The sequence below is a fragment of the Vidua chalybeata genome, chromosome 1 (assembly GCF_026979565.1).
Source record: "Vidua chalybeata isolate OUT-0048 chromosome 1, bVidCha1 merged haplotype, whole genome shotgun sequence".
NCBI classification, from domain to species: Eukaryota; Metazoa; Chordata; class Aves; order Passeriformes; family Viduidae; genus Vidua; species Vidua chalybeata.
In genome coordinates this window covers 98655442-98799620 of record NC_071530.1, presented here as the reverse complement: position 1 = coordinate 98799620, position 144179 = coordinate 98655442, and the positions used below count along the sequence as shown (strand labels likewise).

The 144179-nt window shown below is 35.3% G+C and overlaps 1 protein-coding gene across 1 annotated transcript; it reads right to left on the bottom strand.

Annotated features, from left to right (window-relative positions):
* Window positions 1-60823: 60823 nt before the first annotated feature.
* On the bottom strand, window positions 60824-125992 carry CDH19 (cadherin 19). The gene is made up of 12 exons (XM_053954274.1): window positions 125918-125992; window positions 98167-98393; window positions 94536-94830; window positions 88320-88439; window positions 87529-87693; window positions 86468-86652; window positions 85160-85413; window positions 82669-82805; window positions 75351-75472; window positions 67054-67171; window positions 64864-65115; window positions 60824-62541 (listed from the first exon to the last, which is right to left on the bottom strand). The coding sequence occupies exons 2-12, from the start codon at window positions 98362-98364 to the stop codon at window positions 62048-62050; spliced, it is 2340 nt and encodes a 779-aa protein (XP_053810249.1). The 5' UTR covers window positions 98365-98393; window positions 125918-125992; the 3' UTR covers window positions 60824-62047.
* Window positions 125993-144179: the final 18187 nt, after the last annotated feature.

The following is a 144179-nucleotide window of genomic DNA, read 5'->3' as shown; positions in this document are numbered from 1 at the left end:
TAATTGCCTAGAGAAATATTAAGAAAAACAAATAAATCACAATAACAGAATCATTCCAGAGGGGAAAGAAACTCCAGAGACAGAGTGTTCTCTTGCACATACAGTATATTAGAGATGCAAGTTACCTCAAGGCTTTCAATTGATTTGATCTTTCTGTGGTTGGGTTGACTCAGTATTTCAAGGTCCTTGATTCTTTATTATGTTGTTGTTTTCTTCCTTACTATGTTTTTTTTTTTATTTTGAAATATTATGCTCAGAATAATATTTTGAATATCGTATGAAGACACCGGGGTATATAAGAAAGCTGGAATTTTCCTATGACCTCACTATTCCCTTGATTAAACTGACTTTTGAGCACCTCTTTCCTTCTGTAACCCACTTCCCTTTCCCCACTCTTGCTCTATCTCACACATATATTTAACATTTTGGGAGAAATACAACTCCAAAGACCTGCTACTGCGGTAAAATAAGTAAAGACATTCAGGGTTCTTGTGAATAGTACATGATTTTAAATGAGTTATTAAGAATGAAGTCTGTGATCATCTTCTCATGGGTATCATGCTGAGTAACTTAGAGAAGGGGAAGAAGAACAGCGTACTGAAAAAGCACATGGTTTGTCTTTAACAGCTTGCCCTAGACTTAAGATATGATCTCAACTATCTTGCCTATAATTGTATTTTTCCAGTCATTGGTGTCAGTCTTTACACAAAGATGGATATTGAATGAGATGTTTAAGAGACCTTGCTTCTACCACCTGAGAAAACCTTCAGGAGTCAGGCCAAAACTGGCTTTTCTTCTTGCTTGTTTTTAAATTTGGCAAGCTGTCAATAGCTATCCACATATCATCTGTTACGACATTTTTGAAAAACAAGAAAAATTACTCACGTGGTTTATGTGAGCAATGAATTACATTCATTTCATTGCTATGTAGGACACATTATTTTTGAACATAATTTGAACTTCTAATAGCTTTTGAAATCACCTGTACAGGATATGGACACTATGTAGGGTTTCTGACAAAGCTTGCTTGATTTATAAGTTCAAGTTTTACTGTATGACATTTCATAATGCACTTTTAAATGTTTGAAAACTATCAAACTGTCTTAAAGATTTTAGTGTTTGTTATTATTTATTGTGTGTGTCTCACATGTAGAGAGATTATTATCTCTTTATTAATATTAATTTATTAATATTTGGCAGTTGTATTTTATGTCAAAGACCAGAGGCATTTGGCACTTTGTTCAGTTACAGTATGTTATACAGTATGTTCAGTTACAGCGGTTGTTATACAGATTCCACCTATACAGTACAGGCAGAAAGGGGATTTTTCTGCCCATAGGATTTTACAAAAACACATGAAAGGTCAGTGTAATTCTCTCTAAGAACCATGACAATGAGAACAGCAGAGGAGCACATCATGTAGCGAAAGTGGTGTGTAAAGGGGATCAAAGGCAGACATGGTAATGCTCTGTGGCTGAGCAGTACAGCCTCCCCAGGCAAGATGGGAGCTAAAACAGCATTTCAATTCAATCTAACCTTCCTAGGGGGACATTTCTAGGGGGTCACTTCAAAGGCAACTTCCTGTGTGGAGAGCTCAGATGAGTTCTGTCTCAACCACTGGAGGTACTGTCAGCTGCAGTGTTTGTAGCCCTCGCTGTCTTTGAAGATGGGGTCCTCTCTACTGAATAAAGGATAAGATCTACCAGCTCTTTGTGTTGCTGCTGTCTGATGCAACTACAGCCATGCTGTTTGTCTTTAAAACAAGGCTTTCTGCTAGTTGGTCATCTCTTAGTGAAGTAAGCCTGGTGGCTGTAAGTCACAAAATTCACTAAAGACAGTTTAATAATAAAACAGAAATTGTAGTAATACTGCTGATAATACAAAACTATAAGGCTATAAGGAAAAAAGGAAAAAAAAACAGGAAAAGACCCAATAAAGACAAGTGATGACAATGAAAACCATTGCTCACCACCATCACCAAGTGACTTATATCCAGCCAGTCCCAGAGCTGCCAACCTCCTCCCTAGTGTGACTGCCGAGCACGGTGCCATATGGTGTGGAATGTCCATTTGGCCAGTTGGGGTCAGCTGTCCTGGCTACGTCCCCTCACAACTCCTTATGCACCCTTTGCCCACCCACTGGTGGGGTGGGGTGAATCATAAAAAGGCCTTGACACTGTGTAAGCTCTTCATAGCTACAGTATCAGTGTGTTACCAATGCCATTTTCAGCAGGAATCCAAAACATAGCCCTTTAGAAGCTATTGTGAATAAACTGAACTCTATCCTAGCCAAAAACAGTGCAAGATGAAGAAGGGACCCATGCAAGACAGCACATTTGTTTGTTGGTCATGTCAAAAGGAGTTACCACATTCAAAGTGATGGTCTCAATTACAGTTTGAGGTGAATGCCCCATCCTCCCTCAGGGCATATCATATTCAAGTATTAAAGAAACCCTATATAGAGTAGTATAGATTAAACTAGAAATATTTTGCTGCAGTGTGGATGTGAGAAAAGAATATTGATAAATTTCTTCTAGATATCTCATCATCTTTCTGAAAAAAAATGCTTTAGATATGTAGAAACAGTTTCATTGGAGCAACCTAAGACAAATACAATGTCACAGGTAGGTGAATTGATATCTTCTATCATTTCACTTTGATTCTGCTTATTTGTCCTGCACCTATATACCTCAGTAAATATAATTCAGATTTGAGTTTTCACAATGAAAAATCAGTAAAAAATAAAATTCACAACTGATTTGGTCTTGACATTTTTGTCATACATTTTATTACATACCTGTGTACAATGTAGTCTGTTACTTTTTATAGAAGTGTTTAGGAGTTTCTTTTGGGGAAAAGGACACTATTTGTAAGTGTGAACCTTTCACAGAACTACCCTTTATTCAGAACCAATCAAATATTATTTGGTGAGACTAAAACTGTTCAGAAAAAAAAAAATCAGTTTTATTCCATGTAAAAAAAAATAATTATAGAGGAGAAACCTTTTCCAAGATCTGTACTGAAAATAAATACACTATATTATTGATGAAGTAGATAAAAAATAATAATGGTGTAATATTATTGATTGTATGTGCCATATCCTATTTTCTCACTTTCTTGCCTCTATTTTCTGAATGTTTGTCAATAATTTTTAATTTTATTTTCTAACTTTCCCAACTCTTTCCTATTGCAGGTTTATATTTTTTCTATAATTATTCTTGTCTTGAGATTAATCTTCAAATATATTACCCTTTCTTATTTATTTTCTTTTATCCTTTTATCAATGTTATCTTATACTATTTCAATTTTGTTTTAACTTTATGCAATTTATACCTGTCTTCCTCTTTTTTTTCCTGACTTTCCTCTTATGCTTCTTTTTGTTCATCAATTAAAAATATGCAATTTAATTTGACACCAAAGATCTGGAAAAAATGAAAAAGTCCTGTGTGTTGTACTGTCTATGCCAGGTTTCATTTCACAGGAACATGAAGTAGGGTATCATCTCATAGACCACTTTTGAATAGTTTCCATTTACAAGCTTTTCTTCCTACTGTCTGTTTCTTTAGCTCAGTAAGAGCAAAAAACCCTATTCCCTTTATTTCTCCCTCTTTTATTTTCAGTATGATACCTGGATCTCATAGCAAGAAGCAGAAAAAAACACATACTAGTTTCTTTATGTCACTACAAAACTGATTGTCCTCAGAGCTCTTGAATGTTTGAGTTTTCTTCTCTGTCCTCTTTTAGCCTATTTGATTTTTTTTTTTTCCTATATTTGATGTTCAAGTCATCCTGTGTTCCTTGTTCAACTCCTTTACTAGCATTGTGACACCTCTCTTTACCACCCTATCTATCCTCCTCCTCTCTGGGATTAAGAGGATGAGTTAGGACCCCATGTCCCTATCTCATCCACTTCTAAAAGGAAAAGATATTTCTCCTCTCAATGAAACTGAGCTGATAGACAACAGGAAGGACTATCAGCTCAATCTGAAGCCAACCTTTCCTTTTTACCCTCTCCTCACCCCACTTTCATTTCAAAAAATGATAAATAACTGAAGCTCTGTCACTGACAAATGTTTCAATGCTCACCTTGAGCATCAATTCCAAGGCCACACACAAATAAGATAGAAATGCAAATTTGTACATACTTTGAAAACATGAAGTCCTATGCATGCGCTAAGTATGATTATGTTGACTATTAGTGATCCTAAGCACTGTGTGATTTTTTAGGGCAGAACTGAGACTAGTTTGACATATCAAAGGGAAGTTAGCCTAGATTTGAGGCTCTACTTTAACTAAGTCAATTTCACACCTGCTCCCTTTGTCAGTCCATATGTTTGTCATCAATGAAAAATCCTCTCCGCGTGAGCATTTGCAGTGGGAATGATTATGACACATTTCATTATCTTCAGTAAATTGGATGGTTCAGTCCTTGAACTGCTCAATACCCCACACAGGTCTTGTCCGCATTGCAGACTTCATTCAGTTATAGTGTAATTGAGTTGAACTCATCACATAGTGCTTGTGCTTCTATCTCTGCTGTACAGAGGAATCTTTTCAGCTGCAGTTCAGAGCACTAAGGGATTATTTTTTTCCCAAATCTAAGAAAAAAACCCTAGCCATTTTGATACCACTTAGTCAGTAGAATTGTACAATTTGAGTAAATAATCAATAAGAGCCCTTATTTATTTGCAATTTCTTAAGTATTGGTTGGAATTTCTAAAGCTACACTTTGGGTGTTTTTATGTCCAAAATGTTATCATCTCTGAATGAGTCCATTTTCATTGTGTCTTGAAACAGTTATTACCTCATTTATTCCTATCCAAAAATGATAATTACACCTGACAACATTTTTACTCTATTATGAAGCAGGTTAAAGCACGTTGAACACTTCTGTGTAATGGAGCTAAAGGGTATTGAATCAAGCTAAACAGCATTTGCTTTCATTTCATCATTCCTTTTGTGTAACAAATGTTAGAATTCAGTATTTCAGAGTGGTTTAGGAAATTAGAATTCTACCTGGGGTTACAGTTCCTTCAGACTTAACAAAAATAATAGAATATATGTCTTGGAATAGTGGACATTAAATACATATTCTTATAAATCATTGGAAATTATCTATAGAATATTATATGAAATACCATTTTAACAAAAACTCTTTTGTGGTGCTAATTTTCCTCACAGGATGCTTTCTTTCGTAAGTGGAGAAAATCACCTAGGTGCAAGATTTAAAGACAAGGTTTACATCTGTGTATTTCAGGACCCCATATAAACACATTTCTCTTTGATCTTTCAGAGGTGAGTTGGCAGTTCCTGGAGTGTGACCACAATACATAAGGTATGTGTCACCTTGTGACACTTGCTGGATTGATTCCTTCAAGTGAGATAGTTTGAGGAATTCCTACTTTACAGTTCTCAGTGGGGTTTAGAGATGAGAGAGATTTCAAGCTGCCAGGTGCCAAAGGCAGGAGCAGAGCTTTAAGTTTCAAGTGAACTTTTACACTGGAATAAATGCACTCACAAATTTTGTAGGTGCCTGCAGGTGGTTAAGTCTTCAGATAATTGCACAGGTATCAAGTTTTTATAGAAAAATAGAGTGCAGACAAAGAATATTCAATCATTTTTCAGCAGAATATGCCAGCTAGCAATTATTAAATGACTCAAAATAAATTGAGAGGGTGGACTTGTTTAGATTTTGATCTTTGTTTTTGGATTTTTTTTTGGTCTTAAAAATATATGTTTCCTAATAAGAAGGGTTACAAGGAAACAGCTAATCATTTCCTGCTTACAAATTTTTTTTTTTAATATTTGTATTAATCCTTCCACCTTAAATACTATGTCACACAAACTCAAGAAGATATTCTTTATATGCTGGTGTAGTGTACAATGTCTTATACCACTTTTTAATTTTTTTTTATTAGAGGAATTTTAGCCATAACAATTGAAAGATTATGATTCAGTTTGGGTCTTGGGTCAAGATTAAGAGAGAGAAGAGATGTTAGATTTTAATGAGAAGGATTTCCACATTCAAATGGCAACTTACTTATTACAAGATCTCCAGTATCATGAGAAATGTGAATTTGTTTTCAAGCAGATGAGTTTTTTTCTTAAGCACCAGTAAGTAAAACAGGCAGAGATAGTGTATGCGAACCCACATTGTCTAGCAGAACAGGGTCTGTTCACCATATCTGGATCTATAAGGCAAGTAAAACAGCAGGGCTTCTATCACCCATGTCATAGAAAAAATCGTTTGTTAGGTAAATTGATTTGCTAATCTTGTAAAATTAATAATGATGAAATAAACTGGCAATAATAGGATTGCCATAAGTGCATAAAAAGGTTTTACAGTGTAAAATCAGCACTGAGGGCTGGATGTTCTCTCTTTCAGTTCTTTTTCTATTAATGTAAGATGTAAGAGTTCAGTAATCAGAGAGAAGAAGCAGCTTTATATACTTTTTTGAGATTATGTCATTTTTTGAACACTTAGAAATGGTAATTTTGGGTATTAGGAAAAGAGCAAACTTTTTCAGAAGTAGAACAAGTAAGGAAGCATTTTTGAGAAGAAAATATTTTTAATTTGGCTTAAATATAAAACCGGAGTATAGAATAAAAATGGGATAAAACCAAATCTTTTATCCCCAAATACCTATTACTATCATTTAATATAATTTTTAAAGGCTTAAGTGGCATTCAGACTCAGTCCACCCTATTAATGAAAATAAGTTACTTTTGTATTTAACCTTTTGAAAGAAACTTCATTTAAAAAGTAGTCATACTGTACCTGGAACAACAAATGGATAATATCTATGTGCAAGAATTCATGGAGCCGTTTTTTCATTCAAAGCTTGTCTTTCTATCATCTATCTATCTATCTATCTATCTATCTCTCTATCATCTCTCTATCTCTCTATCTCTCTATCTCTCTATCTCTCTATCATCTCTCTATCTCTCTATCTATCTTTTAATACCTATCATGGTGCAGGGATTGCTTGTAGATAATTATTTGGCAAGTCTCAAATGAAAATGATACACTACATAGCTTGCTTCATGCTGCCATTTAAAAACAAGAAAAAATAAACCAAAACCTCCCAACAAAACAAAAGGAAAGAAGAGGGAAAATAATAATAATAAAAAAGAGATATTTACTGAATCTGCCTTATTGTGAGACTTTTTTGATTAATGATTTTTAAAATATATTCAACAGAACATATTGTACTCCCTGATTATTAATAAGAAAACATGACCCAGGTGAATATGTTTGTCAGTGACATGATATCAGTTTATGGCATGGTATCATGATACTGCTTTTCCTAGTGTCTCTTTGAATACTGAAAGAGTGTTTTGTGTTCCATTTCTGGAGTTTTTCTTTGTGATTTTTCCTTGATTAACTCACAGTTATCATATAAGTAGTCATCTTCGATAAATTTGCCTTTCCGCAGAATGATCTCTATTGACACATCAAAGTTAAAAATCCAGACATCAATGCTGCTGTATGTGATGGATTGAAAAGTTATTAATTAATTTCTAATAAATTAATTTATAATATTTTAATTTCTTCCAGTGCTCATTTATTATTTTTTTCAGTGGGTATTTGATATTTTTCTAATCCATTGCTTCATATGGCAACAGTGAACAAGACAATCATGTCCATCTGCATGTTACTTCTCCTGCAGCAATATCCTAAGAGAGCATCTCTTAAACATGCTAAATAGATTTCCAAGCATCTTGACAGAAATTCACTTCACTAGAGAGGAAGCAATGAATTAAAATTTGATTTGACTTTTGAGATTTCAGAAGCCCTTGTACAGCTTGTCTTCATGTACTTTTGTCCACAGTAAAGTCCAATGATATAATTTATTTTAAAAATAGTAGGTTCTTTTAAAATTAATTTCTATCTTTTAGGTTCTAAAGAATACATCAAGTACACATTTTAAAATCTGTTTTGTTCAACCTGTCATTTTATTCACAGAAACCCTTAGATGTTGACTGTAAATTTTCTTCTTCAAACAAATATTCTTAGATTATTTTTAATGCAAATGTCTTGTTCAGAGGTTCTCTGAAGACTTCCCCTGTGATTTAACTGTTTTCTTTAGAAGATCCAACCTTTTCTTAGAATTTGTTTTCCTACATATTGTGGTGTTCTTCTGGTGGTGTTCCATTATTTAATGTCCCCTGACCAAAGAACTACAAAAGCCACACACTACTTGTTTAGATCAAAATATCAATTTCATCTTCTGAGAATTGTTCAACATATACATCCCAATTCAAGTTCTAGCTGATGTCATGCAGGGATTAAGGTTATAATGGATATACTCCACATACTTATGACTTCCAACTCTGCTTCTCATTTTATTATTCATGATTTATTACATTATTTTTAGCAAATATTTTGATTACTTTCCTGCTTTGGAGAAAACTAATGTATGTAAAACATTATTATATTTTTTTAAATTCCATTAATGTCCATTGTCAAAATTACATTTACTTTTAATTTTTTTCTTGAGTTTATTTAAATCTTACAGAAGGCAGCTTTACAAGTATTTTGTTCCATAAAAATATAGATGATAATTTATCAGGAATTTTGATGAAAAGAGGTGGAGTATGACTGAATATAGGATGCTTTAAGTGTGTTTCTTTATATAATGACAATGTGTTTAGTAGGGGTAACCACGATTATCTTAAACAAACAGTCCAATCTTGCTTATTATGCTTTTAGCAACCAAAATAATAACTGAAGTTTATTTATTTAAAAACAGAGTTGCAATTTTTCTAACTATACAATGCCATTTTAACAGGCTTTCTACAAAACTCTCATTGTCTGTTAAATTATATTATGTGACTACTTTGACGTTTTCTTTTTTTCTGCTATTAATGACAGCAGGAACCCTGTTAAAATAAAAATTCAAAATAAATCTTTAGGTAGAAAAAAATCCCTGATTCTCCCAGTCTTGAATAGTCTTTAATACTACATTGGTGTTGCATTGATAACAGTGAGTTGGTTGAGTCACAATTTGTTCACAATCAACTCCAATATCTTTGCAAACTAGTGTGCAACAGTGTTTAAACATACTCTTGGTGTCAGAACAGCTTGTTAAAATATAGATAAACATTTCATTTAATTGTCAACATACTTTATTGTAGAGGCTGCTGTTCAGATTTCATGTAATTCTTGGCTACATGCTAGAAGATACCAAGCAACGCTTCTGAAGCTAAAGATCTTCCTAAAGTAAAGGAAGAACTGGAGGGAGGAAAAACAATCTTTCTTTTTTTTTTTTTTGTTTTTTTTTTTTTTTGTTTATTTGTTTGTTTGTTTTTTGTTGTTGTTTTTTGGGTTTTTGTTTGTTTGTTTGTTTGCTTGTTTGTTTTTTTTTTGTTTTTAGGTAGTACAGCAAGTTAGGAAGAATAAACTATTGTGTTTTTAATCTATGAGAATACCTTTAATAAAATCAAATATCATTGCAAGTTTTTTATAGCATTCTAGTTATAGTGTCTCCCTAAAGATTTAATTCTGAAAGACAGAAGACAGAAATATATGAAAGTTGTTTAAATATATATGTACATATATATTTAAATGTACATATGTATATATATATGTACATATATATATATATATATGTACATATGTATTCTAAAAGGAATTAATATAGTTTTAAGTCCATCCAGGGCCACTCCATCATCTTCAAACTGTTGTAGAAATATTTCCCTTTACCTCAGGATAGGAAATGTATTAGCAAACTGGAGTAACTTCAACTGAGAGCACATGGAACACTCAGAGATGAGCATTTGCCCTGGGAGAAGGAGCTGAAGGACCAGAACTGGCTCATTCTAAAGAACATAAAACTTGAGGGACCTAATTGCACCTCCCCAGTGCATTAGGTTTTTTGGGAAGACAAAGACAGGCTCTTTACAACCATTCTTGGCAGGGTAACGAGACAAAGGATAAAAATTGAAGTAAGAAAGTTGTTTCCCCACAAAGACAGACAGGTAGCCAAGTTGGCTACCCAGAGAGGCTGTGTTCTCTGTCCTTTGGGATTTTTAAAACCTGGCTGAACACAACTCTGAGCAACCTGGTCTGAACTCACAGATGACCATGCTCTGAGCAAGCAGCTGGACTGGCAGTCTCTTGAACATGAAGTAGACTCTGCTCCTATGACTGTAATAAAAGAGGCATAGGATCATTGCAGATAAGTCTGTCAGCTTATACTACTTTTTCCACAGATAAAGGTCAGGACACCCCACTCCTGAAATATCTTACCATATTATAATATTCTGGCCTTTTAAATAAGCATTTGATCTTCAAGCAGTTGTGGTAGGTGGACTTTGACTGGATGCCAGGTGTCCACCAAGCTGCTCTATCACAGCCCTCTTCAGCAGGACACGGAGAAAATAACATGGAAAGAACTCCTTGTGGATCAAGGTGATTTAATAAAGAAAAAACAAAATTCATGCATGTGGGAGCAAAGGAAAACCAACAACTTCTTTCTCTATTTTCCATCAGCACACGGTGTCCAACCACTTCCCAGGAAGCAAGGTTTCAGCACACACAGCGGTTGCTCTGGAAGATAAATATCATAAATAATGCATGCCTTCCCTTCCTCCTCTCTTCCTTAGATTTTATATCTGAGCAGACACTCTATGGTCTGGAATAACCCTTTGATCATTTGGGATCAGCTGTCCTGGCTATGCCACCTCACAAAATCTTACCCAACCTCCAGCCTACAGGTAGGTGAGTGTGGAGAACATTGGGAGACAGAGCTGACACTGTGCCAGCACTGCTGAGCAGTAGCCAAAAAACTGGTGTGTTATCAACATTTTTCTAGCTACCAATGCAAAGCACAGAGCTGTGAGGGCTGCTGTGGGGAAAAAAGCTCCATTTCATCAGACTCAATACAACAGTATTCTGCTGAAACCATTAGAAAAGTGTATTTCAGTCCTCTTTCTGGGCACTAGGCATGGGGGTTAACTTTTATTTAGTTTTAGCACTCTGAGATCCATGCAGGTCTTATCACAGCCTTAAAAAATAATGCAGGAGAGCTTAATCTACAAGCTAATTTATTGTTTATGGAATTCTGTTAGCAGTTGTTAGTCTGCCCTCACTGAGCCTAATAGGACATAATCAATGCATTTAAAATTAAATAGGGAGAAAAGGTTTTGGGGTGGATGGAAGAGAAGAGAAAGAAAATAAATTAGGCTTGTCTTGTCACAGTCTTCAGTGATTTCACTTAGTGAAAAGCAGAGTTGCAGTTTTTCAGTCAAACAGAAAATTATTCTGAAAGAAGAACTAGAAAATTAAGCATTGTCTATTTAATTCATATGCATAATAAATTGTGGCATTTCCAATTGTCTCCTGCCATTACACAGGAACCTTATTCAAATGGATTATCAAAGGCAACACTGAGGTCAAGGAAACAAATCCTGCAGACTCCTCTTGAACAGCCCATTGATTTCCACACTGCAGCTAAATTTCTCATTTATATTTTTAATTCATTGTGGTTAAAAAAAAAAAGACTTGAAGATAAAGGGAAAGAGATAGTTTAGTAAATCAATGCAGAAGCTTTTATTCCTTGCAGTTCTCTCTGGATTGCAGATTTATTCCTTTGGGACTAGGTTATTTCAAATACCTTGCATTCTTATGGCAATAAATCTGACTCTTGAAATAAAAATCATGCAACATTTCATAGTTTTAAAACTATTAAATCCTTCAGAAACTACATTTTTGTTTTTTATTTGGTTCATACGAACTAAATTAATAATGTATTATTTCATTTCTAAATAATTCTTGGCTTTGTGGGATTTTTATTTTTCTCATTTAAAATATGAAAAAATAAAGAATATTTAAAGCTACGGCATATTTGTGACAAAGTACTAATTGTAACAAGGAATTTAAAAAATTAAAACAATTCATTTGTATTTCCTGGGAAATAGTCTTTGATATTTTTCGTGTCACATGCCAGCTGATAACTGAAATGACTCTGTGCGGAAGATAAGACAACTACAGAAGCTGAGCTGGGTAGCACTGCATACCTCCTGGCCCAGGTACAATGGAAGCAGTGAAACAGACAAGCTCAAGGCAAGAGCAAGAAGTTGAGACCCCACATCTGACCACTCTGATGAGAGAGGATGTGGACAAGGACATTACTGGCACAAAATGTTGTAACAGGGACTTGATAACCAAAATGATTGTGTTGCTAAGGGAACAGGGGCAAGGGGGTCTGTGTAGAAAATTTTGTGTAGAATTTAAAGAACTATAAATACTATAAAGAACCATAAATATGGTGATTAGTAACATAAACTGGCTTTGCCTTGCTTGCTTGCTTGCTCTACTGTGCTTGCACTGCATGTTTCTTTCAATCACTGCAAATGGTGGTGCCCTGTGTGAGGAAAGACAATTTGCCTAGTTGGCGTCTGGCAGCGAGCCCCACAGAACTGAAGTGCTGTTGAAAGGAAGCAGGAGCCTGGCCAGCATCAAACCCTTTGGATTCTGAAGGTGAGCTGTGGGGAACATGGGCAGTAATATGTCCTCAGTAGAAAAATGTGTTTTTGAACTTATGTCTAAAATTTTAGAGAGGCACGGCAAATCAGTTGCTTCTCACTCTCTTAAACTGATTTTATGCTGGACGGAATCACACATCAAAGGGTTAAATGCCTTTTACAGCAGAGTTATGGGATGAAGTAGGGGTGCAACTCTGGGATCAGGCAACTAAAGGCGATAAGATAGCAGCTGGTTTGTTACCACTGTGGCAAGCTGTCTTAGAAGCTCTTAAAGGCCAGGAAGGTGCTGGGAAAGGATTGTCTCCCGCTGCTTTCAATCACTGCAACTCTGTGTCAATTAAACTAAGATGGCTCCTACCTCTTTTTACAGGGTTTCTGCACCTGCCCAGGACATGGTATTTTTTTTGAGAAAAAAATATCATCTGGTGTCTTCTTGAAACTTTTCACTGCATTAATCTATTCCTGTTTACACACTACATATAGATTCTCTCTTTCCTGTTTAGTGTTACTATTTTTTTTTTTTTATTTTGTGCTTGTTTTTTTTTTTTTTTTTGACTCAGACTAGAAGAGAAGTGAAATAGTGCTCATTCTGAAGTGAGACTAAAAAACTTAAACAGATTATAACTGTCATGGTTAGACACTGGTGCAATGCCAGCGTCCCCATGAAAATTTACCTTCTCTAAATAAATGCCGTGAGATGTTATCAGGAACAGAGCAGAGCAGGCCCAAGCTTAATAACAAAGGGAAAAAAAAACTATTAAACTACTACTAATACAGAAAACACATAAACTAAATCTAGGATGAAGACCTTTTAAAACACCCCTCCTCCTCCTAATTTCTAAAAACACTTAGCATGAAACATCACCCGGGATTCCTGATCAAATTACTACCCTTCAGATAATCAATACGCAAACTATCAAGAGAGAGAGAGAAGTCTCTCTTGTACCACAGACCCCCCAGGAAACACAGCTGCCACCTTGTGTTTCCCTGTCACACATGGCAACCGCCCGGAAGAAAAATCTGCCAGTGTGACACTCTCCTTTCCATGTCACAGTGCTCTCACCACCGTGCATGGACAGACTGCTCATAGGGCTCCTTTAAGGATGCTTTGCCACGGACCCAAAGATATAACAGTTCAGTTTCTCATCCTGGGCCTACAGTCCCCCCCATTTTCCCCTGGGGCCGAGGGGTCCAAAAACAGGACTCATCTTCTTCCCGAAGACAGAGGGTATCACCATTCCCTCTTCAGCTCTCTTCGTTTCTCGCCATTCCTGTGCTGTTCGAAGCTGAAACAGGTCTCCCTGGGTCACCACTGCATCCCCCTAAAATGCAGTCTCTATTGCAGGAGATTTTGGTTCAGTCCATGGCTAACAAGAAAAGTCCAGCTAAAAGCTACTTCTTCATCTCCTCCCACCTAAATATTTCTTCTTCTAACATCTCAGGTCCCAGACTATCTCTCTTCCACTACAAATCAAGGAGGAGTAATACTTTTAAAAAGCCCTCATTCCCTCGAAAGGGTTAAAAGTTCAGACTCCCTGGACGGCCGATATCTCAGTCCGACGTTCCGCCTCCCATGCTGGGCATTTCCCCCCCCTTCTCCTTCTCCTCTGCCAGCAGATTTCCAGGTGCCGCCAGGCTCTCCGTCTCTTTCCCTCTTGGGGGGGGCCGAAGGCATCTCCACTTCTCTCCACCCTTCCGTCCAGGAGCTGGCTCGGTTCTAGACCCTCAGCCCCTCGGCCTACCTGGACAAGGCCGCGTGGCTTCCCTTCCCCCACCCAGCCCATGGCTGGGCAGGGGAGGTCTGCACTTTCTGACGACTGGAACTAAAAGAGAGAGTTTTCCTGGGAGTTCTTGCTTTTAACCCTCTGTGTTCTCAGAGGTGTGTCCATACTTTCAGTGGTCACTCCAGGTGCCAATATCCAAACTTGACTACTGATTGGTTTGACCCAACTTTCTGGAAAAAATTCACTTCCATGTCAAACCACGACAATAACTATAACTATATATGTCTCTATCAATCAGTATTTATGTCGGTCTGTATCTCTAATGTATCTTCATTCTCTAATCCACACTATGCCTGTAAGGCAACACATGTTCCAAGAGAAAGAGGAAATGTGAAAATGGCCATGCAGATCTCCTGGTTTATTTTGTCAGTAATTCTATTCTGTTTCTCACTATTTATTTCAGCAGGATATTTTTTGACCACGATTTCATATCCACCTTCCACAGTAAATATCTTTCAGGAGATAAAGCCACAAGTATTTAGTCACAGTGGACTCAGTGTTGGATACAGGGTGCATGGTATAGACAGATCTGTTTACATTATGTCATCTGGCTTCAGTATCACTGAACATGATCTTTCAAGTTATTCAGTTTATAGATTTTCAGATGAAGCACCTCTAATCAAACATTATATTTTGACATCTATCAAAAGAAAACTACTGTTTTCTTACTGGAGCTTCTGTTATACATTCTACTCTTAGTACATTATGCACAATAATGTACTTTGTACCAACAGTATCACACCCAGCCTTTCCTGGTATCTTGACATCTGTTTGGTTTTCTACCTGATCCTTCAAAGGACTGTTATCAATAATGGTCTCACTCAGAGTTGCAGCCTTGAGTGAAGACTGGCTTTGCTGATTTCTAGAAACAACATGCTGGATTTGTTTTATTGCAAATGAAACAAAGGCTCTACTGTCACATACATTATCCAGAAAGGGATAATACAGAAAATATATAACCACAAAACTTGACAAAAGCAAAGTTTGAGATTCTTAGGATCCTAGTTGACCATGTGCACTAAAACCTTGCAAAATATAAATATGTTTAAATTCACTCTCTTTTCCAGCGATATCCTTTATCACATTTCACTTTTGGCAGAATGGAGAAAAAATTCTATAATGATATCTATTCTCACATTTTTTCACATGATATCTCATTTTATCCTATCTGTACCATCGTTAGTCATATGACACCATCCTGTCTAAAAATATTTATCTGTCTATTTTACTGCAAAATTAAAGACTTTCTGAAATTATAATGTATCTCAGTAGAGCTGGATCCATGATTATTAGTTTAGTTCATCTGATAAATCATTACCAAATATAACCAAAATCATAATGCAATAATAATATATGTTGATATTAAACATTTACAAATATTGATAAAAAAATGGTTGGATAGATGGTGTTTTAATAGCAGGTAGCTAAATAGTGGCTCTGATGAATAACTAACAATTCATTTTTCAGCTGCAGGGTAGTTTCTTTCCTTCTTAAGATTATTACTAAAATGTCAAAATATTCAAAAATTAAATCCTTCATTTTAAAATGTTATATTTTGCTTACAATTTTTCTGAGAAAACTTCTACATCAGCCCAGCTTGACCGTATTGATTACCAAAGACTTTGTTCAAGTTTTGTTAAAATGTTGCTTATAGCTTTTCAAGAATATTAGATTCTCCAGCAGCGTGGGTGTTGCATCCTGGGTTTGGGTTCAGATTAGGGGTTCTGATATGTGTTAGTTAGCCGGTTCTGTGTACCCTCGTGCACTCCCTGTGTTTCCCCCCCCCCCACCCCCCCGCCCCGCGGTGCTCTGCTCCAGGTTACTTAGCATTGGAGCTCACCATGCTAGTCCTGTAACCACCCCCCTCTCCACTCCGGAGAGTTCTGTGCCTGTCATCCCGCTCCCGCAACCCCACTTGCCCCACAGCCCCGTGTCCGCCCCTGTCGCGTCCCCATTGGTTATCCCATGTCCATGTCCATGTCACTCCCCCATAGCCTGCCCCCATTGGGCGAGGGGGGTTTCCCCCTCCCTTGGCCCGCCCCCTATAACACCCTATGCCTTCCTTTGTTTGGGGCCATTTTCGTCCACGCGGGCACAGGGGAGCGAGACGCGGCTTCTCCGTCGCAGCTCCCCGTGGCAAATAAAAGCTCTCCAGCCTCCCACGTGGACAGAGTGGACAATTCCTTCCCTCTTTGCCTCGTCCCTCGTGCAGCAACAGAGCGTGGCCAGCCCCCACCCAGTGGCGCAGAAGGCAGAAGCGCCTGGGACTCTCGCGGCAGCCCCGGTCCCTGCTGAGAAGCAGCGCTCATTCCGGGCTCTACGGAGCTGCCCGGGACCGGGAAAAATAACACAACGTCGCACTTGGGTTGGAAGAAGGTAGGAAATGGCATTAACACAAAGGACAAACAGTTTTAGGGAGTGATCTTCTAGGACGTGTTAGACAGTTCACACTTTTTTAAAGCTTAATTTTGCCATAGAAAAAAAGGTGAGTTAATGTTCTCTGATTAAAGAAAGCAGAGCTTGCCTCTCTAAGTGTAAGTGTACTTGCCCAAAGGCAGCAATACTCTGTCCCTGTTTCCTACCTGCCTTTCCAAAATCCTGACCAAGTATTTCTATTGCTCACAACAGCAGAGTCTTCTGGGCAGGTTTTACAGATGTTACCAAACCAGAAGGTCAAATTGTCCTGTTGTTTTGACCTGCTACAACTTGCACTATTGATGGTTTTCATCTTTGCTCTGAGTGTCCAGTCTTGTTGGGTATAATGAGCCAGAAATTCAGACTATCACATTGCCTAAGAAGGGCACAATCCCTTGTGTCTCCTGATGATTTTCATTGCTCATACTTGGAGTCTCTATGTGCTGAAATACTTTGTTAGATTGTGAAGGTCATCCTGTCAGAAACAGCTTCCAATTTCAGAATTTCTGTGCCTATTTCCAAGGCTTTTCTCTTGTGCCTAGACAAACTTGCAATCACAGAGCTTTGAAAAATTCTTTTTTTAGTGTCTCCTAAAAGCATCTGTGATCACAAGAGAAAGGCTGTTGCAAGAAATTAATACCATTATTCTAGTCTCATTCCTTGTTAATGACTTGTGAGAACAGATTCATTTAGTGCTTGCTTCAACCATCATTAGACTTTGCAACTTGGGAAAGAGAACAGGGAAACAAGTACATTTTAGCCTTTAAGTTACATGGAAAAGGTTACAGCCAAGTGGTTTCCTACTGTATGTCAAATAGTTGAAGATAAATGTATGTCAGTATTCTTAGAAATCATGTATTTAGTGTTTAAATCACTATGGATCCTAGTTGGAGACCATGACCTATTCTACCAAGAAAACATAACTCAATACATCTCAGATGTGCAAAAATTCAAATGGAAAATAAAAAGACAAAAAAAAATATTAAAAGAAAGAGTGTGTGTGAGATATATACACTCACAAATATACATGTAGGTGTAAAAATATTTGTTTATAATTTCTGACATTTATGACTGCACGACCTTTGTTACAAATATGACAGTTAGCAAAACATTGCTAACTCAATTTTTTAATTAGAGATACCAAGAACCAGTGACAGATTAAAAATATTAAATAAAAAAAGGAAATGCTAATTATACTCCAGTACAGCCTTTAAAACTCTTCATTTGGTATGCAAGTTATAAAATATGAAAAAAAAATTTAAAAAAAAAACCTTTTTCTCAACTGAGCAAGATTTTAAGGTTGGGTTTCCTCATCAACATAGCTCTTATATCTGTTCCATATACTTATGTGTAACTGGTTCCACTGTGAGTTGTAAAACAAGTATGTGACAGATACTTCAAATAGCAAATGGGAGTTTAACTAAAATTCTTAGTGTTTAACGAAAATCTCCTACATTACATATTCAGATTTTCCATTTCCAATGAAAGAGAAAGATTGTGTAAATTTAGGACGAGTGTTTTATGCCAGAACAAAGTGTCATGTTAACAGTGGCAATGGACTTTTTGTGGAGTTTCAAGAAAAACAGGAATGGGGGTAATACTAGAGGCTGGAAAGGTAAAACACTAGAGAGAGCTCTGGGGTCAGTGGAAGAGCAGCAGAAAGGCTACAGGTCCATGCCATGAGGAAAAATATGCATGTTAAGATTGCCAAAGAAAAGTAAGAAAAATTATACAATGGAACAGTAAGGAAAAACTGAGCATTGACTGATTTCAGGAGCCAGCTCAGAGTAGTTTCTGACTTAAATAATAAGCAAGACTTAAATAAGACTTTTAAAGATCAAAAGGAGCGTTAGAAATTAAGACATATCATTTAACTAGTTCTTCCCCTTTCCCAGGTGTATGCATTTATGGTGACAGGACTTAATTATGAGCCTGCAAAGCCTTGAATGCACAGAATATCCTTCTGTGCACACTCTCCTTCTTTGACATATAGATGAAGATTCCATAAGAGGTCAGACTAAGCACCACACTGATATTAAAGATTCTTTGAAATTTCTCAACTCAGTAATTCTGCAGCAAAGTTAAAAGGTTGATGTGTTTGCTCAGGGCCAGTATTTTGGATTGTTTTCCAGCTCAGAGATATTTCATTAAGTACTGTTAACTAGGATCAGGGAAGGAAAACCATTTAAAAAATACACTTCTGCTCCAGAAGAAATTGTTAAGCAGTTTTCAAATGCAAGCTTAGTAATACAGAAACACAGAAGGGTTGAGATTTAAAAATACCTCTGGAGTTTATCTGATCCATCCTTCCTGCCCAAACAGTAGCATTTCTAGTTGATTACTTTGGACCATGGTCAGATGACCTTTTAATGTCTCCAAGGTGGAACACTCCACAAATTATTTGAGCAATACTGCCAGTGTTCAGTCAGCCTCACAGGAAAAAAAAAATGTTACTCACAGGAAACCTCCTGTGTTTTACTTTGTGTCCATTGACTCTGGTCCTTTCACTGAAATCAATTTGGCTTTGACTTTTTTGAAACTGTCTACTCTATATGCTTAAATAAAAAAGACAATTATGGAAGAGGGAGGATGAAAGTAGCTATCAAAATATGGGACTCTTTTCTTTAAGAGTATATGGTGAGACAACAGAATAAGTATTCATTGTAGTGTGAGTTCTTGCAGAGTGGAAAAACACTATGAACAAATGCCTCTTCTAAAGACAGAAAAAGAGTATTTATATTACAAGAAATGTTTCTGTGCAAAAGATGGAAATTTAATCAAGTATGAACTGAAAATGCTGATGATCTGTACTTCTTTAAGGAATCTTTCTATGATTTCAGATTTTCCTTTACTGAATTTTTATTTAGACACATAAAGGAAATAGAGTTTTTTTTTTAAATTCTATGTTTAAATATATAAGCAATAAAAATGGTTGTTATTAGGAGCATGGTATCAAAAATTAAATCCATGTTCTAAAACAAATTTTCTACACTTATACAAAAAGATGCTTAGCCTTCCAAAGACAATACAATGTGAAAAGCTATCTTGGAAAACTATCACTCTATTTTAACTCAGGCCCTCTAGACTGAAATTCACAGTGAAGTCGATCAGTCAGAACTGTTTTCATGAGAACTAAATGAGCACTGAATATAGGCCTCAGTTTCAAGTCCAATATACCTCTGAAAAAGTTACATCTCTGCTTGCATCCAGCTGTTGTCGGTAAAAAACACAGACACTATAATGAAAATCACTGACCAAACCAATCTGTCTTTCATTTCTTGCACAAAAATTTGCATAAGTAAGTGATGAAGTCGCTGAAACCAGCTGTTCTACCAGGCTGCATCAAGGTTGTTTCCTACTGTAATACAAATGACAAATTAATGTAGCCTCTCAGAGGAGGAGCACACTAAAATATACTGCTTTTGCTAACCTGCCAAGGTGAAACCCTGAAATGAACAAGAAAAACCAAAACCAAAACAAAAAAAATCCAAACTAACAAAAAACAACCAAACAAAAAAACCAAACAAAACCAAACTAAAACAAAACAAAACAAAACAAAACAAAACAAAACGAAAAAAAAAGAAAAAAAAAAAAAAGACAGGGAGAGCAAGAGTTCTTTGCCTTTTCTGGCTGTCTTTATTCACCTCCAGTGCAGATGGGTGGTCACTTGCCACTTAAAAGTGAACTAGTTATCTCACAAATACTCTCTCTGCTTTGCTGCTTATGATACACTTTAGTTTCACAACACCAGGTTGTGCCTAAGTGGTATGTGGCTGTAAGTGGCTGAGTTCTGTATTGCTTTTCTGACAGTTTCAAAGTGACTGCATCTCTTTCCTGGGATTTAATATTATCAATTTCTATACAATTTCTGAGAGATGTAATTTCCTGTCTGAATGTGTCTAGAGATTGTGTCTTAATTGAAGAACTTCCCAGATGGATAAAACAAAAATTCATATCTTAAGAATCATATACATTTCAACTGCACAACTGTATAGCAGCAAACAGATATTTGTGTGTTATCTGCACAGGTTTTATCTGTGTCAAAAAATATGTTGCTGTTTGCTGGTTGGCTGCTTGGTTAGTTGCTTGGTAAAATTGTTCTTTTCTAGACAGGCCCACCATCTTTTCTTTGACCTCCACACAGATTTGGGTATTATACATAGCAGTAGTATCCTCAGTGAGACCATGCAGATGCAAAGAGATTCGTCAGTGCATGGATTTTACAAAACCTAGCTTGTATTTAGTGGTAGATTTAGGTTGTCCTATTTTCCATGTAATATCAGAATTTAAAAAAAAACAAATTTGTGTTGTTGGAACATGTGCCAGAAATTGTGACTACAGAATCAGGGATACATAGTAGAAGTTGGCAGCTCTAATCTTGCTTATTTCTGGAATTTTGAAAGCTTACTACTATCATGAATTAAAAATGCGGGTGTTAGTATGAATAACTCATTTTAGTGCAAAGTTATCATTTAGATAACATAGAAAATGACACATAGCCAATGACCTTAACAGAATAATGTGAAAGGATATATTAAAATTAAAAAAAAAAAAAAAGAATGGGTGTGGTAATCATGTATGATATGTCTTATTTATATTCTAAATTTAATTTTGCTTCCCTACACTCCATCCTTGCCTTTCCAGTGCATACTGAAGAAACTGGCATGTCTTGTATACAGCAGATGGACACGCTGTGGCATACACAGATTCTCAGCACAGTTCTGGCACACATATTTTCTGCTGAATTTGCTAGCTAGTAAAAACTCCAGCAGCAGTTGTTTCACAGAAAATGTTGTTCACTGGCACTATATTAAAAATAATTAGGCCAGAATGAATCAATGAAACCAAATTAATAAGTCAGCTTTAAATCAGGCTGGATGAATATTTTTGATATATATCTTCACACTTTCTTTCTGCAGTTTTAACTGGAAGATATGCTATTAAAACGGAGAAGAATCTCATCCTGAATCCTCTACTAAGACACTTATGCAACAACTTGTTCTCTCTAAAATCTGCTGCTACAGCCCTGTTAAGTTTTGCCCATTCAGGGAGGGCAGCCTCAAGAAAACAGTACCAGCAAACTCCACAGGTAGATGCAAAGGTTTTCTCATTGCTACATCTTCTGCATCCTGAGGAGTTTTTGGCTTGTGGTTCTGGTTTTTGTTTTTGTTTGTTTTGGTGGTTTTTGTTTTGTTATCAATTTTGTTTGTTTGTGGTTTTGTTTTTTTTTTATTTTTTTTTATTGCTTTTTGGTTTTGGTGTTTTTTTTTTTTTTTCCTTCCGTGCAAGCTAGCTAGCCCTACGTGATTCAGAGCAGCAGACCTTATATTCCTTTTTTTGGATGTAGTAGAATGCCAGTTTTAAATTTTACAGTATACTTTTTCTTGGCATTGTTAATACTCTGTGGTTATCAGAAAGATAACCACATGCATGCTTAACCAAAGATAGGTAGCTACTCAAACAGATGTTCAATTTATCCTATCATTTCTGGACAAGTCACTGGCAGTGTTACACAGAATAAAAATGTTATTTTCTTAAAAATTGCTAAATCCTTTTATTACTCCTAATCTTGTTTGAATGGTGGAAACAATGAAATGGGGAGAGAACAGGAAGGAATAATCACAGAATCACATAATCCTTTAGGCTGGTCAAGACCTCCAAGATCATCAAGCCCAACTTTAAGTGATCACCACCTTGCCAAGTAGACTATACCACTACATGACATGTCCTTTTGTTTCTTCAACATGTCCAGAGATGGCGACTCCACTACTTCCTTGGTGGAAGTGGCCACTCCATTCTGATGCTTAACAACCCTTTCCATGAAGATATTATTCCTGTTGTTCAGCCTGAACATCCCCTGGCACAGTTTAAGATTTTGTCCCCTTCTCCTGTTGCTGGTTGCCTGGGAGAAGAGGCTGACACACACCTTGATACAATCTCCTTCAGGCAGTTGTAGAAAGCTACTACATGATCTCTTCCCATCATATCTTTGCCCCTTAAAGATTGTAACAGTTGTCTAGTTTTCTCTCAATAGATTATAATTTTTGGCTATAGATAGATAAGGATGATAGCTGAAGTAAAATTTCATCATTAGATGTATATAATGATGTATTTAAAGTTGTGTATTTAAAGTTGGAATTCATTTACATTTTAGTTCTTCACTTACAACATGTCAAGTTTTGACCCTCAGTTTGAGACTGCTATATTGGTAATTGTCCTGATGACTGACAGTCATGCAGGGTCTTCCTGACAGTAACTGATAATAAGAGATCATGTTATGGCCCTTCTTTCAAGCCTTGGCAATTTTGCAATTTATTAAAAAATATACTAAATGAGACTGCTCTCATCCTTGATGAATAAGATCTTCTCATTAACTACATATATTTGAGTTTTAATTTCATACCAAATACCAATAGCTCAATAGTGAATAAAGAAAACAAAAATGCAATTGCCCTGAATTTAGGATTAAAGATAAGCATTCAAGCATTTCAGCATTTAAATTTGTGATATTAGTACCTGACATTTCTCTAGTTGCTCAGGGGTCTTTCTTTGGCTTCTCTAGTTAACACTATTAACGTTTATTACCTGGAGAGCTGCTTGTTACCTTAAAGGGAAAATAATATTTAGTATTCTCTTTTGCTCTCCCATGACAAGATTATACTTGTAGTTCTTTTTGGAAACTGACCTGCTGACCTCACCCTTATTTATGCACAGCATTTACTGTTACATATGTAAAGATCTGCTGGAGTCTTCTTCCTTATCACATAAAATAACAAATGGAAAATCGCACTGCATAGGTTTGCCTTTGTATGGAGTCTATTTGTATTTTAATTCTGCATATACAGATATCTCAGTATTTGACCTTATGTTTTTGCTATATTGAGGATGATTTGTATCACATATACTTACTGATGGAATACATATGTTCAATATGTTTCTTTTTTTTTTACAGAATTGAATAGGTAAGAACCAGGTTATTGACTTACATTAGAACTCTAGTAATAAAATCTAATTTCTGAAGTGTGCAAAGTGCTTGATGTATTTTAGTTCTCTACTTCACATATGAACACAAATTTGTGTTTTAGATGACTCTTCACTTAAATGATTTGCCAATATTTTGCCTTCTTGTTCACCCCTACCTTGTGTGAAATTATAAGCTGACATCATATTAGCTAAATTTCATGATTATTAATGTGTCTTCATTTGCCACTGGTTACTGGGCTGCCTGTACATCAAATTGCACAAAAGAAATTGCATTGATTTGCACTACCAAAATGGGTTACTTCTCACCTAAATTAACACAATCATTGAAAACGCATTAGCACAAAGACTAAAAGGTGAAAATGGCTAGTTCAGTATGACTTACTTTAGCAATAATTTGATCTGTAGATCTAAAGTTGACCTGACTGAATGACTGTAGATTTTTGAGAGGAAAGAGGAAGGCACTCCATGGAGATCAGGAAACTGGGGGAAAAGAAATTATCACTTGCTAAAATCAAAGTAGCCACTGTAGTTAATAGCACATCTTTTCTTAGACAGATAATTTTTCTTTATACTGTCATCATATAGCAAAGCTTTGTCTTTTCTTTTTTAGTTCTCTTTTCTGAATGAATGAAGAACAGCACCACAAAATGAGGTAACACACTTACACTGTTCATTCATTACAAATCTTTTTTTGGAGGCCAGGTTGCACAGCAACATTTGCAATGGTACTAATAATCACAATTGCCATAGCCTATACTGTTAACTAAATTATCTGGTGTACAACTAACCTACTAATGCAGTTCCCGTCTCTAAGCATGTATCCAGAGTTTAAAGTAGGCTCTGTGAAGATTATTTATACCTTATGACAAAGTAAACCATATTTTCCTCAGAATTCTGTAAGTATAACTAAGCACAGAGACATTAGAAACAAAGAAAAATACAGCTAGATGTCCTCAAGTGTAATAACAGCTACATCTCTCAAGAAATAAATTATCCACATGGCATAGCAGACTATGGGAAATGAATAGGAGAAAATATATATCAGTAAATCAACAGAGGTTCAAATGGCATTATGCTGCAAGTCTAGCTGAATGAAAATTCAGAGTAATAGCTAACACACTATCCTTTACTCACCCTCATTTCCAGCTGGTGCCAAAGTAATCCTAAGCTGTTTTTTTTAATGTTTTATTAACAGGAAAACTGTTTATCTTGTAACTGGAGAATGACTTAATGGAAAGGTAAATAGCATTAAGTATAGGATGGTGAAATACTTTTATTCCTGCCTCTGCAAGAGACATCCCATGTGACTTTGGACAAATGCCTTAACATCTTCCATATCACACTGTGTCCATGAAATTTCTAATCTGTGATCTATGGATGACTACAATAAATACATATCGTCAAGACTGCCAATGTCATTCACTGTTATGTCCACTTTCAGTAAGGATACATTTACAGTTTTTCCAAGCTTTTCCCTTTTTTCCCCTGCTTCTTAATTTGCTAATTTCTAATCAGAAGTTTGTAATTTGTTAATTTATGCTTAAAAATATCTCAAAAATATATTTTGATCAACTTTGGAAATACCTATTAAACTACAATTTTAATTTGTATGATTTTGGCAGTTTCATTTAATGGTGATCTTGATTGATATAGACATGTTCTGGTTTTATACCATTTAAAACCACTTCTGTGTCAATAGCTTTGAAAATAATACCTCACATTTTGTCTTTCTGGATTTGGTAGAATTCTCTGTTTCCAACCAGATACTCCTTAAACTGTGAGAATATTGCTGCTCTTTTCCATTTGAAAATATGATTGCTGCAACTTCTCAACTAAATGCAAAGAAAATTGGATCTATATCTTATTTCATGTAATTCAAAGTAATACCAGTGATTTTAATATACTAGATATATTGAATTACTGGAGGTCTAAAAAAAAATCCAGTGATATAATTCAAACTAGCCACAAAAAAGTGTCCAGATTAAAAAAAAAAAATACATTTTCAATAGGAAATAGTGTATAAATGTCAATAATCTTGTACACACTGACCATTTCAGAGGAAAAACAGAACAGAACAAAACAAAACAAGAAACCAGTCCTTGTTCTCAATAATCAGGATTTTTAGTCATCTCTGCAGAAATTATTTTAAAATATCAATGAATGATCCCAATAAACTACGGATTTTTTTCTCTAGCTTGCTAATGCCTACTGCTTAATAAAGAATTTTTGGGCAGTTCACTGCATCTCTTGATAGGTCTATCGCATCTGTGGGATATAAAAACATAATGCAATGGTAATATCTAGTCAGAAAACAGCTGAAGGCTACCAAATGTTCTGAACTTTGACTTGCAGTTTTTGGCTCTTAGCATATTTATTCTATGATCTTTCTGAGAAACACTGAATTTTGACACTCCAGCTTTGGCAAAATGGTATAGTTGGATTTTTCCTCTCACTAAGTGGTCTCAGCATGTCAATGTATCCTGAAGGGAGTAGGCTGGCTCCCTGTCAAACATCAAATTGAATTTCAAATTGCTTTGATGGCTTATAAGGCAGTGCAGTTTGAAAAGTATGTATTTATCAGAATTGCTTTCTCTGCATGAGCCCAGTCTCTCTTTGAGACCACAAAAAGCAAGTAAATTGGCAATTCTGGAATGTGCAGGAGGGTAAAAACTCAGGAACACATATTTAGCTGTTTTACCACTCAAATATGTAATTGATTCTGTGACAGGGGCCTATAATGTGACTTGATCCTGTCATATTTATGTAGCATTTCAGACATCTCTAAATATGAACAGTATTTCTTTGTCGCTACATTCATTAATGATCTAGACCAAGTCACAGGAACTGGCCTTACAACACACTTTTATGGGATGGGATCTGGTATCCAGGACATACCATAGCTGAAAGAAAAGACAGGTTGCTGCCTGAGGTGTTGGAATATCTGTGCTTAAAGTTGACCTACGATTGCACAAAGGACTTTATATAATGTCCGTAGGAAAGCTATGACCAGTACACAACACATACAGAGTTCTTTATATTTGCAGATACTCAGCCCAGACTGACAGACAACTTTGTCTTAAAATAATCTCCTTTAGTACCTTTCAACTTGAAGGCTTAATGTCTAAGTCAATAAATTTAAATTTTAAGTACATCTGAATTAGGGACTGAGCAAATAAAAAGCCTTTCCTGCTTCAAAAAATACTCAAAAAAGTATTTATTATTTAATTTTAGCACTGTGAAACCGCATTTGCCTAGACTTTTGGGCTAGAATATGTTGGTCACATAACAGTAATTAAATTTCTGAAAGAATTTACAAAATCTAAAGGCACTTTCCAAGAGTATTTCTCTCTCTTAATAGGAAAAGAGTGTTAGAAGGGGATCTGCAAGCCTTCTATCAAATTATCCATTTGTGCACGATTTTAAATAGGAGGATGACCCCAAATACTTTCAAAGGTAGTAATGAAATTTTGTTGCCAGTGTTGTGTTTCATTCATCTCTATCTATTAGTGGCCATTGATATTTAACATAATTGAATAGTTTAGGAAATAAAATGAGACACTAATTATCCCCACTTTCTTACAGATATTTATGAAATTAAAAGATCAAGCTTCAACGTGAAGAGTATGGGGTAAGTTAGAGAGATGTGAAAAGAACACCAGAAATAAAATTATGTTCAGTTTTAATATGTGTTTGATTTTTTTCCCTATCTTAGAGTCCATCTCTAGTCTTCTTTCATTTGGTGCTGTTATTCAGGTGACCCCCAGGATGTACAAAATGAGATTTATTTATTCTGTCAATATTATAACTTTTCTCTGTGTGTATTTGTATGTTTAATAACATCGATTTATTTCAAAATTTTACAATATGCAAAGACAAAATCATGAAAGCAAAGAACATTGCCAGTAAGAATGACACGTTTTGTAGAACAGTGAAAGTTAACTAGTAAAGGATGCATAAAATAATTTTCCATTCCAAAAAGAAAAAAATCAAGGAATTATACAATTGAACATAATTTAATCTAATCTTTTTTTCAGGCTACATTCTATCATGCATTCTTGTTCTGAGTCTCCCAAACTATGCAAAAAGACTCTTGTTTCATGAAAATAAATGTTATGTATTTTATAACAGTTAACACAGTAAGTTGTTGGTCTCAGATGAAGGAGCTTAATAATTATAACAATAAATATTTTTCAACCTTTAAAATAAAGGTCTTTCTGGCAATGTAAAATTATTTTTAAATGGTACTATTTATTTTTAATGACAAAGAGAAATGCTGTGCTGACATTTTCAACATGACCATCAATCTCCATTAAAGTTATTTTAAGAGCAGACATCTTTTGTAAAACCCTGGAAAACAACAACAAAGTATTCTGGAGATTGCTGTTATTGCTGTACCTATGCAATTAGTTTCACTTAAAATAATTATTCTGTAGTGTTCCTATTCTATAAAAGCCTAAAGAGCTCTCAGCTGAGGTTACTCTCTCCTTCTCATAGAGGATGTGCAAACACATAGACAGAGGACATTATTTATAGTCTATGGACATGAAGCCAGTCTCATAGAAAAAAATAAATGCAGGGATTAGCAAAATTACTTTAAGTTCATAGAAAATACATCTTTAAGTGAGACCTGTAGCATTTTTCCAAACTCCATCATGCAGTTTCATGCCACAGGGAGGGTAGACTTTGGGCAGCAACAATTAACCCTCCTGGATTCTGGAGAAACCAAAAGGGTCTCGTTGCCTGCTGGATAATATGATCTGGTTTTGAGAATATTATTAAGATCTATGTTGTGTGCTAGAAAAACAGTGAATCAATGGTTCAGCCAGGAAAAGAAGACAGATTTATAGACTATTGTCTTTATCTTCTAAATTGTAGTGTGACATCCATGCAAGAGAGTGAAAGATAGTATTTTCATTAGCATATATTATATAGCCTGTAGACTCAAAAGTTTGTTTCTGTAAGCTACTGAGGTATCTGATAATATAATTTTTCCCTGTAATTAGCTCTGATTTCTGTGAAAATTAAAGGTACTCAATATTTTCAAGAGTAAAACAAGAAAATTAAACCTATAGGTTATACGTAACATAAATCAACATTGTCCCAGTAGAAACATCTTGATTTCTAGCAACCAAATCACAGTCTTATAAAAGCTCCTTAGAATTTAGTAGGTACTTCTTAAAATTAATGAAAGTTTATCCAGTTTAAATATTTACAATTTATTCTGGTAAAAGTACATTTTGGAGAAGAGAGTTAAGTATGATCACTTAAAATATCTATTTATACTACCAAAATAAAGCTCTGAAAGTGGAACCCCTCACATTTAATATAATAATATATTTTAAATCCATTATAAATTTTCAGGATAAATTGAGTTACTTAACCATAAAACACTTGGAAAAACAATTAAAAGGATTAATTCTTAAATTAGAGGAGGTATATCACTTCAACATCTATTCTTGCAATAGTACTGAATTTCAAGTGAAAAAATATATTGAATTCCTGTAATTTTTTTCTGATTTGTTATTTATTTTCCTTTCTTCATCTACAATAGGACCTTCAACAATAGGACTTACAGATCTCATAACAACTAGATTTAATCTTCTTCTTAAAAAGTATTTCCCAATATGTTCCCTCATAGATATCAAACATAATTGAATCTTTCCAGATAAGGTTATTTTCTTCAAATGTCAAATGAAAAAATAAGATATTCTATTTTGTCATATCTGTTGGCTTATCTGTTTTCAGTAGTCCTGTAACCCATATATTTGTCTAGAAGGCAGTGAGTATCTTAAAGGTCTGTCTCAGTCAGTGTTACATATACTTCTACAAAGGGCCTGAAGATAACAGGCTGCAAAAACTCTGATTTCCAAAGCATGTTTAATTAATTATAGAGATATTTATCCACTTTTTTAGTGTTTGCATTGGCTTGTTGTTTTTTTTGTTTGTTGGGGTTTTTTTACGCATAAAATGTCTCCAACACCTACCACAGAAAATGAATAATAAGCTGTGGAAATGACACAAATGGATTCCCTGGAAACACATTAGTTCATGCGTAAACACAAGAAATCAGCAGCAATCAACCCTAGCCAAAGAGTTGGTCTTTATGGCAAAGATTAACCCTTGCACTCTTGGCTTTATTTCAGAGTCATGCCACTGAGGATCTGTGTAAACAGGCAAAGACAGTCCCCATCTGCAAAAGTCTTGTCTCCAGACTGTGGAGAAGAGGAAACACAGAAGTGAAATCTGGAGGGTTCTGAGTGATGAGGGCTTTTCTGCAGCACAGGCAAAGCTGGAAGAACCACTAGTGCCCCAAGAGAATGGCACCACCCCAGCCTTACTGACCATGTGAGAGAGCACTCAGAGGGCAGGTCGGACACAGTTGCTTTACTGAGTAAGCCAGTAAAAAAGAAGAGAGTGGTAGAGTGCAGCTAAGTCCTTTTTTACCTGTTCTGACTGTTCTTGAGTATTAAAAGATTTTTTTTTCCCTTACTGATTTTTTTCCTTGCCTTTTGAATGATTTTTTTTTTAAAACCACAATTGAAAATGTTTTTGAAAGAAATATGAAAAGCTAAGACATATAGATATTTGTCATACATTTTGGTTAATAAAACACACTTTGCTTATTTATTATTTGTTATTAATGTTTTTTGTTTTTTTCTTTTTCGACCAGATGAATCCAGCCCTAGATAAAACACAGTTCCACTTTTCCCATTTTCTTTCATCTCTCTGACAAGTGTCAAAACACTTCTGTCCATCATTTCTTGATGACACAAAATGACAGTTATAAGTTTCAAGTTATAATAATAACATAAAATATGCCAACATAAAGATTGTCAGAAAAATATTGTGCAGCTAGCACTGCAATTACAAGCAAGTATGTTTTCATAAGTAGGTTTCCTAGCCTCAGAAGAGTTAAAATACTGGTATAGATTCATAAACTAAATGTAGAAATTTTTTTTCCAAGGAGGTGGTCAGGAATAAAATTTTTAAAATACCCAGGTTATTAACAAATATGCCACCTTCTTATTATCATCTCTCTGAGACACAATCTTTTCCAGCCTGCAACACACAGTGATAAAAGATATAGCAAGAAAAAAATCTCTAACTTTCTATTTTGCATTCTGGTACTTCTTCAGGTGTTTTTTTTTGTTTTTTTTTTTTTTTTTTTTTTTTCAGGACAGTAGCGTTCAAAAGATCAAGAACAAATCCTCAGTGTGAAAGATGGGGTCTAGAATAAGGATGGGTCAGTCATGACAGCAAATTAAAGGCATCACAAAGACTCTTAATCTTAATGCACACTGTGCTCCATTAACAGTTCCAACTGCTGAAACAATCCAGAACTAGGGAGGGGGACATGTGGCTTAATGCTCCAGAATCCCTCTTTTGGAAGGGTTGCATTTTGTTCTGTTAATCTGAACTAGAGCAGATATACTGAACCATCCCACCGTGTGTAAATTAAATGTGTACTTCTGAGGGAGTGTTCATATCATAATTACAGAAACTGTAACAAAAGTCATGGGAAATAGCAATGTAATTTTCATAATCATACATATAGCCATTGTAGACTGAAGAAAAACACTATACTGACAGAAAATGTTTCAAAAATAGTGCTATATATTTATCTAGAGAAATATAATTATCTCTGCTTCTTTACTGTTTTATAATGGCTATTTTGTTAAGTATTTCAATGAATTTTTATTTTACAATAATTGCACTATAATTTAAACAAATATGTCTCTAGGCACTGTTTCTGTGCTCCTTTTTTTGAGAAAAAATCTTTAAAGTCCCAAGAAATATTCATTTGTACAACTGTCCGTATTTAAAATATAAGAATAACTAAAAATGCTCCATTAACACAAAAATAAAGAAACATGGAATTTCAGACATAGACTAGCATTGATGAGGATGACAACATGTCATATATGTTTTTAATTTTCTTCAGTAAATCTCATGTGCTTTTTTAAAAAGTCTTAAAATAGATTGATTAGTAGTGCATTAAATTATTTGAAAATATTCAATAACAAATATTCAAAATCTTTCTGCTCTTGTAAAAACAAACCTACAAAAAAGTCACAACACTTGTTGTTTCCGATGCCAACAATTACACTAAAAATAAACCAAGAACCCAGAAAGATAATATAGCTGTGGTTTCTCTACTTAGTCAACATGTTGTCCTTACACCTCTAAGATCATGTTTATATAAAAAGGAAAAACATAGATTATTTTTGTGATAAAGGATTTAATAATGAGAAAATACTCTATGCATGTGTATGTGAATCATCCCTAACAATATAAGATTATTATTTTCTCTGGCCTTAGCTGGACATCATCTGCTCATTAATTCAGATTAACAAATGGGAGTTCATGGCGTTATGGTTGAGGGTGACATATCTAGGACACATTTGAAAACCATAGCATTACCAACAATACAGGCATATGTTAAGTGCTAAGAAGGTTGAACGTCCCCATTTCAGGGTTAGCACAGGTCATAAATCTGCCCAGTCAAATACTGAAAAATACGATTTTTCTCTGGATATGTGCACTCATTTTTGTTGTCTTTCTTGCATCAAAAAATATGGAAATATGAATGAAAAATACAAAAGATGCAACTCTAGCTTCATGTAAGCTGCTAAAAAAACTTTTGATTTTATTTGCGCTGCTTTCTGTGGCAAATTCAATAAATATAATTTAATGTATAATATATTTTATTACAAAGATTATACTGCATCTGCATCAAGTACATTAAAATATCGCCCAAACACACTTCCTGCTTCCTTGTCTTCACTTAAGTTTTAGATGTATTCTGAAACCTTAAAATGCAGTTGTAATTTTCTTCACCATCGCAGCAGATGCCTTTCACATGTCTTGCAGCCTACCCAATCCATAGTCCCAAGTAAACAGCCTTTGTTTCTGATGCAATTTCTGGGGAAGATCAATTGCCCTGAAACCAAAGAAAAAAAGGCTGTTTTTTTTACTCAAAGAGTAATCTGCCATGGACAAATATTTGTAAACAGAAGTAAACCCTAAACAAAGTTAAAAACCAAGGTAGCTCAGGTTATCAAGTAGATACATAAGCAAACTTGGCTCTGTATGACCATGGGCCTGGCAGGATGCTCCCACAAAGGATGAAGGAGCTAACTGATGTAATTTCATGGTCACTTTCAATATGAATTTAATGATCCTAGTGAATGGGAGAGGTTCCTAATAAATCAAGGCTCAAGGGTATTGAGTTTTGAGATATCTTAAAAATGTCCCATGAAGTTGGATCATTCAATGTGCTTAATTTATACACTCAACAACGTATGAGACTTTGTTTATGTTCTCAGTGTCAGTGTTACTTTTATAGTTTAGATAGGCTAGAATGGGATATTTAATTTTAACTTGTTGCTGAAGATTATCAGATCCTGAAAGCTCAGTGTGGATTTCATAAAGCATGCATATTTATACCAACTAAGACAATAGCCCATTGGCACTAAAACCCCTACTTTCCTTGTGTTTCCATATCCTGCTGAGTGAAGAAGGTTAACTTGTCATTGCCTGGATCATTAACTTTTTGGAGAGAGATTTTTGAATGCTCTCATACATAAATTTACATGGCAAGATGAACTTCTCAACTCCATAAGGTAGGCATTTCAGAATCTCACAAGGATAGCATTTGGAAATCAGCATTTTGATAAGCAGGTGGGTTTTATTTTACAATGTAATTTTGAAATGGCACTGAAATACTATTACTGAGGTATAGGGATGATGGATGCATGAGGTAAACAGAGAAGAAAAAGTTCTCTTTGTTTGTTTAATGAAAAGGATCACACTCCCCAAAGACAAATTTCTTTAACATATGTGGAGCAACAAACAGGCTACAAATACTTGCTACTTTTTTTTAAAGTCTGTTTTGAAAGAAAAGTGTAATGGAGAAAAGAATTAAATTCTACCATGTCTATTTTGTTTGTATTCAAATAATGTCATAGAAGCTCAATGCAACTATATACTGTCACAATTTCCCTACATTTCACCTATTTAATCCTACTGTCCTGTACACTTCAACAGCATTATGCATCTGCAGCTACATGCACCAGCTTTTTGACAGCAATTAAAACTGGCATGTAGAGGCATTCTGAGATGAAATCTTATAATTGACAGGCTGAGACACTAGCCAAAGGGGTATTCATTTGGGTAATCCCTGGGCTAAAACACTGCTGGTTTGTCAGCCTCTGAAATTATTGGCAATCTCATAGACTGTATCTAGCGGCTGATAGGAAGCTGTGCCAACTGGTGGCAGGCTTCAATAGGTTTTGAAATGCCATCAGTGTAATTGTCATCTTTAACACTGAAAAGTGCTTATCTGCCATTGTGATAAGTGTGATAGAAACTGTGTAAATAGAAAAGAGCCAGCAGAGTCTTGGAAAAGGCATTCTGCATTTACTGTCCCCCACTGCTTTGAGCCGCCTGCAAACAGAAACTTTAAAACAACAGACAAATATCATATCCCATCAAGTACAAAGCATTATGAGAATGACCTCAGTGAATTTCTCTGATGTGTTGTGCTACATGGCAACAGGGGGATGAGGGCAAGAGCTGGCACTTCTCTGGATCAGACAGATGCAGGATGGGACTGTGTCTCTGTTCCTGACACTGAGAGCCAAAAGGCGTAAGGGGTGGATAAGCACTTACTGGAGTGTTTTGAGCTATTGTTAGTTTGCTTTATTCAGGGGAGGACAAAAACCCCACCATATTCTCAAAGCTTTAAGTATTTCAGTACAAGGGCATTTGAAATAGCGCGGAAATATTAAAGCTGTATAAGTCATGCTGCATAGTGTGAAGCTGATTAAATTTTTTAGGTGTCTTTTCCTGGTTTTATTTTTAACAACAAACCAGTCACCTCTTTAATTGTACAGGATGGTTGTATGTTGATGAATGGAAAATAATTGTTTAACCATCACTTAAAAGCCTGTAAGTGTTAAGGCATGATGGTAGACAAAGTATGGATAGTTATGAACTAATTGTTCATTGTTTCGTTGTTAAGTGCCATGGCACTAACAAGAATGAAGGCAAGAGAGAAACAGGTGAAAGTTTTTCTAAAGCAAGTAGTCCGGAAGAAGTTGTCCTTGTGTATTAATAATTTATTTAAAAACAGCCAAATTGAAACAGAGGAAACAAGACTAATTCAGACTTGTTGAAAAAGTAATTGCTTTCCTGCTTTTTCTGAATGATGAAACATATACACACACTTGTACACATATAGAGGAGCACTAACATCTGTCGAACAGAATTATATATAATGCTTGTCAGCTTCTCTTACCCCAGTGCTTTACCTGTTGAGAGACCAACTCAGCTGGATTGTAAGAAATGTCTTTTTAGGGAAAATATTTTTACTTTTTGCTTGATTTATAGTGTGGGGATTTTTTCAAGTTAAAAGAGAAAATTTCATTTGGTGTGTAAAATATGTTGGTCAGCACAAATAAGCTAAGTAGAATCAAATTAAGGGTTTTTTTCTTTCTTTTTAATATGCTAAAAATAAAATTTATGGGGAATTTTACAAGCATTCTCCTCAGTGGGATCCTTCACCAAGGATTGTGGGCCCATTAGGTACCCACTGTGTCACTGTTGGCCTGTTTGTACACAGTCCCCATTCAAGTGTTACATGTCTGTCACAAACCTAATTTTGAAAAGCATTAGAGTCTTCTGCATGGCATTTCCTGAGGTGCCTGTGTCTCTGTTTCCAGGCAAGCTTGAATTTTTTATCTCAGGCTCAAGAAGGGGTTTGTTCTTACAAGTGGGTCTGCTCACGCCTGCTGAGTCTGGCTCTATCCAAATTGCATCCGGAGCTAATACTTCCTTTCACAGAGAGCTGTTCAAAGAGCCATGGATTATTGGAGGAGACCTCCAGCCCAGCTGGAGAGAGAGCTATGCTGAATTTGCTACTCTGGCACCTCAAATAGCCTCTAGAAAAGTGTGATAAAAATCAAGGCAAAGGGACCCAACAAGGTAGAAAAAGAGTCCTCAGACTGAAATTAGGTAATTCCATTAAGTGATGCTAGAGGTTCCTTAGAATAGAATTAGAATGAGGCAATGGTGATACTGCAACTTGAGGAGAGTCCTCTATCTGAGGAGCTACAGACCTGTGTTTGTGTGTTTCTGCTCTTCAAGCCAGCGTGGTTCAGTTGGTGGTACAGCTTGACAATCTGGCTATGAGACTGGGCTGGCAAACACCATCTACACATGAGGTCAGGAAAATCCAACCAGCATTTGTATCTAGAGGAGGATTCCCCACAAGTTAAACCTTCACACTTTCAAACCTCCATATCTTTAAGGAGTTGAATATGCTGAAAACATCCTCAGATCCAATGATGGGAGTTCCTTTCCTGATATGCAAAATAAGAGGGACAGTGCGTGTGTTATTATTTAAGAAAAGATAAAAAAGAAAAGAACATTTTTATAGTCACTTCTTGTATGTGAGAATCTCTTTACAAATATGCCTAATAAATTTCTTATAAATTTATGTTGTTAAAATAAAACACATTTTTTAAAAAGTGTTTCTTTCTAGAGTCTTTTCTGCTCTGCCAAGAGAAGGATGAATAATGAGCATTTGAAGCACAAGCATGATGACTTCAGCACAGGGCATACACTGAACTGTTAGTAGTATTGCAGATAGCAGCAGAGCCTTTTTTGATCTCTTTGATTAGTAAAGTCAAGCTTTTCCTTTGTACTTTTCCTTTGTACACAGAATGTTCCACCATGTATTTACACAATAAATGAAGATGAATCAGCATCTTATCTCTAATGGAGATTAAAGCATCTCATTGTTATGGGTTGGTTTTATTTAGTTAGTTGTTTTATTAACGTTAGTTAGGTTTGTTCCTTGCACTCCCCCATTTTTCCCCTCACAGTGGTTTGTTCCAAGTTGTTTACTCCAAGAGTTCCCACCACTTGGATCCCCAGTTACCTGTCAATCTTCTCACCTCTCCTTGTTTTCTCCTTATTTGGTCCCATCAGTCAGGGTTTGTTCACTCCCTGTTGGTTGTCAATCCTGTAACCACCCCCAGCTTCTTCAAGAAAGTTCTGTATCAATCACCCCACCTTAGCCTTTCTATTTTTGCCAGGACTCTGTAGCCACCTCTGTTGTGTTACCATTGGTTGTTATAATTCATGTCATTTCTCTCTCGTTTGTCCCCATTGGGAGAAGCAGGCTTCCACCCCTGTCCGGGGGTGGAATCTGCTGCCATCTTTTGTTCTCCGGCATTTTGTCAGTGCATCCACCCCGAGAGCACCTTTGTTCCTGCCCCGCCTGGGGGAATAAAGACTCCTTGGGCTTGCAAACAAGTGTCCTTCTCTTGTCTCTTCATCTCCTCTCAGTGTGTGAAGCTACCAAAGCTGCGTTACCCACGCCGCAGCACTCAGCACTACCAGGGTGGCAGACGCCGTTTCCCTGGAGTGCCCACACACGTGGTGGCCACCCGGCCTCACACGGGCAGTGCCAGCCGGCGCATCTCGTCTGCTTGAGGTCGTGGCAGGTAGCTGCCGCATCTCATTCATAAAATAACAACTCAGAAGCATCTGCTTACACATCCTTATTTAGACAACATGATGCACAGTTTGGTTGCCTGTGGAAATATAGCACATGCGAAATAGCATGGGTGGCATTCCCATATTTTACAGACTTACATAAAAGTATAATGTGCTACTGCACAACACAGAACTAATTCTAATGCAACTGCAAGTAAATATGTTTTTTTTTCAGTGATTCTCTGAGATTATAGTTTTTTTACACTTCATGCAAATAAGGTTCACTAGTTTAACAACATCTTTTTCTAATTTTAGAAATAATTGCCACCAGCCACTTAGTGTAGATTGGCTATTTGGTGAATATGCAAATAGTGCTTTTCCCTTGTATTAACTTTCAGGAAGGACCTGAAATATTTAGGTTTTATTTGTAGTGAACAAATAAAATAACTGGAGTTTCAATTTTCCACAGGAAAAGGCTTTTATAAAATAAACCCACAAATTGCACTTCACTATTCGTGGCTAGTCTTGGATGCTTTTGGTTTACTGATATTGGTTAAGTTAAGCACCACTGTTTTGCCATGAAATATATCCCGTGTAAAGCCAGGGAGCAAGTGTAAGTTTTGAATTTTTTATTTAACACTTACTGTACAAGCATAATCACCTACAGGCCCAGAGGAAGGCTGTGCTGTAGGTGGTCTAACCTGCATGCAGAAAGCCTGAATGTTTTTGTGGCAAGTAAAGATTCATTAACAAAAAATATACATGCTCTATTAATTTAAAGATATTCTGACCTCACTATCCTGCTTTTTTTCTTCAAAGGAAGCTTTTCTTAACTTAGATATTTCTTGGCAGTGCAGACAAGATCCGATTTTCTAATGAAAATTCTGTAGAATTATTTGGACAATATTTTCTTCTAACAAGCTGAAAAGCCCAAAAAAGTGCCATAGAAGGAATAAAATTTTTGAGTGCACTTTATTATAATTGTCTACCACATGTTTTGATGCTTTATTAACTTTTAATAAGCATTTTTAAAATCCCTAATAGGATCTACTTAAGAAAAAAAAATCATTTATTTAGCACAATGAAGCATGTGTCCTTGTATATTCTGAATAATGAAACATAGAATAGTAATAGAATGGTTTTGTTTGGAAGGGACCTTAAAGACTACCCAGCCAGGGCCAGGGACAAGATGTCACCTTCCAAGACAAGGTGGCATGAAGTCTTGTCTAACCTGGCCTTGAACATTTCTAAGGATGGGGCATCCACAGTTTCCATAGGCAACCCCTTCCAGTGTCCCATCACCCTCACAGTAAAGAATTTCTTCCTAATATCTGATCTAAACGAACCCTCTTTCAGTTTGAAGCTATTACCTCTTGTCTATCCCTGCACAACCTTTTGTGAAACATGCCTTTCCATTATTTTTTATGCCCATTTAGGTACTGGAAGTCTTCTGAAAAGTCTCTCCAGAGCTTTCTCTTCTCCAGGCATAACAACTCCAACTGTCTCAGCTTGTCTTCATAGCAAAAGTACTCCAGCCCTGTGATCATCTTCATGGCTCTTCTCTGGACCCACTCCAACAGATGGAGTTCCACATAATTCTCCTGTTGAAGGTCCCATGTTGCATCCCGGGTTGGTTTAGTTAGGGGTTTTAATTATGTTAGTTAGCAGGTTCTGTGTACCCCCATGTTCCCCTCGCAATGGTTCGCTCTGAGTCACTTACCATTGGAGCATCCCCATGTCAGTCTTGTGGCCACCCCCCTGTTCATTCCTGAAACTTCTGTGTCAGTTACCCCATCCCCGTATCCCTATTTGTCCTGGAACCCTGTACCCACCCCTGTTATGTTCCCATTGGCTGCCGTGGCCCACGTCACCCCCCGTTGCCTGTCCCCACTGAGCGAGAGGGTTTCCGCCCCCGGTCTGCCCACCCCCTATAAAACGCCATGTGTCCTTTGTCTCATCGCCATCTTGTCCACACAGGCGCTAGGAGCAGACACCGCTCTCCACCACAGCCACCAAGTGGAAATAAACCTTCTCCAGCCAACCGCAAGGCAAGGTGCCATTCCTTCTCCCTTTTACCTCCTCTCAGCGTTGGTTACAGAGCGTGGCAGCCCACGTCAGTGCGCTCAGCACCAGAGTGCCAGTGCCCAGACACGCGGCAGCCCCGGACTCCCGGTCAATATGCAGAGCCTAGCTGGGCTCCCCGAGCTGCCCAGGACCGGGGAGAAGAATGCAATGCTGCAGTCCCAGAGCTGGATGCAATACTCCGGGTGGGGTTTCACCAGAGCAGAGTAGAGGGGCATAATCACGTCCCTCTTCCTGCTGCCCACGCTGCTTTTGATGTAGCCAGGTTGCTGTTATAGCTTTCTGGTATGCAAGCACATGTTGTTGGCTGATGTTTGGCTTCTTATCAACCAGGACAAATTCCTCTCCCCAGGGCTCTTCTTGATCCATTTTTTCTACAGCCTGTATTTGTACTTAGGAGTGCTTCAAACCAGGTGCAGGACCTTCAACTTGGTTTTGCTGAGCCTCATGAGGTTTGCACATGCCCATCTCTCAAGCTTGTCAGGGTCCCTTCTTTGCATGGCATCCTTCCCTGCACAGCTCAGTGCTGTCAGGAAATGTACCAAGGGTGCACTCAATTGCACTGCTTGTGTCACTGACAAAGATGTTAAACAGCACCAGTACCAATACTGACCCCTGGGGAATCATTCATCACGGGTCCCCACTTGGAAACTGAGATGTTTGCTGAAAATATTGAGTGTGACCATCTAGCCAGTTCCTTATTCACTGAGTAGTGCATCCATCAAAACCATGTCTCTCCAGTTTAGATATAAAGGTGATGTATAGGATAGTGTCAAATTCTCTGCGCAAGTCCAGGTAGATGACACTGGTCACTCCCTCCTCATCCAGCAATGCCATAATCCCATTGCAGAAGACATCCAAAATTGACAAGCATGATTTTGCCTTGGTGAAGCCATGTGGGCTATCATCAAACACATTCTCATTTTCCATAGCTTCCAGGATTATCTGCCCCATGATCTTGCCAAGCACCAAGGTGAGACTGACCAGTATGTGGTTTCCCAAGTCCTCCTTATTTCCCTTTTTGAAGATGAGAGCTATGTTTCTCCTTTTCCGGTCAGTAGGAACTTCACTGTATTGTCATGACTTCTCAAATATGATGGATAGTTACTTAGCCACTTCATCCACCAGCGCCTTCCAGATACATGGATACATCACATCAACTCCCAAGGACCTGTGTGCCTTCAGGTTTTTTTTTTAAATTATCTCAGACCTGGTCTTCATCTACAGTGGCCAGTGGTTACTCATTTTCCTAGTCCCTGCCTTGCCTTCTGTAACTTGGGCAGTGTGGCTGAAGCAGTTGCTGGTTAAGACTGTAGCAAATCAGTCATTAACTACCTCAGTCTTCATCACATGCCAGGGTAGTCAGATCTCCCATTTCCTTTCAGAGACAGTCCACATTATCCTTATCCTTTATTGCCAGTACACCTACAGCAGATTTTCTTGCTGTCCATGATATTCCTGTCCAAATTTTATTCTGCCCAGTCTTTAGCTTTTCTAATCTGATCCTTGGCTGTTCACACAACTTCACACAACCTGTATTCCTCCCAGGTTACCTGTCCTTTCTTCCACTCTCTGTAGGCTTACTTTTTGTGTGCTTGAATTTGTCCAGGAGTTATTTGTTCATCCATTATTTGTTCATCCATACTGGTCTGGCAGATTTTTTTTGCCTGACTTCCTCCTTTTTGGGATGCATTGCTCTTAAGCTTGGATAAACTAGAATATTAACTGGCTTTCTGGGGCCTTTCTTCCCTTAATAAACTTACTTCACAAACAAGTGAAAGGTATATCATAAATGGATAAAATACCCTAGGTTGCAAAGGTCAGTGTTCTCCTCTGAATTCCTAATACCCAAAACCTGTTTGCTATCCATTTTCCCATATGCTGCAGCACAGGTAGTATAAGAACAGTCTTGAAAAAGTAGAAAAAACTGTGTTCTAGGAATGTAGAGGACTGTTTAGCTGGTTTTGTAATTTTTTTTAAATGTTATATGCTTTTCAGCAGTGATTATTAAGGACTTATCTTTGTAAGATATGCTTTAAAGAAGTAAATGGCTGAACTAAATATGCATTGAAGACCTAGACATTTGTCAGGCATAGTCTCAGATTAATCCTAAATAATTTTTTCCCTTGCAAACTGAAAGAAAATCCTAAGGAAATTTGGTAATAATTACCTAATCAAAAAAATGTGCAAAACAACATGACCAAGAAAAAAAATGTAAGCCTCTTCTGGAATTCCATTTACTTTGTAAACTCTGCTGTGTATAATCCTGGATAGAAAGAGATGGGCAAAATAACCTAAAAGAAGCAGATGTCTCAACACTGCTTAGTATTTATTGGAGAAAAAAAATAAATAAACAAGAAAAGGCAATTAGAAGATCAGTTTTATGTGAGCAATAAACAGCAATGTTTTTTTGAAATGTCAGCTCAGAAAAAGAAGAATAATAACAAGAGCATCTACATTAACAAGAATAGTGATAAGCCAAGATGATTATAGTATTTTGCAGATTGTTTTGAGGCACTTCCTTCCCTTTATATGTTAGAATAAAAATCTATAATCTTTTGCCAGCAGATGAGAAAACAACAATTTTAAGCTATGAAACTGGTTGATACAAAAACCAAAACTGCTGTGAATGACAATGAGAAGTTACATTACTGCATTTTATAACGTTGAGGTCATTCAGTGAACACATGTATGTAGCATATACAATTGGGAGAAAAAAATTCAGTGCAGGCACAAAATACAGTCAAAATCTTCTTGTTATTACTGTTATTATTTTCCAAATAAATTCTCTGTTGAATGTTGATCTATGCTGGATCTTGTTGTTTTAATTTATTTTTTTTTACAATACAGCATAATCAAATGTTCCTGATACCAATGCAGCTTGTTCATGAGTATCTTTTTTTCTGAACTTTTTGGTAACACAAAGTTCAGAAACACAGGGGCTATGGCAGTCATTTCAGATAAACTAGAAACAAATAATTGAAAGTAATTGACTTTGTTAAAATGGAAAGTCAGGATGAAGTAAAGTAAATTATTATGAGTCTTTCTTGAATAATAAGAGATTACTGAATCTCTTGTTCTAGGCTTCATCTGCAATGTAAAGTTTTGAAGTCATTAAATCAGATTTCATCCATATCTCGTGACTTCCTATCAGCTGAGGGGATGATTATCTATCATGTCTACATTTCTTTGCTGTTAATTCCATTCTCACAAATGGACAAATTTTCACAAATTCATTCTCACAAATCCATTCTCACAAATTGGACAAATCTTTTGCTATGTGGTGTTTCAGGAAGACAATATTGTGAACTATAATTCATCTTGCAATTTTCTTATTATATTCTTATTTCCTCTATTCATGTTGCTTTGCTGTGTGTGATTGTTTTGTTTCCTGAGATCTTTACATATTGACTATCTTAATCACATAGGCTAGAATATGTCTTTCTTCAAATCAGTTGGCTCAGACTTCATAGTGATGAAGTTAAAAGTGAATTGCTGAGTCAAATAAATACTTTGTCTTTTATTTCAATCATTCAGGATGGAATAGACTTCTATAAAAAAGTTAGAATATAGACTGGTTTAATTCCTAGGGTATTTAAAAAAAAAAACAAAAACCCAAGTCAAAATACTTAGTCTAGAGCTCTTCTGATTTTGGAAGTGTTCCATTTGGCAGAAATAAGTAATTTATCTGTTTGATTGAGAAACTTTTGATGAACACTACTGGTCCTGTGAAATTCACACAGAATTTTTTGAAACTGGTAACAACACTGGTTTTGAGAAGGCTGGTGGAGAAGGCAGGTGAGAGGGGCGAAATACTAAGATGGCTCCTACATTTCACATATACAGTACAAGCATCTCAGATGCCTGCTGAAGAGTTCAGAGAATTCTCAAGCACCTTGTACCATAGGAGAAAGATACCTGCAGCTCCTGTATGACAATACATTTTATAACTTTAGAGAAAGTCTGGTTAATTCATAAATTTTCATAGGATGGATACTTAATTGTAGCTAGGATTGGGAATCTCTCATATGTTAAGATTTACTTTTGTCAGAGCTATGATGCTCTGATGTATTTCCCATGTGACATAAGAAGTGATTTGCATATTGCAAGACTGAATATTTATGGAGAGACTTGAATTTGTTTCAGGTTAAGCTGGAAATCCATTAAGTTCAAATTACCAAATATATTCTATTTAGCTGTTAATATCTTTTAGTTACAAGAAACCGACTCAGAACATCTGAACTGAATGGAAGATATACAGTCAAGTGCCTTTGATTCATTAAAAAATTACATGTTATTGTCTTAAACTTTTGCTGTCTCATTGTCGATTTTAATCAAGGCATGCAAGGCACCTAAGAGCTTACTTTGCATATTTCAGTATAGCATAAAACTGCAGGAACTTCAGCCCAAGCACTTTAAATAATTTTTCAAAGTTCACTTCACAAACCAGGAAGATCCAGAACCAAAACCTAAATCTGCTGATGCTCTTTCTCAGTGAAATAACATACTCCTCACTAATTAAAAAAAAAAAAAAAAAAAGATAAAATCTTTATGTCTCTTCATACTGTGGTACAAAAGAAAACATTAATAAAATACAATCTAGAATGGAAACATAACATTAGAAGCAATATTTCAGCTACAGGGCCTTCCTTGAGCTTTAACCAAATATTTAGCAAAATTAGATTAGTTTTCCTTCTAATCTCTTACTTCTTCCCTGCCTTGAACTATTTAAAATTCCAAATTCCAAGAGTCTGGGGATTTGGTCTTGTCAGTCAAACATAGAGGTACAATGCCATTAATAATACTAAATTTCTAGCCTCCTACTCAAAAACAATTTTAGTCTAGATTTAAGTGTTCTTACCAATAAGGAAACATTCATCCTCTAGAAAAAAAATGCAAGTATATGCTGAAATTTGAAATAAATTCAGCATTTACGTGCTTGTTTTGTTGGTTTCTGAGTCCTTGTTTGCTTGCTTTTTTTTCCAGTGGAGCTGGGTGCTTTTTTGGAATACAATCATAGTTAATTGCTGTAAAGGAAACAAGATAGAAGCTCCTATTGAAAAAAGAGATGTTTAAGTAATCGTCTAGTGCTTAGCTTCATTTTGAAAATAGAGCATCAACGAAAATTAAATATAATGGAAAACAGAAAAGATTGTGTAACTATGAAATATTTCTTCTATGGTCTCCTCCTTCTACAGATTTTTGAAAAATTCCCATACAGACAATTTTTTTTTTTTTTTTTCTGAAGGCTGGATCTATGTTACCTTCAAAATATTTTTCAAGCTGAGTTTATCCATTCTGGCTGGACAGAAATAGTCCTTAAGAGACAGACTTAGGGAAAATTTCCATGCACATTTTGTAGAAAACAGATTGATAATTTTGTATAAAACCAAATCCATATTGTAAAAAACACATTTAAAAACAACATAAAAAATTAAAGGCAAGGTGTTGTGTCCCAGGTTGGTTCAGTTAGGGGTTTTATTAAATGTTAGTTAGCTGGTTCTATATACCCCCATTTCTCCCCCATGATGGTTCGTTCTGAGTCACTCACCATTGGAGCTTTCCCACGTCAGTCTTGTAGTCACCCCCTGTTCATTCCTGAAGGTTCTGTGTCAGTTACCCCATCCTTGTATTCCTATTCGTCCTGGAACCCTGTATCCACCCCTGTTATGTTCCCGTTGGCTGCCGTGGTCCACGTCACTCTCCCGTTGCCTGTCCCCATTGGGCGAGGGGAGCTTCCGCCCCTGTCTGCCCATCCCCTATTTAACCCCATGCTTCCTTTGTCTCGTTGCCATCTTGACCACGCATGCGCTAGGGGATGCTGCTCCAGCCACCGCAGTGGCCATGCGGGAATAAACTTTCTCCAGCCATGCGGGACAAAGTGTGCCTTCCTTCGTCCCTTTATCTCCTCTCAGCGCTGGCTATGAAGAGTGGCAGACCCACGTGGAGGCTCAGCTCTAGAGCATCTGAACACATGGCAGCCCCGGTCTCATGGCCGAAACGCAGAGCCTAGCCGGGTTCCAGAGCCGCCTGAGACCGGGGAGAAGAACACAACGCCACAGCAAGGTGGCATCTTTACAAAGAGAAGTAGTTTCTAAAATACCAGAAAAACATTTCGGTACTGTTGATGCATAATCTGACTAACAGAGCAATCCTTATCAGAGAGACAAGATCATTTTGCTTGGCTCACACTGCATTATTTTTAAATTGTGGATTGAAATTTGAACTAAGAAAAAAATAGATATTAAATGTACATAATTTATATTTCTATCAATTTGGAAAGCCCAAATTCATATATGTGGCAGTCATGTTGAATTTAAAATTTTCCAGGATTTTTGCAACACAGCCTACTTTCATGGAAAAAGAGGCATATTCTTCTCCTGGTCTCAAATTTTATATATAAAAAAGCAAGGAAGCAAGCCTGTTTTCCAAATTCACTAGCTCTATCCTTGTCAGTGCTTTGCTCAATTTCATTTACCCTAAAAGTGAAACCTAGACCTAAACAAAAAGAAAAGCCCCCTCCTAACAGGAAATGTCACCAAAAGGTTCATAAGGTATAACCAACAGTTTGCCTCTCTTCCCTGAAGTCCTTGCATGTAGTTAATCAATGTTTCTGGGTTTTTTTTTTAATATGCATTTTTAACCTGTGAAATCTTTGATGCAGTTATGATCATTGAGATCACAATTTCTTCAATCCTACGTGCAAAAGGGACTCTGCCATGACTGGCTCTCTAGGAGCTGTGATAATGCATTTAAAAGTATACTTATAAAATTAAAATGTATCTCTGCACATGTATCATAAAACTAGTTATGCAGAGAACACACTTTCCAACACATGAATTGTGAGCAGAATGTTGAAAATAATGTCAAATGCAGATTAAAATCCACAGCTCTGTAAATGCAACACATTTTTTTCTTGGAATGAAAAAAAATTGGTGTGTACTCAAGTTTAACATGGTAGGTACTAATTAATTAATTCTGAAAATAAGAAGATAAAGTTTTCCTACTTATTTTAGACGGTTTATTCCTCAAATAGTTAATGTATTAGCTATTACAGGGTAATTTTGGTGATGCCAGTCAAGATATCTTTAGAGTAATAGCTACTACTGCTTACAAGTGTCAGATGTTTTATTGTAAACCAGGAGAGAAAAAAAACAACTAACAACAAGCCAACAAGTAACACCCACCAACCACTTGCTCCCAGAAAATAAAAACCCTCTCTGCCCTCATTATTTGTGATTGTGGATAGACAAAAAATGGAACGCTTCAAAATAGACAATTTTAATAGAAGCCACTATTTTATATGAAAAGTGAACACTGACAAGCCTTCTATCAAATTAAATATTTGAAATTTGTAAATAGAGTTCTGGAAACTTCCCACGTTTTCTGTAGTTTAGTGATGTCCTTTGGTTCTTATGTTTACAATTCGATGCTAAAAATTCATTGCCAACCTGAATTTGGAAGCTAGCCTATGAAATCAATGCCTTTATAAAAGACTGGAAAGACATTTCAATGAATGACAAGTTCAAGCTAATAATTTTCTGTCTCTGAAATCCCAGATCATTTTCTATGATTCTGTTAAACGTGAAAAAATACACTTCACCAGTTTAGAAGCTACAAAAATTGTATTGTAAATGTACCATTTTACATGTATTTTGCATTAGTTTAACATATTCTTGAGTTTATTTGTACAATAAATAAATTGATGAAAGATTGAGAAAGAATTTCCACTTGCCTAGATATATTAGGGAAAAAAAAGCCACCTGGATTTTACAGAACACTTAGAATTCAGGAGCCAATTAAAAAAAAATGTATTCTGTTTCATACAAAGCTGTAAAATATTAGTTAGTCTATTTTACAGGTAGAAAAATCAGTCAAAATTGTTTCAAAGTCACTAATATTCCAGAGGTTTGAACATTGTTTTGATTGAGATTCTGCTGTGAGACTGGCACTCAAATACAGTAGAACATAAGTCATAAACAAAAGGTAAAATCCTAGAATAACCAAATCTTGAAACCATTTCCAGGCACATGAGGGACAAGAAGTTGGTTAAAAATGGTCAGCAAGTGCAGCGTTGCGTTGTTTTCCCTGGTCCCGGGCAGCTCCGGAGAGCCTGGAATGGCGCTGCTGCTCAGCGGGACCTGGGGCTGCCGCTTGTCCCGGACATTGCTACATTCAGCACACCGGGGGTGGGGCTGGCCGTGTTCTGTTGCCAGTGCGAGGGGCAAAGCAAAGAGGGAAGGAATGTCCAATCTGTCCACGCGGTTAGCTGGAGAGCTTTCAATTGTCGCGGGGAGCTGCGATGGAGGACCGTGGCTCGCTCCCCAGCGCCGCATGTACAAAATTGTGCTGGGACCAGGGATTTTATAGGGGGGGGATTTTATAGGGGGCGGGCCGAGGGGGGCTGAAGCCCCCCTTGCCCAATAGGGACAGGCTACAGGGGAGTGATGTGGACTGCGGTAGCCAACAGGGGCTGACACAGGGCTCCAGGATGAACGGGGTTGAGGGGACAGGGTAACAGACACCGAACTCTCCAGAGTGGACAGGGGGGTGGTTACAGGACTGGCATGGTGATACTCCAATGGTAAGAGACTCGGAGCAGACGACCGTGGTGGGGGGGAACACAGGGGGTGCACAGGGGTACACAGAATCGGCTAACTAACATATATCAGAACCCCTAATCTGAACCCAAACCCAGGGTGCAACAAGCAAGGAATCGCAAAGGAGAAGAAGCCATGTTTGACTACTTGGAGAGTCTGCTACAATTAAATGACTCATTGGGTAGATGAGGACATTGGATACCCCATCCTGTGGAAGGATTTTGGCTCTGTATCCTGTAAGACCTTCAAAGACAAGCTGCTGAAGTATGGGCTGGATAAGCATGGAGGTGGGTTGAAAACTGTTGAGCACCTGAGCCCAAAACATTGTGATCAGTGGCATAAAGTCTGGTTAGGGCCAGTACCAGGCAGTGTATCTCAGGGATCCATACTGGGTCCAGTCCTCTTCAAGATCTTATTAATAACCTGGGGGAAATGCTGAAAAAAATCACATTCTGTTTCACAAAACAGATATTTGGCTTGTGGAGAGGCAAGAGGGAGAACTTAGAGCCCCCTGCCAACAATAGATATGGCAATGCAGGTCAATGATAACTTATGTGACTCTCATAAGGAATCATCTACATAATATCAGTTTTTCTCAAAAAAGTCATTCAAAGAAATAGTAGATTGAAAAGTTATGATTGAGATGTAAAACCAAATGCTACAAAATCTTGAAGCCAGAGAAGCTATTACTGAATGAAAAAACAAGTTTCACTACTTTTGACAGTTGATTCCTAGAGATGGATGTTAATATATAACAGAACAAAAATATGTTTTAAAAGCAATACCAATTGAAACAATAAGACAACAACTGAGGAGGAAGTTAATACTAAAAAGAATGTTTGAAAGATTAGAATATATGGAAGAGAAACACACCAAAACAACCATTATTATAGACTAAGACAACCTTGTTTTAGTCTGGGCTCATGCTGGAGTCCCAGCATACCTGACAAAGTCAAATCGATATAATGACAATGACTCAAATGTTCATAAGGAAGACATATATATTATATATATATATATATACACATATATGGAGCTGATAAAACAGTTGTAAAGGATCTTGCTCCAGAATCCTCTACCAGGAAGTATAATGAAAAAGAAAAACAGAAAAAATGAAAAAAAAAGAATCAATGAAACTGAATGAGCAAGTACCATCAGCTGTGATAGCTGGTGTCACATATTAAACAACCAGAATTTTTCATTCTTACTCGGTGGCAGCTATCTTCCCTGGCATACTAGCCAAGATCCTGATGGTCAATAGAACCTTCATGCAAATTTTATAAAACATGTTAAGGGGAGGGATACCAACTGCATGGGAGCTTCTATCTGAATTGCCTTTTGTGGCAATTCAGAGCATATGGGAACTTTTTCATGCCTCTTGCACAGACAAAGCTCACCATGCTTTAGGGCAGTTCATTCTGGAACCATGTACCTTCTGGCTTTCAGTTTAGCTTTTTGCACACTAGATTTTGGTATCTTAGATTAATCATCAAGACTAAATTATCATCAGCTGACCATACTACTTAGCATGAGGCACTTTGTGTAAGCTCTGACCTCATTACCAACGAGGAGGATGAGATGGGTGCTCCTTGCTTTATCTAAGCTCTGGCTTCTTTAAGGGGATGCTGGTTATTTAATCTACAGCTCCCTTTCCTGGCCTCTGACTCTCCTACAGAAACCACTACAGTCCCCAAACAGCAAGAGACCTGTTATGGTGGAGAAGCAAAGGAAGCTCAGTCCGTAACACCTTCTACAATTTCCTTTTTCTATTATTTTATAAGAATTCTTGCTTTATTATTTTTCTTAGAAATTTTTTCATATAATGCTCTCTCTTGGTCTGATTCCTCAATATGTGCAGTATTTCAAAGCTCTTCATTTAAAGCAATAAAATTTCTCCATTGGCTGGTATTGCTTATTTTTTGTTCTTTATAACAATAATAATGTCAAAACAAAACAAACATCTGCTCAACTGCAGTAAATTATCTGGCTTTCCATTCTCTGTGCAGAGTAAAAATAGCTGAAGTTTATTTCATAAAGTGAGTGTTTTCAAGCTGTAGTATGCTTGACAGGCAGAATTTAACCTTTCATATCTAGTTTAAAGTGCTCAACTACTCTCCCATAATTTCCAGCATTTTTTGCCCTGAGTTTCTATAAGTCTTATATGATCAATTAATTAGAAAACAGAGCACCACTTCAAGAAACAAGTGATTTATAATGGAAGATCCACTTCTGCAATTTGCAATGTTATTGGATTTTGTTAAAATAGTTAACCCACAAAATACTGATGCATGCTCCCCTGAGAAGCTGCTCTTTTGAATTTGACCCCAACAGTAAAATAATCCTCACAGAATTAGTCAGCATGAGGCTAATATTAGAGCACCTCTCTGCAGAGAAGTGCAGGCAGGTAGGTGTAGATATGTCAAGGCAGGCACATGTAAACCTGTTGTGTTTTCAGAGCTGCATAGTGGAGCTGCTTTTAGAACAAGTTAGCACAATTTCTTTCTAATAAGGGTTTATTTATGTGCTTGAATGATAATATGGTTTCTATAGCTACAGCTGGCTGGCATCTGGACAGCTCAGGGGATGGTGGGAATATTCACAGTACTCTCTTTTTTCACACATGCAGACACATGAACCAGAGTGACAGGAGCAGAACAAATCCAGTGCAGATCCTATTTGTGACACATTTCTTTTGCCACCTTCCCAGCCACATCTCGTAAAGCAGAGCATACTCCATGACTCCATATGCTCCATTTGGTACCACTTTTCACAGCATTTTTGGTGAACTCATCAGGCATTCCTAGTCCATTGCACAGAAACTCTTATTGTCTATGTATGCAGCAAAGTAAATAATTTTGAGCTGCTGAAGGATGGGGATCAAGATCCAGACTAGCAATTCGGTTTTATAGTTAGATTTACTATGAGTATATTTTTAGAAATCAGAAGTAAAAAAGTTCATGAGGCAGAAAGATGTTGTACATACAGTGGCCTAGATAAGAAAATTAAACAAACAAAAAAAGAAGTTAGTTTGTGTAGCTATAATCAAACTGAATTTATGCTTGTTTCTGAGACAAAATATCACTGCATGGAATATCATCTGCATGGAATTATATATGTCTTAAGAGCTCTACCATGCATTCATGATTATCACAAGAAGAATATTAAATACTTTAGTATTTCTTACACAGAATAGCAATAAATATATTTATCATTTTTCTCCTATCCTCCTGCAGCTGAACCCATATATGTAAGCCACAAATAAACCTGATTTATTTACCAGTGGATGTTGCATTAACAGTTATGTGTTATTTGATAGAAAAATCACTTGGAAAAGAAAATAACTGAAATATTAACATTCAAAAGCCTTGTGTGAATCTATTCTGAAATGAATCCTTTAAGAAAGAATTAGAATTATTTGCAGAATTGGTTTACTAGAAGCTGAAAAAGAGGATGTAGAATAAAAACATTTTATGTGGAAATAGTGTATTTCCAGCCAAAGTGTTCAACTGATAAGTGACATAAACTTATTAAAACCTAGAATTAAAAATCCCATTCTGTTGCCACTGAAAAGTTAATCACAGTGTGAAGCTAATCCAGGATATCAGGATTTTCCCACCAATAAGCTCCATCGTGTATAAAGTAGGCTCTACAGTAGCACATCTATGCTTTACATGCTAAGACTTGAACCCATGTGAACCATCTTAGGTTAAAAAAATTAAATAAATAAAGAAGAAAAACGAAAAAGAATCTCAATAATCAGCATTTAAGTTAATATAGGAGCATGAAAGGATGTATATAATCATCTACTTAGTGGAAGCTGCTTGTGCAGTAATTCTCAATAAGCGCTGGATCTTTGGGTCTTCTGTAAAGCAATAAAAATTCATTGCTGATGTTGTTTTCTGCAACCATCAGAAAAATAAATATAAAAAGCCAGCAGACCTAGCTATATTTCATTAGGATTGTTTCAATAACTTTGCAAGATAAGTTCAGTTGATGGAAGCTTTTAATACCACAAATACTCTACTGCAACAACAAAGATGTGTTAGAGTAGTAGTTCAAAACTCAGGCGCTTAGTCCTATTGCATTACTCTAAAGTTTTGCAATAAGGTGCAGAAACCCAATGGACAAATAATAAGGTACTTAGTAAAGTGTTTAGGTTAGCTCAGAAATTCAGAATAACACTTATATAAAAGGGTTGGGCAAACATTTTTAGAATTCTTTTAATAGTATAACATTGTGTAAAACTTCTCATTGTTAAAGGATATGAGTATAGCCTTAATGAGCCAGTGTGCTTCTACAGACACACAGAATTTCTAGGAGGGCAACTGTTTAGTGATCTTCTTCCCATCCATGAGTCTAAGCAAATCTGCATGAAACACAACCCCCAGTAAATGTCTCCACACTTAAAAAAAAAAAAAATCAACACTACAAATATCCCCAAAATGACACTATTTTAAGGATTTTTAAAATATGATTTCTCAGTGTATGGATGATTGATTGTTCCAGCCAAAAATCTTCTCTCAGTAAAAAGAAAAATACCTTCCAAGAAAAGCAGTAGACACTTGTATGCTTTCTACTTGTTTTATATAAGAAAGGGTTAAGTACGCTCTAGGAATCAGAATATCAGTTTCAGGTGGTAGGAATTTAGAACATGTGTTGTAAATTGGATCATTAGCTTTTTTTTAACTAGCTGTTTTGATAAGTAAGCATGCATAGTGAAAAAAGGCATCTGAGACCAGAAGAAGGAAGTTTTTGAAAGCTATAATGTCAGATTGTGATGGACTGCTGCCTGGAATGTGCTCAAAGATTAGCCTAAAAACTCAAAGTGTAAATAGCACTGAAGAAAATAGTTTTTCTGTCAGAAAATTACTTTTTCCTCTCTTTACACTGTTGCTACATATGTACTTTTGAAAACTCAAAGGGTGTTTTAAGGTACAGTGTCATTTCAAAACAATCATAGAGGAAAAAAATTTGATGTTTCTCTCTCAGGTTCATCTTTAAAGCTTACCTTTTAATGGCTTTTCAAGGTCTGAGTTTTTTCTGGTTTCTTTGTTTTTATGGTTTGTTATAGAATATAAGTTATGACTCAATGTTCTTATTTTGGTTTTGAGATGCATGACATTTGTTTTCTTTCTTGTCCTCACACATTTTTCTCTAAGTACAGGTTGCAGGGCTTCCCTTCAACTACTATGAGAGGTAGCAGTAAATGGGTAGGAATACAAGAAGTCCTTTGGGTATGTCCTAGGTTTAATCTAACTTTTTTTGGGGCATGCCAGCTTCTGAAAAATGGCAGGGAATATTAAATTCCCAGGAAGTCAGAAGCAATCAAACATATGAAAATTGCCGAACTGTGATCAAAGAAAGAAATAAGCAAGAATTGTTGTGATTTAAATGATGTTATTTATCTAAAAAAGCAGTTTGTATGCCTTCTTTACCTATGTATGCATAGTACTGTTTTCACCTGTTAAAAAAAAAAGAAAGCCAATAGATTTTGGGGTGGTTGAAGTCCACTTCAAGAAGCAATGGAACTTGTCTGGCTTTTTCTTATTTGTTTGTTGGCTTGTTTTGGAGATTTTTGGATTTTTTTAGTTTGGTTTGGTTTTGTGCAAATTGACATAAAGATTTCATTACCTGAAACATTACCTGTAGACAAGGAGCCCCCATTCTTGGACTGTTAAACCATCAGACTTCAGAGGTCAAATTATTATTTCATACATGAAAAGGTAATAATAATAAAAATAAGAGGAATATGAGATCAGATAATTTGTGTTTAACAATCCTGATTACATCTTTGAAATTTTTTCCCATTTTCAACATCCAAGTAAGGATTACAAAAATGCTTCCCACCACACTATCATGAACTTAAAATCTACAGTAAAATATCTGTAACATATCATTAAGAGAACAATATAATGGAAAGCATTTCTAATGTCCCAGGTCTCTACAATAGCAGGAATGTTGTTAGATGTCTCTAAGGGTATTTTGCATCCTACAAAGATAAAAAAAAGGCTGTAATTCTTCTTTTTTTACAGCTTAAGTTGTAGAACTCCCAGTAGGTTCCATTTCTGATTGTCTTTCAAATTGCATTCCACAATGACACTTTTACATTGCTTGCTGAGGTTTTGGTCCAGTCCTGTTCTTTTCTTCTCTTCTCTTCTCTCTTCTTTTTTTTTTTTTTTTTTTTTTTCTCCCCCTTAATTTTTTCCCCTTTTAAAGGTGCACATTAAAGAAACATCAAGAAAATGCTCAGAGCAAAAAGTGCACACTTGTCAGAATCCTATGAGTCAGTAAATCAATAAGAAGGAGAGACTTGGAAAGCAAAAATTGTTCTGCATGATCTTTGGAGAAAACCAATATACAAATGCAGTGTTTATTTTGCAAGGAATGTCAGGAACAGTTAATTTATGTCCTGAATAATGCAAAGGAAAATTAGAAAGATGGTACAAACTGGATTTAATTTTCAGTGCCAAGAAATTATTTGTTTCCATTTACACTGCTATTTAGTATCAGCCCAATATATCAACTATACTAATAGCCTGAAAACATCTGCTTTATCCCTAAGGAATGAAGACTCCAGAGAGCTCTGCTGCAAAAGCTATTTGGTGCATTTGGCTGTCCCTACAATGACTTGCTTTACAAAGTTCTTTTCTTGGGCAGAAAAAGCAAACAAGAAAGCATCAGCCAAGTATATTCTTTGAAATACTGCTGTTCCAAAATCAGCAATCAGTTTGTGGATGTTTTTTAGAAGACTGCTTCTTTAATCATCAAGTTCTCATTGTCTCTGCCACTCTCCAGTAATAATGGAAAATAATTATTCCAATCTTGTTGAAATAAACCTTGAAAACTACTTGTGTTTTGTTGGTTGGTTGGTTGGTTGGTTGGGTTTTTATTGAATCCAAACCATCTATGATATAGGCGCAGTTAGAGAGCAGAAGACCAACAAATTTTCTGCTGGGTAAGGGATGCATGAATAAAAACATGGTGAACAATTAGGAATTTCATATTACAAATATACTCTGAAGAAATAGCAAGGATGAAACTACATTTCCAACAAATACATGCAAATTATAATATTCTAATAATGTTTACACTTTCTCTGATAATGCAGACCAACAGAAAGGTAAGGGATATCTTCACCTCCTTTCAGGGAAATTCCTCTTCCAGAAATACTTGAAATTTTAGGTAATTAATTCTCACTTTCTGAATGTGTTTTCCCTTTGAAAACATTCCAGTGCTTGTAGATGTGTAGGTAGCAGCTATGAAGATGTTACTGCTTGTGAGTGGCTTGGTAGTAAGATAACACAGGCCAGCTTTCTCTGGATTTATCTTGGCCTGAGAGAAGAAGCTATAACTTGTTTAAACATAAAGAATTACGTAACCATCAAGTAACTATTATCTGATTAATTTCAGTTCTGTTTATGTAATCATATGGTGTGACTCTATATATCTGTGTATTTTTGCATTTGTTTGAAAGAATTATTTGCTGTAGAATGAACCTATGATCTTAAAATAAAATCCAGAATATAATAAAATCATAAAATGAGAAGAGGCCTTGAAAATATTGTTCCGGGATTCTGCCATTAGAATAGGATGCGACAAGGTGCAAACAGCTTACTAGTGCTTAGCTTCTGATTACTGAATGGATGCCATATTGCAACCTGGTTAAAATGAGCTTTAGAATAAGGAAGTATTCAATCTGTGTAGAACAAACCGTATAAAATATAATCAGACTTGTAGACCAGCGAAGAAAGATTAATGAGTAAAAAATTCTAGCAAATATATAAAATGTCCTCAAGCAAATATTTTGGACACAGGCCAAACATTTTTTTTCCTAGTGACCTACAAAACCAGAACTGACCAACTCAGTTGGATATAGAGTTTTTATATTAAATATTGTGGATTTAAACTAGCTGGGAATTAAGCTCCAAATAAGCTGCGCCCCCTTCGCTGTGCCCCCTTCTGGTGAGAGAGGGACAAAGGCAGAGCCTATGGGTTGAGATAAAAATTTACTGAAAACAAACATTGAGGGGATGAGAAATGAACAGTAACAACAATATTAATAATACCAAAAGTATACAAAAGAGAGGATGATTTACACACAAACAAGGTGCTCACCACCTTGACTGAGTTCCACATGGCCATTGAGACAAAGAAAAATGATAGATGATATTTCAGGATCTACAAGTTGTTTCCAGCTGAGGAGCTAACCAACTACAGGAATCATTTGACCTCTTTTGGCCTTGATTTGATGCATCTTTCTCCGTATTTCCTGGAATTTGTGATATCAAAATAGCTATCTTCACAAGGAGCTGACTTGGAAACCTTTAGCTGTTAGCAGGAAAATACAAAGCACTAATAATCATTCAAGACTGACAGGAACTATCACCAAAGAAAAAACAAGGAGTTTTAAAAAACAAATGCAAATGTACATGAAGGTAAAAGGACTTAAATGAGTCCTTATACCCCTATCTGATTGGGGAAAGTAAATGAAGCTTTGGGAGTCATTATCAGTGAGTTAGTGTCCACAGTGAGATGGAGAGGGATTAGGAGGAATTCTTTGCTGTGGAAGGTCTACAGTGTCTAAACCTTTCCCATAAGGAAAGATGCCTCTCTCATTTTGAAGTCCTGGAGAGTCCAGCCTGCCTTGAATTTCTATGATGTCTGAGGTAGAGGCAGCACAGGATGGGAAAGAAGTTGAATAACTTATTCCAGATTTTTAGGTGGCTGAGGTTGAGTGACATGTACCACAGGGGTTGCAAGTGCTTATAAAAGCTGTCTAAGATATTTTTACATTTAATGGTGGAAAAGCAGAGCAAGACTTTTGTGATAAAAAGATACAGAAAGAACCTGGAAGATGTATTGCTTTAGACACTAATCTTTGAGAATTCTTATAAAATAATTGTAAAGTAATTATACTAATACTTTGAAGTCATAAGTGATATGAGTAAATTGTCTTTTGCAACCAATGAAATGAGGTTCATCAGATACCAATGAAACGTGGGGATATTGAATGAGACTGTTGAAAGTCTAGAAGGAAATGTTTAAAGATAACTTATTTTATCACCTCTTTTATATCTCTTGGACACCTTATCTTGGTTTGCCAAAATGTTTGTACATTTGCAAAAATAATAAATTAGAAACTAGATTTTTGTCCTATGAAAATATTTTATAATAATATTGGGGCTATTTTTTGCATACTGTTTAAATAAATGGGTGAATTTCAGAAACAATACTAGTGTGGCTGGTCAGAGTCTAACAAACAGAATGAGATGTCAAGTAATTAAACAGTTGGGTAGTCTATTATTGATTTAGGTTCACAGTAAACATTTTATCTTACCTATTATATTGTACAGGTGTTGTTCATATTTGACTTTTTTTTTTTTTTCTGGAATGAATGTTGTCATTTCATAGTTATTTTAGCAGCTAGAGTATTCTTGTCCTGTTTAATTGCCTAGTGGATTAGTGGCCAGTATAATAGCAGATTTTTATTTTTTTGAGTACTATTTCTAGAGTGGATGATCTTTATTTTTGTCAATACATTTTAACCATTTTCTATTTTTCTTTCTTCAGGGTCATGCAATTTTTTTTTATCTCTCAGGTGTCCCCACTATTAATAATGCAGGATATTTTTGACATTTTTAAGTCCAATTTACTGAATCGGTACATAAAGAATTCCTTTTCCAGCTCCCAAGCTACTAAAATTTGTCAAAGATGTCCATTTTAAAGTCTTTTCTGAGGAATTTCTAATGACAGAGACTGATTTTCTTACAACAGTGTCAAAAGCAATGCTTTGTATATATATATATTCCTATGGGTAAGTCTGTATCCTTTTAAGCTTTAATGTAATAGCTTTTGTAGTATCCATTTGGTCAGATATATGTATGCAGACTTTCTTGTCTCTCTGTAAACCAAATCTGTTTGAATGCCCATATGTGGAGAATTACTTAAATTGTAAACTTTAATATTATGAAAGTATTATCTAAATAATAATTAAAATGTATGGGGAATTACAATCCTTTGATATCCTGTTCTGGTTTCTGCTATTTGAGAGTTTTTTGAAGCACTGATGTTTTCTAATTATATTTATTAATTTTTGTTCTTAGTGCTACATATCTAACTTCCTTTGCTGGCAAACATCTTGTTGAGTCCTATACATATTTCTGACTAATGTTATTATCTGTTTGCTGTGGGTAAGGTGTTTCATACTGATGTAAGCAATCTCTCAGTATGCATGTTTTATCCTTCTCTACATATCAGAGTTAAATGTCACTGTTCCTTGAACTCCATGTATGACACAGAAGGCCGATATAAGATCATGCATGAAGAATTTGTCTTTTCCCAAACAAATACAAAAGCAACCAAATTATTATTTTCAAATATGTCAACATTTTTTTATAAACATTAATTCTCTCAATTTTTCTTTATAAGACATAGGTTTACCAGTTTTCTGGTAGAAAAATGTTACAGATTTTACTAATAGCTACTGTTTTTTTTCATATAAATTCTATTCTATTTTTTTTGTAATCTGGATCAAGGTGAAATACCTTCTTTTTCAGAGTGTAAAATCACATAAACCCCTCAAGTTCTGATCCTTAGAGAGCATATATTAGATATGACTTTCAAGCATAAAATGTGCACTGTCCTTTCAAATAAATGTTACTCTCATCTGACAGCGTGACCCCTTATAATTAAGAATGATTGTTAAAATAAACAGATTTCCAATGCAGATTTTGAAAGCAAAGCTAGGAGTGTAATGACAATACCTGTGAGAAAAAATGAGATAGGAAAATTACATGAATTGAAGACTAAGACTACTCTCAGTAATGTGCAGAATTTCTTCTCAATGTTAAGCTAATAAAAAACCTGCACCGCGATGTATAAAGTCAAAACCAAACATTTTATTTTGGCTTAATTGATAAACAAAATATATTTTTCCACTCACAGCAATGATTCTGAAGCTGCAATATGCTATTAAGTGATTTGTATATTTTTTTTAACTTTAGATATCTGAATGCTTATTATTATTATATATGCATAGTGTTAATTTCCTTGGCTTTTATATAATAAAACAAAACACACAAAACTCTGAATCTTTATGAGTGAAACTGAAACAGAAAGCCAATCTTTTGTCTTGTATTTCACCAGTTATTAAACTCTCTTTTGACCAGCTTACAGAAAAAGACATCTGTAGGAATATCTCTTCAAAGCATTCATATAGAAATGCAGTCTGTGTGATCATACTTCCTTTCACCATAATGAATTCACAATCAAATAAGTCTTCCTTATATTCCCTTGGGCAGGTCATGAACAGCTGAATATTTATTTATCATCTGTCACCATACCTGCACTCTTCAATTCAGCCAATAACATAGTGAATTCTAGCTAGTAATCAAATTTTGAAAGATAAAGATAATGGAAGACTCTATTGGGAAAACCATGCCACAATTTAATAGATTTAATCATCAGAAACTTCAACCTATAACTTATCCGTTATTAATTTCATGTTACTCATGATTGTAATCTCTTGTATGTTAATTTTTTTCTTAGAATGTTTACTTCCTGAAAATAGCAAGACAATTCTAAAAAACCTTTTTCTACACGTTGTTCAGCAAACTTAAAGGAAGTATGAAGTTAAAGTGTGAAGTAGGTTCAGTGGTTCTTTTCTCACATGTGGAAATTAATTGACAAGGCTGGGTTAGATTGGAATTTCATAAGGTGTGGTCCAGTAACAGCTAGGAATAAATTCTTGTTTCAGAGCAAAACATGCCCTTTGGCTGTTATGTAAACATGATCTAATGCTTTTTCAGCTAAAGATCATTTAAGATCTATTGCGGACCATTATTCTTTTTCACATAGAAATTACTGACAATGGCTTACGCGGGGTTAAAAAAACTATGTTAGTGGTATGCACTACTTACAAAAATTATTTGTTGTTAAAATAGCTCACAGTAAAGACAGAAAACAATAAACACAATGGTTTAGTGTTGAAGGCTATTTTCCCACATAAATGGACAAAATCTCTGGATTGAGAAAGGATCAGACACTGTTATCCTTTTTGTACTAAATACAACCTGAAAGCACAAAGAATTCTCTTAAAGCCACTGGGACCATCTGTGGAATAAGGATTTGTTTAGGGTATAACCCGCATAAATCTATAGACCTAATCCTAAACATGTAGTTTTCACTGTTGTCAACAACTAGTGCTGTATAGTCGTTCTCTCTCTAGTCCTCCCCATGAAGCAAATTATTAATATGTAAAATAATTTCTCAAATAAAAGTAATTTTGCCACATTTGTTTGAAAGCCATTGGCATAAAAGGTTAGAGTCATTACCACAATGTTTTAACCTTTAAAGCTCATTTGTAGCCGCTCATTCACACTGGCATCCTACCATGAGACTGGCAAGAATCTTTTTTTTTTCTTATGAAACAGGTGCTGCTTCATCTGCACCTGGTCAGATGGCCACCCTGTCCCCTTACTCCCCTACCCATAATTTTTCAGCTATGAATATAATGAATAATATTTCTGTTCTTACCAGACCTCACACTGGAAATCTCTCCTGATTTTCAAACACTTCCATGGTTTATTTTTAGGTACCAGGAATTTAAACTGCACTGGTACCAGACCTCACACTGGAAATCTCTCCTGATTTTCAAACACTTCCATGGTTTATTTTTAGGTACCAGGAATTTAAACTGCACTGGTACTTTTCCACTTAGCCTACATACCTTGGTTTTCTTCAGGGAAGAGCAACCATAGTAAACATTGCAGAATTTGTTTGTTGGGGCTGGTTTATTTGTTTGTTTCTTCCTTGCATAAGCTTTCCTGAATCTGTAATTCAGTTTCACTTACCTAAAATCTTACTTAGAAAAAGAAGGGAAAAAAAGGAAAACAGAGAAATATGTTGCATAATTTGGTTTATCATGATGCCAGCTTTTAGGTAATTGAATCAGTTGAATGCAGGATATAATTTATGTAAAATGAGTACGCAGTGAAAGAAAGGTGAGTAAAATACAGGCGGGCTGTTTTTTCCAGACAGACCATTTTGAAAACATTTGATGAGCTCAGTTCCAAAATTGCTGCTGGGTAGTGGTTTCAGTAAAGAAATGTTCTGAGATACCTATATATGTGTTATGGAATGGTTGGAAAAAAATACAGTGTGAAATTAATTTTGAAATCTTATTTGAGTCTTGCAGAATGATTCAGGATCATTTTCAAAGAGGATAACATTTAAAGCATTTTATTATCTTATTATCTAATGTCATACATAAAATTTTATAACCATCAGTTTAGCATTTTAAAGATTCTTAATATTGTTATAATAAAACTGACTACTGCAGCTAATTTTATATTCCATAATAAAAAAATAAATCTGTGCTGGTAAATCAGTCATCCTTTAAACTCTTAATAAAAGGAAAAAATGCCTGTATTTGGACAGCATTTTGTTCTAAGTGCAGTAATATATAATGTGGTCGATTGCAGTATTTAAGTTAAATATTGATTCTTTTCCTATCTTATTTGCTAAATTAAGTATTGGTTTACACATTTTTCAATAGGTTCATTAAGAACTAAAATGTCAGGAAATACTTGCTGATGTCGTAATGTGCTTTAATTTTTATGATAGGAAAAGACATTTTAGTTTTATCATCCTAAGAACAATAAATAGATGGTCTTGTAAGCACTTATGACAATGGTATTAGAACTTCTAGGGTCTACTTTTTCACACAATTATATTTATATAATGAAGCATTATACAAATATGCATGTTTAACTTTGGTTAATGTATGTATTCAACTGCAACAGCATAAGTCTGTCAGCTTTGGAAACTGTTTAAAGCTTATGGATGACGAATGTTTACAACATCCATTTATGGCTTCTACTCCTCCTTTTGTACTAACATGATCCAGATTTTCAGTATTCAGAAGAGAATCTAGATATCCAAAGCAGCAAGGTTTGCATTTAAGCACTTAAATTACCACAAGGTTTTCAAACTATAACCTCCATCCCTTCATGTGGTAATACCCCTGGTGTGTTTTATCCTTTCAAGAGGTTTCCACATCCAAAACTTTCTATATTAAAACCCTTGGGCTCTTATTTCTCCCGTTTTATGTGGGATGACTTCCTTTTTAAAAATCCACAGTTGCATTTGGTTGCTGAGACTGAAGAAAGCAAAAGAACAATTCAAAAAGTGCCTAATCCCCTACAGTTCTATGGGAAGTATACATGCCTGCAAGCTGTTTAAAGTGAGGTCCCCAGTCTGCAAGGTAGTCATAGCTCTGATCCATGTCTGAGGTGTTTGAACCCAATGAGCTAAAGGATCCTGCCAAGGAGCCAGTCCCCTCAAATGCATAGGTCTGAAGTGAGTCATAGGGAGGAACACTCGGATCTGTATTTGCTTCTTCGAGCTTTTCTGAAATGAATTGCCTGAAGATTGCGCTGTCTGGGCCAACCTGCAGAGACTGTCTGTAGAGGCTCTGGATTTCGGAGGCCACCTTCTTCCTAGGTTTGTGTGTTCGCATGACAGTGCGTGTCCTCAGTGCTGAAATATCAAAGGCTTCTGTGTCCTCCTCGCCCCCTCCTTCATCATCATAACTGACAATGTTCTCTCTGAATTCTTCCATCTTGTCTGAAAAGGGAGGCTTCTTCTGCTGCTGCTGCCTTATAGTTACAATTGCCAAAAAGAACACTGACAAAATAGAAAGAGAAGGGACAAGAGAAAAATTAAGCAGAAGTAGAGACTATGAATGTGCTAGGAAAGATTAAAAAAAAAATCGCTTCTTATCTTAGTATCAAGGCTGTTGAAAAATGAAGCTATCTTAACAATTTATAGAGCTGTAATTTTTACGCATTTTATGGTTTTGAGATGAGCAATGGGTGTGTTGGAAAATGGCTACAAAGGGACTTATAAAAAAGGGGAATTAAATGGAGCAGTTCTTTTGGTAGATGCAAATTTGAAACTGATGGAAACACAGGTTATGCTTTTTGTAAGTGCTTTTTTATCACATAATATATCCATTTCACATTCAGAATTTAAATTCTTACTCTTTATCAGTCTCTCTGATAAAAGTCCCATCAAGACCAAATAAAAAATGAGACAATGAGCAAGATATCTTCCTCAGCTAGTTGAATCATTCAGTTCCACAAACTATGCAGAATGGTGTTCAAATATTTCTGTTGTGCTGGTTTGCAAATTTGAAGACTCACTAAATTCTGTGTTATTTTACTGTCAAGGCCTATGAATCAAATTATCTTATTTCTTCTATATGTGAAAAGTTTCTTAATTTTTCTTTTAAAACATTATTTTTTTAATCCCACATAATTTCATTTTAACTGAACCATCCCTTTGAATTAATCTATGACTTTCAGAGAGATTAATTCTTTCAGTTTTAACTATATTTTGCTGCAGTTCTACTAAATAAGTATTTTGTGGACTTTAGTTTTTTAACTCAGGACATAAAATGATACAACTACTAAGAACTACTTAAGAATACGAAGAACCTGAAGTAGTTATTTTTCCTACCTATTTACAATAAACTATTCTGTTTGCTTTGGAGATACCAACACAAGGCTTGAAAGCACTGAAAACAATAATTTCTACTATGTATTCACAAAAGAGGTGGTTTTCCAAATGCTTTGCCTGGTGAACTCTTCTGATGGTATACTTCTTACTTGAAACTTAGTTTTCAGAGATAATTGGCAAACTTAAATGATATAGAACATTTCATTATTTAATTTTAAATTATTACAAAAATGCATTCAAAGAATTAAGGAATTTAAAATATGTGTCTTTGTAAAGAGCATAGTAGATTAAGTTTTTTCCTCTTTTGGGCTTATATATTTATCTATATCCCTGCTTTGACTTTTGTGATATGAATAGGCCCAGTAGATGCCATGGGTTTATTCCTCCTGGAGAGAGAACCTTTCTGCAAGAAGCAAAGAAATCATTGATTAATAATTCCCATGATGGTCTGGATAATTCAGTGGTACAGTTTGCCTGATCCTTAGTCCTTGAAGTCAATAACACAAAGTGAACCTATTCAGATACCCTGCAACCATCAATCAAAACTTGAAATGGACACTGCCCTGTAGGCTTAAGCTGACTAAAAGACATAAGGCAGATATCTAAGCTCAGATTTAAATAAGAAAACTCTGGAAGTGCAGGCAAGCCTAGAAAAAAAAAAAAAAATCATTTTATGTTCCCATGTCCTCGATTGGAAACCAGGGTACGGAGGTAGGAAAAGTAGTGCATCCCTGGGCTGTGCTATGGAGTCAAGACATGGCTGGTGTCTAGAATGGCCAGCCTTGAGTTGTTGGTTTTGTTTTGAGTGCTGTTTGCCAGCTGTGCACGACCCTTTACAGGGGTAATAGAAAAACTCCTGTGCATTTGAACCACTCTCAATCCCAGTTTTCTCATCCACAAATTTCCAAATGTATTGGAGGTTAAACTGGTGTCTCCTGAGAGGAAAAAGGAGATGTCCAACATTTGGAGAAAATGCTGTCTAGAGATGAAACCTTAACTGGCAAAGAAACTCCCTGTGTCTGGAACTTTCTGACTGATGTCAGATTCCCTTTTTGTTTTATTATTCATAATTGATCTCAGTTCTACATTTGCCATTCTTAAGGCGGAATGAGTAGGGTGCTACTTCTTTTAATATATTCCTACTTAGCAAATTTTCTTGTGTAATGTTATCTTCAGCTTTACCTGTGATCAATACAGACTTTGGGCTCTGAAATCTTTGTTATTGCAAAGCCAGGAGAGTAAAGAGGACCATGACTCAACTACACCCAACTTTTAGGAAATTATATTAGAATTCAAATTTTACTGAAAACTGGGGAAACAAAGGGAGAAATTATAGCTAAGAAAACAGGAAAGAAACTAAACATTTGCCTTATTTCAATTTTTACCAATGGCCTAGTACTTCCAGTCTTCGAGTCAAAGGTCTCTTTTTGTTACTTAACCAACTCCTCTGTAAAAGGAAGCAAAGTCATTGTTCTTACTTGTACTTACCTAGGAATATTAGTATGCAAGCCAAAACAGCAACTAAAGCCTCTGTGCTGAGACCCAAGGAATACATGAAAGCTCCGTATCGGCAGTAGAAGGTGTTAACTTCAGTGTCACAGTCGCAGACAGTGACAGTGAGAGTATTTGTGCTCGTCAGTGGTGGGGTTCCGTTATCCTGAATTAAGATTGGCAAGTAGAAAAAAAACTGCTCTTGCCTGCTGAAGCCGCTTTTTCCCGTGAAAATTCCAGCTGTGTTATCTAGAAAATAAATTATTATAATGATATGCATTTATGTATCTTGTAACCACAACAGTAATATTTAGTGGAATCTGACCTATTTAAAAGTAATTGTACTCTGCAAAACTACATATTAACAAAAGTTAAAAACGCAAAAGCAGGCACTGACATTTTGGTGCATATTTTGTCAATCGTGAATAAATTGTATTAGGTTTTGATATATGTACTCCAGGGGCAATAATAAAATTTGACTGAGGAGCTCTGGTTTTAATGTTCAGAGCTAAAGAAATTGACATCTTTTTCAGTACCTGGCACCTGCTCAGACTAATTAATTGGTTCTTAAAATGGTTCCATGTATCCAGCTGCTACCAAGCCAGAAGTTCACAGATGAAATACAGACAGTTTGTCAATCAAAAAGGTTAAAAAGTGTTTCTATCAGCACATAGTGAAAACAGGTGGCAAGGGAAAGAAGAAAAAGCATGAAAAAAGTCCACTAAAATGGTCTTTTATTTCTTTCCCTGGAACAAAAACTGGAGCTAGCTGGACTTCTGCCACCTAAAATAGCAAAAATATTTAGATGATTGCACTTTGCTTTTTATTTAAGTATTAGTGTCTAGAAATCTATTCTGTAAAAAAAACTGTAAACAGCTTAAATTCAGGTCCTGCTGCATATCAGTTAGAGTACGTAACTTAGATTGCTGCAAAACAAAATAGTCCTGTCTACACACATGTGTAATGAAAATAAGAAAAAAGAATCTAGAAATATTTCCATGTCAGATTTTTTTCTCATGGCAGAGCGAAAGACTACATGTGTGTATATGTAGAAGTAGGGGAAAAAAGGGTTTCTACCATTATTTGCAGAATACATCTATACAGTCTACTGAAGTTAACTCCCTCACATATAAATTGATCTAAGTTTCTATCATTGTTCAGAAAATAACTCTGAGATAAAATACTTGAGATCTACAGTCCTTTTTCTCTTCCTTAGGGCTATCACAATTCAACCACCCATTTCTGTTGAATGTGGCAGAAAGAGGCAGGTTGAAATCTGATTACATCATATTCCAAAAAGTTTGCTTTCCCCATTAGTGGCCACCAAAAGGAACTGAATGGGTTGATTTGTGTGAGGGTCTGCTTGGGTTTTGGGCAGAAAGAGGAAAGGTGGGAAAGGCTCATGGCTTGTGCACAATTTGACCTTAATATGATGACTTATCTCTTCCTGGAAAGGAGAGATTAAGATGAGAACTGAAATTCTTATTGATACGTTGACTAACTTTGAAGATAATTGAGAAGTAGTTTGCTATTTAGTGTATTTGGTACTTCCCAAAACCTATTTCCATTGATTTGTTCCCTTAGCCAGCACATTCAAATAATTAGCATGATCAATAAGAATGATGTGTACTTTAGCTTAGTCTGGAGAAGTTTTACTTTGTAGTCTCAGCAGACTGACTCTAAATGGTCACCTCCTTGGAATTCCATCAGATTTCACACTTATATTTTCATCTCAATCTGGTTTTGCTTGATATTATAAGATTCCATTCCTACTTATCTAGGTTTATAATGTTGATCTTGCTGAATTAATAATCCTATACTTATATCAATCTTCTCTTTCTAATGATCTTATTTCTCAGGTAAATAATTTTAACCAGAAAGTTGGAATTGACCACCATATTCAGCATTAAGAAAATAATTATTAAGAAATACCAGTGTATTTTTCATATCAGCTGTTTTTTCTTTCCCTGAAATAAAACTGCCTTTTGCTATTTATATTATTGACTTGAAAAGGAAAATAAACTCTTTGATACTATTGAATTATTGTTTTGAAATTGACCTCAGGACATGTCTAATTTTTATAACAAAAATTTCTATTTAAATGGAAAATTTTAAGAAATTATGAACCTGTTGGAAGCATGCATCTTCCATCAGGCAGGTCTTAAAAAGCTGCATGACTGACAGTACCTTGATTGTCTTTCACAGTAAAATGTGAGCTGTTTGAGTCCTCCTGAGCCAATGAGAAAAAAAAATGATGACCTTCTGCTGAGTCATCTCGATCCACTGCACTGATGCTTTGAATTAGCTGGAAAAATAAGAGAACAGAGTGGTTTAAGAGTAAAAGAATTTCCTTGTCCTTTAAAGCAATAAAAAGGATATAACAGGTACGTTAAAATTAAACTATTGATGTTGAAGATGTGATCCGTGAATCTGTACTGACTACATCATAAGCAAATATTCACCAAATACCCAAATAGGTTTATTGAGACTTATATTCTGCAAGTACTCTGCTTTAAGTTTTCATCCATTTGAGACAGGCAGGCATTAAAATCTTAAGAAAATGTAAAATGTTTTCCAGATCAAAGGACCAGGAACAAATTAAGTCTCCATATATTAAAAAAAAGATATAGAATGTTTTGTTCTTTTTTTTTTAAATCCAAGGTGAACAGTACATCATTCTACATTTGAAGAAATCTTTCTATGCTAAACCCATTCCTTTTGAGTCCACAAACACATTGACATCATTCAGCTGGTATATTGCAGCTCCAGTAAGTGACATACATTGCCAAGTTCACATGCTGAATTGTTGATTCTGGATATTATAACAGATTGATTATGTAAATTTTTGGCTGCATTTTCTCAAGAAAAAAAATAGCCTTCATTTAGAAATATGTCAAACCAGACAGTCATTGCAAGATAAAATAAAAAATAACAGCATTCAAAATAATGTTTTTCATCTCTGTAAATAAACAATCACATAATTAACATAATTAGCAGTATTTCTGCTTTAAAAAGTCTATATTTCTTATATTTATCAGTAAATATTTAATTATAAGCATACATTAGTGAACATCCTTGCTGATCAGGAGGAAAGTAAACTTCTGGAGTCCACCAATTTTCAGAAAAGAGAGGGTCAAATTTGAACTTCAGCTATATTTTATCAGTTATTTCATGCTTTGTATATATTTGTACACAAGAACTTGAATCCTCAACTTTTCTCAAACCACATATCACCTGAATGATACAAGCAGCTCTTAAAGTCAGTGGAAGTGACTACTGCTGCTTTCCATCTGTGCTGTTGAAAACTCTTTTCTGGTTAAATCCTTTTTCAAAAATCTAGAACTTCATCACGCTTTCTTTTTCTTTTCAAGCAAGCCAAGTTTGATGAAATCATCACAGCAGAGTGCAAAATGTGATTTACACACCAAAAGCTTTGTATTCTTAATACTGTTCCCGCTTCATATGTGAAATTTATTTTAAATCTATATTTTCTCTCTATGGAAACATGAGGACCCTTGAATTTTTTTGATTTTTTTTTTATTGCCACTAATGAGAGGAATAACTTTTCAGTGATGTCATAGTGTACAAAGCAGAGAGATTCTGGAGGGTTTTTTTTTTCTTTCCTCACAACTAACAAAATATCTGAGGTGATGCAAATACAGATATACAAATGCAGGTCAAGAAATCAGTGAGGATAAACTGAGAGCTAACATTTCCTTGACTACCACAGGCTTCATTTTTATAAGGAAATGTAATTCCCAGAATATGCTCAATATGAACAGAAATAGGGTACAAAGTTATATATCCAGCCAAAATTCCGAAAAAGGACACATTTTATAATATTTTGCCACCTATCTCAAAAAACTAAAAGAGACCATACTGGCTTTTTTTGAAAATTTGCTGGTTACATGTCACAGATGAGGATAAATCTTGGTATGGATGTACGCCTGTCTTTAAAATTCAAGGTCTATTAAAATGTACTAAATATACAGAATAATATAATTGTCTACAAAGACATCTTAGCCACATTCAGTTTGCTTTATTTTGTTCTGTTTTGTTTTTAGTTCAGTTACTTGGTAGAGAAAAATTACCTAACTGTGTAAAAAAAAAGTGATTTTCATTCAACCACGTATTACCAATGTCTTTTGAAAACATATTTTTAGGAGTATATAATGTGTGAAAATCATAAAATTACAGCAGTTGTGAATTAGATACTGGTTTGCTATTTCATTATTGACTTCTGTATTTTACATACAGAATGTATTTGGCTCTGTACATTTTATCTATACTGAGTCAATCAACAAAATTCTAAGGAGAATGTGGCTAACTGAAGAAAAACCCAGACCACCTTCCCTTGCTTTAATCTGCACAAACCTAAGATTCTTATGGTTGTTCTATGTATACATACATACATACATACATATATATATATATATATATATATATATATATATATATATATATATACATATATATACATATATTTGCCTTCAAGGATTCACCTTAGCAGCAGGGGAAAATTTGGAATGTAAGGACAAGGCAAATTCTTATTGTTTGCTTCTTGCTGTAACACTTCTTCTAAGATTCAACAAAGCCCACATTAGTCTACAAAATATGCAGAGAGCAAAAAGTACCTCTGATTTTACGGACTCAAGAAAAAATCACTCAGAGTGAAGGAAATCCCTTCTTTTTTTTCCAATTTCCTAGGTTTTGGTACATCTAACCTAGGAGATTCTAGCCTTTTACTGGGGGAACTGGCATCACATTCTCAAAAACTGCAATTACTCCTTATTTTTGAGGCTTACAGACCTCCTACATTTTAATGTATAAACAGAAAAATTGTAGTGGATGATTTGTTGCTTTTAGATGGTTATGTCAGTTGTTGACGTGGCTGAAATTTAACTGCTTTAAAAAATCTTATTTCAAGTCTCATTAATATAGAAGCTTTAAAGATCCAGCAGTTCATTTAAAAATGAGTATTTCTTTAAAACAGAGATTAATTCAGTTGATTATTTTTGAAAAACTGATTTAAATTTATGATGGCTTTTGAGGACTCAAAGAATGCAATGAAATATCTCAATGCGCTAGTCAAGAAGAAAGTTTTCATAAGATAAGCCACCACAAGCAAAGATAGAAAACAGGAAGATGCTCATTTCAGACCTAAATGGAGGTGAAGGTTTGGAATCTGAACATTGGACAAAGTTCCCCTGTGAGGACTTGTGGTAAGTGTATATGGAAACAACAGGAGGATACCAGGTGTGGTAAGTTAATTGTGAGTGATCTGTCTGAAGAAAAATTCCCACCCTGGAAAACTGAAAAAGGAAGAAATTCCTTATACATGTGCCAGCCCAGGTTGTTGGAATGGCGTCTTTTAAATAAATTATTATATTTGATTGTATTTATTCATCATGTAAATAAAAAACTGTGGATTATAGAATAGTTGACTACCAGGTAATCTTGATAGAACTCAATTGGGAATTTATTTCCTCAACTCCAAATGGTCTTACTGAATTGGAACTATGGAGCGGTCCAAAAGGAAAGGTCAAAGCTTTTTGTTGCAGTCCTTTCTGCTTCTAGCGGCTTTCAACCAAGTTAAACTTGAAAGGTATAAATTGTCCATCTGAACAACAACACTACTCTTAATTTTGATGCTAGAGAACTTTGAGTTCTTTGTGTGTTAGTCTTACCAATAGCATTAGAGAAATGGAGGGAAGTAGAAACATTAGCCACCTCTCTCTTTCCACTTCAGTTTCTTTGTTTAGTTTTCCATGAAACATCCTTCAATAGGAGTTCTGCTGTGGATTATAGGATGTAAGAGACCTAATCACCCTCTTTTTTTGGGGAGTACAGAACCGGTTTTGTCCAAATTGGCAGAAATCTTATAAGCAGTAAGATTTTTTCTCACTCTCCTAATATTTACTGATCATCAGAGTTTAGAGCGGGTAAAATATTAAAGTGTTGATTACCATAGTTAGCACTGCATGTTCCAGGTAGACCTTTTAGCCCAAGACCCAGATTCTCCTGTTGACTGCTTCTGTTTTGAAAAGCAAATTGGCACGGTATTGAACTGGTTTATCTGGGTCTACTGTAAATGTTTCGGCTCAACTATAAATAAAACTGTGTACTTATCTGCAAAGGATTAACAATTACAAAGATTATGCCATGACACTGAGGTGCTTTTTTATGTTTGCTCACAGTGCTAATAAACTTCTCCCACCTGTGCCATTCTGCTAAGAGATAATGTTGTAGAATCATTGTCCACATAAAAAAGAAAAAGGAATTTTTCATGGGTCACTGTGCCCACTGTTTCAAAACATCACAAGTTACACTCAGCACATCCGCAGGTATAGCTTGGTGTAAGAGTCTATTATATTATACATTGCTTTCACAGCTTCATCATGTTTTTACACTCTAAAGGATGCATTAATTGTTGAGGGTTTTATTAACTTTTTATTTTCTTATCATTACTGCTCAGATGCTTTTTGCAAATGTTGAAGAAAACATGCAATATGAAATAATAAACATTGTCTTACCTCTCACTTTCATTTCTCTGCTAGGAAAAATAATTTTGCACCATGATTTGCTAGAAAGGATCGGTTTTAGTAAACCACTTATTTTAAACATTAATCATATGCTCACAGAATTTGTTTAAAGATTTCCTCTCTTTTCTTCTGTCAACATTTCATTATGTAGAGAAATAATAACAATGAGTACTTTTCAGTTACACTGTAACTGACTATTATTTTATTATGTGCCAAGTACTGAGTAAATAAATTTGGGTTTTTTTTCTTATCTCTGACTCAAAGTTCCTGCATACTCAATCACTTCTTTGAATCTAAGAAAAATTGCTATGCAAGCTTTAATAACAAAATCACTTCATATGTGATGCCCAATTTAAATGAATTTAGAATTACCAGAATAAAAATACATTAGAGATGACAGCATTAATTCAGAATATAGGTATGTTCAGTATAGTTTATCTTCAGCTGAAATCAGCTTCCTCTCTGATAGGAAGAAAGATCAATATTCACAAAAGGGCTGAAGTTACCATGCATAGGTACATTCTGTATGGTCAGCTTGCTTACATATAATGTAAGGATTTTGATACGGTCTACATCAAACTTTCGAGCTGCATCTTCCAGATGAGTTAATTTATTAATATCTTGGGAATTAAGCTTTTTTGAAATCAATTTTTGATGAGATGTCTCTAGTCATAGGGTGGATTTGGTCATCTTGATGTTTTGACTATTTGTAAAGAATATTTCCTTTGAAGTTCAAAGGTTTATACTTATGGTACATACCCAAAAATGGTAAATATAAAAAAATAATAGAACATTGTGGTCATCATTTACTGTGTTTGCACATAGTTATAAAGTCAAAAGGTCTAATCAAAAGGAAATCACAGGTTTGAATGCCTTATTAATATTGTTCTATTTTATCTGACTATAACTACAGCTGTTGTGGGACAGAAGACTATTTAACAGTGCAACTTTCATGTTCAATTCATTTGGAAAACAATTTATAGAATTTATAGGTGGTGGTGCAGTGAAAATGTTTTTCAATGTTTTAAAGAAAGCTTCAGCTGTGGTGTAGTATACAGCCGACTTCTGTATTATAGGACAGTACTAAACTATAACATTAAATGGATAGTGAAAATTCCATTCAAAATGTCTAATAGACATGATGAATGCATTCAGTATGATGCTAAAAACTCCTATCTGTCTTCTTTACATCCATTTTTATTGTCAAATTTGTATTATAGTCCCACAGACTGAAATCTAATCCCTTTGTTTGAATGCCTTTTGGAGGCTAAGCTAAACAAAGCTGTAACTCGCACAAAAACACCATACAGGGGCTTGAAGCTCAGCACTTAGATAATAAAAGCAGACCAAAAATTTTCATAGTCTTTCAGAAAATCCAAAACTCCAAAGCAAGCCCTCTCATCTAGAATGAAGCTATTATTTACTATATCTGAGTCTGGATAATTAGGACAACAATTAGTTTTATTCATTATGTGTTTTATATTCTAGATCACAAATCAGCATAATCTTAGTCTATGTAAAAATAACTTAATTGTGACCTCAGTCTAAATTACTTTTATAGTAAACCAGGTTGACACCAAGACAAAGTCTAGATTGAGTAAGACAATTCATTTTTTAGTGGTATCTTTCCCTCTGCAATGACTTTCCTTCCTTTTTCCCCAGACACTCTTAACTCATGCAAATATATTTTGGAATGTCCCATGAAATGAGACACAACTCAGGTCAGATCAGGGTAAGAAGTGAATTTCAGAAGTGCAGAACATCTCTGAAAACATCTCTCAGCACAGAGATTCCACATAAAAGGATAGAGAAGTGTGATAGTGTAGCTATACGATCTTTAATCTCAACTTAACATGTAAGCAGATTCCATAGCTGCTTGAAATTGATTGCAGAAATATGGTTAAGATAAAAGGGTATGTAATATCCTGAATAAGTCCTTCAATTGCTTAAACTAATTCTTCTGAAATGTAAATTTTCTTATTCATTGGACAACCAGGCCACCTTTAAAATCACATTTAAATCTTTTGGTTTCTTACAGGAGAAAAAAAAAAGGATATTTTTTCTGTGAGTAAAAATTAAAAAAAAAAGTTAACAACAAAGAAGATACATCAGCTAACAATTCTGTTTTAATCTTAAACACTGAATAAAATATGATAAACACTGACTGTGATAATAATGCACTTCAGTAGAATTTTCCTGTTGTTCTTCCTAAGATAATTTGTTAATGAGAAAATTATTTAACATTATTGTCAAAATCTCAACAGGCTAAACTAAAGATGCCTGTGATTCTCAAAAACATATAACAATGAAAATAATGAAAAAAAAAATAAAGTAACATTATGCTTTTCTGTAATGTGAGAAAAATATTACATTCATCCCTCTTTCATATATTGCAATGTCAAAGAAGAATTATTCAGTGTACTATACTAAAATAATTAATTGTTATTGTTAACACTGCTATTCTTTACAGAACACTTTTATCCAGTGATTCCCAAAATACTTAATATAGATATATAATTGATATTGAAAAGTAACTATTGATCGGATAGCATACAGATATTAGTTATCAGCAGGCAATTATGGAATACTAAAAACCTTGAGAAATTAATAAATCACCTGTGTTTTTATCTCGTAGGTAAGTCCAAAACATGGATAACAAATATCCATGTTATAAGCATCTATATTTAATTCATGATGTCTTGAAGCCATGGAGCATAAAGTGCAGTTGATTTAATGCCTGCACTTTTATCTGTCAAAGACCAATAGATACCCAAAGACCTATTGGTCTTACTCCATATACCTCCTAAACAGAGGTAGCCTTTGCAGACAGGAAGATTTCCAAATGCAGAACAAAGTAGTTGCTGATAGAGAAACATATAAATGGATGCAAAAGGCCATAAAGAGATCACTTGGACAACAGGAAAAGCTTTATTTAACCACAGACTAATTGAGGTTAAAATAAACCAAAATCAAATAAAAAGAGAGATTCTTGGACTCAGAAATCAACATAACAAAATGTTTGAACAGAACCATCACAGATATCCCAAAGGTCTTTTTTTATGTCCAACTAATGCTTTAGAGTGGTGGAAAAACATATAGATTCTTCTCTTTATAGCTTTTTTTTTGCTTGTTTGAGTATTTTTGAATGTTGTTGTTTATTTTATATCTTTTTCTTTAAAAAGATCCAAACCAACCAATAAAAAACAAAACAAAAACAAAACAAAAACAAAAACAAACCCAAAAAAACAACAAAAAAAAAATTATTTTTTTTTTTTTTAAATTTTTTTTTTTTAATTTTTTTTTTTTTTTTTTTTTTTTTTTTTTTTTTTTTTTTTACAGGAGGAAAATGGAAAGACAGCAGTGTAACTAGGAATTGGGGCAGCTGACTGATGATACCCCATTCATGTGGATATCAAGTAGGAAATGGAAAATAATCTTCTGGGAAGGACGTTAAATATAACAATAGATTAAGCTGCCAGCTAGGAAAGGTGTTTTGAGGGCTATGTCTTAAACATTTTCAGACTTGCACTGAGCTAGTCAGGATTTGAATTCAGTTCACAGTAAAAGATTTCTATCTAAAGGACACAATGGATGTGTATTCCAGACCTAGTTCTTATGTTATTGCTGAAGTTACTGGCCATTTCATCTGTGACCTTAATATGAAATAAATTTGTGCCCTATATTTTTTCAGAAGTTTCTGCCTGTACTTTATTACTCTTTTTTAAATACAAACAAGACATACATGTTTTGTTTTAAAGGGGGAAAAATACGCATCACTGTACAGAAATTTAAATTTCATATTATACATATATCAACAGAACTAATTTTGGAAATAGAAAAAATGCAGTCTGTACTCACAGAACTGAAAGAATCAATGCTAAACATCTCAGACCAAATCTTCATTGTAGTGAGAAAAATGATGACTAACTACTTCATGCTCACCTGTCCAGAAACTGTATTTTCACAAACAAATGTTTCATAATTTTTAGGGAATTCTGGTGCATTATCATTAACATCAAGAACTTGGACATACACATTTGCTTCTGAAATTTTTTCTGGATTTCCTAATGGTTGAAAAAAGACAGAAATAAAAAAGTTATAAATAATCTACTACGTATTTTAAAGTAATATAAAGATTAGAAAATTTTACTTAGATTCTGCAGGGAAGAAAATAATTACAAATACCTATAGGCATATTTTTATACTATTATGAATAATACAGTACCATTATAATAGTATGTCTTGAAATAAGATATTTCATGTAAAATTTTGGATTTGTTCATGCTTTTCTTTATCCAGTCAGAAACTGATTTAAATATAAAAAATAAAACCTGATCAGGAAAAATTAAATAATGTTTTGTTGATGAAGAAAAATTTACTGTACTAGCTATATCTGAGGTTATGTGGTAGGAAAGTGCTGAGTCTTCTAAGGGTATCTGGTCAAGGACCTTTTCCAGTGAAACAGGAATTAATAAGACAAAGAGGAAGCCATAAACAAGAACATACTGGATCAAAAATCTGAGGGACAAGTGATAAAGAGGGGGGATGATGAGGACCTAACCTGGTCAGATATACTAATTGATGTGGACACCTGAAGTGTGAGAATGTTTTTTCTATCAGATCTGTGGCCTTGACAATTGATAAACCAATGGAGGAAAAGGGGGAAACAGACACAAAACCAAGAGACAGACCTGACAAAATAAACACAGAGACTATGACAATGAACAAACTTAATCATAATTGAGGGGTTATCCAGAAAACACAGGACAACAATTCCAGCTAGATCAACTTGGGCTTTGTAACTTGCAAGACTTTAAATGAGAAGGACCCCAGATCTGGGGAAATGGGGACCCAGTGGAGATGGATGGACCCATGGGAAACATGCAGAGAGGAACAAAGAGTTCAGGTAGAAAAGGGTATAGAAGGGGATGGTTGTGTGCAAAACAGGTCCAGCCAGTGCATTTGTCTGACTGAGCCTTGCACCTGATCACCAGTCTGTTCTATCAACTTACATCTTCTTAATAAATGTTTTTTTAGCCATGTTTCTGCACCATCTCACTCTTTCTCACTGCATATGTATGTGTGCTGCAAGGACTAAGTGGCAGCTGCTGGTGTGACCTGCACATGTGTGAATGAAAATTGGTTCCATATACTGGAGTGGGATGGGGGTCTGTGATGTCAGCTACTGACTCAGGAACACAGGGGACAATTGTCTGTGTCCTCCTCAGATTTGGCATGCACGGGATTTGTGTATGTTTTTACTGACAAAATTGAAACTGGACTCAACAATGGTTAGGATCCTTGGGTCCTAAGGAGAAGTGCTTGGCAGGTCCACACTGAGGGAGGACTTGCAAACGTGGGGTGCATGAGGGATTAGTATGTGAGTTCTGTGGGTTTCAAGCAAGTATCAAGTGTGCACTGAGTGGTGAGTTGGGGGCCCATGAATTAGATAAGAGGACTTGGGATATAGGAGGGTGTATTGGACAAACAGAATTAGATACTGAAGGGATCCATGAGTGCGTGTGTGCTTGTGAACCTGGAGAGTGTTGTGCATGTGTGTATATGTCTGTATTAGTGGTCTTCTGCCTTCCCAGAAGAAGAGGTGAGTGGGTTGCGTGTGCTTGCAGTCAGTGGAAGTCCTATATGTAGGTGCTGCTGAAGGCAAAGCATTGACTCTGTCAATCCGAGTGACTGACTGCTACTGGCAGAGCCTGCAAACAGGTCAGCAGCCTTCCTGAACTGGGTCTGCTGGTTGACAGCAGCTGAACATGAGTCAACTTGTGCCCAGGTGGACAAGGGTTAGCTGAGGAAGCTGAGGTTGTTTAGCCTGGAGAAGAGGAGGCTTGGGGGAGACCTTATCACTCTCTGCAACTATCTGAAAGGAGGTTGCAGGGAGATGGGAGTTGGTCTGTTTTCCCAAGTAAGAAGTGATGAGTAGCCTCAAGATGCACCAGTGGAAGTTTAGATTGGATATTAAGAAAATGTTCTTCTTGGAAAAGGTTGTCTAGTATTGGAATAGGATGCCCTGGGAAGTGGTTGATTCACCATCCTTGAAGGTATCTATAGTGCCAGATACAGATCGGGCAGCAGGCACATGGTTTAGGGGTGGACTTAGCAGTACTAGATTCATGGTTCGATTCAATGACCTTATCAGTTCCTTCCAAACTAAACTACTCCTTAATTCTTTGATTCTGTATTGGATACCTCTTGGAAGTCCTTTACCTATCTGCACATTGAATCCTTACTTACGCAGCACAGCTTTAAGAAATATCTGCTTCTCCACAATGTAATTTATTATTCTTGTAGGCAAAAAGTTCCTCTGCAATAGCAATGCTCACATTAACTTGAATGTCTTGTTGGGTAATGAAGATGTTTTTCCAGTGATTAAAGTAATCTTAAAATATTCCAGGAATACAGAACATTTGTCAACATTAATGTCTGTCAATATACCACTCACCTATATTCTAAACCAGGAGTATGTCAATAATTACAGTTAAAATATATCTCATGTTCAGTGCTAGTGTCACTGCATCTGACCTGTTCAGAAGTTCTTAAGGCACTGATTTAAATTAGTCAAATGGACCTTTAAGAAAAAAAGCAAAATGTACTCCTCTGCCGCTTTTCAAACTACATCAGTTTGGTTGGTTCTTACATTACTTTTTTTAATGTATAATACACTAGGTGCTTGGAGCAAACATTTGTTTTCTTGGATCTTATGGAATCTATGCTGATAGCTTTGAGTCTTTTGCTGAAGGAAATGGCAGCAAAAGCAAGTACCACAGCAATAAATGCATAGATACTCAGCAGTTTCACATTTCTGTTCCTCCTGTGAAGTCATTACAGCTGTGCTAATTTACCAAACCTTGTGATCTGTCAGACTCATTTCAAAAATACTTTGTGGGATGATATTTTTCTTGTTGTTTCTCTCAAACATCCATACATTAGGCAATTAAATAGTCCTCAGCTTCTTTTAAATAAATATAAAAAGTAGCATACATTCCTTTTAGAAATAATATCAAGAGTTACTTTAATTCTTTTACTGAAGTCAGAATTGGATGTTTAGGGCAGAGATTTGACTACATTGTCTTTCAAAGGAGAGCTTTGTAATCTTTAATAGAAAGCAGGGAATAACTTTGATGTCTTCAGTTGTAAAAAAAGTGGCACAGGAAGCACCCAGCTAGTTTTGCCTATTCTTACCTTGCTTGTTAGTAAGATTCATGGGTACTATATTGGCCGTAAAGCCTGCCCTTTACTTGCACAAAACATTTACATAGCACATTGTTGGAATTACATCTGTATTCTTTCAATAAAAGGTTGGGGGCTTTTTTGGGTTTTTCGGGGTTTTCTTTGGGGGGCCAGGGGGGTTTTGTAATAGTCTTGTTTCTAATTCTTTAATATATTTGGGTTGTAGTGTCATAGCTGCCTTGATGGGATTTTTTTTTTCCTTAGTATAGGGTTAAATGACAGGGAAGAGCATTTATCTCATTTCTGTATGTATGGAAGTTTTTATCAGTATGAAAATTTTAAATTTTTCTGAAATCACACCCTTTTTGTTTTGGGAGGGAACAACATATTACAAAGCCACTCTTGAAATCAGTGCCTGGTGAATATTTAATGACAGTTTTGATGAAGCAGAGTTACTGCATTGGTTGCATTTTGAAGAGAAGGTAGGCAACATGCATTCAGCTAATGTACCAATATCCTACATTACCTAAATATCACCCAATTAGCAGAATTTTTTTTTGTCACAGTCTCTATGAGAGAGATCAGGACTTGAAAAACAAGGACTAAGAGAAGAGGATGTCAAGTGCAACAGGCTGGATCAGTGTGAAAATTAAGATGACACTTAAATTGTTAGGGACCCATATTAGTAACTTGAAAAGAAAAGCAATGACCATCTCTAGACACAAAGCAGAACTCAGTATTTGCCGGGAATTAAAGAAAGCTTACATTGACATCAGCCAGCAAACATAAACTTGTAATGATAACAATAATACTAGCATTACTACTAACAAGAAATGTTATCTTCATAATTTATATTTTTATCGTATGATTATCATTGATGCTAAGGCAAATTTCTTTACTTCCTAAAAGAAATGAACATAAATAGTTTTTTTAAGAAAGGACTAATCCAAAAAGTTGAAAGTTTATCAAAAAAATATTTATGTGACCAAGGCAAGGTGACATTTAATATTAAATTTATAGTATCCATACTGAAATTATCACAGAACTTCAGTCCTGTATCCAGATCTGGAGACCCCCATGAAAGGACACCTGCAAGACTCAGTGGTAAAATTACTCTTGTGTGTTGTGAGTTATTTTTTGGAGACTGACAGTATTAAGTAAGACTGATCACATAATAATAGATAATTGAGGTTGGAAAAGACTTCTAAGTTAATCAAGTCAAAATGTCAACCTAACTCTGCCATGTTCACCACTAAACCATGACCCCAGGTATCACATCCACAGGTTTTTTGAACACTTCCAGGGAAGGTGACTCATTTACTTCCCTGGGAAACTTATTCCAATGCTAGACAACCCTTTTACAGGAAAAAAAAAAAAAAAAAGTCTCTAGTATCTAATTAAACTTCCCCTGGTGCAGCTTGAGGCCCTTTCCTCTCATCTTCTTGTTCCATGACAGAGAAGACTGACCCCTACTTCCCTGCAACTTTCTTTCAGGAAGTTGTAGAGAAAGTTCCTTCCCAGCCTCCTTTTCTCCAGTCCAAACAACCCCAACTCCCTGAGCTGCTCCTCACAGGACTTGTGTTCCAAAGCCTTCACCCTCTCTGTTGTCTTTCCCCAGATGTGCTCCAGCACCTTCTGGAAGCGAGTGGCACAAAACTGAACACAGGACTCAAGGAGAGGTCTCAGCACTGCTGAACACAGGGGGAAAATCACCATCCTGGTCCTGCTGGCTACACTATTTCTGATCCAAGCCAGAATACCATCGGCCGTCTTGGCCACTGAGGCACATGCTGGCTCATGTTCAGCTTCTGTTGACCAGCACCCCTAGGTCCTTTTCTAGCAGGCAGATTTCCAGCCACTCTGCCCCCTGCCTGTAGCGCTGTGCAGGGTTGTTGTGACCAAATGCAGGACCTAGAACTTGGCCTTGTTGAATCTCATACAACTTGCCTTGGCCCATCAATCCAGCCTGCCCACATCTTTCTGCAGAGTTTTTATACCCTTCAACAGAATAACCGCCCACAGCCCAGCTTGGTGCCATAGGTAAGCTGACTGAGAGTGCACTTGATCAAATCATCCAGATCATTGATAAAACATATTGAACAGAACTGAGCTACCCCAGTACAGAGCTTAGGGGAAAACCAGTACTGACTGTCCCTCAATTGGATAGTAATGATTTAAGGATTTCTTGCTCTCAGGTAGGATTAGAATGCCATTGTTTGTGCTTCAGCCTTGTACTTGGTGAAAGTTTCTTACAACCAAGTAAAAACTATGAAAGGAAACTTGATTTTTCTTGAGCTTTAGGCATAAAGTGGAGAGTCAACAGTTTGCAAGTTCTCCCTGATCACATTTAAGTTCCAACAAAATAGGCCTACTTCTGAATACTTTTAAAACATGCTCCCTCAATGGCATGAGGATAGGATGATCCACATCATGGGTCCAAAATAACAGAGTCAAGCCTCTCTCACATTAGTGGGATCTCTGATCCCTGCAATTGTTGCAATGGACTCAAAAGTCTTGTGTAGTGTATGAATGTCAAGGTGTATCAACAGGCTCCTAGGGAGGTTACTGTTGTAACACAGTTTCAATACTTGACTAAGGTACAATGAACATCTTATTTGGATGAACTCTAATGGCATTTTGATTGTGCTTCAGTGGAGCCACAATGTCATCCACCAAATGTCTCATGCACACAGTACACCTTATGACTACATTTCAAGGAATAATATACTGCTAGTTCCTGATACAAATCCTTTCAGGTGTGCCCAGGCCAAGGTGACCTAACTTCAGATCTTTTGAACATATCATTATAGACAGTGACCTTATAATCATTAAAGAAATAAAGAATAAGTATTTGAACATAATGAGGTCTCCATTTCTCTATAATAATTTTAATTACTGTGAAAGTCTTACTTCCTTTTGCTGCAGGAGACAGTTATTAATTTATAACATTTGGTTCCCTCCTGTTTTATTGTTTAACTAAATAAAAAAAGTCTAGGCCAAAATTATCCTGCTGTGTTTCCATAGAGCTGTTCAAGATATGGCAGAGATCAAATTTGCTAACACCTGTTGTCTGCCCAACAACATGAGAATGAAATTAGTGCTTAAAATCTCACAGAGAAGATGAAAAGGAAGATAGTACTATCAATTCCTAAATACAAGTTAAAGACTTCAATGAAAATGGATACTGACCATCCTATAGTAGACTTCCAGCAGTAATGTTCTACATGGAACTCTCCCTTTTGACAACAATTCAGTTTAATAATATGTGTTTAAAATGATCATAGCAATAAATGGCATTTAACTGAGATTCAGGTGTAAAGAACAGGTGCTAAGAGTATTTGGCAAAATCAGTCTGATTTATTGATTTTACTCTAGTTTCATATGGTTTTCCTCCTTCCTGAGGATGAATGGGATTAGTTTTTAAATAATATCCCAATATTCTTAAACTGCCTTAAACTTAAGGCAGTTAAACTGCCTTATAAATGAAGAACTGCTAAATTTCTAGTGTTGTCCCAGATTTAGGGCAACCAGATCATCAAAAACACCAACAGAGGTAATTTGCATTTGACTTTCAAACAAAATTGACACCTAAAATCTATATAAAGGGTGCTTCAAGGCTCTAATTGTCCCTGAATAGACGTCTAGATGATTTAGGCCTTAACATTCACAATTAATTTGAGCCACAGGTTTCTGACTGGTGTTAAATTAGACACTGGATAATTTCACAGTAGTCAAAAATCTGGTGTGAAATTAACCAGGGTTTAATTTAACATAAGATCTTGCACTGCAGGAGCAATTTTTATGCTTCAGTGTAACTTGAAAGTGCTACACTCTTGATCCTATTACGATTTCTTTTTTCATAAGGTCATCTTTTATGAAAAAGCACAGAACCTTGGAGCTCAAATACATTCCACTTCTATTTAACTAACCATTTTAATAATGCTCCTTAGTGTAGCAAGCAACAGTAATATAATCAGAAAGAAGAATGTATTCTCCACTTAAAAGAAGGCATATACAGAGGATAATTACAGTTCCCAGTGTAAAAACCCCGGTGTTCCTTACATTTCTTACTCACTTGTTTCTGTGGCTGTAACAGTTATGTTGTGCCAAGAAGCTATCTCTCGGTCCAGAGGTTCAGTGGTAATGATTGCTCCATTGTGCTCATTGATGCTGAAGAGTCTCTTTAAATGAGTGCTGTGGACAATAGAGTACCTGCACCAAAAAAAGGAAAGACATTCTGTAGTACTGAAAAGTTCCATCAGAGACAAGGACATAGAAAGCTATTGTCAGCTGAGAAAACAGAGCTATGCATATATGCATATAAATGTGTGCTGTAACGACTTGTAAATAATGAAAAATGTACATGTATAAACATTTAAAATTCACTGCCGCCAAGATCAAAGCTCTTATTTTTATAAAACTAAATATGTCTCAGATCTACATTAATATGAACTGAATCCAAAATGCATTATTCATTTTTACTTCTAAGTCTGTCTCACAGCAGGTGAATGACTTCATTGAAAAGAAACAGCAAAATTGCCACTTATGAAATGAATAACACCAACATCTAAGTGGAGGTATCATGGCAAATCTATTTTATCATTGCTGACATGCTCTGATGCCAAGGGAATGGGCATTATAAAGACAGACAACTATCTGTAATGAGGTGACACTAAAGCAGAGTACAAAATCCTAATGCAGGAGATGATTGCAGGGAAGACTCAGTGCTCTCGAGTCTTTGCTGAAAAGGCTCCAGATGCTGTGGATGTGTACATGTGCACATACATATACACATGCCACTCAAGCTGTTAAAGTCTAACCACTTGTTGCAGGACAAAGATGAACTGAAATAGAAACCAGAGATACTGGTTCAAATGTAAAATATATTTACTGATGTTTTTAATGGCCTACAAAGCAAAAGACTATATGATGCGGTTGCTAATAAGGTCTATTTCATGGAAATAAAACCTGTTTGAATAGTAGAAAGATTCTTTCCACTCAAATTTGGAATGCCCACATGCAACTATTCCTTTTTATTGTACCTTTAATTCTGCTTGACAAAGCCTTTCTGTTTCCTGTTGACACTTAGGGCTGACATTGTGTCAGTAGTTAAATGACTCTCTAATTTTTTATTTATAGCTACATTTTGTCTCTTAAAAATCAGTAAGAAGGTAAATCGAAGAACCAGAATACCATACATGAAAGCTCTTATAATCTGAAACAAAGTTTGGATACTTATAAACTTCTATTTAAGGTATTTATAATTTTTCTGACATAGTCATTTTGTTTGGGCATTTTTTGATAATCTGATTCTTGATAAACATTTTTCAGAAATAATATATTAGGTATTTCAGGTTTTTTATTTTTTATTACTAACATAATGAGGTTTTGTTGCACACCTTTTTTGCTTGTTTGAAACCTGGAGTCCACAAAGCAACACAAGTTGTTGTCTATATTATAAGTAACTGCTGTCATTTATGATAGGAATGGTTTCAAAATTAGATTAATTCTCACTGCACTTAGTCCAAAAAACATATCTTTATATTAGAAGTGATATACTCTATTCTAAAATAACTCGTTGATGCAATACCTGTATCACTGTTTTGGGGCTATGTGGACATATTCAATTTGAAGCCAGTTCCTCCAAAACATTTCTGACTAAGAAGTTATAGATATGTATTAGTGCTTAATTGTTCCACAGGAGATGTTGAAGTCATCTAATCAAACCACCAAATGAGCCCTTTTAGAGGGGGAAACAAAAAAGATCCATGTATTTTTTTTTTCTTATTTAATTTAACCTATTACTAGTCTAATAAATAACAGTAATTAATGGAAAATCATAACAAATCACCACCTACAGCTCTGAAGCCATAGCATAATATATATGCATTTCTCCTATTAGAAATCTACACACTATAAATTATTTTGTGTCTCAACCATTTGTTACTGTATCCTGCTTTGTCTAAATTGCATAGTACACAGTGATGTCAGGCAATTCAAGAAGCAATTTTAATTATAAATCCCATATTAAAGATTAATTACCTGCTTTCTCATTTAAAGACAGCAAAATTATTTATCATTGATATTATAAAAAGCAGAATCTGCTGTTGCTGGGTTGAGTGGCTAGGTGTCAGCTGGCTTGTGGTGAGCAAATTGTTTTGGGTCTTTTGGCACCACTTTTTTTCCTTGGGGATTTGTTGTTGATTTGGGTTTTTCTCATCTCTTTTCTTTGATATTATTATTATTATTATTATTATTATTATTATTATTATTACCATTATATCTCAATAAAAATAATAAACAACTGTCTTTATTTGAACCCATGAGTTCTCACCACTTTACACTTTCAATTCTCTTTTGCATCCCAGTGGCTGTGGGAGTGAGCAAGTGCCTGTATGGTCCTTACCTGCCGATGCGGCTTAAACCATGACATCTGCAATAACCTTGGCTATCAGAGTAAAAGCATGATTAACTGCAATTATGAGCTATGGTGAGGAACAGAAATATCCTTTGGAAATACCAACTACATTTGCATTTGAGGCCTTTTCACATTTTAAGACAGGTACCTGACTGGACTCTCCTCATCATCTGGATCTCTGGCAGTTACGACCCCCACCAGTGCACCACTCATAGCTCCTTCAACAATCTCCATCACATAGTTTTCCAAGGTGAAAACTGGAGGTTCATCAGCATCTTCCACATTGATTTTGACAATGGTTGTGTCTTCAAATGGCTCTTCTTTCAAAAAACGCTCATCAATGTATCTGTTTACAGCTTTTACTTGAATACTGTATCTCTTTTTGCTCTCATAATCCACTCTCTGTTAAGAAAGAGAGTGAGATTTGGAATATTTTTTTCTTTATATTTAAATTAAATATAGTTCAATAAATGGTGTGAGATTAAAGACAAAGTAGTGCTATGCTTCTTTTAAGAATGTTTAAAAAAATGGCTACTACTAAAAGTTAATTCTAAGGTTTCCTTTTTATGTTAAAAACACTTTCAAATTCAAATGTTTGCTTGTTTGCTTTCACATTTCATGCTGGCTGTAATGCTGCAGTCAAGCAACACTAAAAAAGAATTCTCATAGAATGTCACCCCTAATAACACATGGTTTCATTAAAATTTTAGATAGTCTTTATCTTCTGAATTAAATAAATAAATAAATAAATAAACAAAAAACCTACTAAATACATATATTCTCAAACTAAAAAAAAACACAAAACAAACATAAAATCTAAACAAAACAAAAAACCTCTTGCACTTAAAGCATTCAGTTCTTCAGGGTCCTACATTTCACTAGGCTATTGAACTCTATGTTCATTTCAGATGATCCCTGAGATGACTGAGAAATCTTTCTGAGTGATTCCAAAATAAATTACACAGTATAAAAGAATATTAATTTTCTTAATTCATAAACGGGTTTTTTTAGATTGTACTTAGTATCTTTTTAAAGCTATGTCCCAACCAAAACTCCACTATCTAATATATTAATAAATTCTTGTTTCAGTTAACAGGAGGTTTTGGAAGTAAGGTGAGATTTCTTGCAATTTATTGATAAATATTTTACAGGCAATGCACTGGAGAGATAGAATATATTCTCACAATGGGATACACTGTATGGCACAGTTAGGGATAACATTAAGATACTCTGACTGTCACAATTATATTCAGCAGTTATAGGAATGAGTCAAAAATGTCAACAGAAAGAAAAGCATTTTTCTTTTTTATCCCTCGTAATATTCCAGTCAAATCACAAAACCTAAAGAAAAAAAAATTAGACAATCCAAAGCAGTAGACCTTTTTTACACATCCAGCTTGCTTGAGGATTTTCCTTCAAATATTTAGAGATTTTTTTAACGTTTCTGAGATCTCACCTTTTTCAGTAAGATAATTCCTTCTTGAGTCTCATCGTTAGTAATGATGTTAAAAACATCTGAGCCATCTGCTTCAATGAAATAGTCCATGGCTGCGTTGTCCCCAATGTCTCTGTCTTCTGCGAAGACTTTGCCTATGGTGGTGCCCACAGGAGCTTCTTCAGAGACACTCATATAGTAGAGTCCTAAAGAAACAAATGCTGGCAAAGTTTAGTGATCTGCCATGGTTCATAAGTGCTGTAGCTTGAGGTTCTCAGAGAGCTGGGAAAACCCCCACCCTCTACTGGAGCAATTGACATGATCTGCCATTGTATAGACTAATGGTTTTAAACTGAAGGAGGGAAGGTTTAGATTAGATATAAGAAAAATGTTTTTTACTCTGAGGGTGATGAAACACTGACACAGGTTGCCTAGAGACAAGGTGAATGTTCCATCTCTGAAAAAATTCTAGGTCAGTTTGAAGGCAACTTTGAGCATCCCTGACCAAGGAGGGTTGGACTAGATGACATTTAAAGTCCATTCCAACACAAACTATTCTATGGTTCTGTGACTGAACAGTGAAAAAACAGTGGAGGGCAGGACTTCCTAACAGCACAGGTTTTTCCTGGTAGGCAATGAGCAGCTCCCACATCTGCTAGAAACTACCTGGGCAGAGAGGTTCATATTATTTGCCAAAAAACACTCTAGCATGTGTCAGGAAAAAATGAAGAGAGTAAGAGAAGAAAGAAGAAGAGTGAAAATGATGCTACATATCCCGTTATCCAGATTTTAGGCTGAGGTAGTGCAAATTATAGGGAAAGCAGTTTAATGATTTGTCTCTAAAGTCTATTAGTAAGTAAAACAAGCAGACTTGAGATTTTTGCAATGATAGATTTCCTTTTCCTCTTGGTTTTTGAGCTTTTGCAAGGACTTCTTTTTTTTTCACTATTTTACTTTTTTACAGCTGTATGCTATAGTCAAAGCACAGCCCTGTTTTAAAAGACCTACCTGCAAACCTAACAGAGCTACAGTGGATCTAAATTTCCTCAATAGTTCCATTACTGTAATTAGCCTCTACTCACGCTGTTGAAATTCAGGTGGATTGTCATTGATGTCAGAGAGATTGATGGTAACAGTAGCTGTTGCAGAAAATGCTCCTGGTTGCCCAACCATATCTTTGGCTTGAATGATGACCAAATACTGATCTTTTGTTTCTCTATCCATTTGGGAAGCCATTCTAATGACCCCTAAAAATAATAATACAATGGCATATAAGTCTCATTTTTTTCTCAAAATCTGACATGAGTACATAGTATAATATGCATATAACATATATCTCTGCACCCAGTTATGAATTTTCATTCTAAACCTTGCATAGCACAACTTCTTATAGTGGGTATTAGTGCTCATGGTACTATGCTGTATGTCAAACCCATATATTTAGAGTTCTGGGGAACAGAATACTCCATATATTTCCTCTACCATATGGAACCATCTCTCTTACTCAGAAATTAGGCTTTTGGAGGGATGTCACGTATCTGTCATTTCTCGACATGCAGATAGAAATACCACATGATGTGCCATAGAGGTGTTGATTGAGAAGTGTTCCTAGATTCATTTATAAAGTGTGATATCCAGAGTCTAACTCTTTAACAAGATAATTTTCTAATAAGGTTTAGATTTGTTAGAGAGAAAGAATTTCATCTTCTTATGGGAAAGAAAGGTTGAATTTTTTTTTTTTTTTATCTAGGAACTATGCAGAGATGTAAGAGTGTAGAGTGGTACCAGTTGATGTTTGTGTTGCAATCAGGAAAGACAATTTTGCTTACATCCATTTTATGAGTTTATGAATATACAAATTCACTTGTAGTACCTGTCTTTGGCTCCACAGAGAAATAAGGCTGTCCCTCAACAAGACTGTAAAGCAGACGAGCACTATTCCCATAAGAAGGATCATCAGCATCTGTAGCTGTTACCTGTGTAACCGAAGTACCTCAAGGAAAAATAAAATAGATTATGTTTGTTTTCTTCTTGTATAAATTGTCTCATAATTACAAAACATAAATTCTTTAAAAATCTTTTAACATACCAGTTATACTAATAAACAGTCCTAAAAATTTACAGGAGCAAATGGCACCTATTAAATTTACCATTAAAAAGGGAAAATATTTTCTCAGCAGCTGTTCTAGTTGCATTCAAAATTTCAATTAAAATAAAAATAAATTGTATATGCTTTTTCAGCACTACATTTATATTGCTTAAAATGCGACATATATTGTGCTTATTTTCTAATATGTCAATGGAGTACAGCAAATTGTTTCTCCTCCTCTCCTTCAAAGTATTTTATGGAAGTTTCCCATAGGAATAAGAAAACACAGTCACTTTATCACCAGTAGACCCACTGGTGATAAAGAAATTAATTGTTAACAAGCAAAGCGACCAAGAAGTATAAGAAGGCTGTGATAATGTTTTTATTCTTGAGTCTTTAATGAGCTTGTCCCAGTGCAAAACTTGTGGCAGAAATCCCAGTGCAAAAACACAGTGGAATCAAACTACAGAGCTTGGTTTCTTCTTTGATGGGAAGCTGTTCATATCATAGATAGAAGATTGACAGTAATCCCATGACACCTTCTCTAATGACTATCCTTTAAAAAAAATATCCACAGTAACATCATTTTTTAAGGTAATAATTATTTTTCTCTTTTTCTCCTCACCTATATTCTGCATTGGAATATAAATATCACTTCTTGTGAGGAACAGCAAGAAATCAAGCTACTTTCTAAAAATTTCTGGCATACATTCACATGGTTGCACCTGCTTATCAATACAGCAGTATAGTTAGGCTGGGGGAGAAAAGAAGAAAAGGTGGAGTGCAAGGAGTTAGACCAGAAACACCATTTTTTTAATGACAAAAGCAAATGTGATATTTGTCCCAAATAAAATAAATATATTCATTGCTGGGTTTTCTAGCAGCTAAATAGTTTTATTTTTAAATAGAAATGAAAAAAGCTTTCTCATATAAGGATAGGCTAAATTGAATAATTTATTTCTTTAAAATGTTTCTTTTGCATTTTCTCTCAATTTATTGAGAAGCATTTGAAGTGATTCCATAGCATATGTTATTTTCTCTCAGGCAGAGAGTAAACTAAGTTGTTATCAATTCCCACCAAATTTTGGACCTATATGTCCTTCATAACTTACCTATAATATTAAATATCTGACCTGTGTGTTTAGATGCATAAATATAGATAATTTAGATGTGTGCATAGATGTATAAATGTATATACAGATCCTATTGCTTTGGAGAAATTTTAAAGATAAAATCACAGATTCATATTTAATCAGGGTACATATATGCCTCAGAAATAACAATTCTTTAATAAGACTGAAGAGTAAATGGAATCTTCAGCTACACAGCTGTTAATGTCGTATCAGCTACTCCTATGAAAATTGCTCTCACAATCACAGAAAATTCATCCTCTAAGAAAATTAAGCATGACTAGAACACAGTTGTTTTGAAAAAAAAAATGTTAGTTAGGAAGGGATCAGGAGCTACAATGATCCAACATGTTTAGTCTGTCATTAATGCCATTTTCTATTCAACAAACTCAAGTGTCCACAACTATATTTAGGAATGGACTTATTTACAGGAACATATTTAGTAAATCAGGAATAAAATCCAACATATATAGGACTTCAAAGTCATCATCACAGCTTTTGTACAGCTCACATTTAAAGGTAAATCTATTTTCTGCACAGTTTCTAAGCAATATAAAGAAATATTGAATCTAAACCAGCATTTCCTTCTCCTCTGAGACCCAAGCACACTTTTCTTCTTGTCTGTTAACTCTTCTAGAGTATTTCAGATCACAGTAGTAAGGACTTCATTCAGCTGGAGCCAGTGAGATGCAGCTGGTGGATGTAATCAATGGAAATGTGAATAGTCAAAAGGAATCTAGTAAAGAAGGAGCTGACCTGGAAGGAAGAAATAACAGATATACTGCACTCCAAGGAGGAAGACAATTTATTTCTAAATTTGTGTGACAGGAGGCCATGTAAAGACCAGGCTATCATTTCTCACATTTGTTTAGAACAAAGATTGTGTGATAACTACATGAACCTCTATGTTAAGTATGGACTATGTAGCAAGAAGAAGAAAAATGTTACCCTGGCTTTAGAGTACTTCCTCAGTTTTTAATTTTTCACTTTCATGAAATGTGCATTTCTTTATACATTTAACCATCAGAAAAAAACAATCCACCAAAATGAACTAAACTAAAACTGAAACAACCCCCCCCCCAAAAAAAAAAAAAAAACCAACAAACCAAAAAAACAGAACCCACAAAAAAGCCCCAAAACCCAACTCAAACCATTGGCAAGATGGAACATATTTACCTAACATTTGTATTTGGGCGAATGAAATTGCAATTTTAGTATTCTATACTCAAAAACCCCCAAGTGCCATTATTTGTAACTACATGATTGTGAGAAGAATAATTGAACAGATACAAATAATATATTTTAAAATAATCAATTAACATGCATACTGCACACACCCCCCAAAATTAAGAAACTACAAAACCCTAATCCTGGCATTGCAAACATCACATGATATAACTGACAATTGAACTTTTTTATTAGTTTTATCTAAGGTTAACTGCTACTTTATATCTCTGCAGCCTTGGTTTTACCCTTCTCGGGCAAATATGGTAGAGTGCCATTTATACGCTGCAGCCCATTAGGTGTACTATGGGGCCCTCATATGGGAAATAGATATTAATTTTTCTAACTAGAGCTTGAGATCTATAAAGACATTAAGTACTGATAGATTATTGCCTCTGACTCTTAACCACTCCATCAGATATACTGCATTTGTACAAGTTTAACAGTTATAAGGAAGACAATGTAAAATCGTACCAAATGCCTGAGGGTAAAGCAGAGTCCTGTGTTCTCAGAAGAGAGTCCATTTGCTGACACGCTTTTCATTTACTGTGACACTTGCATATAGAACCCTAATAAAATTTAGTACTGAAGATAAAAGAGAGCTAATGAAGAATTAAAATGTATTCTAATTTGTTGGCACATTTGTATATATATTGGTACTTGTAACTAACTTCAGGCACAGCTATTTGTATCTATTTTCTGGTTTTGCTGTGGTTGTCTGAGGCAAGTGACCAGCGCTGAATTATTATCTACTTGCTTTCTTAGTTCCAGACAAAATGTGCAGCAGCAGTGATCTGTTTTCCCAAGTCTTGAGCATGCTTCCTAAGAGTGATTTCTGTGAGGAAATTATCAGGAGACCGAGCATCAATGAACTGAATTGAAGGTAGAGAGCACTGAAACAGAGCAAAGAGCAAGCCTCTCTATTGCACTGCATCATTTAAATTAACTCTGTTCTTCACCCCTTATTATGCAAGAGTATGTTTTAGTTTACTGGGAGAAAAACACTAATATAATAAACCACTAGGCTATCGATACTGCAAACTTTAATGGGTTACCCTTCCTCTCTGCTATGAGTTTATAAATTTCCTTGTGAGATTGGTTTAGAATGCACACTGAAACAGGTTCCACCTCAGTAGTGTAGTCCCTACCTTTTGAGAAGCAGGGTAAGTGAGGCCCCAGAAGTACTCATGATGTGTGGCTCAGTTGTTTCATGTTTTGGAGCTGACCACTATCAAGATATACACTTCACTTGCATTTTATATTCCAGACATACGCATTAGTATTGCACTAATGTCTCCATGGAAGAAGTAGATGAAAGAATGATCTCTGGTATTAGTGCTAGTGAGGTCAAGTACAGAAGCAGTAATGCAGAAAATATTTCAAAATCCTCGATGACCTGGATTCATCTATCACACACTGGATAATCATAAATCTGTGAGTTTACTATTTCAGAAAGTCCATGTCTGAGAGAGAAGGGAAATAGGGATCTTACTTCATTTTTACCCATTCTGACAAACATGACATGGTTTTATTTCTGATTTTTAATTTATTTTTTCATTTCATATGTTTCTATATTTCACTGGAATATTTTTTATTTATAATATTACAGGAATATCACAAAGTAAATTACACTTTCTTACAGCTTAATTAATCTTATGCTGAAGTGATACAATGTTTTAGGAATCTATATAATAGATGACACAGGAGAGTGGACAAAGACAGCTGAGCTTTTCCTAGCAAACTCAAGGCAGTATAGAGTAAACTTCTCAATTGTCAACTGCTCATTGATTATTGCTTATTCCTCAGGTAAAAAACACAAGTATATGGGAAAAGATTACTACTGTTGTTTTTGGTCTTAAGTACCACTCTACTTGACTATTTTTCTTTTTTTTTTTTTTTTTTTCCCATATAGCCGTTATAAAGACAGAAAGATAAAATGGAAGAAATTCAGTTGTTCATACACTTATGTGAGTGGTTACAAGTCTCTTTGAGTATAAATGAAGACATACTAAATAAGCAGCCATTAAAAAACATTTTTATAAGAGACTAAGGAGCCTATAAACAGTGTTTTAACAACTGGGGGGAAAATAGAAAAAGAAAGGAATTATCAAAGCCCTAAATTTTTGAAATCGCAGACAATTCTACACAACGAACTGTACTCATTTTTACTATAAGCACATAAAAAATAAAAATGAAAAGGTCTTTGACAAGTCACCTATCTTGTCTCCAAATGTGAGCAAATGAACAAGATGCAAAAGCTGGAACAACCCTCTGAACTAGCAACTGATTATGTCAGAAAAAGTTATTCGAGCAAGAGGTCAGGTGCAGAATTAAGTCTGTCTGCACAGAAGAAAGTGGCAGTGAAGAAACAATAAAAAGTGATTTCCCTGGTGGAAACTGGTATGAGCAGGTAGCAATTATCACTAGCACGTAAATTGATCAAATGCATTTGGTGTCTTTTGCAACTACTGCTGGTAGTGATGATGAGCTGCTGCGTCCTGGCAGAAATTAGGATACTAACTTCATTTTCAATTAATTAACAGGCATGAATATCCTTTTCTTTCACCTGCTATCCTGGCTGGTAGAAGAAGATAAAGTTTATGGCTTGCTGTCAAATATTCACTGATTCTGCTCTAAAAGTTGAGCAGATAATGCTTAATAGCATCACTGATGCTATTGCATTAATGACCTCATTGATTCATACCATTTAAAGCACCACAATATTTGAATTTCTTTTCAATATCAGTTGCAATAAAAATAAGCAAAAGAAGTAGGCGTATAAATTTAAAAGATTACTGGGATCTTTTCTCTAAGATCTGAAGAATCTAGTTTCTCTTTGATTTTGAAGATAACTATTTGGAGATATTATCTATAACATTCCTGTTTACATCAGCTGTATTAACACTTTGGGTTTTTTTAAGGCTTAAATGTGCCCATATTATGAATTCATATGTGTATGTAAAAATATATATATACATATGCCTATATTCGCCACATGTTGACTTTGCTTTGCATTTGTTGTGTTAAGTTTCCAGATACATAACATATCCTAGTACAGGTCTGTCTGATCATGTGAAAGTGAGAAAGAAGAGGTACCAGGATTAAGTTCTTCCTCTTGACAGGAAAATTACAAATCATGTACTTAGGAAATCAGAAGGCAGAATGCATTCACTGCACACTATCTAATCGAAACAAGGAATAACTAACTGAAGGGAAAGAGGCTTGGCAGTGTAAATAAGTAGGTAACATGCAGAGAGTAAGAGTGGCCATCACTTCTTCCCAACTGCCGGCAGTACTCTACCTATTTCTACTGAGAACATTATATTTTTAAACAAGTGCAAATTTCAAGGCTGAATCACTGGTGGGAAAGACAACTGTCTATTGTCAATCTAAGCATAGATCCAGAATCTGTAAAAGGACTTGGACAGATGTAGGTACCTAAATATTTAAAAACAAGAATGTTAAGTAGAGTTATTTACAACGCTCAGGTTAAGAATATACCTTCACAAATTTCCAAACCTGGAAAAGAGTTTGCTTCCTTCTTACTGAGATGCAGTCTGTAAAATATGCTATTAAGATTTTACTTCAACATAGTTGTCTAGAAAAAAATCCGGAAATAAAGAGTCTGATTCACAGTATATCATACCTTCAGGTGACATCTCTGGAACAGTGGCCACATAAGGTCCATCCAAGAACTGTGGTTCATTGTCATTGACATCTCGAACCTTGATGATAAATTCTGATTCAGGTTCAACAGGAAGCTGAGTGCTTCTGTTAATTGCTTGTGCTCTTAGAGTGTAGAAAGGTTTCTTTTCTCGATCCAGTTTTTGTGTTACATAAATTTTGCCATTATATTCATTGATGACAAAAAAGCTTCCAGCTCCCTCCCCAGTCAAAATGTATTTTAAGTTACCATCCTGCTTGTCTAAATCTGATTTTAGCTGGAAGTAAAAGGGAGAAAAATAAGTCACAGTTTGAGAAGAAAAATAAGTCACAGTTTGGGAAGAAAGAATTTTTGAAATATTCATTTTATGCCTTGTTTTGATTCTATAGTGAACTCTGTCACTAATGAGCCTTGGACACTATTGCTTGAAAGGAGGTACTGTCACATTTTCAGCCAACCATTTTAATTTTAAGATATTTAAAATTATTTAATTTTAAAGTACTGATATAACAGACTTATAAATGTGTGATATACCTGAAAAGAAATGCTTCAGCTACTTTGAAGTGAAGGAAATACATCTAAGTACCTACTTTGGTTCATTGATTTTCAGCTCCCCTACAATTCTGCTGAAAACAATGCAAAGGTCATTAAACATTATCTAATTTTTTTTTATTATTGCAGATGACACATGTACTTCTTAAGTTGTTTATTTTTTTTACTCAACAATGCTAAGTGTAAATGTGTGCAACAGTATCTTCTGTTTCTGTTGAAATATTAGAGGTGAAAAGACATTCTGTGGTGAAAGTCTGTATTGTTTATTCCAAAATAAATTGATAGACATTTTCCATTTCCTTCCAGGATGATCTACATTCTCTGTTGTATTGCTAAGATGAACTTTGTGGTGATGATTCCTTTGATTAAGCTGAGCCTTGCAGACAATTTTGGTCCAGCCTCATTTGTTCATGACAACAAAATAGTTCTGTTAATGTTAGTGATGTATAATAGAGCAATATTTTAAGAGCAATAACTTCATTTCCTAACATAGGAGGCATCCACAGTTGAATTTTATGGGAACAAAAAATTCCATTATATAATTTAGTCTCTATTTTTTTCTCCACCTTTTTTTTTGTTTTAGAACAAAAAATATCAAACTCTCTAAGAGCCTCGATGCTAATTGAAAAATCCAAAGTTTAAAAAAAATATTCATCTTGTTTGTTTTATGAAGCAACATGTTTAAATTGCAAATAATATGCCTAACTGTTGACTTTAATTATCTCACTGTTTTGCTTATATTTATTGACCCTAAAGGTCACTGTAAGTTGTGAGGCCATAGAACAAGAAAGTAACATTTCCCTGTCGGATCTACTCAAATATTTTGTAATAACTCCTAAAGTTGCAAAAATAGTTTTAACTTTTCTTTGGAAGAATGCCTCTGCCTTTTACGATTTTCATAACGCATAATTGTCTGCATGCATCAGATGGATAATTTATTCAGAATGTGACTGGGACACTGCTCTGAGATATGAGGAACGGTTTTGAGTTCCTACTCTGAGTGGTGTAAAGGTATTTAATGCCTAAAATATTCAGAGTTAATTATCCTTGCCTATACAAGAGAGAGAATTTTCAAGTCTTAGGGAGTTTAGAACCATTTAAAATATGATCAACTTAAATATTTTCAACATAAGTAGTTGTGTGCTAAACATGGGCCATGTTACTCACTTTATAAGTGGTCTGGTCAAACTCATTTTAATACCATCCAAATTTAGCATCTCACTAAGAGGCAACACAGATTCTTTATTACGCATAAATCTTGGTTTCCTTATCATATAACCCATGACGTGGGAGAAGTAATCTATATCTAGATCTTTAAACTAACATGGGGCTCAGATGTGACCACAGAGTGTATCAAACCCTTAGGGTCTGGGAGCATGTCTTTGACTGGCTGCTAAGACATAGCCAGTGTTTAGCAATTTCACTCAGAATCATTTATCTACAAAAGATTTCATGACCTTGAACATGTTAAATGTGAGGTCCCTTACAGATGACATTTGCTGAGAAAGAATAGCAAAGGTTCTAAGTTTACTTGTTTTTTTTAGGTTGGGAACAAAATAAATGGTCTTACAATTGTAAATGAGAACTGAAAACAAGTATTTTTAAACTCATCCTTGTGTATCTGCCATTGCAGTGCTGATAGACACATGTATTTTTCTTAGTCTTGATAATGGAAATCATGAGTCTATGTTAAATGAAATTTGAAAATTTAGTTCTGACTGAAAAAATATTTTGATATGGAATAGTGATTTAAAAACAGAGACTGTCTACCTTTGTATTTTCGTTGATGCAGTTTTCTTCAGGGCCTTAATTACTAAAAATTCATGTGTTGATCATAGACTACCACTTCATTTGCTGAAAGCAGAGCATATTCTACTCAATAAAAAGACACAAGTAAATGTGTCTTATTAGACAATGGTTTCACTGCAATATATTAACAATAATCTTCAATAAAATCCCCAGTTAACCTGTGAGAAATAAAAAGGTGAGATCATGAAAATACATGCATTTTATGAAGCTTCTTTGCAGAAAACACTTTCCAAAGTGTTGTAAAGGTAATAATGATTGTTTAAAAAATAGTCAGTTTATTGTCTTCAAATAGTCAGTCAAATGTCTTCACTTGTTATTTCAGAAGTGAGACATCACACTTCCATAGTAACTACTTTGAAAGGGCTGTGAAAAAGTAATTAATGAATTTTGAGCACTTCACCCTTTGGGCCCAATTAAATTTTAGTGCTAGTTAATTAGCAGTTAAACTTATTTTGGTTCATTCATCTAAAAAAGGGCCTTAAAGAAAAGAATAGCAGATCTCAAGATTAAAATTACTTCTAGCATACAAAAATAAATAATAATATTAAATATAATAATAATAATGATAAGCAGAGAGAGAAGAGGGCAGATAAACCCTCATTAAGACAATTATCTTAAAGCACATTTTTAAAGGAGGGTGAAAAATAATTGTTCGTTGTGCTAAACCTACGTTAATCTAATGAACCATGAGATTCCCATAGTTTCTCAGTGGTAAAAGGATTTAGTATTAATCAGCTTCATTAAAAATTAATGAGGGGTAAATCAGCTGCTACTTAGTGTAATAGAAAATCAAGCTAAATATTGTTTGTAAACTACACTACACTCAGTATGGCTGCTTTGATGCAGTGCCAAAAATAGCACAAGCAAATTGCCAGATGTTGATAAATGAGTCCTTAATTTCCACTCAGAAGGAAGAAAGGAACTTTTCAGCTTTATACCTTCATCTGCTGTATGTGGAACTAGTTTTAGTAACAGCATGCATGTGAAGTTTCCTTGACAGCAGTCCTCAGTGAAAGAAGGTGCTTGGTACTGCCATGGCCTACAGCTCTCGGACTTCTCTGACCTTGAGAAAGGTCATAGGAAAGGAGAGATGTAGTACTGCCTTATTACAGCTTCCTGCTCTCCTCTTTCTATGTTTCTTGCTATTTCCACATCACTGGAGATATTTGGCCATCCAAGTCAGGGTACAACAGACTTGGATGAGCATGCTAAATCTAACCTTGTACTGTCCTTGAATCATTACTTATCATACCTGTCCAATATACACAGAATCTGGTGAAATCTGTTCCTCAGTTGCAAAAAGAGGTTCCCACAGCCAGCTACGTTTCACTCTTCGAACTGGTGTGAAAGGCTGAACTGTGTTTTGAGTGCTGGAGTTCTGTGTGCTGAGAGAACAAGGCCAAAGTTGAATCAGCATCACTATGAGACGTAGCAATACAGAGGAATTCATGCTGAACCGTTCTTTCAATCAGTCTTAATCTGTGAAAGAGGAAAAAAAATAAAAAAATCTTTGACAAAGCATCGCTTTTGTCTTTCTACTTCTATATATTGATTCTGTGCTAATGTAAGAGCTGATTTGCAGTGTTAAAATCTTCTCCTCTCCCCAAAAGTAAAGAGCTGAAATGAAGTCTGTTTCTTATTAAAATTTTAATAAGAAATTTTAAAAAGACCTTTCAGAGTCTCTAACATGAAAGTCAAGTGCTTAACTGTTCTTTATGAATATCCTACACAGGGACTTTTTATGCAAAAAAAAAAAAAAAGAAAACAATCCTTAAATTAATTCATCTTTCAAATTAAGCTGGATAATTGTATTGTGTAGCCTAGGAATAATTTGATTGGAATAATTGTATGTTTCTGCTTAGACAGGGCTCATTTTTAGCTGCAGTCACAAAACTGCCTGAAGGGTGAATATCTAGCCTTAGTATCCCTGATGTCTGACAGCTGAAGCAGTGGTGCAGATATTTTTTTTAACCTCTTCTTACCCACTTTCCCAGCTCAGAAAAATGCCTTCAAAAATGTTAAAGGTGATAGGGTACCATGAAGAAGCAGAAAAAATTTACAACTTTCTCCTTCCCAGCTAAACAGCGACATGGAACAGGCAGATGTGTTTAATGAATTCTTTGCCTGTGCCTTTGGCACGGATGATGCACCAAGGAGTTCCCACAGTCCTGAGCTGGAGGACCATGACTGCAACAATGATCAGCTCCCAGTCGATTCTGAAATTGTGCAGGAACCGCTGCTCCAGCTGGATCCCTAAAAATCTGATGGGATTCATCTGAGAATCCTAAAAGAGCTGCTGATGTCATTCAAAACATCTCTCAATGGTTTTTGAGTGGTCTTGGGAATCCAGAGAGATCCCAGCTGACTGGAAGATGGTGAATATTCTCCCATTTGTCAAGAAAGGCACAAATGAGAACCCCAGAGACTACAGGATTGTGGGTTTCACTTCAGTGACTTATCAAGTTATGGAGAATGTTATTTTGAGAGGTGTTGAAAAACATCTGGAAGACAACACAGTAATTGGTCACAACCAGCATGGCTTTATGAGAGGAAAGTACTGCTTATCAAATCCAATTTCCTTCTATGATGTGGTATCTCACCTAATTGATCAGTGGAAGCCTGTTGATGTAATCTTTCTGGATTTTAGCAAAGCTTTCTATACTTTCTCTCAGAGGATCCTTCTAGACAAAATTTTCAGCACACAGCTGGATAAACACAGCATGGGTTGGTGTTGGCTGAGCAACTTGCTCACATGTTGGGCACAAAGTTACAGTGAATGGGGTGACGTCAAACTCGGAACCTGTCACTAGTGGTATTCCACAGGTCTCCATGATCAGCCTTGTATTCTTCAACACCTTTGTGACTTTCATGCAGAACTGGAAGGAATATTAAGCAAGTATGCAAATGATATAACACTGGGAGGAGCCTTTGAAGGCAGGCAGACCTTGCAGAGAAAACTCAAAAATTTAGGGGACTAGGCAATCACCCATTGTGTGAGCTTCAACAAGGGAAAGTGCACCTGGGTTGAGGCAACCCTGGATGTACAGACTGGGGAATGAGATGCTGGAAAGCAGTGCCACAGGAAAGGATCCAGGGGTCCTGGTCGTTGGCAAGTTGAACCTGAGTCAGCAGTGCCCTGGCAGCCAGGAGGGCCAACCCTGTACTGTGGAGCATCAGGCACAGCATCACCAACCAGGCAAAGGAGGGGATTGTCCCACTCTGCTCTGCACTGGGGCAGCCTCATCTTGAATATTGTGTACAGTTTTGGGTGCCACAATATAGGAAAGACATTAAGCTACTTGAGAGCATCTGAAAAAGAGCCACGAGGATGGTGAAGGGGCTTGAGAGGAAGCTGTATGAGCAGAGACTGAGATCACTTGATCTGTTCAGCCTGGAGAAGAGGAGACTCAGAGGAGACCTCATTGCAGTTTGGCCTGAAACTGTGTCAGGGGAGGCTTAGGTTGGATATTAGGAAAAGGCTTTTCACCTAGAGAGTGTTTGGAGACTGCAGCAGGCTCCCCAGGGACGTGGTTAGAGCACCAAGCTCATAGACAGGGTTCAAGAAGCATTTGGATGATGATCTCGGGTACATGGTGTTACTCTTGGGGATGGTCCTATGCAGTGCTAAAAGCTGGACTCAATGATTCTTGTGGGTCCCTTCCAACTCAACATATTCTGTGATTCTGTGACTAGAATTTGTCTTAACAGATTTTACCACCTCTAACATGATTTTCTCCAATTAAACTGACAAAGGACAAATATATCTTAAAAGCTGTAGGTTTCTGTAGCTAGTTTCATTTCCACTATGCGTACTTTCAGAAAATGAAGGTTTCTCACAAACTGTAAGCTATTACCAGCTTTTCAGTGATTTTTGGCGCAATGAAGGAAATTTTAAATGTAATTCTATGCTCAGTTAAAAATAGCCATCTTCTGTGAGGCAAAAAGAAAAATTTTGAAAATACCTATCCATTTGGCAATGGCATTAGCCATTCTTTTCAAGGCTCTAGCATTGAAGAATAACATTTCCTATGAAGGGCAAGTCTGGTTTGTGAATTTGTGACACACTTGTCAGTTTGAAAAACACACTGAAAAAAAATTTGGATTAATTTATCTTAGACCTGAAAAATTCATAAGTATTATAGCTGTTCAGGATAAAATATGAATCTACATATTTTAAATTCATGATTTAAGTATTAATGATTTAAATAACCATCCTTATCCAAAGGGAAATGCCATAATTGCTAAAAAACCCAGATAGATAATAGAGAAAACTATTTATTCCCTTCCAGCAACTTTATATGATGTTGGACAACAGTTTGTTAAAATGTAATCTGCAGAGATGGATGAGAGAGAGGAGTTCTAATAGGAAACTCAGATAGAAGCACAGACACTAAAGTATACATTCCAATTTCTTCACATTTTGTGCTTTTGACTGTAAAACTGTAACAGAGCAAAACAAGATTTGAATAGAAGGAATGTGACTTGGGTACCCTCCTTTTTCAGTTTCTTATTTTCCCATGGCTGCAAGAGTAATATTTGTGACATGGAATGAAGTCCAACAAAGCTCAACTTGGCTCTGAAATAAGGTTGAGTGAGGTTTAGAAGGCCTAAAGACCTTGGAGAGGTGCATCTATGCTATGGATGCACTCAATGCTAAGCAGTAATCTGCACACAAAGTAACCTTGAAAAGGAGCATTCATTTCATTTCAGCACAATGCAAAGGATAGACTACTGAAACAACAAAAGCTGAACAGTCAAGGAGTCCTTTCTGAAGAACCACAGAAAAATGTATTTCAATCATTGTTTCTATCTGAAGAGAGGTGCTCAGTCTCAGCAATAGCAAATACTTCTGGTTAGCCTGTTTTTTTGTTGTTTTGGATGCTTGTTCTGGCATTTTCCACATTATTCAACAAAATATCTCAGGCTTGTGGGGCAGTACTTCATGCAGAGTGAATGTCAAACAAACAGTCATTATCAAACTTGTCTGAAGACACCGTGTATTGACAACAACATAATGAGGGTGCAGAATATGGCTATGCTGGTCTGCTGCTGGCCACCTTCTTGCAGTGTGCTCAGCAGTTACATATGAACAGCATAAAGCATGCAATTAATGTTTTGGAGTGTTTTGGTGTCTTTTTACTAATTTATGTTAAGATCCTGTGTTACATGGAGTTAAGCATCACGTCTCAGACTAATTGGAACAAGTAAATATATTTTAGATTCTGATATACTGCACACACTGTTAGTGTATAACAAGACTAACCTGGAAATACAGATGGTAGGCAAATTCCTTTAAAAACAAAGCTATTTAATGGAATTAAGATCCATATGAATCTCTGTTTTTCTCTCCTCTGCTATATCAAACATTCTAAATTTGCCTTTACTTTCAGGACCTTTCAAAGCCTATTTGCTTCCAATATCTTCCTACTCATTTGGCATTGAGACACTGCTTCTAGCTTCTGGCCAGCATGTGTTGCCATTTTTTATAGTCCAATTATAGTCCTTGTAAAAAAATCACCTTCTTTCTCTTCCACTGATTGTAGCTCAATCTCAGAAGTCAGTCTAATAAAATATCCAGAAAGTAGTTTCTTATTCCCTCATCATTTTCTAGTCTTTTCTTTAAAAATCCAAACTTCAGTATTACCTACTTAAAAGAAAAAATAAATATAAAAGGGCTCACAGTGCTTAAGATGATTCTGTGATGAGACTGCTGTCTCTCACTTTGTCTAGTATTGCCTCATTATTCCCTTGTACTTGCCTGTCTTTCCCTATCCGTCAGTTGTCTGTTGTTTTACACTCATTTGCTATGGTCTTTGTAAATGAAATGACCTTGTACTCTGTGTTGTAATTATAGTATGCAGCAGAAGGCAGGATTAGTAAAAGCACTGAGCTTTTGGGCACTGTAGTAATATGCACTAATAGATAATTTTTAATAGAATAGTTTCCCACTGGGAAAAAAAAAAAGACAAATATATTTTCAGAGATGAGCAAATGATCTATCACAAAAAATTTCCAAAGAGGAAGAAAGGAATGGAAACTGTCGTTCTGCTCCTATCCTTTTGGAAGTATGTCTCCAGTTTTTCTCACATGCAATAATACAGTCTGATAATGAGACCAGAGTAATATCTATTGCAGCTGTAATAAGTGGGCAGCTTTTAAAGCCTATAGAGCAGCATCCCATTTCCTTTCATACCCAAGGAAAACCACAAATTCCCTGTAGACTAGAAACAGATTTACATTCTTGGAACAAAGCTGATGAGTCCTTTTGAAAGTTTATTTTGGAATCTTCACCAAGTGACATTCTGTCTCCATTTGAAACTGGATGTTATATTAGGTGTATTTTTGTAGGCTGATAGTCTGACTTGGTTCTGAGTTCCCTTTGTTTCAAATTTTTGTTTTCAATTATAATTCTGTAATTACATTACAAAATAATACATGCTACTGCCTAGCATTGCAAGAAAAACAATAGAAAGAAGCAGAGGTCTAAAAAAGACTACTTCTGGGATACAGTGAAGTTATATATTTGTTGGTGGAGAAAATAAAAGACTGAAGCTGGAGCCTAACAATTTTTAAAGCATAAAAAAAAAATCCTAACATCAGATTAGGGTGCAGGTGGTGAAAAATTCTGTTCCAGTTCTTTAAGTTGAAGAATAAGGAACAGCCAGCTTAATTTTGTAACAAAGTCCCATAATTGGATATAAGTAAAGCCTTTTAGTTAGGAGGTAGCAAAACACTGAAATAGGGTAACAAGGGATATGGTAGATACTCCTAAATATAGACCATTAGGACCATCTCTTATACATTTGGCGCTACAATTTTGAAACTGACTCCTGAGAAGAACAAATCTCTCTGTCCTTCAATGTACTCAGCAAAAAAAAAAAAAAAAAATAAAAATCAGACTGAAATACATTCCTTCTGTGGAATTTGGTGCTGTCTTTGCTTGATTTAATAACATCAAACAAACAACAAGAGGAATAATTCATGTAAGCCAATCTAATTCATTAATATGCAGCTTCTGAAACATTTCTTATCTCAAGAACAGCCTTAACATGATGCTGTTTCAGTTGCATGTTCTGTTTTTTGCCTTGGTGTTATTATGATAGTGAAATTTATCTCCCTTCTATGTTGCTGTCTTTAATTTTCACTTAATAGGATAAAGAAGAAAGGGTATGTGCAACTAACCCTACAGATTACCATGTTATAAAAAGCTTAAAGGAATAGAAACCTTCATATTTCTCCTCTACAGACTTGTCCATTTGTTTTATGTCTACTGGCTATTCGTCCCAATTACATTTAATGTGGTTGAATACTGATGATCCTAGTGTATTGTAAGTGCTCTATCTTCTTTCCAGAAAACACTAGATATGGACTCATTTTCGTTGACTAGTTTAGGTCTTGTACAATATGTTTGACACCTAGACTATATTACTTCTGCAATTCTCAGAGAATTAGTAATATATAATAATACATATCTCAACTATTTTAATTAATGCATATATTTTGTGGGTTCACTTATTTGTTTTTTGGGTTTATAATCTCTACAGAACAATGATAAAATATTCTGGTGTGTGCAAAGTACTGGGTTTAATCCTATTCTTGCTACTTCTCACCATTGTTGAATTTCAGATAGAGTAGGATAATAATTTTTGCAGGTTTGGTGCGTTAAACCTCTGCCTTATCTTTTTCATGTATTTAATCTGTGATTTGGTCTTTTGCTATCAGTACCAAGATATTTTTTAATGTAAGTTTTCAATTCTTCTTGTATTTTTACTATTTTATTTGGAGACATTAGAAGAAGGCATACTAAACTCCTAAGGAATAAGTAGGGTATATCTAACTGCAATTATGTAATTGTAACAGCAATGTTTAACTAAGCTTATAATAAAGCAGAAGTGAAGAGAAACTACTAAAATTTACAAGAATTTATTTTGCAATTTGAACTTAATTTTTACTAAATACAGTCACAGTTACCATTTGCCATACATACATATTGTGTGATTGACTAAGTGATTAATTGATTTTTGTGACTGGGTAAAATTGACACCAGTCTACTGTAGCTTAAGACACCTTATCCACAAGCCTCTCAGCTTATATTTTTCTGCCTAAATGATTTTCTTTATAGTTGTCTAGTTTAGCTGTTATTTTTATTGAATCTAAATATTTCAGTTTCATCTATTTTGACCTTCTTGTCTTTCATATATTTTTATTCTTAAATTTGGACTGCTATATCTAACAAGTATTCTGAATTTAATTATATTGTGATTATCAGAACTAAGATCTAAATGTAATATTCCCTTCAGTCAATTAATTAGAGATATATCAAAAATTTTCTTTCTAGTCTGCTGCAAAACTAGCTACTTTAAAAGCTACCTAACCTTGAAAGGTGTTTTCTTTAATGCATATCTTGACGTGACACTTGGCCAAATTATGTTGACTGGTAGTACATATTAACACAGTATGGCTGCATGTGTCTCCACCAGTCACCCAGAATTTCACTTACATGGAGAGCAATTACTTAGATGTTATGAATATATTTAAATTTCACTTCATTCTAATCAGCACATTATTTTCTTCATTTTGAAAGTATACCATCGTGCCATTAAGGAAGGCCTTCAAACTATTATGTACAATTAGCAATTATCTGTCAGATATACGTGGACAAAATAGTTTAGAGAAAGGAATTTTTTAGTTGATTAGTGCCTTTAAGGCCATGTATTTTAATCAGTGTAGAACAGACTCACTAGAAATCATGTCATTCTTAGTGTTTTATGTATATTAACCGTATACACATCTCCTGTATTTTACTACAATATCTGTTGCACTGTACAAAAAGCTCAAATGCCATTTTGGATGACAAAACCCTGAGCCTTCAAAGCATGACAAGCAGTAGCTAGATTTCTGTCCCTACTAGATATTCAAAACATCTTTTTCAGTGTCAGATTGTCATATTTATTTCTCAAAATCCTAAGTCTTCCATTAAAAACCTATGATAACTCTAGGCAAAGGTAGCAGATTCGTTCAAAAGGGGGGCTAAGGTGAAGGATGAGATTTCTTGCAGTGAGTAAAAAGAATGAGAGGTAGAACTGTTACTTGTTAAGCTCACAAATCAAAGGAGAATATACAGAGGATGTGGTGACACACTCTATGTTCTACAACCTCATTCTTCAGTATCATTGGTGGCTCTCATTTTCTTAGTGGAAAATTCTCTATATTAATCACCAATAGACATGAGTACCAGTGTTGAGAAACAACTCTAATTGATTCAAGTTGGCGATTATTGGTAGTATTTTATTCTATTTCAACTTTGGCATAGAAAACTAGCTTTGCAGTACCTATTTCCTAATGACCATGAGCATGCATGATGATGTAACCAGTCTCTTGCCTTTTTCAACTCCGATCCACCAGTATTTTTAGAACTGATTGATTGCTGACCTGTAAGTTTGCTGAAGATATATGTAGCTGGAACCAGCTCAATATTTCTGTGTGTGGTGCAGCATTACATTGTTTGGCTTGGGGGCTTGCTGCCACTCACTGCTATGATCCTGTGAACAAAGATTCTCATGAATCTCTGAAACACATGATTATGAAAACACAAAATCATTATTTTATTCTCTGTTATCATCCATATAAAGTAGAACTGGAAGCACAGCCTCAAACATTTCAGAAGGCAGGAGACCCAAGTTTTGTCATTGCAATTTTTTTGAGATCCTTTAGAAAGAACCTGGAAAAGATGAGTCAATCCACCTAAAAATCTCTAGGTACAAAGTCACCCACACCATTTACACCAACAAAATAGAGTGTGTGTGTGTGTAAGGATGAACTTCTGTTGGGCAGGACTCTGTCAGACAGCTTTTGCTCTGCAAAGGTGACCTCTGAAAGTGCTGATGAAGGCAGACACTTCATAAGGACTGAGCCAGAGGCAAGCCAAAGTTTCTGTAAGCTTCCTCTGAGAATGTTTGTTTTACTGTTTTTAAGATAATATTAAAATTAAATCTGCAACATCAGAAAGTAATAAAGTAATTAAGTGTTTCATTTGGAGTCTACTGGCATCCCCCAGAGGGACCAGTAGGTATCATCAAGAACATCAAACTGACACACACACAGATGCAATTAAACCTTTGAGATTGCTTCCTGGTTGATGTGGCACCTTGTGTTCTTCTGGAAGCATAGCTTTTCCACATGTTATTAACTGAGGTATGCAGTTATTTGATGAATAGTTCCATAGACAAGACATAGAGATATTCGTACTTCACTTTCTTTGTGGGGAAGAAAAATTAAGCAGAATGAATATCTGTGTCTCTTTTCTAAACATTGGTAAATTAATGATTATATTTTTTTCTTTTTCAGGGACTTTCTGCCATACAGCTAAATGCTACTTCAGTCCAGATGCTTCCAGGCTAAAGAAAAATTGAAAAGCTTACCTTAGAACTTAACTTTATGAAAAATTATGTTCATTCTCTGCATTCATTCTCTGCATTCAGCATATAAAAATCGATTTAGTAAACAGATGCTGAGAAGTTAAAAGATCCAGTTATACCAGTACAAGTGGTTGTGGTATACCGCACTATCTACACTAAAAATAAGCAAGCATTTAGTTTTAATTATAGCTTTCCTTAACTAGGACAATTATTTATTTCTAAGATAGTCTGCACTATAGAAAATTACTACTAATCCCATGTATTTTAGCATAAATATTTTGCTCCTTTAAAAAGCCTAACACATGTACACAGTAAAAACATAAATTCTTGCCTTCTGGCATTTGCTTTTTATTGTAGGCAAGTAGCAAATCCAATTACAAGATGTTTGATTCACTGGGCAATTCCTACAGGAACATTTTTGGCTCTGCAGGATACCACTCAGTACTGAAGAACCACTTGTCAGCGTAATGATGTAAAGGACCGCATTCTGTGATTCATACTTGAATCTGTTTGCCAAATGATTTTCAGGACGGCACTTCACAAAATGCTCCGAAACTCTCTGTAGGATTTAGGTTCTTTTAATCTCTTTAATTCATAATTATTCTTTGCATACATTTAAGCTAATAGTGCAGTGAACTCACCTTTTCCATGGTTTTGGAGATTTACTTCCACTAAACATAAGATAAAAAGAAGCTTTGATATTTAATTTAAGAGGATGCTTTTTGCTAGAATTTGACTTATGTTAAACTTCCGGGTTTGGTTTTAGAGTTAATTTTCCACATAAGATGAGGCAAATCAGAAACACCTTGAAATGAAATCATCCAGTATATGTCAATGGAAAACCAGAATGAAATCAGATTTTAATGCTTATATTTGAGGAAGCTTATCAGGATCCATTTGTAAAGTAAATAAATATTGCAGACAGCAGTCCCTTACAAGTAGTTAAGGAAACCACATCTTTACAAAAAAAAAAAAAAAAAAAAAAAAAAAAAAAAAAAAAGCCATTTTAATTTTTTTATAAGCTAGAAAATCTGCTCTGATATGTAATACAGCTATTAAATTTAAAAGTGTAATTTAAATTCATGGACAGAAAAAGTCTGTCCACCACCACTCTGGAAATCAGTTGGAAAAATGCTGAAAGAATGCACCTGCCTTAGAGAGTCTGCGGTTGCATCAGATAGGAAAGGGTAGAATTTGCCTGGCTTTTGAAAGAGACAACACATTGAAGGGTATGCATATTTTTCAGAATTGTAAGAAAGAGAGATAGAAAATATCTAAGTGACAAAATTCCTAAAAATATATTTCCTTGCCTTTTTATTCTCTTAATCTAGTACTCTGTTGATGAATCTTCCCTTATCTCCTTCAATGAAAAAAACTCCATTTCTGTTTTGCTTAGATCTCAATGATCAGAGGCTTGTCTCTCCCTTACCTCTGATTTCAATATTTCACTGTTCTACTTTACTACTAAGAATGTATCTTTTCTTGACTCATTCTATGAATTACATTGAAGGCTGATATCCTTTTCTAACCTCTAATATATAAAAAAAAAATTAATTCGGTGAAGTCCTTATTCGATTCAATTAAACATTGTAAGCATTTTCCAGCTCTGAGTTAGTCAGAACAGTATAGGAGCAGAGCATTAGGTCATCCAGGCAACACAAAGGGTGTTGTACAATGAGTTTCCTAGAAAAATATTTCAAAAAGGATTTGTTTTCTTTTCTGTCATGTTTCAAGGTGTGGAATAAAATTTTTCAGATAGGGTCTAACAAAGACCATCAGATTTGAAAACTGCTTTTTTTAAATGAAATAATATTTTATGAGAGTCACAAATATAGAAAATTGTGAAAATTGAAGGAAGTTTCAAGCTATTGATATTACATTCTCTAAAAAATCTGGACTTAAAGGCTATTTTTAAAGGATATGTGTGAATTTAGATATTTTTGACATCCCTATATTCTGATATAACATCAAGATATACTATCAGGTTAAGCAAAAATAAAATTAAATTAAACCACTCTACATTGTCAAGTTGTCTTGTGATAGCTCAGCATAATTTTTATCCATTACTTGCATGCTCACCCATAGAATTTCTTTTATTACCTTGCTACTCATGCAACTCTTCCTATAAAAAGGGGGGGAAATGCTGTTTATACTTCCATTGTCATTCAACATAGTCCTTAAAATGAATCAAAATAGGATATCTTAGAATATTATTATGAATTATTAATTCCTTTTGACTGAAAATCCACTAATAAGGAAGTAATGAACATCACTAGAGTATGTGTTGAAATTTGCCTTTTGAAAAGTCATTGTTCAGGTTTCACTCTGTTTTTGGATGAATTCTGTAAGGCATCTATGTTGGAAAGAGCCGTTGAAAAATTTCTGCTATTATTTTGTGCCTTGAACACCCACATATGCTGCCTTTTCAACACACTTTTATCACAGGTCCTTACATTCTGGTCATTCTTCAAGTTTTACCTTGTTTCAGAGGGATAAAGAAAAAAAAATGTTGTGATAGCCATGGCAAATTGGATTAAAAATTCCAAATGGCTAAAGACTTCAGAGTAACACCCAGAACTCAGATTATATTAATTCCGTTAATTGTTAGTCTTAGTTATCAAGATTACTTAGGTTCTGGACTAGTGTTCTTGATAGAAGAAAGCTAGACACTCAGATTTCCTTGAATCTGGAAAAAATATTGGGTTTTATTTCTCCATTTTTTGTTCTGTTTTTTTTTAAACTTTTCATTAATTTCTTTCCGTTTACAACCACTTTTTACCTTACTAAAACACGATTCTTCTTCTTTCTAGCCTACATTGAAGACTCCTTTCTCACAGAGAACCTGAGGCACTGAATGTTCCACCCCACTTTTTTTCACCTTTCTCCATTTAAAAACGTTTCCTGTTTTCACCTCAGATTAATGAATTACCTACCCACCTGCCACTTCTGTCCCTGCTGCTGCAGGTCATCTGCAATAACAATTTATTGCATCTTTTCCCCTCTTTATAATCTTTGTCATTCTCCCCTCATCACCTGTGTGACCCTCTGTTGCTTCTCTGCTCAATGTTCTCTCTCAAAGAGACCTCTCTGTGCAGACTTCTTTTGATATATTACTTCATGCAAGCCTATTATAAAAAATTATATTGTTGAGCCAAAGTCCCTGTGTGTCATTCAGAGGGTAATTTTGTCATTTTCAAGAGCTCTTATGTACTTTGTAGCCTTAGCTTTTGTATCTCCAACTGAGAAAGTATCCTATGGACTTTATGTATTATCAGAGTATTGAAATGCACAATCAGACTCAACATTTTTACATTTCATCACCTACTTTTTCTTTCAATTTAAGAAGCTTCTTAAGCCAAGAAGCGAGCGGAGGAGACAAGTAGAAACAGAAGGAAAGTAATTCCTGTCTAAGATGACTTTAATAGGGTAGGAATCATAGTGAATGGTAATTGACAAGAAGTGAGATACTGGAAGAGTCAGATGTTTGAAATGCAAGACCTCATTCTCACACAGTGAGATTAGGCAAGAGAGGAGCCATACATGGACTAAGGCCTGCATCAGAAAGGGGCACCAAGTGCACTGAGCTGGGGGATTTTCAGTCCACAGGAGATATTGAGAGGACAATTTCCCTCCTGGTCAGTACACAGTTCTGTTGAGCAGGGCTTTGGAAAAGAGCAGACAAGTCCTTTGCACGTTCCAGTTCCCTCCACAGTTCTAAAAACCATACTAAGCTGAAATCTGTAGATAGGTCCAGCATAGCTCAGCTGAAGTTATTCAGAAATATTATTTATGGGATGGTTTTATGTCCTGTCATCTGATATATTTATCAGTTGTTGAAATTCAATAAAAGAAACACGTGTATGGGAGAAATCAGCAGAGCACTCTGTTAAGTATGAAGTACTCTCAGTTGTTTCAAAAGAATATTAAAACCAACAAAGGCTGGTGCTGTGGTGCTTTGACATCAGTGTAGTACACTGTGTGGTCAACTAGTGTCTCCAGAACAAAGGAGGTAAGAGAAAGGATTAAGAAAACTATAGAAATTATTGTTATCAGACCTTGATAATGAAGTGGCCCAAGATATATTACCTAAAGAAGTTGTGCAGTAAAGAAAGAAGCAGAGTTTGTGGAAGGCAGAAGTAATCTGAGATTTCAAAGAGCATGAAGAGCTGTATGGACATGCAGGAGGCAGAAGTCTTGGAAGTTGAATTAAGTTGCAAATAGCCAATGTATGTTAAAGGAGGCTAAGAGCTTCAGGATAAGAATGAGTAAAGGTGAAATATTAATTTCCTGAGAAAAAGGTCTGGAAAAAGAAACAAAGTAACAATGTAGATTTTTTTTTAAAGGTAACAATGCAAACATTAAAAAAAAAAAAAAAAAAAAAACCAAAAAAAAAAACCTGAAAACAAACCCAGAAAACCTACCAATACCAAACTAAATGGAATTTCAAAATATATTAAGAGTAAAATTGACTTTATACAACTAATTTCATACCATTATCTGCACTGATTTTCTTAAGTAGAAGAGACTGTATAATAACCAATTATTCACCTTGGAAGCTTGCCTATAAAAATTAGAGATTTGTGATTCTAAATTGGCAAAATATGACCAGGACTATTTCTGCCATGACAGTTACCACTTTTTATTGGTAACTTTTATATGACTCTGTAAATTAAAACAGCAGCTCATGGAGAAGAGCAGAAAGAAAAAGCGTGGATTGGAATTCGCATCTCTCACTGCTTTAATTACTAGATTTGTGAGAGACATGGGGAAATTTCTTCTGGGAAATAATTTTTTAATAAAATCTCAAGACAGGAGATAGGACACCTCTTCATCAATGCACACATGTATTTCTTAAAAGAGATGTGCAAAGCTTTGGGTACTTCTTTTAAAGTTAATCCCTTCACAGTGATGCATGGAAATTAGTATTGGAGAAATAGGGCTTCAGCGTTCATTAATTAGTGGATACTTTTCAAGCCACTTGAAAACCACTTCTTGGCCCTGGACATGGGCATCAGCTTTCCTGCTTTGTAGAGTTTTCCTTTCCTTCATCAGGCTATGGAGCTTTATGTGAAGCCAATTGGATAACTTCAATGCATATAAATGTATGAATATGCATGAGCTTTCAGAGATATCATGATTCACTAAATCATAATTCGCCCCCAAAATAAGTTATTTTAAAAGTAATTGCTGTAGTAGGTTTTTATGGATAGATCACTATTTTAAAGCAACGTCATCTACATAATTTTCCTTCTTTCAGGAGCCTGTCTGAGTTTCTGACTTTAATTCATTGCAAGCCAACAGAACCTGGGAAGTCCATGAAGTTGCCATAGTAACTCAATGGACAAAGACTTAATTCCCTAGTTTATATAAGACAGAACTCATATCCTGCAGATAGTAATGGGCTTAAATTATTTAGGTCTAAAAAGTCAATGGATTATATATATTTAATAAATAAGTGTCAGTTCTTAGTTAGTGAAATATGAGCTTTGATTGCCCCATACTGTCTCAAAAGTATTTGTGTGTGAGATAGTAAGGCAATCAAAAAGCCAAGGGGAATGAAAAGAAAGAGGAACCTGGGTATGGTGAAAATAGTTTTTTCCATGTTAAGAGAGGCTATGAGTTATGCTATTAACTTATTAAGAATTAATTTTGAAAAAACCCTCAAACCGAGCTGTTAAGGTCCATAAAGGCCATGTAGATTTAACCGAAAAAGAGGAGAGCATACTTTGAATTTTGCAATCTAGTGAAAACAATGGGACTGGCATCAATTGCTGTTTATGGTTCACAAATGTAATTTGCAGTAACAGTGCTGAGGTAACAAAATGTGGTACAGCAAAACTAAAGAAGTCTGTGGAAAAATGTGTTATGAATCACATAATTTTGTCATGGGCAGCAAGTTTTATTGAGGGGCACTACATCATTTTGGATTAAGAGTGTGGCATAATCAACAATTGGGCTGGGTTGTGTCAAGATGGATGTGACAAAAATAATGAAAGAAACTGTACGTTTGCTAACTCCAGACAATTTCTCGCTTCTCAACTTCTTGATCACAAACTGAAAATCTTTTACCTAGAATTGATTTGAGATCACCCACTAACAGAACAATAACAGTTTTCTTTTTTTGTTTGTTTAATTTTGCCCTCCTTCCCCACACCTTCTGCTTTATGCCATATTTAGCAACTGGGTAGAGTGAAATCATAAACCAGGCCTGCTGCAATGCAACTTTCCTAAATAGCATTGGTAAATATAATAAACATTCTTTGGGAACATTGCACTAGTAAATATATAGGGACATTTTAATCATCAAATTTACCAATAACTTCAAGTGTATTAAAAAAAATTCTATATAATTTAATTTCCTTGGGTAATGAATTCTGTAGGTCTTTTTCATGAGGTTCCTGAGTTATTTATTTTAATCTTGCAAGTGCAAAAAGAACAGCTCATGGGGGAATTACCTCTACAACTTTATTTTATTTTATGTTGCTTTATTTATTCTTTTCTGGTATTTTAATTTATATTCCAGATTTCAATAAGATATTGAGCCTGAAAATTTACTATGCACATTTAATTTCAGGAGCAGATTGACATCTGTATTTCTTCTGGGATAGGAACTAATCGTAAAATCAGATTTTATCTTTGTATTTACTTTTTTTGTCATTCCAGCTATCTCCTAACATTTCAGTGTTTTGGATCCTTTCATAGTTTCCTTCTCATGATTCGTAAACTGTAGATAAATGGCATGAAATGCAACAGGATGTGAATAACTATTCAGAGAAATAAAAAGAAGATTGTTACCTGCAATCAAAGAAAACAGAGGGCAGCTAGACATGCCACTATCATAAATTTCTTTGTTGCTCCATATAATAACAGAAGGTTTTGGGTTTTTTTTGTGATTTTAGGGAAGTTTTGTTTTATTCAGGAAGTTCTCATGAATTGTGAGATGCCATAGGCAGTTGCCTTAATGGTAAGTTTTCTTTCATCTCCTTTTGCCAACCTCCACTACTATTCAGCACACTCTTGAGTTTTTAGGGGTCTCTTACAGAAAACATCCTCTAATTATGAACCTTTTATATATATATATATATATATATATATATATATATATATATATATATATATATATGAGTTTGGGTTTACTTTGGTCATGTGTTTTTGGTATTTTTTTCTCTCAAAAAAAATTTTTTTCTGTTATAAAGCATATGAACTTTTCATTTTATGTGCTATAGCCTACTAAGCCTTCCACTGTAAGCATTAATTTTAATGAAATTAGCTGTCCTCTGGACACTCAGAATTAGAAAACCACTCAGGAACCTAGTGTCTAATTCATTACTTTCACAAAGGCCATCATATATGCCAGTGTAATAAAAGGAGGGTATTTGCAAAATACAGATATGTGCTCACTTAATTTGGGTTGAAACTTCATTTGGTAGTGCTTCATAATTTCACTAGGGCTTTGTTTAAACAAAAATCAGGTATCTAGACAACTCAAGTAAATTCAAGTAGAGATAAACTGGGATTACTCCCTGGTCTCATGGTTTTGCTACAGGGAAACATGTAAACAAAAGGGCAATAAAAATATTTTAGTCCTGAGTTTGTGCTGTTATTGCCAATTCCTGTCAGCCAGGAAAGTAAATTCTGTACATTTTCAGTCTCATTTTCCTTCAAATTACTTTTGTGACCTCCTTGGCCCTAACTGAAATATGACTCCAAATATACATTGCTAATGCTGATTATGTTATTGTACTATTTCACCTTCACTGTGCAGTATCAAAGGAGCAGAAACAGGGACAGGGTATTGGCACAGTGCTATGGAATCTTAAACACAGCACAGAAATCCCCCTCTTTGGGAAGGAGCCAGGGCCATTATCCCTGCTAAGAGAGCCAGCATAGCAATGTGAAAACAAAACAAAAAAATCCCTGCTGGATAGAAAGTGTCATTTTCCAAACAAATAAATACAAGGGTTTCAAGTTTTCTTAGTAGAACATTAAAATAAGCTCTACTTTGCAGAGTAATGAATAAATCTAGTGTGTTGATTCTACCCATTGCTGAAACAGTGTCAGGAAGGATTAGGTAAAACTAAAGGAGACAAATGTATGAAGCATTCACACACAACCTCCAAGAGAAAAGAGGCAACATGCCAGCTGGGGCAGGGAATAGATAAAGGATTTAGATCATCTGAACTTGTCTTTCAGGATGTCTTGCCATTTCCTTCACTTGATATCCAATGAGTTGTGCAGAATACAAACAGCAATATTTAAAATAAGTAAATACAGAAGTACTACAGCTTAAAATTTAATATGCTTGAACAAAATATTTTACCTTGAGAAAATGATTGAACTCTGAGCTATTTCAAAGTTGAAAATTTCCAAGTTAATTAAATTATCAGAAATTTTCCAATATGTTATTTTTTTCTGTGGAAAAGAATGAGAAAGGAAAAAATTATCTCATAAAAATCCAGTTAGTTCATATAAGGAGAAAAAGAGGGTAGACTTTTTTTGTGTGGATCACACCACTCGATTTTTTTTTTCAAATATTGGTATCAAACTGGATGCTGAACTATTTGCAGCTAGGATCAAGTAGAGACTCAATAGGCTTTGTGAAAAGGTAAACTTAAAATAAAATATGATCTATTATCAGGATTCTTGCAGTACAGTCTATTTGGATTTATAATCTTTGTAGAAACAGCAACTGGTTCAATATACAGGGCACATAATTCATCTGTAATGAAAGCACTTCACCTTGAAGAGCACTTCCACTGGCTCTCAGTAGAACATTGTTCTATATTGAGAATTCAAGAGAGGAATTGTGCTTAATGGTAAATGAATTTTAAGAGCTCTCTTTTTATCCCAACAGAGGACCACGCTGCTCTTCTGCAATCTTCTTGAAGAATAGTTTGCAGTTTATATCTTACAGTTTAACAGCTGTTTTCAGTGGTCTGTCTTTTCCCTCTCTTATTACACCAGATACTTTTGCTGCCCCCGGTCAGCCCCTCTTGTTCTTTCAGTGGAGAAATTGTATGTTGTGAGTTGAAGAAACTATAAGAAAAAAAAGCAAAACAAAACAAAAGTTTTTGTTCGTTTTTTTTTTTTTTTTTTTTTTTTTTTTTTTGCCAGGTTATTTACTACTTGTACAATAGAAGAGAAGGTTTGAAGGAAGAAAATGCCTGATAAGGTAGGAGAGTGACTATCATGATAACAGCATGTTTTATGGCTTCAACTCCTTCGTAAAGATGGTTTCTTTTGAAGGATAACATTAATCTCTTGTCACGGGACTTTTTCTTGTACAATGTTGAGTTTGTTGAGCATTTTAATACAAGGTTTAAGAACTACTACCAACATCACTACATATAAATCCAAATGCTCATTCCTCTTCAGAATGCCTGTACAATATCACCAAAACGATGGGATTTATTTCTGCTGAGGAAGCAGAGGGATCAAAAGAACTGAAAGAAAATTATTATTTCAAGGTAATTTATTTTTTTAATATTTTAGCACATTTTCCTAAGTATAATTGTCACAAAGTAGAAAGTAGTTGGAGTTTAAGTCCTTTATCCATCTGATAAGCAAGATCTTTCCTGATTTTCTCTTTCTTTATAGAAAGAGGTCTTCTACTAGGTTGAGTTCAATTGAATAAATTGAGCTCTATGGGTTGTGTTTACTGCGATCAGAAAATGGCAAACTAATCTGAACCCATGCCAAAAACTCCCCTGCTGTAATTGTAATCTGTTTTCTTTATCATAGGTGTAGAAATGGGAGAGTTAGGGTGCATTATGACTATTGGAAAACAACACATGAACATATGTTCATCAAACATCTATACAGAAATATTCTAAATGTTATAAATAGTTCAGAAGTTCAAAGTAGAAAATAGCTTCCAACACTAGAAGTGTTGCTTTTTAACATGCCATTAGCATCTCTGGTGGACTATTTCTGTACATACAGGTTGTAGCCCTTAAAGGAACAAAACTCCAATTTATCTTTGCAAACTGAGCAGCTTGTATGTGATTTATTGGAAATGCTATCAATTTGCTTTTCTTTTAAACATTTATATGTAACTATTTTTTAAATGGTAAAAAGTGGTAAACTCTTATAATATATCAATAACTAGCTGCCTAATGAGGTAGACCTGAATACCTAAAAAACCTACTGTTGAGGTATGTCCTTTTAAAGTCTTTAAGGTTCTGTGTCTTCAGTGCCAGATACTTGAATTAATATTTTTTAATACAGAAAATTGTTTCAATGGTATTTTATGACCATTTTTTTTAAATATCTTGGTATATAAAAATAAAAGTAGTGGGGTTTCTATGTGAAAACCATGTAGTTTAGCATCTCAGATTTTCAAAACTTTTCTTCAAATTAATTTCCTCTCTTGAGAGAGAGACGTGCGAACATACAAATTCTTTTTTTTTTTTTTTTTAAATTTAACTGAGCTTTCACTAATTGTGAAGTAATTTCAAACTAATTATTAACTGACTCTTAAGCTCATGAAGCAGTGTCGGGCAAGACGGAGCAGGCTGTGACTGATAACCCCCTCCCCCATGGTTTGTCAGCAGCACAGCTGTGGGCTGAGTGCCTGAGCTCGGCGGTGTGACTGGCAGCAGGGCTGGGCTGGCTCAGCATCTCAGTTATCCCCGGTTATCTCCTTCCCCCAGCTCTGGGAGGCAGTGAGCCACCAGCAGCTGCTGAGGCTGTCACCCATGGTTCAGCCTCGCATCAAGCAATCGATGTGTCTGATGGGCAAATACCTCGCAGTGTCTTTTACACAGATGAACTTGCTGCCACTTGACAGAGTTCCAACCTTTTACACCTATTAAGGAAGGAAACAATAATGCTGTCCTCTTCTCTCCAGGGTTTTCTATATGCTGCCCCTGACTGTGTCCTAAATGAATCAAGAAATCAATTTGCAGCCTCTCAGCCTCAGTTAAATCAAACTTATTCACAGTATCTTCTGAGTGAAAAACATCCCATGCTTCTCCTCAGTACCCACTCTCATTTTAACAAGATCTAGCAGAGCCTTGGCCAAAGCTACACTGTACAAACTGTTTAGTTTTGCCTTTTTTTTTTCCTCTTTCTAGCTTTCCTTGTTACCTTTTTAATTATTTTGTTACTTTACCTTTATTAGGATTGTTTGTGTAAATTATTTCTTCTCCTACAATGATTGTCTGCTAAATACAGCTGCTAAATGAGGTATAAAATTAATTTTATCACCAGAAGAATGGAGCATAATATAAAATAAAGTTCTTTTATTGAAAATTAGTGACTACAAGATGAAATGTTGCAGTGTTTATTGTGAACTTACAGATATTATAGGCCTGGTAATAACCCAAGAGTTTATCTAATTTTTTCATGTGAGTGTTTACTCTTTATGGCCTAGATAACATTTCTGCTTTTAATAATACAGAGCCTGAGGCTCTCATGTTTTCTTAAGATGGCATTTATTAATATAAACACCTGAAAGTTAAAGACTTAGTGTAATGTGCAATGCAGCCTCCCTAAATAGTCTATGGAAAGAGAAAAGTATCTGTGCTTTACAGCATTGTAAGAAAGGTAATCAGCATATTGAGTCTAAAACACCAACATTCTGTCTAGAGAGAATCTTGGCAATTAACCTAAGGCAATAGGTTACTTAAAGATATCTACAGGCAGGTCACATATTCCTCTATTAGGAATGTTTTCATTTCAGGTAGCAAAAGATGATTCCAGTAAAGGAAATTAGACCAGAACAAAGATGTTTCATAGATCAACTAGTTTAAAATAATGTTTAAAATTCTTAACTATTGAATATGTTATTTATCTTCTTGGAACAAACTGCTTTGGATTACAATATAAGCCCTTTTTTTAAACCATTTTTTTCTAGATTGAACAAAAGGATTAATGTTATCCAAAGAAGCTGACATTTGTTATTTTTTCCAGTATATTTAAAAAAAAGATAAACAAAAAACTTCAGAAAACTTTTTCTCACACATTTTAATCCCTGATTAATGCAGCTGATTGCCAGAATGCTTTTTCTCCATATGATTACTATGGCTTATGATCAATATGCTCATAGTGTCAGAGTATTGTGGTATCATACGTTGGTATATAAATCCTAACCACTATGTCATGTAGAAAGAAAAAAAGCATATCTCTTTTGATATGAGAAAACATCAAAACAAAATGAAGTTTTATTACCTAACTTTATAGTGATTTTGTCACGCATACATTAAAATTATCTCATTTTTCATGCATTAGAGGTAAATATAAGTTCAGTCTTTCACTGATATTAATTTATTCTCCAATAGGTTGTGCTATATTTGCCTGTAGGATCACCTGATTTCCCTGGTTTGGCTACAGTCAACATTGCTCCAACATAGCCAGACATAAAAAAAAGAAAGCTTACAGGCAGAAATTATGAATTTTTAGAAATCTGAAGTTGCTGTCAGTGGAAGGCCACTGAAATAGTTCCAAGAGAGTTTATCTTCAGATATCCTACTGAAATAGTGTGCTTTTTACTTCCTTTGACATTTATGATTAGTAATACTCAAGAATACACTCTATCATTTTTATGATGCAACAGTTTTTGCTGTGCTGTCTAGTTTTCATTTGAAACAAAATAGGCTGAATCAGATTGTAGTAGCTCAGACTTAAGCAGTATTTTTCCACTTGGAAATCAGCTTTTATTCTGAAGAGGCTATCTATCAGAAAAAAAAAATAAAAGAAAAAAGGAATAAACAGGCGAACTACACTACAAAAGCCCAATAGAGGAAAAAGCAAAAATCCATGATTTATGACAGCTTAACAGTAATTCACATCTCTGAATTATTTATTTTTGCAGTTTGTGGAATAGAGGTGGCAAATGTGAATATAAATTTTTATTTCAGAGTTTCTTTGAATGTTTCATACATGCAACTATACCATACTTATAGACACTACATTTGGGAGTAAGTTCTTGCTTTAAATTTTCTTCTCTTCTGAGAGATTAATTTAATTTTGGGGGGAAATAAGCAATATTATCTGCTGAAAATAAGTTATTTTTTAATATTTAATTATTTGGAGGGGGGTTAGGTTAATTAATCTCAGGTTTGCTCTTTAAGGACTCAGTGTAATGGAAACTTGGTGTTCTTTGTTAGTGCTGGGTTACTAAGAGCACTCAGTTACATGACTGGGTCCTTCAGATGGTGGTGGCAGAATTAGGTCTGCCCATCAAATGAGGATCCTTCATGATCCAGTCTTGGACTGTCACCTGAGGATGGCTTGGGCTCCCACTGTAAGCAGTTTGTGATGCTGCTCTGCAGGAGCTGCCAGCAGAGGAGAAAAGCTCTGAAAAGCCCAGTCACAGCCACAGTCATGGGCTGGTGCAGAGTGCTGAGCGTTGGAATGGGGAATCCCTGCCAGATATCCACCCGTGAGACCAGTAGTTGATGGGGCTGGGGTTGCTCAGAGAGTTACATGGGAGAGGCACTCCCCTCTGTGGAGGCACCCCACAGAGACTGCTCTGTTGACCTGCCTGAACTTCTTCCTGGAGGGCAGCATCACTGCCACTGCCTCAGGCTGCAGGCCAGAGCAGTAATGTCACTTATAAAATTTCATATAGCTCTGATTAAACTGTATAGGTAACTGGGCCCATTTATTCTGCACACTGTGAAATTGGCCTTATGCTGTGACAGTCTTTGAGTTTAGGCTCTGTTTTCCTGTAATCTTTAAGTGGAAAAAATTTTTTTCCTTAATATGATCACTTAACAAAATAGTTGAGATAAAGAATCGAATAGAAGAAAATTACAAGTGAGGCACCAGAAAATGGGCCTAATTTTGTAACATTTGCACGCCCCTGAAATAGTACATATGAAAAGTCGAGCAATCATCACAGTTTATCTCTATGTGACATTTCCAAATGCTATTTATACATTTTCTGGGTCAGTCTTTTATGAAAATAGCCATGTATGCCAGCTATCTAATGACCTGGCATTTGAAACCAATTCAATTTATATGTTAAATTTGATGTGTGGGGAAAACCAATACACTACCGCATTTTTGTTCTGTAAGACTAGTTGTCATCTTAATTTGTCTGGAAACATCTTTTTATTTTCCAGGAGTATCTCATGAGATATAAAGTAGCATAAATCATTCTAGCTCTTCTACTACTGGGAATTACTGTTAAGGGTAAATTTTGGCCTAGTTAATATATATCACACTGATCCATAAAAACAGCACCAGCAATGCCCTTAATGTTCTCCAACAACTATCTGCATCTCATGGAGGAGTGAGAAATCAGCTGTTTGAAGTTAAGCTGGGCAGTAATTGAAAGCAGCACTGTTTTCTAATTTGTTAGCAAAGATGGAAGGTTTACAGTTTGCATTATGTTGGCACACACCCTCCTCTCTTTTCTGTTCCTGAATTTTCCTGCAGGCTACATGGGATGCTAAAGTGCCTGGAAAGGATGTCTTGAGTGTGACATTATTATGGCTCATGGACCCTTGGACAACGAACTCTTTTTGTGTTTTTCACCTGAAGTATGAGAGAGAAGGAATCCACTCCATTTAGAAAAAAAAAAAAAACTCATTTAATATTGCTTCAAATGTCATGGGTAAGTCAAAAGGGCAAGAAAAGTTAGGACTGTTCCTAAATTTTGTTTGTTTCCATCTACTCAAAAATACGTAGCAATGCATCAAGGTACTAGGGATCTTCTCCACCAGTTTGCATGTGCGGGCTGATGCCAACATGTAACTCAGAGCATGGGTGCTGTATGGCTATTTTCAGTGACTGTCCAAAACAGATGCAGAAAATATTTGGAATATTTTGTATTATGTAAATTCTTACAAGCAGCTGCGTTATGATTTTTTTTATCAAGTTTGTTGGCAGATTTCTTGAGATTTTCAGAGTGCATCAAATCCTCCAGAAATCACAGAATTACGACTCATAGAATTATTTAACAAGGAGTCGTATGTGTTTTCATTTTGGATCCTGTGTTTTGTCTTACCCATGGAGTGGGCACAAGTCCTAGGGAGTGAGCTCTGTTCACTTGTGACTGCATCCAGGGAACCACAATCTCTTTTCAAACCAAGATCAGATATAGATCTTTGTTCCATTTCTTGATAAATTCTGCTTGGGATGTATAGATCTCATTTAACAATTTAAAGTTGTTAAAGAGATGTTAAATAAATATAGCTTTCTTTAAAAAGTTTTTAATCCTCCTTTTTTTTTTTTTTTTTATTAAGCAGTTTTGACAAATTACCTTATCCCACCTAAACTTATGAATCACAGAAGGTTGATATTCCCCACATAACCTAGATATCCTCTTCACCATTCTGAAAAGGTTCTCTACAGAGAGAGGAGTGTGTAACCTCGGTGTCTTTACCATTTGACAAGCACTGTCTCTTTAAATTCCTTTGAATTTTTGTAATCTTGGTAGTTAAAGAAAACTCATCATTTTGACTACACCATTTAAATGGTAACAATGAAAAGCCTCAAACCTTCTTTATGCTGCATGACAATGAGCACAGAGCATACAAAATATTTGTTAACATAGCAATAACATCTATTATTGCTTAATATGCTTGTAAACCCAGTCTTAAACAGAAATTTTTTAAGCAAAATAAAACTTCAAGAACTTTAATTTTCTATTTTATTTAACACTGTCTAAAAGATCTGTAAAATACTGAAAAATTTTGTAGACTTATTTTGCAGATCTGGTTATATTTTAATCACATTAAATACTAAAAATTCTATTCAGTCATACAATTCAGTTATTCTTTTGTTACTTATATTTTTTAATTTACGCTACTAGGATGTCTTTTGGCCTCCAAGGTGTCAAAATTATGTGTAAAAAGTAAAATTTTAAATGACATCTTACACTTCCTCTAATATTTAGTTAACAATGTTAAAGTTGCAACAGCAGTTGTTCCCTAGTTATTAAAAAAAAAAAAAAATAGAGTGCCAATGCAAAAACTAGTTTTCCCTCCAAAAATTTAACATTGTATCATTGTGTATCATTTAACATTGTACATGTGTTAGAGTTCTCCCTCAAGATAGTCTTAGCAATCTTCAGGTATCATATTTTTAATTTCAGTGCTGTATTTGCAGATACAAAGTCTTTTACTGAGGTTTTACTTTCTTTTTTTTATACTTTTATGGTAATTAAATATCCCTTTTTCCTTAATTATGTTTTCTCAAAAGAAGTTTGCTTTAGCAGTTAGGTCAGTGGCCTGAGACTGAAAGATTCTAATTTAATACCATGGTCCTCGCTATGTTTGTGTCCCTGATAGAAAGCCTGGGAGAAATGTTCTTTTGCAAACATTGTTAACAGTTACATCTTGTTAGCAGCAGCAACTGCAATTTCTTTTGTGCTACAGGCAATGCACATGCAGAGAAAAGACCTTGATGTGTGTATCCAAAGCAGAATTATGTCCCCTGGTCTGTCCCATGTGGTCTTGAGCCACATCAGCTTCCTCTGTAATGGATGTGTACCATGTCTGCTTAGCAGGGTCTGCAATGGATAACCAGGATAACCAGGATAGCTGAGATGACCATAGACACTCTCTGGCCCTTTGATTCATCCATTTGCAGAAACAAATATGTTGTTGGATAAAGAAAACTGGAAGGACGGATATGAAAATCATTGTGACACATCTCACTCCCTTTAGCATCAAAGGGGTTGGAACAGAGTTGAAATTGAAAAAAGTTAAGGGACTGTGGTGGAACCTATCTCTACTGCCTGTGGTAAAAATCAAAACTTTCTATGACTTACAAAGTAAAGGAAAATAATAGTTTTTACCTAAAAAGGATCCAATATTTTAAATCAATATTATCTATTTTATTGTTAGATCTGTTGGCAAAATTATCTTATAAATTAAACTCATTCAAGAAATAGCCAAATCTTTCTGATTAAGCTGAACAAGAATATTCCAAGTATATTTTTAGAAAATATGACAAAAAGACTACACAATGGAAATTTCATCCAAAAGTATATACATATAAAGTATCAAACCAAATAAACCAAAGAGTAATGATGAAAAGCAACAAGTAGCTTAAACCACAGACATCATTAAAATATGCCTATATAGCACATAATATATTATTTTCTTATTTCAATATCAAATTGTGCTGATACAGTCTGAAAACTACTTCATATCACTAATTGTAAAACATTCTGACACATGAAAGAAGTATATAAACTTCAATTTTAGGATACTATACATTTTTCAGTTTTGAATATAAAGTGTGCATTATAGTTCCATAAATTACCTTACACTGGGTAAAAGAAGTTAAATTTTGCTTCTAATTATGCATGGCTTTCCATAGTAGATTTGTAACTTTGTTCTTTAATCTTAAACTACTTTTCTTTGCGTATTTTGTGAGCAAGGCCCTCTCTCATCCTCTCTTTTTTACCTAAAAATAAACCCAAGAATAGATTTTCATTGTCTAGCTCTTTCACTTATGCATTTTTTATTCTGTAAAAATGCAAAAAATCTGAACTCCTGTCACAGCCCTATATTCGTTTTATGTAAGTGCTTGGTTCAACACTTCCAACAGAAAAATGCTGAACATTGAAATTATCTTCATAACTCCTAAACTGAGTCCACAGATCAATTTTTGCACCATAGTGCAAATTGATCCAGGTATAAAATAAAAGTAGTTATCTGAAGTGCTTTTGCAACCATAACTGATTCTAAGTAACAGTCTATAAAAAAGTAATATTATCATGCAAAAGCTGTGTAATTCTCACCAGTTTCATAGCAAAATAATTTGCAGAAATGAACAAGTTGACAGACACTCAGTATTTTTATAACAAATCAACAACTATTAAATATCTCTGGGCTATACTTCACTGGATGTTTTTTGGCTATAGTCTATTTGAAGAGTCTGAGCTTTAAAAATAAATTGTAGCTATACATCCTAATAGAAGTGTTACAAAAGAAACATGCAATGCAAATATTTTGCCAGTGTATGTAATGCACTGTTCTTTGTAAAACTCATTTGTTAATAAACTGCCATTTCACGCTGAAGATCTGACAAAAGTAGAGGCATACATTTTCTGTGGTCTGAAAGACTTTACAGTTGCTAGCTGGGAGATTATAAAAAGAAATGGAAACAGAAATGTGAATGAAAACAAGAAAAAAAGATAATTTTTTTCTGTTTCTGGAGTGAAGAGTAACAAGACAAGGAGTTCCTTTAAAACAGGAAAATTTTCATTCTTGATGCCACCCTTGAAAATTGTAGGCACACATTCATGACAATTACTTGCATAAGTGCAGCTGAAGCAATCACAAGCATTCTGTCAGAGCTGGGGGTCTTGCAAAAAATGGATGAACACAACGGTTGAACACAAAACAAGCATAGTGAGTATTTCTTCTGGTAAATCCAATTTAGAAATCTGGAATTTCACAGATATAGAAGTTAGACGGTGGACTCCGAAGAAACAACAAAAGCGGGTCTCTCTTTCTAGAGGTTTTGAGGGGTTCCTGGGTTTGTTTTTGACTTTTGGATCTTTTACACTAGAGGCACCCAGATAAATGTCTTAAGTTTGATTTTAGAATATAATAAATAAATAAAAAGCAAACAAACAACAACAACAAAAAAAAAAAAAAAAAAAACAGAGACATATCTTACCTGTGTAACTTCAGGGCCTTCTAGAGGACTAAAGGAATGGATATTGCAAAAGTAACATGGGATGCAGAAAAGTAGTCTTCTTTTACTTCACAAATCCTCAGAAAGCTCTAGGAGTTACAGCTTCCTGCCAGTATAAGTCAGTTCTACTTTTACTTTTGAAAACTCACAGTATGACACTGCTTACTGCATGCTATTTTGGGTGCCCTGAGTAAAACTATGAACACAGGCACTTTTGTGCAAAACATCATAAAGCCTCTCTGATGTTCATTCAGAGTCCAGAATTAAAATGCAGAAGACTCTAGCAAGCAAAATACAAGCTGATTTTCTTCTTCCTAGTGGAAAAATAAAGTACTCCCTGGCAAGTAACCGGGGTGGTGGGAAGGTAATTTATTTTGTGTGAGAGCATTTTGCAAGTGAAAGGGATATGCCCTCTGTTTAGAGATTAGTCAGGGAAAAAAGTGGTCAATTTAGAGCAGTCACAAAAGTTAGTCAAAGAAAAGAGTTTCTATAGTCTGGGTTTTGCCCTCTGGCCATTTTTTTCCACCAAATAATTTAGTTTAAAGAATCATACAATCTTCATGCTGAGTAAAAAAAATATACCCAAGATATTGGTTTATCTCCTTACATGTTTCTAGAGACATTAAATGAATGCCTGTTTTTTTGTTATAATTCTCTATGAAAATTGAATTTTATCTACTAGCTAGTGTTGGGGTTTTATAGTAAAAAAAAAAAAAATATAATTTTAAAAATCCCACAAAACCCACCTAAAAATACCGTGGAATAATTATGCAACAGGTTATAATTTTTCATAGACATCAGCTTTTATCTTAAGTCAATTTAGGAAATTTTGCCCATTAATTCAAATATTCATTGTGCCTTTAAAAAAAAATGAGGATATTTGGTAAAAAACAAGAACTGTGTATTGCAGTAGCACTTCAGTAATTATTATGGAAGACATGTTTGTGGTGGGATAATTTAGAGCCTAGTGCTACATCAGTTATAGCTCCAGGCCAAGAAGATTTCTGAGAAATCCTAAATGGAAAAAAAAAAAAAAAAAAAAAAAAAAAGACATTTTTTTCAAACATAATGTGTCCTGTTAATGATAAAACTAAAACTAAAAAAGCTCCAAAGCTCCAAGCCACCCATCTCAAGAAAATTCTCTCTCCCTTCTTCTTCTTCTTCATAGAGTCTCAGAAAATTTAACAACTGTTTCTATGTGGAAATGGAAAACTTCTTGTCTCTACCTCTGTCACATATGTTGTACCTTTTCTTTTTTTTTTTTTTTTTTTTTTTTTTTTTAATTAAATAAGTTATGGGCAGCTATGCAGATCTTAGTCAGATGTTCAGGGATTTCATGGGCTGAACACAAGAGATGGCAAATGAGGAAATGTGACTCTTTAGCATGGGCAATGCTATAAAACAACATGATGAAACCATGGTCTGCAAAGGGAACAGTTCTGATTGATGCAGATGTGCTGGTGCCTTGGCTAGTGCTGAATCCGTGTTTAATGTATTTACATCTAGATGTCAAGGTCAAATTAACATCTACCAAATAAACACAACCCCCCCTAATATCACAGACTTTAAAACTGGAATTGAATGGGCTTGAAGTAACATGGGAAAACTGTCCACCCATCATGTCCATCCTGACAGTCAGAAAGACTTGTTCTCTATAGGAAAGTATGATGTAAATTATCTGAGCAGCTGGATTTTTGTAAGATTATTCAGAATCACCTGTGAGTCTTTTGAGCATGATCTCCTTAAAACTTCTTGAGGATTATCTCATCCTAATGACTTTAGTATAGGCAACATAATTTCCGTATCAGGCTGGAAATTAATACAGTTTATCAATTTATCACAGTTTTAGCTTTAAGAAGTAGACAGATCAACTAATTTTTTTTTCCTCAAATCAAACCAAACATCATAATGTTATACAGCTTAAGGTTCTTTGACAATGCTGTGTTCCTAGCACACATTATTTAATTATTCATGAAATTATATAGCTCAAAAACAAGCTGACAGAGATTTACTTCTGCTGCTCTTACCTCAAGCAGTTTTTGCCTATACTAGAAAAAAAATTGATTTGTCTAAATCTTGACATTAAAATTGAGTAAGGTCACATCTTCATATCTTCTACATCAAGCTTCATTTTTTGTTTGTTTGTTTTAAGAAACAGGAATGTTTGGTGAGAGATGCTATTTAGAGAGAATGGTTACTTCTTACTGTTTATTCATGGTCTAATATCAGGTCTGTACAGATTGAGGTAGAGCAAACCAGAAAAATGTGAAGAGGAGACAGACACTCTCCCAAGCTCTGTGGAAACTGAAGAAGTGTTATTGGAATTCAGAGATATGCTACCACTTACCACCTGGAAAAAAACAGCTTTTTTATGAACTATGCTTCTCACTGACTTTCTACTAATAAAGAAGGGGTGACAGTTCATTCACCAAGGCAGAATTAACTAGACATAGATATAAGAAGCCTATTGTTGACAGTTGGTAAACAAGATATTCTCATTTACTGAGAATGTTGGATCTTGTCACAGGTTATAATCTAAGTAAGATGTGCCATGTGAAGCTAACATAAATGAACACTAGAAAGCAAACAAAAATAGAAATTTCTTGGAAATGCTTATTGAAGAACTGATGAAGGGGACTGGCCAGAACAATGGCCAGGTTTTTGACAAGGTGAAGGTAGTATGCAGGTATAAGGAAAAAGCTAAAGCTAGTTGTATAGGCTGCACCTTAAAAAAGATGTCAAATGAAGGCTAAGTCACACAATTATGAGAAGCAATTTCTAACTCAGAAGAAACATATACTTATTCCCAGCACAATGTTCTCATGTGATAAACGGTCTCTGCTTCTCTTTGTGTAGGCACCTGTTAATGAGCAGCAGGCTTTTCAATATTAATATTAGATTAAATAATTTGGACTGCCATCTATGAAGGAAAACTTGTACGTTGATAGCTCTTTCCTGATCTCACAAGCCTATTGCCTCTAGAGAGGGACCTCAGCTAAATGGGAGAGTTCAAGAGAATAACTCTACTCATCACCTGAGCAAAACCTTTCAGGAGGTTTGGAGGGGTTGAGTGAATTTTTATTATCAAATAAATGAGTTGCTAAATAAATGAGTTGCTATAGAGAAAACAGGAACTAAAAAAACCCAGTTAACCTGTTTGGAGTATTTTCTTTCGCTGTCTTTATTGCAATTTAAAATCGGAATTTTATCTATCCAAAACATAGAGCCTAAATTAGGGGTTTGCTTAGAGGTAAGAGCATAATAAATTTGGAATTAAAATATCTATATAATTTAAAACTTGGTTATTGATCAGTAAACTATAATGTGATATTTATTAACTGATTTTAAATATAAACCTGAAATATAGTGATCAATCATATTTATTTATTTATTTATCTGTCCATGCTATAACAACATGAAGAGACAGTCTTAAGAATTCAGGAAAGTTAATTACCTTTTTTTTTTTTTTTTAAGAAAATATATTCCATTTTCCAGAAACTGAACAAAAAAAAAAAAAAAAAAAAGATGGAAAAACCCAAGAGAATTGTTTGTTTTTTAAAAAAAACAAAGAACACTGTAAATTTTTTTTAAAGGGGTCATTTTTCATTCAAGGAGATGCACTCTTTAACATTTACCTAATTGGACAGATGTCATAAGATTTCACTCTCTTGGGTTCAACTCAGTAAGCTGATATCAGAGTAAGCTGAATTTATTCAGTGAAGGAAAGGAAGTATGGGGGGAGAGGGGCAGAATTTCCATGATTTCAAGGGGGATGCTTCTCCCATGCTACCTCTGTCCAGATCATGGCTTCTTGGAATTTGCATTTCAAATTTTCATCAAGCTAAAAAGCATTACTCCAGGATAGGTAAACAGCCAGCACAACACTTCTGGAAAGTGGAAGTGCTGTGAAAATAGAAGGAGTTTCATTGCTCACAATAGCTGTGAAGCCATTCATAATATCTGTATCTCTGGAGACTCAATACTGAATTGGTAAGATTTGTGATGTTTGTTTTGTTTTGTTTTGTTTTCTTATTGTTGGGATCTTTGCCATTTCTAGACTGATTTTTTTTAATGGGGATTTTGATATGCAGCCTTTCCTAAAGCTAGTCTTACTTATAACCACTTAAGGGAGTATAGCTTCAAGAGGAGCCAAGTGGAACCAAGAGAGAACAGAAGCGAGGCCCGGGGGGCTTCATAGGCTGAGATGCAATAACTTTTTCTTTCACTCCTGAGCAATCTCTTGTCACTATACAAAATAAATATATGATGCTGAATGAAAGAATTTCTTTTTTTTTAACGCATCTTTTATTTTCCCTTCCTTTCATCTTTAATAATTTTGCAACTAGAATTCCATTCCCACTAAAATATCTTAGAAATCACAGCTTCTGGAAGAGAAGATAGAAGTTACACATCAGTCACTGTAAATACAAAAATGCATGGATTGATCTACAATACTAATGAGAGTCTTTTAAATTGAATTATCTGGAATCTATTTAAAAATAATTTTGTGTCTTTTCTAATATTATTTAATGATAATCTTGTGCATTTTTTGTTTTTTTGTGAAATGATTATTTTTTTTTCCAGAGGGAAAAAAGTTTAATGAATTGCAACAAAATATAATTACTTTTGTGTGTACTTATTGGCTTGTGTGAAAAGTCTGTGGAAATGGTGCATAACCAGTCATTAGAAGAATCCAAATATCTCACAGTAATCAGATCTTTCCAAAGACGTTTCCTTTCTCTTTTACTTTCCTTTACCCTTTCCTTTTCTTTTCTCAGTAAATACTGTTATGATAGAATACACTGTGTTTGGAAAATAATATGCAGACACTGATTGTCTTTTTCCACTCTATTTCTATTCCCACCACAAGACAGAACCAAATAAGAATGAATTCAGAGCAGGTAAATCTTCTAGATGATCCCCTGAAGGAATGGGAATGTCTTACTATTAAACAGTGTTTAGATATAAATTGAATGAAATAGGGGATGTCATCTCCTCTCTTTAGCCTGAGGTCTCATGCTGATTATCAGATCCTAAGAGTCTGAACTGGCCTGGTATCTGTAAGTAACTCGTTCATATTCTCCCTTCTCCTGCAGAGAAGACAGTGCTTGTCATGAGACAAAGATCGTATGTAGTGCAAGGCAGAATTCAGCTGTGAATAACAAAATATGTTGAAGAATAGCAAGACAAATATTTTTTCCATTTGTTTACATAACCCTCATAAACTTTTTCACATACATGATCAGTCACCTACAAATGTTAGAGCTTTTCTACTTCAATGTAAGTAGCAATATAAGTCTTAGTACACTCATTTACATGTACAAAACAATTAAGCATGAAAAAAAGAAATATTAGAAATATCAAATGTATGTTTATGAAGAAAAAATATAACTGTGTCTGATCAGCCCAGTATCCTGCTGAATTATAATGTCCCAATTTGAAAATAAGTGTAGAAATTAGTACAACAACTGGAATAGGGACTACAAGGTTAGGACATTTATGGAACAGACACTTATGTACAAATTTCAGTGGCAGAAAAGTAACCTTGCTGGATTAGTTCAGAAACACTAAATTAAATTTTACAATTTCCGAAATGTCAATGTCTTTTGGTTTGTTTATTTTGTTTAATTAATCCACATGACATTTCAATTCTGAAAAATGAATGAAATCAAATAGAACAAAATATAATGAAGGTTCTCATCTGAAGAATTCCATAATGTCAACACTTCATCCTATATCCCACCAGCTAAGCTTAAATGATAGCTTGGAAGACAATTGTGTAAATTTTAAATCCTTTGAGATGAGCTGCTGAGTAAGGATCCAACTCTCATCACTTTTGCCACAAGGAAGATGAAAACAGAATGCCAAATATTATTTTATTTTTGTTAGTGGGTACTAAAAAGATTACATAGGACAAGGTACCCTCAATCTATGCTCAGTGTACCACCCTAAAACTCTATCCTGTTTTGATTTCTAGGGCATAGAGAAAAGGAGTAGAGCATTTTTTTAGTTATCTGATTTCTTAGAATGAAAAAACTGAGCTATTGTATTACACCCTGAGAAAAAGTTTTTCAGCCAGCAAAAATGAAAGAACTTTGCTTTGTTTAACACCATTGCCACCTCCCATTTTGCTTGGTTGGATTTGTTGTTTCTTCTTCTTTTTTTTTTTTTTTTTTTTTTTCCTAAGAATTCCCCTCCTTCTATCTGTTTTTCTTATTCAGAGAGAATTTTTTTTCCCCTTTTTCTACATTGAGATTCAGATGTAGACGCTTAACAGTAGAGTTATTACAATTTAATACAGTTTCCAGTTGCGCTCTGGGCACAACAATTTAACCTAAATTGTGATTATACTCTTTTCTTTCATTTTTACCTAGAGGAACTTGTGACTGGGTCTGCACCATCTGCCCTGTGTGGTGGGCCAATGCATCCACCCAAATGGAGCTGTTGAAGGGGGAGTCTCCACTGCAAATGCCAGACTGCAGCAAGTCACAAGATCTTTCTCTTGGGGTTGCGATGGGCAGCAAGGAGGGGAAATGGATTTAAGGAGGGGTAATAGCTTTAAAGTGAAAGAGGGTGGATTTAGGTGAAATATCAGGATGAAATTCTTTACTGTGAAGGTGTTGAGACACTGGAACATGTTGCCCAGAGAAGTTGTGCATGCCCCATCCCTGGAAGTATTTAAGACAAGGTTGGATGGGCGCCTGGTTTAGTGGAAGGTGTCCCTGCCCATGCTGGGGAGTCGGAACCTTAAAGGTCCCTTCCAACTCAAATAATTGTGGGATTCTTTTCTATGATTCTATGATCTTTAAACATCAAAGACATGAAAGATAGCGCTGAGTAACTGCTGTTTGCAAAATGCTCCTATTTGATCTATGAGCAGGACAGGCTCATGTACAGAACAGGCAAATGTACCTCGGTTCATTGGCCACTGTGTACAGTCTTCCAATTAGACCAGCTGGTGCCCTGATGTGAAGTCTACATGACTAACAGCATGGAAATACATTGACCTCAAAGAGTTAGAGTCAAGCAACAAACAAGACCTTGTGTGACAAAATCTGGAGAGAAAAATGAGCCGGTTAAATGAAATATTTTATGGTAAACTGAAAATATTCACAAAGTATCTTCCTTCTAAAAATTTTATCTCTTCTTGTGTTTTACTCTTTGGTACCAAAGAGATGAGTTGTTAATATGGAATTATTTCTATGAATTTGTGTTGTAAATATCTTTACCCATTGGAGAGGGAGGAATGTATGTAGTTGATAGTGTTGTATCAAAAGGACAATTAAAATATAGTACAAATATAAAATAGATATTTTACGCTATTCTATTTTTTAGAAGGGGGGGTTGTTTTTACAAAACAGAAGAGAATAAGCAGGAAAGTTGTGTAATGATGCTGAAGCAATCTTGTGAGGGACAATTTCACAGGATTTAGGAAACTTTCTGCTACTGGAGGACACAAAAGAATCAAAGGAAAAAGAAAAATGGGGAGGAGGTGCAGGGGAGGAAGCCACATCTCCTCTCCACAGTTATGCAGAAGTCTAGACAAAATTAAATATGTGTAGATGAAGTAAGTAGGCTGTGGAGAGAGGGTAGGAAGATATCGACTCTTCTAAATTAAAACATCCAATTCATCTTTCCAAGAATAAACCAGATGGAGAAACTGTGACTGGATTGGTTTGGACAGTAGCCAGATGGAGAACCAGTTATTCTGGCAACCAGAAGAAAGGGGAGAGCAACCTATAGAAGCACAGCAAGGTCCCAGACAGATGAAGATGTGAGTAGCCCAGGAGCAAGGTCAGCCCTGCCTTGGGTGCTGGCCAGCTCACCCGCAGCAAGATGGAGAACAGCTTGTGCAGCAGTCAAGCTGCTGCCTTCAGGAGCCAACCCACCTCCCGTGTCAATGGCAAGGCTGTGGGGCTTCACACAGGGAAGGATGTTGATAGCAGAAGCAACTATTGTTGTCACTGGATGACTCTGCTCTTTAGGGAAGGTTTAGAGAATCAGGAAGCTAAATCTAGCAAGGATGAAATAGGGTGTTTGGATTCTGTTGTTTCATGCAAGACACTTAAGATCTACTTTTTATTTTTCACCTTGGCCAGATAATGTGCTTTCTGAAGTGGAAATTCAAATTTTCCAGTATTTTCAAGGTCAGCAGTAACATATATTTTATGTCCAGTCTCAAATTTGACCATTTCAACAAAAGTTTTCTCTGTATCATGTTTTTGTGTGTGAATATTTTATAAACTGTAAAGGTGAAGTCTTCCTTTCTCCTTAACAAGATTCCATGCCTGTATGCAAATGCAGATTTGAAAGCTCAAAGTTTGCACCATAAAACTCTGAAAAAATGCATGTGACAGAGGAAAACTGAGTTAGTAATCTGGAAACTAAAATACATGGTTGATAAATATATGTGTAGCTTCTTTCACGGATACTAATACACTAAAGGTACATAAAAGCAGGGTTTATCTGTTTGGTTGCATTTCCGATTTTCTGTGATTATATGTAACTTCATAAAATTGATCTGCTTTTCAATAAAATGACACATATTGGAGTAGTGATGAGTATAGCTCTTTGTCTTATCTCTCATATTAATTTCAGGGATTAGTGCTATATGTGCTAGAAAGCTAAACATGTCCTGGTATGCAGGGCCCATATGTACTGTGGAGCGTTCTCTAGTGATGGCAGCTACGTGGTCAGAGTATGGAAAATCAATGAAACTGGTATGAAAAGAAATATCAGAGCTAATTTAATAAAGAGTATAGCCATAGCTATCTAGTTCTGCATTACATTATATGGACTTGACAATTTTTTCCTTCAGCCATTGGTATCTCCATTTGACTAGCTCTATAGAACTGTAGTTTCCCAATAAAGTAAACTCCTAAATCCAAACAGTGTTTCAGGTCTTTGCCACCATCAGATGGAACTGTATGAAGAAAATAGCAGTTTCAAGATTTACAGCTTGTTAGTTTAAACTATGTTACAGAAAAAAAAAAAAAATCAAATGGCATATGCCATTATAAGCTCTGTATTAAAAGTATGCTCTGGGCCTGACCTGCAGACAGTAATTGCTGCTCTATAATAACTAGAAAAAGAAAAAAATTCCACTATGTCTATATCTAACAAGACAATCAGTTTATCTGATTTATCAGATTTCCATTGCCAATGACTTAGGGCCTGACTTTCAGTTAGTGAGTGATGATATAAATGTCTTATAAATGGGCTATATCTTAGGACCTCCTTTTTCAAGAAAACAAGCTCAGCCTTTGAGCTCTGCAGAACAAGGTCTTTGCGAGTTACAGGCTACAGGTTTTTTGTTGGGGAAACATCACATGCTTTAGGATTTATCACGCTTTGCCTGGATTCATGTCTGAAAATATATTTTTTAGCTTGGTTAACAATAAAAGAGGTTATCCAATTATCAGTTTAATAATTATCTGATTTTGTTTTCTCTTTCTTTGGCTTTGTGCAATTGTGTAGCTGTGTATAGACATGTATTTTTGTGGATAGCTCTACACACTTTTCTAGCTGCTTGATATCCATATTCAGCAGCTGTGTTTTGTCAGAATGAACTCTCTGTGACCCCGGAGTGAAATGCTGCATGGAGAAAGGGAGGCACGGGATAAAAGTAGAGACCTTAAAATTATGGGCAGGGGATGGTGCCAGAGATGACATGCCAATGTTTATGAGGAGGATGTAACCTGGTAACCTGGGTAAACATGTAAAACACCATATATAGTGCATTTGGATCAAACATGGTCCTGCAGACCAATGAAGAAAGATCAAGATACTACAAATGAAAAAAAAAAAAAAAAAAAAGGATGTCAGGCAGTGAGGAGGAGGATGTTATGCATCCCAAGAGTTAGTTACTTCCAGTGAAGGGCTACAGATGCTGATGCTTCAATGCGAAATTTCCTTCAACCCTCAGTAAAGCCACTGACCTCAGCACACAGCGGGATACTAGAAAGGATGAACACTTCACCAGAAAAATAAAGTGAGCATATCAGGAAATTTGACCACAGTAATTTTAATTGTTCATATTTTGAAATATGGCTTATTAATATGGTAATTGTGATAATATTAGTTATTATTTCATTTGACCCCTGAGACTATAATTTGAAAATAAGTTCTTGATTTTGAAGAGAATGTGTTTGTTGCCCTTTGTTTATAACAAGATTTGAGACAAATTAATTTCAAAGGAATTTAAGCAACCCATTTTACAAATCAGGTGCACCAAACTGGTAGCACAAGTATACATTTACCACAGTGTTTTGGAATTTGAGATTCACTGTTCATCAGACAAGGTAATATTTTCCCTATAACACAAAGTTTTGGGGTAGTCAAGAGAAAAAGGTAAGTGCTTATGAGTAGCTATTTACATGTCTTTGCTCAGCATTCTGAACACAGTAAAAATTTATTTTATTCACACATAGAAAAACCCAATACAGAAAATAAATGAAAAATAATGCCTTCTCATTTCAGCTAAGAGATTCAAGAGGAAGATTTAAGAGCATGTTTATAACTTTAGTTTTGCAATCTCTTCCTAGGTCAAAGCATATATTCTGCATGTTTAATTATTGCTATGAATAAAGTAATTTTCATTAATTTAATAACTTCAATTTTATTATTATAAACAATAAATTAATTTCTCAAAAAAATGGCATGCAAACAACACATCAATCGGCTAATGTATAAATTGATAGTTTCTCCTGGATCATAAAACTTTCTGGAACCTACATTTCTAGGAACATTAGCATTCAAATGTTTCTTCTTCAACACAATAAATAAATTCTGGTTTTAGTCTAGTAATGATATTCCCAGAGGAATTTATTTGATCACATATCACAGATTATTTTTTCTCAATTAATTTGGCTGACTAACTAGATACAATAGGTTTATAAAATATTATATGTCATAAGAATTTTTCCAAAAGACCATCTTCAACAAAAGTAGAAACAAAGTATACAGAATAATACCCTAAGATTCATCAAACAAGGTAATAAGTCTTCCTCATCTTACTTTTTTAATATGACATAATATTTACAGATTATAGTTTAGTAATTTTTATACATAAACTTTTACAATCATTCTTAAAATAAGAAATATAGAAAGAGAATGCATAGTGGTTCAAAATGTAATTTGTGGCTATTAAAATTAGCAGAGGAATATTACAAGGATTAATATTCATTCTCTAGAGGTCAATGATACAACATTTCACTTTTAGTTGTATTTGACTTCCTGCCCTTTTTGCTTCAAATGCAAATACATTGTCATAAACTAATTCACTCTCTCATGTTACATCTTTACAATTTGATTTTATTTCATAAAACCTTCAAACTACTAGAAATGTAATTCTGTAAAAAAATAAGGGCATTGCTCAAGAAATAAATTTATTCTGAAGTGTTACCCCAGAAGGTTAATAATATTATTAGTTTTTCTTAGTATGAGCAGTAATGTCAAGGAGATTCTAGGAAATAATATTTTCATTCTGTTAGGTACTGTACCTACAGAGAATAAAGTTCCTTCATCCAAAAATATATATACACTAAATATTGTAATTAAAAATCAGAGGTTCTGATTCTCCTTTTATAGGTTGTCTGATATTCATAAATTAAAAACAATTATTCATCATCTATATTTGATCCGTTTGTTTTGAGCATAATCAGGAAAATGTCGGAAAATGGATTCTTCTTTCAACAGAAAAAAAAAAAAGCTTGGAAAAATTTGTATGTTCATAACACAGCACTTCCAGTACAGAGAAATTATCATCTTTGAATTTACCAGTATCTGTGAGTCTGAAAAGCTAAAAATTTTCTAAGAGCTTATGGATGCATAAGAATTTAAACATTATTTTTAGTGACCGTAGCAGGTCAGGAACAGGTAGAAAATGTTCTGAGACCTCAGCTTCTGTGTATTGCCATTCAGGAAGCATAGCTATGAGCACAAATGAAAACTATATATTCACAGATATTTTTAAAAGTAAAAATTTGTGTATCTTTGCTTGCTTTGTACTCAGTTCTTGATTAATTGAAATTACTTTCTTGTCTTAAAGGGGAAAGAAAGTATTTCTGGTGTTTCGTACTTGTGAAATGCATCTTGGCTATGTTTAACTATACTGGTCACATAAACCAATTTTGTACCAGAATTTTGCACCAAGCTATTGCATCAATATTTACAAGGTACATTCTTCATATTCACTTAATGCAATATCCATCCTTCTGTATCTAGACTTTAATCAAAGTTACAGGAATAACTACTTACAACAATCTTTAAAAATATTTTTGCAGACCATGCATTCTTCTGAAAATATTTATAACCATGAATTTCAAGGGCACTTAAAATACGTTTAGCGGAAAGTTGGAATAGATGCAGTACCAGGACAGAAGTAATTGCAGCAACATTGGAATAGCCACACTGGATGAGACTGAGGTCTAGCTAGAATAGGAGCCAGTTTTCAGCAGCTTGCAATGTCAACAGATCCAGAAAGTTATCAAAATGAGGTAGCAGGGCATTATAAGGTAACATGATTCTCTCTTCCTTTTCTGGAATTAGCAGTCCAGGGCCTGATTTCCCATATTAATATCATAAAGTTGTTTGGCCTAAAACACAAAGTCTTCCAAAGTATAGCACAAACAAACAAACAAACAAACAAACAAATAAATAAATACTCCGATCCATGTGAAAAGTAGTCACTAGAAAGAAACAACACTGCTAGGTTATCCATATCAGTAGGTTATACATATCAAATTCTTGCTCAGGAAAAAAATGGGGAAATTGTTAAAATGGTTGTGAAAGAAAGCAGCCAATGGAACAAGAAAACAAGGAGTGCTATTCACATCATCAAATATATCCAACATGAGAAAAACAGCAATTTGTTATAAGCTAAAACTCAACTATATAACGAAGGAAACAAAATCAGCTGCGTAGTAAAATACATAGAAATTAAATATGACTTGACATTAAATTGGAAGGCTGAAAGCTGGTAATTATTTTTAAATATAGCACCAAATTAAGAAACAGTTGGTATTTGCAAAGAACAGATGTTAAAGATCATCACTTTAACCACTGGCAATACTGTATCTTATAATATGCAATATACCAGCACAAAATAGCATAGAAGGAAAGTAAACTTCTGTTGAAAATACAGTTTTATGGGCAAAAATGGTCTTGGGTATTATTAATTGAGATCCTAAAATTATAGTACATGCCTTAAGTAATCTAAGAGTCATACTTAGCTTATGAAAAGATAAAGTAGAAAAAAAGTTCATTGAACTCTCTGAATAAATAAAGAAGCATAAAGACCTGTAAAAGTGATACCTCGTGTAGTGATAAGTGGAAAAGAGTTTCTCGCACCTGCAGTGGAGCAGATGACAAACATCATTACTGTGAACATCCATATCAGCATCTAAGTTACATGAACATTTGAACAGTGCAAATGTACTGCTCTCAAAGGGAGATGTTACTGCCTGCTTCCAGCCACAGGAAAAGCTATGTTTCTTGTACCCTATTGTAAATATACTGTTTTGGAGTCCATGGGACATTCAATTGAGACCGTAAAGGAAAAATATAAAAATGTAAACCAGTATACTACCTAGCTCACAGTTTAGGCAGCTAATATATGAAACAGGAAGAAATTATTTGACAGAAATCAAATATGCATACAAAACCTCCAGAAGAGTTTCCAGGAAAAAAAAATATCAACCAACAAAATGTGACCTAGCCTCAGTAATACCAGGGTAGATTGTAGGGTAGAGAGGTTTGTTTTTGTTTTGGTCTTTTTTTCCTGGAGTAAAAGGACTGTCAAAAGATGAAACACTAGATGAGCTTTGAGAAAGGCATTCTGGTAATGGCCCACCTTGATGCTTTCTTCTTTTTTTTGCTGCTTTGTCTCCCTAACATGGCTATAAAAAGAAGAGATTCTCTTGAGAAAGTACACACCTTCTTTTTGTTAAGCATGGCAGCAATAAGTTCAGTACGCATATTAGGAAAACAGATAAATGAAAAGCCAGAGATTTTCAGGCACTATAAATATCTTCTACAGCTTGAACTTGACTTGGTAGTCCCAAGTTGTGTTTTAATGTTGCTGCTTATTATACTTATATTTTATTTGCTCCTTTCCAACCATCTAATAAGGAAACTGAAACTACAAGGATAAAAAAGGCAGAGGGAAAGACATACATAATGCAATTCATACAAAAGTGCTCTAAGTGGCTCATTCAGATATAGTTTTGACATATGGGCTAAATTAAGACTTTAAATAGTGCAATACATCTTTTAATGCAAAAGAAATAGTATAAATGGGACTCAATTAATGAGCGGAAAATGTAAAAGACATTCTGGAAAAGCTATAAATTGCTTACTAAAATAAACCAGCAAAATTAATAGATAATGACTCTTGCAGCTCACTGTCATGTCCTCTTAACCACAACATCCATCAGAAAAAATACATGCTTAGACCCAGTTATTTTACTTATTGAAGCTGCATGATTGAACCCTCTGATGAGGATAATTGAAAGTCTCCTAGCTGCCAACACAGAGGTAAAGCAGGACTGCAGATACAAAAAAAAAGTTAATTCTTTCAAGCCCCATGTGTTCACACCTGGCTTCCTGCTTCTGAAGTAAAAAAGAGGCCTCTATCAGCAAGGCGTGAATCCTCAGGATGAGGGATGGCTTCTGGTGGGTGCTCCAAGCAGGGCCTGCCTGCCTCCCAGCCGCTGCTCCTGCAAGAGGAGCTGGCCTGCAGATGGATGGCAGAGCAATGGCATAGTGGGCAGCCCTGCGGGAAGGGGAGAGGCAGAGAGAGGTGCGGGGCACATCCCTGCCTCATCCACTGGCACTGCTGAGTCAGTTTTCCTTCTAGGGAGGAGGGAAACAAGGCAGCAGGGCACAGCGCTTGTGTGTTTCGCCACGAAATGATTAAGACAACAGAAGTTTTTATTTCCTTTCCTGTAACTGTTGATGTTACTGCTATTGCCATCTTCTGAGATAAATTATTCATTTCAGGCTTCAGCAGTTTTATTTCACACTCACAGAGGAAAAACTGATGAAGTGTTGTGATTATTTATATTACTGCTGGGGATAGTGACTTTGACATTCAAAACTGATGTATAGTTCTGCTTTACAAAAGGTACATGTGATAGTTACCATGTCATCTTTGATTAGTGAACTACCATTTAGCTCCTCAAAGAACAGTGATTATTTTCTTTTTATTTTATTAGACAAATATGAATAATGCAAAATATTAAGGTGATTTCTGTTCTTTGATCTACTTATATGAAGACTTTTCTTGTTTACAGTATTTTTAATTACTTCTAAGACAATCTAGGCAAGCATGTTCTACCACTCTTAACAGTGCCTAGACTCCAATGAAGTTTTGTGTATTTTTACTTAATTTATCTGGTGTCCCCCATAACTACAGTTCTAGGGTTGTTGTTTTTTTTTTTTTTTTCTTTTCCTTCTTTATACTTATCATACACATGGCACTCTCTGATTATTGTTATATGTCATTTACTATAAAACTCTTTCTGAGGTTCCTAGAACACTCATTTATTGCCTAACTTCTCTGTGTCTTCAAATATTTATAATTTCCCCCAATATTCTTTTTCCAGTTCTCTTTTGCACACAGCTGAAATTGGTCATCTTTCTGATATTTAAAAGACGGGAAGCAGAAAAGAGAAATTATATGGAAAATTATTACGGGAAGCAGAAAAGAGAAGTAAACCAGACACAATATACCACACTTTCAGAGTACCTTTTGTGAACCAAAAGATCCTTAGTCTGAAACTTGGCAAATTATACAAGAAGCTGCTTTGAAGAAGGAAGGTGGGCCATGGCCTTCAGTAACTTCCAATGACAATATACCTTGATATCTGTCTTCAAAGCATTTCAGATTTGACAAACTCATCTTTTCACTAAAATTTATCAAGCTGAAATAGTCACATTATTTCTAGTCATCTTGTAAGCCATTCAGCTTGCAGTGGGCATTGCTGGTGTTATAGAGTGATGTTGTCTTTGGCAGGGAACTCAAAAGATGTTGGGGGAGGGAGGGATGGAGGGCAGTATTTTTACAGTGATTCTGGAGAAAGTTTACAAATTTAGAGAGACATGACAAGCCTGACAAGTTGCAAGTATGTGATGACATGCTTAGATATATTATCATCTGGAGATAGAACTGTCAAAAATTAAACACTCATGATAAGCCTATGAAAACATGGGCATATGGAGGTCTTCATGTATACATCCCATTTCTGTGAGCTATTGATATCTTTCTCCAAAGGGAAGATGAGATCTCATATGCATATTTGCTTTCTTACAACAGAACACATACATAGACCTGAACCTTTTTATTTGTAGTTTATCATAGCCAGTTTAGTTGCATCATTTTGCTTTGGTTACACTAATAATTTCACATATAAAGCAAATGTGTTTTTCTGTTTGTTTTGGGAGCTTCACCAAACTAACTAACATCAATATTAATTTTGGTCATTTACACAATTCCAGGGATAAACAATGAACTGATTTAGACATAAGTTGGTTGAGTGGCAATATGTGATTGAATGCAAATATTGGAATCAGACTCTTGAATGGAGAGAAAATGCAAGTTTTTAAAAGGAAATTTAAAGATCAAAATAAGGGTAATACTTCAAGAAAATTAATAAAGATGCATACAGATCATTGCTTTTGAATGCTTTTGAACCACCCAGGCAATAAGATTATGCTATGGATTAGGCCATAAATCCATAGAACTGAGGAAAATCTCACCATGCAGAATATTTTGAAAAGCCTACATAGTTATTGTGGTGTTTAATGAAGAAGAGCCTAATAGTGAAAGGGCAACCTATTACAATATACAACTTTTTTTGAAATACTGAAATCTGCTAAGAACATAGGAAAAAAAGAGAAGCAATAAATGAAGTAATAGGATATGCACTGTAATCTTCATAGGAAGACCAAAAAATAATTAATATAATTCTATATGAGACAGCATGAGGATAAATATCAGGGGAATAAATCTAGCAGTGAGAATAGGTAAGTTATTTCTTGGTTATAAACTGGGAGGCATTGACTTAGGGGTGATTTATACAGGAGTTTGCAATGTGAGGTAGCAAAAAAAAAGGTTTGATGGTGATGGAGGTCTAGATGCAGGAGAGAAGGTATGTGACAAATTTTGGCTTTTCGGCCAAACTATTGAAACATCTGTCAGCAATGTGTCAAGTTCAGATGATTCTGCCTTTTGATGAAGGAAAGACCTAATGATGCCTTAAGGTCCATCCCAGTTTTATTTTCTATGATACCAGGGGCCTGGGATATAAGGTTATATTAAAATCATGTCTTTGAATGTCAAAAGGCTGCAGTAGCAATTTGTTCAAAAAGTCAGTTTTCAACAATGTAATAATTGTCCTTAGCCAAATTTTCTACCAATTATCCAAGAGTTAGAGATTGATTTATACAGCATTGGTGAACATATATTTAAGCTTCAGTAATTCTTAAACCCATTGAATAAAATGTGGAAGCAAGGATCTTTTCTTTCAAAATTTATTTCTCTATACTTTTCTGAAATCTTTTAAATCTTCTTATGTCATTTGCCTTAGACTGTGTCTTTTTTTCCCCTCTTCTTGTACCATTGTAAGCTCTCATCAACATCAGATAACCTGGCACCAGAACTGGTATAAAGACAGTGATTTTGATTTGCACTAGTGACTACAGCAGCTGGACCTCATATGAAACTCTGTTCCTATTCTGACTTGATTATAAAATGGGCAAAAACATAACATTTTCAATTCTTGCTAGATAATGAAGAGAGTCTAGCGAGGGGTGACCTCAAGTTTTATGCTTACATCCAATCTTCATTTCTGAAAATGAGTGAAATAGAACAATAAATTTTTCTTCCTTCAGAGAATTTAATTCAGTTCTGGATTAATATTAATTTTAAAATATTCCTGGGGCTTCAGCTACTGGCCATCAGGTAGAAATTAGAGTTTTAGAAATCTGCCAATGCATGTGCCTACACAGAATAAGGTAACTATGTCAAGTCAACCAAACAAAAGAAAAAGGTGGGAAATTTGCTTCACATATTTACAAAAAAATATATATTTTTGCACCAATAAATATTTGAGAGTGGAGAATTGATGTCAGAGCACGAGGATGATTTTTAATATGCAAGTAAGTTTATCCATTTTAAACAAAAACCTTGCCCTACTCCCAAATGCTTTTTTTGCTTGAAGATAAATAGCCTAATGGCACTTAT

What these genes read in the sequence shown, in the direction of transcription:
- CDH19 (XM_053954274.1), bottom strand. Translation starts at nt 98,364, where the DNA reads ATGAATTCCTCTGTATTGCTACGTCTCATAGTGATGCTGATTCAACTT. An exon ending in TCCAGAGATGTCACCTGAAG is followed by an intron (nt 88,440 to 94,535) that starts GTATGATATACT and finishes TTTTTCCTTGAG; the next exon opens with GTACTTCGGTTACACAGGTA. An exon ending in CTCTGTGGAGCCAAAGACAG is followed by an intron (nt 87,694 to 88,319) that starts GTACTACAAGTG and finishes TATTATTTTTAG; the next exon opens with GGGTCATTAGAATGGCTTCC.